This window comes from Anopheles marshallii, chromosome 3 (genome assembly GCF_943734725.1).
Source record: "Anopheles marshallii chromosome 3, idAnoMarsDA_429_01, whole genome shotgun sequence".
Classification (NCBI taxonomy): Eukaryota; Metazoa; Arthropoda; class Insecta; order Diptera; family Culicidae; genus Anopheles; species Anopheles marshallii.
Window position 1 is genome coordinate 51,530,915 of NC_071327.1, and position 119,687 is coordinate 51,650,601.

Below are 119,687 nucleotides of genomic sequence, written 5' to 3' on the forward strand. Positions count from 1 at the left end.
TGAAAAATAATATAAATTGTTGCTTGCGTTATTTCCCCGTTATTTGTTGTGTTTTCGAAAGTTCTGGCACATTCAATGTTATCGTGAAATCATAGTTGTCCTGTTAACAACGCTGGGAATATTTATAAGCATTCGCGGGTATTCGCAACTCTTTTTCCTTATCGGCACAACAACCTCTAGAGGTTTAAAAGAGGGCTGCCATTTCTGGCTCTCTGTGACTTAATTTACCCGAATAGCTGGATATAGTCATTAGTGCGTACGGGGACTAGTCCGGATGGAATTTTGGTCCGGTCCGTTCGTGTGAAGACCAGCGCCGCTACCATCATGACACCGGGCCGCCCCAATTTTCGGAATTAGCAGGGCTTTGTTTAAACATCTTCGTCTGGTAACGAAGTTAATAGCAACTTAATTGCTTTTTGTTACCAGCACTCCATAACTTCTGCCACACACTCTGGTTCCATCCCATTAACTCTCTATTTTTTAAATGTACCATCACAATTTTACATGATTCCTTTGGGCAAAACGAAATCTTCGTCCGTAATATTCCCTGCTTTAAAACTGTATGGCATACGTTAACAATGCCGTCTTTCCACCATGAGGAAAACATAAAACCTGTCTATTGCATGTCTTTAAGATTAGAATTAGAATGAACATACTGGACAAACTAGGCTAAATTGTACAGTGTACAATCTGCTATAGTATTGTGTACAGTTGTACAAATCTGCTGAACAAAGTATGCATAAATATCAAATTCCTTCTAATTTCATACACGATCTCCTAAAAAAAACTGCGTATTTTAACCTTCACCGGACGAAACTGGTAATGTGCAACAATGTAATATTTATATATATATTCAAATCATTTCGTTTGCAATGCACTTGCAAGTAATTTCAACAAACGTACATGCTTGCTGTACCACAGGCATAAATGTTTTGCTGCAGGGTACGTGCCGATTAATGGTTAATGGCTGCTAGTATTCTACGCACGTGGTGGCAACCGGTATAAAAGGGAGGATCAAATCTACATCAGCACCATTTGTTTGAAAACGGGTTTAATTAAAATATTTCGTTCACTTCAGTGGAAAGGATGAAATTGTTTGCGTATATCGCTGTCATGTTGGTAGTGTTTGCACAGATGATATTAGGTAAGACATATCTTGTTACCCTGGATTATTTTATGCTTCAATTCTTCTATGCTAACTTTATGCCAAAAACAATCTCTCTATCCTTCACAGCTTTTCAGAATTATGGACAGGGAAGTGAAACGGTGGAAGAGTTCTGCCTATCGGAACCATGTGAAACACTAACGAAGGAACCGGCGGAGAACAGCGGCTCAAGCATCCCGAAGTGCGAATGTGAAGAGGACCATTCATGAACGTTAGTAGTAAGCAAATAATAAAGAATTTGTGTCGCTCTAAAAACAATGTCTCGATTTCTTGAGGTTATTAAATGTTTTTTTTCTGTTTTGTAAATATGTACATTATTTGTTTGTGCATTTTGCACGTTTTATCGATTATCCTCTTCTCTGTGCAGGTGTAAGGGGGGAGTAGGGGTGTAATTATGCCGACAGAACTATTTTAATGTAAACCTACCCACTATATAAGAGAATGTTACAACATCAAGGGTTTGTCTCACTCGCAGGGTCATATTTGAAGTACGCAATGAAGTTTGTACTAGTGTTGATTGTTATGGTTGCTCTAGCTGCACGTGGTATATCAGGTAAATGTGAAAGCATAAGTAATATTTCGTACTTGGCCTAAATTTCATCTTTTACATTCAAGGGTTTCCTACCGATCTGTGCACCAATAAATGTGTCATATGTGAAACACGTTGCAAAACAGTCGATTGCAGTGAAGCGCTGGGCTGTTGCTGCCAGATGAAAACCCACGATGAACAGCAATGCCCTGAAGGATTTACCTGGAATGGCGCCAAATGTATGCAGGATTATTCGAGCCAAATCCGTGTGAAGCCACCTTGCTTTTGCGTTTGCTAACAGGCAAGATTTATTCGTTCAATATGGACTGTAAAAACAGAAAAACAGTAACAGTAAAACTTACACACTACAATATTTTATTTTTTTTATTTATTTCCATTATGACGGCCAAAGGCCGTATGATCGACAAAGTTTGCCGAAATTAAACAGCTATACACCACAATATACGATATAAAAAAGGAGTAAAATGAGTCTAACAAAACAATAAATGAACCTATACAAGAAATGCATTTGTTATGAAAAAAAGAATCATCTTCGGTCAATCATTGTAGATACACTGTCTTGTTCCACCCTAACACAACAAGGTCTGCGAAATTGTTGAACGATGTGCGAATACACGTGCCAGTACGGATAAGCTCGCTAAAACTCGTGCTTCATTTGAACGTTTACAAAAAAGTGTGTTTCGTAAAGCCATCCACGAGTCGTGAAGCAAATACCACAGGCAGTTTGTGCACCTGTGGATGTGAATTTATTAGCTACAAGATTTACAGACTTACATTTAAATGCAAGCTCAAATGATTCCGTCTGTGGCTTTCACACTTTCACCTGCATCCCTTTCTCATCTTTGATCGCTGCCTAAGTGTAGTTAATATTAAGAAAGCTTATCTGAATACAACAAAAACCATTCCATTTTTACTGTAATACTGTGAAATCATCACTCACTATGCAACAATATAAAGCTTAAGCCAACAATATATTTGAAGTAAAAATATTTTGAAGGGGCTAACACAAAACATTAATGGTATTTATGCTATAACGGTCATGGTACGGTTTATTCATGAAAGATGAAACATTATACATGCATTCTTCATTGCTAACCAATTAATACCGCGACACCAGCTGCCGAATACAGGCACAATCTGGAACGCAATGTCCTCCCTGCTCCTTGTAGCCCATCGGGCAACACCGCTTCTCACAGCTGTTACATCTCACTGGCGTTACGTATCCTACTTCATAGCGCACTGGTAACGGGCTCAGACAGCTCGAGCAGGATGTGGTCACGGGATAACAGCCTCCTGTAATAGAAAGAAGGACAAACGATCGTTAGACTGTCCACATCATCTTCCAGGCTTTTACTGCTCTTACCTTCGGCCAGCTGAGCTACGGCCACTACCAACAGAAAAGCGGCTAGGAAGAACTTCATGATTGGTGGTATTGCTTGGAGATGGCTGATTCCTAAGAGAACAGAGCTGAAGGTGTGTCTGGTCGAATAACGAATGCATGATGGTCTAAGCTTTTATACGGTGCGTTCTTTGTTCGGTCATTTGTCACATGCGCACGATTTGAAGACACGTTCCCATCGGCTGTATGTTTATCCAAAGAACGGCCCGTGACTTCCGATCGAAGGCAACAACCGTTGCATAACAGATCACTCGGCTGTTCAGACCAACACGTGGCTAAGCCGGTCTCATGTCTGGACATTGTAGTCGATCGCGTGTTGATACAGGAATGTACATTGTTTCCATTGCGCTCGGATTCCTTGGGACATCTATTCTGCAGGATCCCTGATGACTGAAGATACATCTTCAAACAGGAAGGAAAACCGCTATATAAAGCGGAAGCGATGGACATCGATTCAATCATTGGATCCAGCTCGAATCACGGCTACACAACTCACTCTACAAGATGAAGTACATCCTGAGCCTCCTGTTTGTCGTCGTGTTTGCCTCAGGTACGGAAGATCGCTCGCCAAATGCAGTTGCATAGGATAACCGAAGTCTTGTGGGTCTTCTTTCAGCTTGTCTTGGATCGTATTCTGTGAAGTGTGGTGTACCTTCGTGCAAGAAGTGTGCATCGGCGAACTACCCACCAAGCTACACGGCCCATTGCGTCGAAGAGGAGGTCCAGCATGAGTATTGTGGAGTTCCCACGTGCCCGAAGTGTGTCACAACGACAACCACCTCCAAGCCGTACTGTGTGAAGCACTATGTCGAAGAAGAGGTCTATCACGATAATTGTGATGTGACCACGACCAAGCCCAGCTGTGAACATACGTACGAGGAGGAGCACTGTCCGCACGGATACTTCTGGAATGGGTATTTCTGTGTTCCCGAGTGCAAGTGTACCACCCATAAGCCACCATGTTACTAATCAAGAATCATAATTTTATACCACATAAGGTGAAATGTTTTACGATATTCGCTTTAAAATCAGAATACTGGAAATTACAAGGAATTGAAGAAAGCAATCAATATTGTTTTTTTTTTCATAAGAAGTGCACAATCCGAAGCTAACAAGTACATAATTTGATCCAGTTCTAAAGCCACATAGGGCACATACATTGTATATGTTGCCTCTCAAGTAATTAAGTAGCTGATTATGAGGTAGCATTTAATGAAAATATTCAGAGATTGAAGAACTGCGTACGAAAGACTTTTCTGGAAGTAGCGGTTCCTATCGTGTAGAACCGGCACTGCTATCGGTTTCGAGTTTCTTATTCTCAAGATTCTTCTTCACATGTTTTTATGCTTTTTCTTTCTTATAACATCACAAAGATATTTACAACTCTGCACTGACAATTTATCGGCCTACGCTTATCGTTTAAACGTGACCCTTGCGAACACGAGCCTTTAATTCGTAGACACTAATTCTCGGCAAGTAATTCTGAGGGATTCTTTATGTTGCCTCGTATAAATACACTGAACGGACCTGTAGAGAATCAGTTCACAGCATCCATCGCTCAATAAACCATCACCAAACGGTACCAAACCAACCGATCCTCAGCTCTCAACATGAAGACGATCGTCGTACTTGCTCTGTTCCTGGCCTGTGTCGCGCAGATCCATTGTGGTGAGTGATTAGCTTCAAATGACTCGATCATCCATTGATAGTGTGCGTTCTTGTATTATTCAGTCTCGTATTCTTCGTGCGGAAAGAGCGTCTACTTTACCGAGAGGAACCCAGAAGGTTATTTGGAAGAGTTGCACCACAATGTGTATCCGTACCCGTACGCTGGACTACACCATGGGTACAGTAACTGCGAATGCTTGAAATGCAGACCTGCAGTCTACACACAGCTGTACCGGGCACGCCATACCTACCACTGAGAAATGTACTGACATGATTCAATAAACAGAAATACGCATCTCAACTTAACACACGCAGTTTTCCAATGCCTCAAATAGTTTCTTCCTTTTGTTCCATAAACACGTCTTAATGGGATGTCTTAAGTTAACAGAAACCGTGTAAGGGCAAGCTAAACAGAAACTAATAAGGGGATAAAAGTGACGGGTGAATCTTCAAATATTCAATCTACAAACAAATGTAGGCCACTTTAAGCAGACAAGCATCTTCCAATCGCTGAATCTTAGCATGATGTCTTATCTTGTCCATCAGCTGAAGAATTATACGTCACTGACCGTTGTAGATGGCCGAAACTTTAAGTAGCAAGTTAAGAATAACATATTCTTAATTCTTACTATTTCTTCACATCATTACAACATTAGGAAGTAAAGGCTATTTACTTGATTCTTTAATTGGTTTTGAGTGCTTATCGTGATAGACCTTCCTATTTGAACAGTCAGTTCTGCCTGCGAGAGAAAGGGTTCCGATGTTGCGTGGTACCGGGCCAGTCGTATGAATATCGCTAAAATAGAAACAAGCGGTCTCTGTCACTAAACTACCAGGCGCCCCCACCTTGTGTGCAATAAATTTCACCTTATGTGTGCTATGTGTACTGTGCACTTAAAATTTACATTTCCTAGTACGCTGTATTATTTTTATTATTTCATTACGCTGGCATTAGTGCAATTTCAGCTGAATTGAATTGAGTTAAATAGTTTCATTTTATTACATGTGCCCTAATTTTATTCTCATTTACGCAAAACATTAAAAATTATTTGAACGTATTTAAAGTATTATGCCAAAATCACTCCCTGCATATAAACAACTGATTCAAACCCAACCCAATCTTTCACAAGGGGGTTATAAACATGCCGCCAAAAAGCTGCCAAGAGTCAGGCTGATGAAATTAAATGCTCCCGTTCAAAAATCCGGTGCTTGCAATGAAAAATGTGAGCCGGCGACAAGAAATCGAGTGCGGCGCGTCAAAAAATGTGTGCTACCAGTCAAAACTAAAGTGTTAAACACTGTAAAGTGAAGTGAAGTGAAGAATAACTACAAAATTCAAATTTTAGGCATGTTATACATCAGGCTTATTTTAACACGATTAAGAAGTACATACGTAACTAAATAAAATATAATGACAAAATCAATTACACCAGTCAGTTCCAACAGCTTTAATAACAATTTCCTAACACAACTTGGGATGATTTCGTCTGATCTTTAGTCGTGGGTTTTAATGATTACATTCGCACGGTCCATGCTGTCTGTAGGGGCATGGGTACAGTTCGCTGCTCTTCTTGGCCTTGCAGCTCTGACAGCCGTGGCAAGTCTTGCACGGAACGTGAGGCTGATAACAGGGTTGGTGGTGGCACGGTACGACGCTCGGGCAGTCATAATAACGGCTCAGGTGGTTGTCCGGGTATCCCAGCAAATGATGAACGGGTACTGGATGGGGCAGAGAAACTGCAACGACATAACAAGAGACGCCATCATTTTTTTGGCCTGGAGCATGCCCAGAGGAATCAACTTACATGAGTAGGCCTGGGTGGCGCAGACGACGAGGAAAACCAATGTGGCTAGCGACTTCATGGTTGTTGGGTTTAGACTGTGCAAGGCTAACCAAAGCAGACGATGTTGAATGATGCCTGCCGCAGAATTGGGATTGGCTTTTATACAAGGGCAGTATTGCCAACAGCATCTCAGCAAAGTTGAGACACGTTTCAACGATAAAGGTTGATTGGTGTGCCCTGTGCATAGCGAAAAACACCCTACATCCCTCTTCCCTGTGCGCGTGTGGTTAGTGGAAAAGCTAGAATAGTAGAACCGCAAACAAAAGCGGACATACTCCTTGTAAATCGATAGAAAATGGAAGATAAACAAGTGTTAGTTACGATAGCTTGGCAAAGTATTTCCCATTGCTCGCACAAAAGGATTAGGAGCCTGTGTTATCCATCGCCGTATGTATTCGCAGAAATTGGTTGAATCTTCTACAAATGCCGTGTTGAATGTTCGTAATCCAGTAGTGCATCACAGGCGTAGTTAAAGTGTGTTGGACTGTATTTTACGATCTTTTTATATTTTCAATAAATCACAACAAGAATGACAAGAAACTCTCCCACTTAGTAACATGGTGGCTTATGGGTGGTACACTTGCACTCGGGAACACAGAAATACCCATTCCAGAAGTATCCGTGCGGACAGTGCTCCTCCTCGTACGTATGTTCACAGCTGGGCTTGGTCGTGGTCACATCACAATTATCGTGATAGACCTCTTCTTCGACATAGTGCTTCACACAGTACGGCTTGGAGGTGGTTGTCGTTGTGACACACTTCGTGCACGTGGGAACTCCACAATACTTATGCTGGACCTCCTCTTCGACGCAATGGGCCGTGTAGCTTGGTGCGTAGTTCGCCGATGCACACTTCTTGCACGAAGGTACACCACACTTCACAGAATACGATCCAAGACAAGCTGAAAGAAGACCCACAAGACTTCGGTTATCCTATGCAACTGCATTTGGCGAGCGATCTTCCGTACCTGAGGCAAACACGACGACAAACAGGAGGCTCAGGATGTACTTCATCTTGTAGAGTGAGTTGTGTAGCCGTGATTCGAGCTGGATCCAATGATTGAATCGATGTCCATCGCTTCCGCTTTATATAGCGGTTTTCCTTCCTGTTTGAAGATGTATCTTCAGTCATCAGGGATCCTGCAGAATAGATGTCCCAAGGAATCCGAGCGCAATGGAAACAATGTACATTCCTGTATCAACACGCGATCGACTACAATGTCCAGACATGAGACCGGCTTAGCCACGTGTTGGTCTGAACAGCCGAGTGATCTGTTATGCAACGGTTGTTGCCTTCGATCGGAAGTCACGGGCCGTTCTTTGGATAAACATGCAGCCGATGGGAACGTGTCTTCAAATCGTGCGCGTGGGACAAATGACCGAACAAAGAACGCACCGTATAAAAGCTTAGACCATCATGCATTCGTTATTCGACCAGACACACCTTCAGCTCTGTTCTCTTAGGAATCAGCCATCTCCAAGCAAAATCCACCAATCATGAAGTTCTTCCTAGCCGCTTTTCTGTTGGTAGTGGCCGTAGCTCAGCTGGCCGAAGGTAAGAGCAGCAAAAGCTGGAAGATGATGTGGACATACAGTCTAACGTTCGTTTGTCCTTCTTTCTATTACAGGAGGCTGTTATCCGGTGACCACATCCTGCTCGAGCTGTCTGAGCCCGTTGCCAGTGCGCTATGAAGTAGGATACGTAACGCCAGTGAGATGTAACAGCTGTGAGAAGCGGTGTTGCCCGATGGGCTACAAGGAGCAGGGAGGACATTGCGTTCCAGATTGTGCCTGTATTCGGCAGCTGGTGTCGCGGTATTGATTTGAGAGCTGCTGAGGAAAGCGGATAAAATGTTGTGAGGCTTGGAAAATGGGAAAGATCGAAACATAATAAATGATAATTGCAAAAACATAGCTCTGTTCGTTGTGTCTTTGATAATATTGCTATAGTATGTACAATTCCTAGGCCATTGTGTTACTATTGATCATGTGACTAATAGAATGTGGTGCTTTCAAATATCGACATCATTGGTTGATGTTATCAGTTAGAAGAATAGAAAACGGGCGTTTCAAAGTAAAAAGTATTCAATAAAGTAAAGTTCAAATTGACTTTGCAGTTCCATCAACAAAATCGCCAAACATTTTACTTTAAGTCTTTTTGTTATAAGAACTACAAACCCTAACTGTAGTAAGAAAAGTAATGAAATGCTTAAAATGTATTTGAATTTTTCAATTATTAAGCTGAAGAACCTGAAGAAGAATGTTTAATTTAAAATGGTCTTCTATAGCAGATTCTGTACATTTGTATTTCTTGATGTTCATTCAAACTATTCCTTCATTGCGAGTATTCCTTTCAACGAGTTTTTCACATAACTATCAAACTCAAATGCTATGGATCTTCCGAAGCCTTTCAACCCTTTTCATTAGTGAGTACGGATTTATTTAATTTATGAAAAATCATATTCATGAAGAGACTTTAACCAAACATGGAATGTTCAGAGGCTAGTTAGATCAATGCAACTGGCACGAAAAATATGTTAACCTTAAAGGAATGATATTAAGGTTAGGACAATTTAACTCGATCAACTACGAGATACTAGTAGTAGTTAATCTTCACACGGATTCGTTACGGACAGAAACAAATATCGCGGTACATTTCCAACTTGTTTGTTTGCTTTATTGATTTCACATATTATTCATCTTCTTCTATTGTTAGTAATGGCTTGCAACTGTTTTAAGGCAAACGCTCTTTCTGACGCATTGGCAGCCGTCGTAGTTATAGCCCATTGGACAACACTTTTCGCACGAACAACGTTCGATGGGAGTTGTGTAATGTTCTCGGTATTCCAGCACCGGCTTCAGGCAGGTCCTACAAATTGTGGTCGACGGACAGCAAGCTCCTGTGAACGAAAGGCGAGTGTGGATGTCTTGACAACTACAGCAACTTCACTGGACAGCTCCTGTCTACTTACCCGACGAAAGCTGAACTACTGCAACAACGAGCAGAATGGCTACCAGGAAACACTTCATGTTGAGTAGTTGTTGGTTGGACGATGAGGAACTTAGAGGTTGATGAGTGACTGATTGCAGATGGAAAAGATGTAGCCTTTTATACGGTTCGTTCTTTGTTCGGCCATCGAAGCATGTTTTGGCATCAGATTGGATAAGACATAAATGTTTTCATTCTACGTGGTGTTGGGTGAGGGAAATTAGATCAATGGATGTGTCTACCTCTTTGTGAAACTAGTAGGATGTGGCTTTTTTGTAAACAGTCAATTCTTGAAAGGTTTCGTTGCAGGGCTCGCGTGAGACGATGTTTGTGGTAGTATCTGGGAAGTAGAAAAGACAAATCTCAGGATTCAAAGATCGTTCACCCGATTTGTACTACGCAAGCTGATGGGCGATAGTTCATCTGGCCTACCCCCGTATATTGACAAATGTCGGCTGCTGGGGCTTGAGTCCCTTGAAGTCCATTGTTCTTCGTAGCAGTTTTCCTTCATTGCATCCCATTCATCCCTATACTCTTTCCGTTCTCTCCGAAGTGCCCTACAGTAGTACCTTTTTTGTAGTTTCTTTTATTCTCGTTTCTCATTACACACTGTCTATTAGTTTTCCATTTTTTGTTCATTTTTAAACTATTTTTTCTGTGGTAAGTGTTAGATTTTTAGTTTAATAAGTTAATTGTTATACAGCCTTACAGACAAGCCAATAAATACACAAATAAATGGAGAGGTTCCCCCTCAGCGTAGTTCCCTATCCGAAGAGCTGTGGTGGTTGCGATCGTCTTGGCTCGCTGCAGGTTTCTAAACAGCTAGTGAGCGAAGGCCTTACGACGGGATTGGAGGTTGGAGCAGAAGTCATGCAAGCCTGCTCAATAAAAGCAACGAACAAGCTAACATGGAAAGGTTCACAGACGAACTCTGTTGGGGAAAACCCTTGCTGTGCGATGAAAGCCCCTCATTCAACGAGTATGAAATGGAATTCGGCGTTGGAATTAGAGTGATTAGAATGGGAACAAAGACTTGTTGGTGAATTTTGTAACTCTACAATTTGTTGAATGAGTGTGGAAATGAAAAAAAGTAGTCGATTATGTTTCTCTTCTCGGTAATTTGTTATACTTTTCAACGGTTCTCTACGTTTTTACTCTTGAGAAAATTGTGTAAGGTAATTTTCATGACCTGTATCCCGTAGAAGAGAGCAGACTACTGCTAAGAATGCAATACTTACCATTCCTTATTTTATTTCTTCCGTTTCTATTTCCAGCGATGGATAACTACTCTAAAAATAAACTCACTCACACGTCCCCAAATTAATGCCACTTCAAGAACCTTACAAATGTCATCAGATAATGAGTCAAATATCTCTCAGACTGTCTCTACACAGTTAGCGATTGTCGCAATTGCGATTGCGACTTTGTCAAACTCTATACAAAAAAAAATGCGAAATGTCGCGATGTGTGTATTTTCTGCAACTTTGTGCGACTTGGACGCCATGACAGTTTATCTGTCGTCACGGGTGCAGTTGCCCGATATGCTGCCGATTCAAATGTTTAAATTCAAATTAATTCAGTTGAGAACCAATAAAACGGAATAAAGTATATAAATTAAGAGAATGTATTTAATTTTTATTCATTCATTATTACATTTTGGTACCATCCGGTGTTACCCGTCAAGGCGCTTTCTTGATGATGACTGTTTTCAAACACCATCACTTGGCTTTCGTCAATCAACTCGTGTCAAACTCGTTAATCAACTCTCGTTCGTCGAAATAATAACTACACCACACTCTGTATATTCTGTTAAAGCTTAATTTAATTAAATTCGATAATGATTTCTTGCAGACGGTCTCAGAAGGAAGGAGTAGAAGAGAAAGATAGGAAAAGAGAATGCACGCATGCAGAAATGCAGAAAGTCGAATTTCCTTCATTATATCGTTTACATTTACTATTCATGGATCGAATACTTCTTTTCATGCCAAGAACCATATTCATACCTGGCATTTCATTGATTACTACGACCACTAGAATAAAATTCTACAAAGGTAATTTTCATAACAGTAAAATATAATGCATTGGGAAAAATTAAAATTTGACAAATAAAAATTCTGCATACAAATATACACGAACTGTCAAATTGTTCAATTTCGCATGTTTCGAATCTGCGTAACCAAGCTCCTAATTATTTCGCGATTGTCGCAATTGCGACTGCGACAACAGTAGCTCACTTGGAAAAGGACTGTAATCGTGTAAACGATGCATACAATCCGCGTTCGCATTGCTTATATTCCTTCTATCCTTTGCAAGTTATAGACATACTTTCCATACAACAACACTCATTAATTGTTGCGTGGGCTGTTCCTACCACATTGTCGTGAATGATTGCGTCCCGCGATGAGTGGTATGTAACAATTTTCTTATTGCTATCGAAAAAAAACACAAAATTAGTTTATTTATCGACGGTCGCGGTTAAAAGACGCTGAAGCGCTTCCTTCGGCACAATTAATACATTTTACATCTTGTACGCTATCGCGACCTATAATAATGGTGGGCACTGTTCCACCATCGTCCTAATACTGGAACCCTACAACAGCTAGATTTGTAGGGCGTTACTGCCAACCTAATAAGTAAACAATCGCGTCGTGATCGCAATCACAACACACATGTTACCCTGTTTTGTTCTTCGTATTTGGTGTACTTATACAGAAAACATGATTCGCGTTATTCAACAAGTTATTTGCGATTGTATCAATAGTCACTCGCATTTCAATAAATTAAATGGCAATCATATCCAAAGAAAAAAATAATGTTTGGAATGTTTGTTTATATGCGAATCCATGCCTTTACGAAATACGTACAGTCATGGTTAACATTTTTTGTAACTACGCAAAAAAAACACAAATCATCAAGGCCATGGGCATTGGCTCGTGTATACCTTGTGTCTTGCATAGAATCGTATTTAACCATCCTTCTTCATCACTCCCTACTAGTACATAGAAGCAATTTTAGTATACTATCGTGCTTGCCCATATTCTTATCAGGTATTGGGTGTATAGAGTTGGAATTCTGAAGAAATAGGCCCGACGTAGACCTAAGATCTCATTTTTATTGCTTGATATTTGTTTTTGCTTCACATGCATTTAGATACAGCACAACGTTTCTCGATGTGGTAACGTTAACAATGTATCGTATTTTGTACTGCTTCCAATACAGCCAAGTTCTATCGCAGGAACGTGACCATTATAATATAGTCTTATTGATACGATTCTAACAATGGATACTTAGCTGGGAAGTGTCCTATAAATTCAAGCAATAGCCACAGCGAGGATCAATTCACAGCATCCATCGCTCAATAAACCATCACCAAACGGTACCAAACCAACCGATCCTCATCTCTCAACATGAAGACGATCGTCGTACTTGCTCTGTTCCTGGCCTGTGTCGCGCAGATCCATTGTGGTGAGTGATTAGCTTCAAATGACTCGATCATCAATTGATAGTGTGCGTTCTTGTATTATTCAGTCTCGTATTCTTCGTGCGGAAAGAGCGTCTACTTTACCGAGAGGAACCCAGAAGGTTATTTGGAAGAGTTGCACCACAATGTGTATCCGTACCCGTACGCTGGACTACACCATGGGTACAGTAACTGCGAATGCTTGAAATGCAGACCTGCAGTCTACACACAGCTGTACCGGGCACGCCATACCTACCACTGAGAAATGTAAAGACATGATTCAATAAACAGAAATACGCATCTCAACTTAACACACGCAGTTTTCCAATGCTTCAAATAGTTTCATCCTTTTGTTCCATAAACACGTCTTATTGAAGGGAATGAAAGTATACTTATTAAAATCTCTCTGTACCAATGAAATGAATGCCGAATGAAATTAAGAAAAAACAACTTCATACAAAGAAAATTTGCACAACCTCTAATGTTGTTGTTAACTGTTTACAAAAAAAGCCACATCCTACCAGTTTCATAAAGAGGTAGACACATCCATTGATCTAATTTCCCTCACCCAACAGCACGTAGAATGAAAACATTTATGTCTTATCCAATCTGATGCCTAAACATGCTTCGATGGCCGAACAAAGAACGAACCGTATAAAAGGCTACATCTTTTCCATCTGCAATCAATCACTCATCAACCTCTAAGTTCCTCGTCGTCCAACCAACAACTACTCAACATGAAGTACTTCCTGGTAGCCATTCTGCTCGTTGTGGCCGTAGTTCAGCTTTCGTCGGGTAAGTAGACAGGAGCTGTCTAGTGAAGTTGCTGTAGTTGTCAAGACATCCACACTCGCCTTTCGTTCACAGGAGCTTGCTGTCCGTCGACCACAATTTGTAGAACCTGCCTGAGGCCGGTGCTGGAATACCGAGAACATTACACAACTCCTATCGAACGTTGTTCATGCGAAAAGTGTTGTCCAATGGGCTATAACTACGACGGCTGCCAATGTGTCAGAAAGAGCGTTTGTCTTAAAACAGTTGCAAGCCATTACTAACAATAGAAGAAGATGAATAATATGTGAAATCAATAAAGCAAACAAACAAGTTGGAAATGTACCGCGATATTTGTTTCTGTCCGTAACGAATCCGTGTGAAGATTAACTACTACTAGTATCTCGTAGTTGATCGAGTTAAATTGTCCTAACCTTAATATCATTCCTTTAAGGTTAACATATTTTTCGTGCCAGTTGCATTGATCTAACTAGCCTCTGAACATTCCATGTTTGGTTAAAGTTTCTTCATGAATATGATTTTTCATAAATTAAATAAATCCGTACTCACTAATGAAAAGTGTTGAAAGGCTTCGGAAGATCCATAGCATTTGAGTTTGATAGTTATGAGAAAAACTCGTTGAAAGGAATACTCGCAATGAAGGAATAGTTTGAATGAACATCAAGAAATACAAATGTACAGAATCTGCTATAGAAGACCATTTTAAATTAAACATTCTTCTTCTAAAAGCAAAAACCACAGCTATGGAATAGCTTAATAATTGAAAAATTCAAATACATTTTAAGGATTTCAGTTATATCCTCTTACTACAGTTAGGGTTTGTAGTTCTTATTACAAAAAGACATAGAGTAAAATGTTTGGCGATTTTGTTGATGGAACTGCAAAGTCAATTTGAACTTTACTTTATTGAATACTTTTTACTTTGAAACGCCCGTTTTCTATTCTTCCAACTGATAACATCAACCGATGATGTCGATTTTTGAAAGCACCACATTCTATTAGTCACATGATCAATAGTAACACAATGGCCTAGGAATTGTACATACTATAGCAATATTATCAAAGACACAACGAACAGAGCTATGTTTTTGCAATTATCATTTATTATGTTTCGATCTTTCCCATTTTCCAAGCCTCACAACATTTTATCCGCTTTCCTCAGCAGCTCTCAAATCAATACCGCGACACCAGCTGCCGAATACAGGCACAATCTGGAACGCAATGTCCTCCCTGCTCCTTGTAGCCCATCGGGCAACACCGCTTCTCACAGCTGTTACATCTCACTGGCGTTACGTATCCTACTTCATAGCGCACTGGCAACGGGCTCAGACAGCTCGAGCAGGATGTGGTCACCGGATAACAGCCTCCTGTAATAGAAAGAAGGACAAACGAACGTTAGACTGTATGTCCACATCATCTTCCAGCTTTTGCTGCTCTTACCTTCGGCCAGCTGAGCTACGGCCACTACCAACAGAAAAGCGGCTAGGAAGAACTTCATGATTGGTGGATTTTGCTTGGAGATGGCTGATTCCTAAGAGAACAGAGCTGAAGGTGTGTCTGGTCGAATAACGAATGCATGATGGTCTAAGCTTTTATACGGTGCGTTCTTTGTTCGGTCATTTGTCACATGCGCACGATTTGAAGACACGTTCCCATCGGCTGCATGTTTATCCAAAGAACGGCCCGTGACTTCCGATCGAAGGCAACAACCGTTGCATAACAGATCACTCGGCTGTTCAGACCAACACGTGGCTAAGCCGGTCTCATGTCTGGACATTGTAGTCGATCGCGTGTTGATACAGGAATGTACATTGTTTCCATTGCGCTCGGATTCCTTGGGACATCTATTCTGCAGGATCCCTGATGACTGAAGATACATCTTCAAACAGGAAGGAAAACCGCTATATAAAGCGGAAGCGATGGACATCGATTCAATAATTGGATCTAGCTCGAATCACGGCTACACAACTCATTCTACAAGATGAAGTACATCCTGAGCCTCCTGTTTGTCGTCGTGTTAGCCTCAGGTACGGAAGATCGCTCGCCAAATGCAGTTGCATAGGATAACCGAAGTCTTGTGGGTCTTCTTTCAGCTTGTCTTGGATCGTATTCTGTGAAGTGTGGTGTACCTTCGTGCAAGAAGTGTGCATCGGCGAACTACGCACCAAGCTACACGGCCCATTGCGTCGAAGAGGAGGTCCAGCATAAGTATTGTGGAGTTCCCACGTGCACGAAGTGTGTCACAACGACAACCACCTCCAAGCCGTACTGTGTGAAGCACTATGTCGAAGAAGAGGTCTATCACGATAATTGTGATGTGACCACGACCAAGCCTAGCTGTGAACATACGTACGAGGAGGAGCACTGTCCGCACGGATACTTCTGGAATGGGTATTTCTGTGTTCCCGAGTGCAAGTGTACCACCCATAAGCCACCATGTTACTAAGTGGGAGAGTTTCTTGTCAATTGTTACAGGTTGTGATTTATTGAAAATATAAAAAGATCGTAAAATACAGTCCAACACAATTTAGCTACGCCTGTGATGCACTACTGGATTACGAACATTCAACACGTCATTTGTAGAAGATTCAACCAATTTCTGCGAATACATACGGCGATGGAACACACAGGCTCCTAATCCTTTTGTGCGAGCAATGGGAAATACTTTGCCAAGCTATCGTAACTAACACTTGTTTATCTTCCATTTTCTATCGATTTACAAGGAGTATGTCCGCTTTTGTTTGCGGTTCTACTATTCTAGCTTTTCCACTAACCACACGCGCACAGGGAAGAGGGATGTAGGGTGTTTTTCGCTATGCACAGGGCACACCAATCAACCTTTATCGTTGAAACGTGTCTCAACTTTGCTGAGATGCTGTTGGCAATACTGCCCTTGTATAAAAGCCAATCCCAATTCTGCGGCAGGCATCATTCAACATCGTCTGCTTTGGTTAGCCTTGCACAGTCTTAACCCAACAACCATGAAGTCGCTAGCCACATTGGTTTTCCTCGTCGTCTGCGCCACCCAGGCCTACTCATGTAAGTTGATTCCTCTGGGCATGCTCCAGGCCAAAAAATTGATGGCGTCTCTTGTTATGTCGTTGCAGTTTCTCTGCCCCATCCAGTACCCGTTCATCATTTGCTGGGATACCCGGACAACCACCTGAGCCGTTATTATGACTGCCCGAGCGTCGTACCGTGCCACCACCAACCCTGTTATCAGCCTCACGTTCCGTGCAAGACTTGCCACGGCTGTCAGAGCTGCAAGGCCAAGAAGAGCAGCGAACTGTACCCATGCCCCTACAGACAGCATGGACCGTGCGAATGTAATCATTAAATCCCACATTTAATGTTCACATATTCAATGTCAAATGAAACGAATGTTATGACATTCTCAATAATAAAAACACATTTTTGATCTACGAATTTGATAAAATGAGTTTTGGAATCATTTCCCTTTAATCGTTGATAGATTCATTTTCAGCTTTTAATTATTGATTATAAAGCTGTAATCATTCTTCTTAAAGGTATGCGTACTATTTTATTTTATTACGTTTTTTGAACGACAATTTCTCCTTGAAATTTTGCCTACCAAATAAAGTTCGAGAGGCCGTTGGATATAGTTGGAAATATGTTATCCAATATTGTAATCCATCTGCTTCGTATTAGCTTCGTGTTGGCTTAAGGCGGCCCGGTGGTGTATTAGTAGCGACGCCAGTCTTCACACGACAAGTCCGGTCAAAAATACCATCCAGACCAACCCCGTGACCTGTAACTATCCCGCTACGGGTTAATTAAGTCAAAGAAAGGCAGAAATGTTGGCAGGCTCTCTTAAAGCTCTTGAGCTTGTTGTGCCGATAGAGAATAAAAGAAGCTTCGTTTTGGGGTTCGAAATTTCATATTGAAGAGTTTACATCATACGATTACTGACATTCCTTGACTTCGTTTATACACAGCTGGACTATCATAGCTTAGGATGCTAGTATCCTGTGAAATACCATAATACCGCGAACCTTACAACTACCGGAAATTCCTAGAGGTTATAAAGAGCTCCGATTACTTTATCCGCAAAATCCTGGATATTCTAAGCTCGCTGTTCAACAAAATGTTTCGGATATCGCTTATCTTATTCCAACATATGTCACCAGGACGCTGAAGTTGGTCAACCTGAATACCTGGTCCATTCGTCACATAGAGTCCGCCAAAAGAGGGAGCAAACTTTGAGATCCCGAAACATGGCATCCCAAGAACAATGGCTACCGAGTCGAAGCGGACTGACCTGAGTACATCTAATGGTACATGACTACATTTAATGGTTGGAGAAGAAAATATCTCCTCACCACGTAGAGCTATAGCAACTTGTTGAATTAGTAGAGATTAAGTATAATCTATAAGATATACGGCCCATATGCATATGGTAAAATGCAACAGAAACTGGCCATAGTTGCAAAGGACTCCGGTGACCCGCGGGTTGCATACTTTGCACCACATATTGCTGACATTGGGGCAGATCATACTCTCAGTTAGAAAGCTTAAAAGCCTGTATCTGCCAAATAATCCAGGTACTGGGCTGTATCATTCTGTACAGATTCGTAAAGTACATAGCATTTTCACATAAAGAATGACACAAGGGATCATTTTGGTAAAATAAAAATTGAGAAAAATCGATTATAGTTTAGAAATTTAATTTTAATTTCAATTCATTTGAAATAATATATAAGTCTGATTATTAAAATAATCCGGTTATTAATTTTTCGGTTGTTTTCGTTAAAAAAATTGATTACATTCCTCGCACACGGAAAACATAGCCTAACCTGGCTCAGACCAGCTAGCAAAATTCTTTGTTGTGACATTTGTCGAGCTTGGGTTTTGGGTACTTGGGTACTTTCATTGAGAAACCAATCTAATCCTTCTTTCCTAGGCTTAACTCGGCTTGCCTTTTGTATGGCGAGCTGTAGGCGGATAAGCCTGGAAACGTCGAAACGCATACAAAAAACTGGCTTAGAGTATGATTCCGGCCATTGTATGTGTAATGTATGCAATCCGTATGACAAAAGTATACTTCGGCGAAACCTTACAACAGTGACAAAAGTGTTTATTTTTAAAATAGTTATTAATCACCAGAAGTGGAAGAGAAAATAATGCATATAAATATTAGTTAAATTTTCACTTAACCATAGTAGTCTGTGCTCTTCTACGGGATGGGGTTGATTGGAACACATATATAAATGCACATACACCCGTGTGCATTAGTGCCTCAGTTTCTAGCCAGTTTTCCATGAAACTGAGATTCAAGACACATCGCTTGTTGTGTGTCTTCGATGTCCGTTTCATGAATGGAAATTAGTCAAATAGTTAAAAATGCCTAGATGCTGTTTGGAGTTGCTTCCTTCAGCATCTAATCATTTGACGGGAAATAGCGATCTTTGTCTCTAACAAGATAAATTAGCGGGTTTCCCTAGCAAAACTTACCGAGAAGAGAGGTTTGTAATTGACTACTACTTTTTTTGTTGTCTTCCTATTCAACACCATATATGCTGCATTTGGAATCCCATTTCGGTTGCTTTAGCATCCCATTGCTGTAGCAAACTGGGGTTTCATTTTTTTTTCAAAAAATTACTTATCCATCCATCATCTTCATCTTATCCATCATCTTGTATTTAAATTTGAGTTTTAGTTCGTACGGAACACAATTTACAAAACACAACCTGCGACGAATTCATGTTTCATTTTTTAGACAATTGTAGCCCAGCTTTTGATAACTTTAAATACAGTTAAAAATAAGGTGGGACTGGTGATGGGGAATTGTATGTTTATTGTTACAAGTTTGAAACACATGCAGAGCACACGCACATGCAGGATCATCTGGTCTGTAATGCCCATACCCGTTTGTCAACAATGCACACCTAAATAGCACGTGTAATGGCACCTTTGTGTCGCCAACATATATTTATCTAGTATTTTTTGTGCACCAAAGGTATAGTAAACAACTTTGAATGATTGCTGTAACAGCTGCAAAACAAAATCAAACTTCTTTTTTCCGTCACTCTACGAAACGTGCTTCAGAGCAGAACCAAACACACACCCTAAGCAGCACATTGTATTGGAAAAAGGGTAATATTTTCATTTAAAAGCAGTCGCAACCGATTGAAAACATCATCTAAACAGCTCAACCGCTAGCATACACATCGAAAAACAACTGTTAAACCAACACCAACCTTGCGCGGAACCATGAAGTCGATCATTGCCCTCGTCCTGTTCGTCGCCTGTGCCACTCAAGTCTATTCAGGTAGGTATAAGGATCGATCGGCGTTGTAGATGCGGAACACTAATCGTATTGATATTCCGTTCTTAAAGCATGCCTCAGAACGTATCCGTACTACAGTCACCATGTATCGACTCTGAACGAGCTGCATGGCCACGGCTATCATCATCAGCCCGGTTATCATCACGGTATTCTCAACTGTAACCATCCGAGCGTATCTTCATACCATCGGCCCGGACCGTGCAGCTGTGGAAATTGCCATTCCTGCAAAACCCATCCGTCCTATCCGTATTATTCCGGTGCGGTCACTCCTTTCCATGAGTACTAGTGTTCTACTGAGCCGAGCTTCTACCTGAACGACACAATTTTCGCAACAAAACCGAATAATGCAATTTGTTCGATGTTGCTTTCTGAATAAACTGGTGTAAATTGCAGCACAAATCTTTCCTTTTTTATTTCTAAAACAATCAATCACCAGGAAATAGCAGAATATTTTAAAAATCTATGTGGCGTAAAGTTTATTAAAAGTCAGATGTATTTGGTGGGCTTTACTAGCGCGGTAGAGAGGTGTTTATGCGAATTATAACAAATTGCTTCATAGTTCACACAATGTCAACGGAGACCCATCATTCGATGGCATCCTTAGCACAAGGGTTTATCATACGAACACATGATTTCTTACTTACCCGTTAAGCGTTACAGTAGTTTAGCTTTCTGTACTATGACTTGAAGCTGTTTGACTGGTCCTTGGCTGATATCTCAAATACTTTTAAGAATCTTTTTGGACATGACAGTTCGTTAATAAAATATTTAATTAATAATTTTATGTTTTATACGTCGATTAGACGGTAAACATCCGCATTCATTTTAAAAAACTTCATGTCAATTTTATTGGGTAAACGGTAGACATCGGACATGATTATCTGTACGATTATCGGACCCTGCATTGAACTCCCCCTGAGACCCTGCATATCTTGCGAACTACGACTTTTCGCGATCTTTCGCCCAATAAGTTGGACATGTAAGACAAGCTGTCTTTGCCACAATTCACGAAGAGGAATTGAGGAAAATAAAATTGAGTAAGAAATCTTTGTCCCCCGTAGCAAGGATTGACTATCCAGTTACGTGGTTAAAATAAGTCTAGTAAGCCGAAAACGGCAGGCATGACCCAGTAGGTCTTTACGCCAAGTAGAGAGAGAGAGAGAGAGAGAGAGAGAGAGAGAGAGAGATGAAATCCTTCATAACCTTTAAGTAATAGTATAAGCTGTAAGTAGAATCTTAGTCCGTTTGACATAACTTTCGTATCCATCAAAATTAATATTCATCAACGAGATGCTTCACATTGAATGAAATATCCTCGTGGTTTGCTACTGCTATGGGCTATTGAATATGTGGATGGGCTCTCGATGCTTTACAATCAATCGGTTGATCTCAGTTGTAACTCAGCACACTAATAGAAAGCAAAAGCAAGAACTGGATGAGATGCCTATTAGAATAGTATCTGTAGGATTACGTTGAAAGGATAGGACTTAAAAAAATAACGATAATTTCTCAAGTCCTTAGATTTCTACACCGATTTCTCGATATTCCAGCACCGGCTTCAGGCACGTCATACAGATTGTGGTCGACGGACAGCTAGCTCCTGAACTAAGTGAACGAAAGGTGAGTGTGGATGTCTTGACAACTACAGCAAATTCACTGGACAGCTTCCATCTACCAACACGACGGAAGCTGAAAGTACTTCATGTTGAGTAGATGTTGGTTGCGAATGTGAGAATGAATTATGTCGAGTATTATTATCACAACGCTGTATTATTACGCATCAAAATAGCGTATGTTGCAAAAAGGAGTTTCTTCAATAGTTTATTCTCGGAATGTCTTGATTTGTTCTATGGAACTGTTGATCATTTCTCAAGATTTTGATTGTAACTCATGCGTGTATCCTTCATTACCTACAGTGCTGTGATGTAAAAGAACCGAGAACTACTGTGTAAGATATTAATTAATTTGCAGGAAATTAATTCATAACCAATTTAGTTCACCAGGTCACGGGGAACTTAATAGATCAAAACTTAAAAGGCTAAAAGTATAGCATAAGAAGGAATTGAATATCGAATTAAAAATAATCTACAGTCATCGAAATCGAAGCAGTTACCCACTCAAGCAAGCAAATCCACTACATAACGTTAAGCTTTAGTTCAGTAGAAAAATAAAAAAAAACAAAACTACGTGATGTTCTAGTATACCGGCATGGGTCTAGTGTCGTTCCGTTTATTTATATCCATCGATAGGTCAGTGAATTTATTCCTCACACCAGAGCGTACGGCGAATAGACAGCGCCCCTGCAGGAAGGACAGCTACCACAGTTACAGCTTCGAGCGGGGTAGTGCGCACCGTATGCGAAGACACCCTCAGGATACCAATCGAGGGAATCGTAGTAGCGGTTGTTGTACAAACCACAGCGAGAAGGATAGCCGTAGTCCTTGTACAAGTAATTCGTGTTGACACAGGCTGAAAAAGACATTACCCTTTAAATGTATACTATCTTCCATCTACTAATGGATTTGTTTCGCTTACCTGAGTGGACCTGTGCGGCACAGGCAATGAACAGGACCAGAGCAATGATGGACTTCATGATGCTGGAGCGTAGAGTTATGTTTCTTCTCGTTTGTGTTTAGGAGTTGAAGCTGTTGTGTGATGCTTAGACAGACTAACAGAAGTGTTTATATAGGACTGCGCACAGCATACAAATAATACACTGAATGGGAAAAATAATCAAGCTTGCTTTAGAAAAATAGCACGTGCGAATCATGTATGCAAATAGATATGGACATATTCTTTGTAGTTAGTTTATGGTTAACTAAACAACATGTCATTGTCAGTCTCGGACTACTTTCATTTACTTTTTTTTTACTTGGGGTGTTTAACAAAGCTAGGATTACGAACAAATGCATGAACCTAAGGAGAACTGATGCAATCTACTGACTTAACGAAGGAATATACTAAATCTCACCCAATGAAATTATTTGTAATTCTCTGACATACACGCTTATTAATGAATAACATCTTTAGAAATCTTTAAAAACTGCAAGACTTTCTTGACAGTGACAATGATGTGCTTTTGATCTATAAAAAATAGGTTGAAAGTGGTGAACAACATCAATTATAATTTACTCTGTTCAATGTTAAATTTGTCTACGCATATAAAGCTTTATACAATATACTTTCATATGTTTGCTTTCAGCTTATCTGATTTTCTGATCTGACACAGCACATTATTGGTGTATTTTTATTGAATATTTGTAGTTTAATAATAACATGAGAATGACGACATGTAAGCTCTCCACATAGCATACATTCAAAATTTGGGCACCCTTCGGAATTGTTTATTGAAAATATGTTGTTAGACATTTAGATCCCATTTTTGGGAGATCTAAACCACCAAGGATCTGTTATCTATGGCAGAGTTCTACTAACTGTTCGTCCTGTGAACCACATTGGGTAAAACTACAGTAGCTGGAAGCCACTTAAAAAAAGAGACAGTTTTGTTTATGTTAAACATCACCAACAACTTTTACTCTTAAAGGACTGCACGGATTTGCGGATTTCGGATTATTTTCTTTCCTAGTAATATTTACCGAACTCGCAGTTGATGTAGCGTCCAAAAAAGAGGATGTTTAATTTTATTGCACCCGTATTTATAATAATTATTTTTGAATGCCCCTGGCACTCACCTTCCGACAGTTGACGAAACTTAACGAAACCGATCGTTAACTGTCAACTTCCTGTCTTCGGTGTTATTTTGCGTGAACAAGGACTGATTTTAACGATTTTTCATACGAGTTCCATGCTGCGCTGAAAAAAACTCTTCTCATAGTTTTGTCTTATTTTATATATTACATTATTATTGCTGTACAGGTGTACATTCAAAATTTTACAACGTCATTAGGCGATTTATATCAGATACTTTGAAAACAGACGGACAACTTCTCTCAAAGCTTTGTTCTTATGACAGACGTCTTACCAAAGTGAAGCAGGTTTACATGATTAGGCATTTCGAATTAGTCAGATATAGATGTTCTATAATCTAGCGAAAGAACAGAATATCAAACAGTAGTCCTGCCCTGGTTACTAAACAACAAACGAGACCGTAAATTGCAACATAATCTCAAGATGAAGATCCAATGCTAAGTGATCTTAAAACCTAACGCCCTATACGTTGAAGCAATCGGCCAAACAACTGTAAAATATCTTTAAAAAAGGCATTAGAAATCCCTTCATTCGAGATCAACAGTATATTATCTGGAGGGATTCTAGCTGAAGAAGCTGAATGTTCTGATGCTAAAATTATATTGGTATGGCTAAAGATAATGTTTTACAGCAGATCATCAACATTTCTAGCAACATTTAGAAGCGATGGACAAAACTCAAACAGAGAAACAAATCCAAAAACTTAATCCAAGGCAAAAACAGACTGACAGTAATTAGCCACCAAAAAGGGCACTGGGCAGTTAGACGACTGTCCGATGTAGCTTCTATTCATTTACATTCTATTGCATTATAGTTCTTTGCTTTCCATTATCTTCAATAGTAGCCCCACTGCTACCACCTACCAGGGCAGCCAATTCCACTTAGGTTCTCTATAGAACTGAACCCGCCACTGCCTCCAATAATAAAACTCCCCAAGCTTAGTAGTCCGAGAGTGACAATAACATGTCGTTTAGTTAACCATAAACTAACTACAAAGAATATGTCCATATCTATTTGCATACATGATTCGCACGTGCTATTTTTTCTAAAGCAAGCTTGATTATTTTTCCCATTCAATGTATGATTTGTATGCTGTGCGCAGTCCTATATAAACACTTCTGTTAGTCTGTCTAAGCATCACACAACAGCTTCAACTCCTAAACACAAACGAGAAGAAACATAACTCTACGCTCCAGCATCATGAAGTCCATCATTGCTCTGGTCCTGTTCATTGCCTGTGCCGCACAGGTCCACTCAGGTAAGCGAAACAAGTCCATTAGTAGCTGGAAGATAGTATACATTTCAAGGGTAATGTCTTTTTCAGCCTGTGTCAACACGAATTACTTGTACAAGGACTACGGCTATCCTTCTCGCTGCGGTTTGTACAACAACCGCTACTACGATTCCCTCGATTGGTATCCTGAGGGTGTCTTCGCATACGGTGCGCACTATCCCGCTCGAAGCTGTAACTGTGGTAGCTGTCCTTCCTGCAGGGGCGCCGTCTATTCGCCGTACGCTCTGGTGTGAGGAATAAATTCACTGACCAATCGATGGATATAAATAAACGGAACGACACTAGACGCATGCCGGTATACTAGAACATCACGTAGTTTTGTTTTTTTATTTTTCTACTGAACTAAAGCTTAACGTTATGTAGTGGGTTTGCTTGCTTGAGTGGATAACTGCTTCGATTTCGATGACTGTAGATTATTTTTAATTCGATATTCTATTCCTTCTTATGCTATACTTCTAGCCTTTTAATTTTTGATCTATTAAGTTCCCCGTGAACTGGTGAACTAAACCATTGAAGAAACTCAAGAAAGCTCATTTTATTGAGAATGTACAGTCGATGTTTCGTCGTGATATAATGTACGATTTAGCTTGGTTGAAGCGAAAACATAAAATTAGTCCTTCATTCTGAACGATAGCAGTGCAAAGAATCCGAATGTGTGTGTGCTGATCTTCATTCTTCAATCTGACAGCAACAAAACTATAGTACGATACTGCAATATTCTGATACGTAATAATACACATTGCGATCATCACCATCCCAATTTCATTGTTACTAGCCAATACTCTAAACTCTGTATTATCAGTTTCCTTCTTCTAAAGTAGCACCACAACCAAAGCCGGCTAGACTTGCCTACGGTGTTTTGGTCCGGATGGGATGTTGTGTGGAACTGACCGTACTACTGATTACACCACCAGCCCGCCATATCTGCAATAAACTGTTACAGAATACAGTGATACAAAAGCCCGTTTGCCTCCTACTCCTTAAGAACTGGCGTAGCAACTGACTGTTCACAAAAACAGAACAGTTTTGCAAGTTTCTCAAACCCGTAGACCAACCAACAACATGTAGAATGAAAACGTTTATGCCTTATCCCGTCTTACGGCTTCGATGGCCGAACAAAGAATGAACCGTATAAAAGGCTACATCTTTTCCATCTGCAATCAGTCACTCATCAACCTCTAAGTTCCTCATCGTCCAACCAACAACTACTCAACATGAAGTGCTTCCTGGTAGCCATTCTGCTCGTTGTTGCAGTAGTTCAGCTTTCGTCGGGTAAGTAGACAGGAGCTGTCCAGTGAAGTTGCTGTAGTTGTCAAGACATCCACACTCGCCTTTCGTTCACAGGAGCTTGCTGTCCGTCGACCACAATTTGTAGGACCTGCCTGAGGCCGGTGCTGGAATACCGAGAACATTACACAACTCCCATCGAACGTTGTTCGTGCGAAAAGTGTTGTCCAATGGGCTATAACTACGACGGCTGCCAATGCGTCAGAAAGAGCGTTTGTCTTAAAACAGTTGCAAGCCATTACTGATAACAAGGAGTAGCAATGCACAGACATTACCCGTGAAGTGATGGATGTTTGGCTAAATTAATAAAAGAATCATGTGGCTTGTAAACGATTGAAGTTATTGTTGCTATTGGCACTACCATTTTTTTTCTTTTGAGCAGAGATTCTTCATAATTTTCTCGTTCTCCACATAGCCGATGACAAAACTTCACTTCACAGTCAACTAAAAAAGGTGACTGTCTGGAAAATCTAGTATTCTAACTAAAGCAATTGAACACTTAATTTTGTTGCCAACACTAATGCGTATGCCGAAACATAAGTCTTCAGCAGGTAATCCGAGTGGCAATCAATAAAAAAAATCTTTAGGCTTTATTCTTCAATCGGTTGGTGTTAAAAAAATAGCGTCGCATCCAGCTTATTTCTCTTCTTCTTTTCCTTCTCTTTTACTCCTTCCTTCTGAGGGATATTTGACACATTATCCGATGACATTTGTAAGGTTCTTGAAGTGGCATTAGTTTGGGGTCATGTGAGTGAGTTTATTTTTAGAATAATTATCCATCGCTAGAAATAGAAACGGAAGAAATAAACTAAGGAATGGTAAGCACTGTATCATTAGTGATAGTCTGCACTCTTCTACGGGATACAGGTCATGAAAATTACCTTACACAATTTTCTCAAGAGTAATAACGTAGCGTAAAACGTTGAAAGGTATAACAAATTACCGAGAAGAGAAACATAATCGACTACTTTTTTTCATTTCCACACTCATTCAACAAATTGTAGAGTTACAAAATTCACCAACAAGTCTTTGTTCCCATTCTAATCACTCTAATTCCAACGCCGAATTCCATTTCATACTCGTTGAATGAGGGGCTTTCATCGCACTGCAAGGATTTTCCAAAACAGAGGTTCGTCTTTGAACCTTTCCATGTTAGCTTGTTCGTTGCTTTTATTGAGCAGGTTTGCATAACTTCTGCTCCAACCTCCAATCCCGTCGTAGGGCCTTCGCTCACTAGCTGTTTAGAAACCTGCAGCGAGCCAAGACGATCGTAACCACCTCTCCATTTATTTGTGTATTTATTGGCTTGTCTGTAAGGCTGTATAACAATTAACTTATTAAACTAAAAATCTAACACTTACCACAGAAAAAATAGTTTAAAGATGAACAAAAAATGGAAAAGTAATGGACAGTGTGTAATGAGAAACGAGAATAAAAGAAACTACAAAAAAGGTACTACTGTAGGGCACTTCGGAGAGAACGGAAAGAGTATAGGGATGAATGGGATGCAATGAAGGAAAACTGCTACGAAGAAAAATGGACTTCAAGGGACTCAAGCCCCAGCAGCCGACATCTGTCAATATACGGGGATAGGCCAGATGAACTATCGCCCATCAGCTTGCGTAGTACAAATCGGGTGAACGATCTTTGAATCCAGAGATTTGTCTTTTCTACTTCCCAGATACTACCACAAACATCGTCTCACGCGAGCCCTGCAACGAAACCTTTCAAGAATTGACTGTTTACAAAAAAGCCACATCCTACTAGTTTCACAAAGAGGTAGACACATCCATTGATCTAATTTCCCTCACCCAACACCACGTAGAATGAAAACATTTGTGTCTTATCCAATCTGATGCCTAAACATGCTTCGATGGCCGAACAAAGAACGAACCGTATAAAAGGCTACATCTTTTCCATCTGCAATCAGTCACTCATCAACCTCTAAGTTCCTCGTCGTCCAACCAACAACTACTCAACATGAAGTACTTCCTGGTAGCCATTCTGCTCGTTGTGACCGTAGTTCAGCTTTCGTCGGGTAAGTAGACGGGAGCTGTCCAGTGAAGTTGCTGTAGTTGTCAAGACATCCACACTCGCCTTTCGTTCACAGGAGCTTGCTGTCCGTCGACCACAATTTGTAGGACCTGTCTGAAGCCGGTGCTGGAATACCGAGAACATTACACAACTCCCATCGAACGTTGTTCGTGCGAAAAGTGTTGTCCAATGGGCTATAACTACGACGGCTGCCAATGCGTCAGAAAGAGCGTTTGTCTTAAAACAGTTGCAAGCCATTACTGATAACAATATTTGGATGTATGTTTGGATGGATGTTTGGCTAAATTTATAAAAATGTTAGTTTACGAAGGATAAAAGGAGTATTCCACTAAATGAATCCCCGGCAATTCTCCTAATTTAATCGGTCCAAAATTGTGGCTAGTTTAGTAATGGATAGGGCTAAGTTTTAGTCGTTTAGTTATTTTTGTTAAACATTATAGCCGCACTGTAATCAAACAATAGAAAAAAAGCCATGGGTCAAGGAATGAAATCTTCGTTAATAAGAATCCTATTTATAGTTAATAAAGCTGCAACTATTTGTTATGATACTTTATTAGAAGCACTTAAGTGGTGTTTTTTCACCATTCTTGCAACAAAAACGAAATAGGTTAACATAATTCCAATCATAAAGAACGGTTAACAAATCGTCCATACCAAGTTGCTATTGAAATATTAAGCCTCTATATAAGTTTAGCCCTAAATTCATGTTAAACGATAATAATAACAACACAACAGTGTGCAGTTTTTCATAACAATCCATTTAAAACCGCCTCCTATGCGTATCACCTTTCGGCATGGAACGTGCATAACATGGATTAGTTATTATTTTTTTGTTGTTAACAAAAAACTGCATATCATACATACAGTGAACTACTATATAAACAGAAGAGATGACCACAAAACACATCAAACGACTGCTACGCCTATCCTAGTGCTAACCAGAAATACATCTTTCCGCATCGTTACCACCATGAAGTCGTTCATTGCGCTGGTCCTGTGTGTTGCAGCCTTTGCGACCCAAACGTTTGCACTTCCCACTGGTAATAGTTTGAGATTGTATTTCTGAGTATCAACGGGATTTTTAAATATAATTGTTTTTTTCATGTTATTTTATACTTTTTTCTAATTAGATTGCGTGAAGCATGCTTCCAACGTGGACCGCCACACCGTCCGGCTGTACGATACCCAAGGGCTTCACTACGAGCTAGGTGCAAACTGTCTTGCTAAGCAATTTCATCCAACGGAAGTTTTGAACTATCCCCGCCGAAGCTGCAGCTGTGGCAATTGTTTCTCCTGCAGAAACTCGTACTACCCGCACCACCCATACCATTACGGGTATGAGCCATACTGGTCACGCCAGGCATTCTAATAGGTACAGCGGTCGCTCACTGCCAGACAAACGCTTACAACACCGAGACATACGAGAAAACAATGAATAAACATTGAAGAATTAAAAAAAGCCGAGTTATTTGATATTAATTTAGTACATTTTTAAACAAAAAATAAATTAATGATTCGTGCTTTGCTGGTGTACTCAGCGGTTTAGCAACACGATAGAGCCAGCATCTCAAATCATCCCCAGACCGTACAGGCACGACTATTCAGCAAAGAGAAATTTAAAATTGGAAGAGGCCGCTCCCCAAGACTTTCGACAAGGTTCCTCCCCACAATGAAGCAGGTAACCCAAGATTTCAAGATATTTTACACTATTGCTAGTTTTGCTATAAATTTATTACAAAAATTACAATAAATCAAGCATTTTTGCAATATTATTTTAAGAAGAATTGGGACGTCCCATCTATATTGCATTGGTTGAAATCCTCAACATATCTTACAATCCTTGTTGCCTGACCTGTTTACGTAGGGTTTTCAATCAATTTAATACTGATATTATTTTTCAACACCTTGCCAAGGTGACTTTTCACACTACAACGGGTTTAGCGTTGTCTCCGACACAACATGAATAGCTCTCGACGCGGCAATGTGTATAACAAAGGCGCTTTGCAATTATCACTCTTTGAACATTATGTATTCTTGCGAACGCAAAACAAAGGACTAGAACGTGCTTATGTAGGTGCAGCACTGGCACTGAACGCAGCTCATATTTCTGTCTATTGTGGTGGCTTGGTATATAAAATCAGACCATTAACCTCAGCTACCAGTCAACGATTTACCTCTCTTTAAAGAATACTTACGCCGAGTGTTGTAACGCGATACTAACAAAACGATGAAGTCGATCGTTGCCTGTCTCCTGCTCGTAGTCTGCGCTGTCCAGATCCAATCAGGTAGGAGGAACGATTCATTACCCCCATCTTCAATTTATATGTTTAGTTTAATTGTTTGCGCTTTATACAGGTGTTGTGCCGCTATCCTACCATACCTATGATGTGAATCCTACCTGCGAACATCCCTTCTACAGTCCCGGTACCTATGCCTATTCTCCATACTATAGGCACTTCCCCACTGGATACTACCAAGGAGCGTGTGGATGTTCTAGCTGCAAGGGTGCTGTAGCTTCCTATGTGGCTCCCTACTACCTCAACGCTTACAATACATTTGTAGTGTAAATCAATACTTACACTCTGACCAAAGGAGCTGCATTCAAGCTTTGAAGCCAATAAATTGATTGCCGTCGTATGATGAACTACATGCATACCAAAATTTGATGTGTTTTATTTTTTTCATAGTACATAATAATATTACTAATATATGTGTTGCATAACAAAATGCGGTTAAATAAAACATAAAACATGAAGTGAACAAGTAACGCTAAACATATTGCTCAGGAGTCACCGTCAATCAAGTGCCGTTGACGGAGGGTTAAACCTTGTTGTCCACGTACAGGCACGCGTAGACCAAACAATATAAAGCTTCCGTGTGCACTACATGTTAGTGCTCCAAATGTTTGTTGATAAACAAACATGTTTAATTTTTCTTTAAACGCATGCTTTTTACAATGAGTTTGAGAACCTCCCTTTTGTGTTTTTTTTTTATTTCTTCATGGATAACAAGTGCAATGGCGCAAACACTTGTGTTGTCTTGGGGATTGCACAATAATGATTGATGGTTAATTTTAATGCCACACAAATTGTACAAATCAGTTACAAATAAATGTTGTGATCCCTTATTAATTATGCTATTGTTGATAGTTTATCCACACGGTGATATATTATCGAGTAACTTGCTCCTCGAATTGACTACTCTCTGAGCACAATCTTTCGCACAGTTCAAACACTCCGAAACAGGAAGCGAATAATTCAACGCTTCATTGTTGAATCTATGTACGCTTAGCGGCAAACGAACCACGTGTAGTGTGATATATCTTCGAAACGTGCGATCATGGGGAGAAGCGCTAGACGTGAAGCTGTTTCCAAAACATCCCCCAGGCCGTTTGAAATGTGCCCTAAACGATGTATAAAAGCACCTTCGCAAAAGCACACAATACACAGTCAACATCTCAGCCAGTTTGCAAACACAATTACAAACTAAGTCAAACCAAGCAAACCAAACGGCAATATGCGTTCCCTCATTGCGTTGATCGTTCTGATCGCCTGCGTTGCCCTGGTGCACGGTGGTAAGTGAAACGTTAGGCGTTGTAGCTGAAAATTTGCACATGCCAAATAGTACTGACAAATGTGTCGCCCTTTATCACAGGTTGTTTACCCAACAAGTATCCTTGCACGAGAGACCACTGCTACCGGGATACGTACGATGAATATCCTATGCAGCGGCAAAACCATGTAAACTACTACATGTACAATTACGTGAAACCGTGCCCGCACGAGGGCCGTCCATACTTTGGCTATCCGTACAGTGAGTGCAGCGGCTGCCGCTCATACCAAACGGAGGAAGTGGCAGTCGTCAAACCCGAATGTCCTTGCCATCATCTCTAAGCATTCCGGCTGTGAAAGCCGTCCTTCCGTTTAGGTGCAACCAAACTGCCGCTCTTTGCAAAATAAATGCATTATTACTGATGAAACCTTACAACAGTCGCCGCATTTGATTAAACCTCAACCATGTCATGTTTCCATTACTCACACAGAATGTTTTATTTATTGGCAAAATCAAACACTCACTATTCATTGGCATTTACAGTAGAACTTAACGATAGGTAACAATAAGCGGGCACATCGCTGGATGCACCGTACAACATACGTTCCACCACTAGTGGGCAGCAGTTTTCAAAAATTCCGCATACTGCTCTTCGCTCATCAGCTTCGACAGCTCGTCCGGTTTTGTGAGCTTCAGCTTAAAAAGCCATCCTACGGTAAAAGCAAAGTAAAACGCATACATTAATACGCGAAAGGGTGGACGTTCAAACCGCGCACGGTATACGTACCATTCTCGTAGCAGGACGAGTTCACCAGACCGGGCGTCTCCTCTACTGCTCCATTCTTCTCTGTCACCTCACCGGACACGGGTGAGTAAATTTCGCTGGCCGCCTTCACGCTCTCCAGCGCACCGCACTCATCTTTCTGCGATAATTTGGTTCCGGGATCGGGCAGCTGTGCGAATACCACATCACCGAGTGCCTCCTGCAAGGAATGCAAGTATGCCACCAAAAGAAAGAAAACTGTTAATAAAGATTACGCCGCGCAGCGTTGGGTGGGAATTAAACCAGCCGCGCCTGCGGTAATTACCTGTGCAAAGTTCGAAATACCAACCGTGCCTACTTCACCGTCCACCGATACCCATTCATGTTTGTCCGTGAAGAGTCGCTCTGAAGAATGAAACGGTACAGATATGCTTCAGTTAGCAAGTGCGTGATCTCCGGTCATGAGCATCATGTGTTAATCAATTTCGCCAAAACAACCGACCATGGCATTCGTGTAGTTTTGACTGTTCAGCTTATCGGTTGTATGACCTGCCCTGAACGATGGGCCCAGCACTTAATTTTACGAGTTTTTTTTTTGTTTTGCTGTTGTGGCCATTGCCCAACATCCACCACTGCCGATTACCAAACCCAATCACGCATTTCTTTGTCAACAGTTCGTGTACATTTGTGGCTGATGAAATCTTGCTGGTGCTTCGTGTAATCTGAAACACTACGACGCCACATCAAGTTCCGTACTGCTGGAAAAATACCATTGTTTTGTTCTACCGGCACCAGAATGGCATCTGTTTTTTTTTGTGGACATTTAGGCGTTCGTTTAATTAAATGGGTTATTATAAAAAAATCTCTTCTATAGGTTATTCTACTCTTCGATTATCCTACGTTTGTTTCAACCGTTAGCCACATGCGAATAATATTTGAATTTTATGGCATTATTATAGCGTTTGGTGTGGTCACCCTGTTGCATCTTTGACAACTTTTCGATATACACGATATGCCAAACGATAAGTTTGTGCGCTTTTGTTGTGATCCCACTCTTCGTAACATTCGCAACCGGCTTTTCGCAAGAGATCGAGTAGGCAACTCAGTTATTCACACTAGTCATTTCACGTTTTACACAGACAAAAACATATCCCATCTTTACCTTTAAGGGCCACACTGCTCACGCTAAACAAACGGGACCACCGTAGGGCCGAACTTTGCGTACCGGCTTTGGCCACCAGTTTGCCTAACCGCACCGTTGCACGAATATGACATAACACCATCTTGCAGGCAGACCGTGGCTGACACGAACAATACGCGATCGCAACAGAGACCGAACGGAACGAAACCGGCACGTTCACTGGTGGACTCTTCCGGCGGATGACTACGTTCCACCCCAGGGTTGGGTGCTGATGAACGAGCGCGATTAGTTTGACCCCGCGGGATGTCGGTTATCAGCGATACGTCGATGGCCCCGCGAAGAGTAACCGTGTACGTTACCGAAGAGGCAGCCGCTGCCGCTTCTGCTGCTGACGGTGGTGATGATTTTCACTCAGCAAATGGCTCGCACGGAGACCATGGGTATGGCACTATCGGCCAGCTTATTTACACACTCCGCAAACGAGCGAACGGCGATTGCGATAAGTGACGAAAGCTTTGGGGGAACGTCAACTTCACCGCATACTTGTGTTGTTGTCAAAGCAGCGCGCACAGGGTGACTCTGTGCAGCCGGCACAGCAGATCGAACGGCGCAAAATGGATGTTTGAAGATTTTGGGAGCGAAACTATATGTAAGTAATGTTTATTACAATGTAATTAATATTGTTGCGTACGTTCAGATTTATTATTAACGTCGTATTGATAATATTGTTCGTTTTGGTACAGAAATGCTATGTCGTATGGTCGTACTTCAGACACGTGTTCAATAATGCATCCCATGAAAGATTATTTTACGGCAGTTGTTTAAATTTACATAAGAAGCACAAATCAATGGTTTTATTGCCTATAAACATTGCGAATCCAAAACTGTTACTTTTACGCATTGCTCACGATCGCTGAAGGGGTTAAACTTCTGCCACGGTTGTTATCAGTGTTATGCGCGATCGGTGACATTGACCCGCGTGAACTACATACACGTTAGCGCCCCAGTCCTTGCACTCCATTCTACCATATGCTAAGGCTAAACCGCGCGAACTCGACTGGACAGTAGAAACTTTGTTGGGTTTTTATTGTGTTGGTTTCAACGTACAAGGGAAGAACATTATCGATCGAACATTATGTAAATATTTTCACTTTTTTAACTAGGCCAGCTTGGTGTTGGTATGTGGCACATAGGATGGAAGCGAGGGAGCTGCTTTATTCATTATTTCTACCTATCGACTAGTGGATTGTGCATGGAAGCTTACATTGAAGATGGCACGTGGCATCACCTGCCGGTTCTTAACATTACTACTGGAATCTAGAATTTCGCAACACCGACCGTAAGGGTGGCCGGTTTTCAAACGGATTCGTTCGGGGCATCGGTGGACTGTAGTTGGGCGTCGGTAGGTCCGGCTCACTGTTCAGCGGTCCCGGGTTGGTAAGGTTTAACCCGGTCGGCCGTAAATTCACCGCCGCAATACCATTGTTGTTCACGTTAAAGCTGTTACGATAGTTGAGCTCGCGCGCCACCTTAGCTGCGGCCACATCCCGCCGGACGACCGTGTTCATGAAGTTCTTTGGTGGTGGTGGTGGCGGGATTGGCCGATTGTCCATACGCTCATCCGGTTCGTTCGATTGTGGTCTTGCCAGCGGTTCCAGCGTACGATTGATCACCACGGTTGGTTTCGGCTCGAACGAACGTTGTTGGCTCCAGTCCGGTTGGGGTGGTACGGGCGATTCAACCGCAATTGGACTTTCGCTGATGCGTTCCAGCGGTCTACGGTACTCGGCGGTGGTGACAGGTTGTGCAAACGTTTGTGACCGTGGTTGACTATTTTTTGTGGAGTAATCGAACAAAACTTATGAACTTATCTGTGGCTGCCCGGGAGAAAGTACAATAGCGTGCTATGGCACTTACTTCATATCGTAAGCATCGATAGGTGGACGTCGCATCGTATCACCCTCCGGTACGTAACCTCCATTCGCCGTGCCGCTGCTTTGCTGAGAGTAAAATGAAGTAAAGAACGAATGGTAAATAAATCGCTGTACCGACGTCTGCCATAATGATTGATCGTCGATAACAAAAAAAGGTTGTCTTAAGTCGGACGGCTTTTGAAGCGTTATCGCTGGCAACGGTGATGCTATCACACACTGGACGTGTGGCAGTTGCGTTGCTTACCTTGTGGCGCATCTGGTTGTAGTCGTATATCTTAAACGTTTGCGTAAACATGAAGATCGCCAGCGAAACATTAACAATCCAGAAGACCCAACCACGGAACGCCATCACCATCATAATGCCGGAAACGTGGACTGCGGTAGCGAGCACCTGCACTGCGGGTAGCACCTGTCCCTCTCCGAAGGGATACTCGTACAGTGCGTGCTGTGCGTGTGAACGACAAAAAAAAACCACCATCAGCTAGTGAAACAATCGATGAGTTAATTTTGTACAGGATACTCACCAGTATCGTATCGTAATCGATGGCGAATAGTATGCCTAACGCCAGATCCAGAACACTGATGATCATGGTAATGATGATCCATATGTACAGGAACACGTTAATATATCGCACATACTTTTGACGCGCATCTAAAACATGGAATCGATTTAGTTTGCTGAGGGGGTGGAACTCATGGATTAAGAATTCTATTGCTTACTTGTGAGCAGCGTCAGTGAGCTGATGCCCCAGAACAGATGTATGATTAGATAGACCCACACGAACGCATGCACATCTCCCGGTGGCATCAGATTTAACGGGTCTACCAGTGTCATATCAATCGGTGGAATGTCGACCTGTTCGCAAGTACCTGCCAAGATTTGTCAACAACGGGAAGCAATGGGTGGATCAAACATAAGTGGATCTATTAAGAGGTTTACTATCTATCAACGGTCCTATACCTGATCATTGCTGGTCGTAAATTAGTTATACAGTAGTAGAAATGTCATAAAAAGGGCAATTAATTAGTGTTGTGCTTGATCAATCGTTTACGAAGAGTCTTTCATATGAATCTTTCGTGATTTAATGACTTAAAGACAGGAATCAAATCACAAAGAACTCATAAATCCTACAGATTTGAACTGTAAATCTTCAAAATTTCGGAATTTTCAAAGATTAATAAACCCTTCTTCTCCTTTTTCTTTATCGACACAAGACAACACAAGACAGCATAAGACCTCAAGAGGTCTAGAGGCCTGCCAATTCTGACTATTTTAGTTTTTATTTATCCGCAGCTGAATATAGTCAGTTCTACGTACGGGGGAGTGGTCCGGTCCGTTCGCGTGAAGACCGACACCGCTACCATAATGCCACTGGGCCGCCGCCCATAAATCCTCTTAGATTCATGAATCTTGAGGATTCATTAAACTTTAGAATGGAGATTCAGTTCAAAGATTCATTCAGATTAATGAGTCGTAATCAAATTCATTCGACGTTACAATTATTGCGAAAAATATCTTGTAGTTCTGCAAAAACACCCCCTTGAGGCATATTTACTGTGGGATTTATTCAAAGACTTTAGTAATTTTAGTTATTGTGAAGATACGGTATCTTTTATGTAGGACAACACTTATCGGGTTTTTTTTTTTGGAAGGGAGGATATTGCAACATGCCAACAGTCATAAACAGCATTCCTTCGTCCATCATCAGTTACCCTTTTGTGTGGGCTAATGAATAGCGATAAACTCCGGCTTCGTCACCGGGTTTCTTTTATCGTCCCCGGAGAAGGATTAATTGAAAGATTACATCTTATCGCAAGCAGCAAGTATTTATCGTGTTCGCATCGAAGCAAACCAGGGCTGCACAGACTAGGCCACGAAAAAAAAATTAACTTTCAGAGCATTCCGTTCACGATTACTCAGAATCGAATTTATGTCATCCGCAGCCAAAAGTACATTAACAATTATGTTGCAAACGGACGAGGTTTAAAAACGATGGTTCACCACTGTTTCAGGCACCCTCCCACACGGTATAAACCCTTGGCTTCTAATTTAGATAATGCGCGGCTATATTGAATGGACATCGCTGCTTGCGAAACGCGATTCATCATACAGCACCGCAAAAAAAAACTGACCGACGATATGGGTTTCTTCTTAAAGGTTGCAATTAAACTCGTGCCGTACACGCGTTACCACACTTACCGCGGAAATACACGTTAAAGAATGTCAACGTTAGCAGCGATCCCATCGTATCCGTTTGACTGGAAAAGTCGATATCGCAGTAATAGGCGATGATGCCGGTAATCGCAAATCCGATCCATATGAGCGATTGGATCTTAGAACAGGAAGAGAAACAAGAACATCACGATTGAACTTCTTTTCATTAACACAGTCACCGCAACCGTATCAGTCGCAACTTCACCTACAATGCTAAACACACCGGCAAAGATGGCAAAGGGCCGGAAGACGTTATACGTTGGGAGCGTCATGTTTTCGGGTCACGCTTGCGTTCTTTTACCCTCCACTTCCAAACTTGGTATTGGAATCAACTTTTGTGTGTGTGGTTTTTTTTTCGACAACTTGCTGCACCAAATTCTTTCAACTATGACTCAACGGCACATTTCACATTTTTACCGCGTCACAGTGGTAAAAGGGGTTTGGGAAACCGTTGTAACACCTCGTAAAGCGACACTGGTGGCGTGATGTTCGCACCTGCCCATCGACTGGTCATACTGACTGGTAAGTTAATATTTGTTGATCGAGACATCCACCAAACTTCTTATCTGGTGTGCCGTATCGATACTACGATAAGGGAACTCAACGTCGGACAAACGGCGAACACCGTGAGAATGGTTTCGAACCGATATATCGATGCTGGGACGAAAGAGCGAGGGAGAGAGAGAGAGTAACTGAATGGGCAGCTGAATCAGTTTACGCATTTTTATCAAAACTCTATCGTGATGATGCTCCACCGTACCATCCAACAATGGATGATGGTGAGTTACTTATCACACTTGAAAAAGGATGAAATCATCAAACAGATCTACAGATATATGTACAAAGATCCTCCTTACCGGTACAACAATCTCAAGAGGTCTAGACCTGCCATTTCTTTGACTTAATTTACCCGTAACTAGATAGTACGGGAGATTGGTTCGGGTGGGATTGGGAGAACCTAGACCAGTTCTGCCGTTCTGCCGAAGACTTTTTGTAATTTGTAATGCGTCAGATACAGTTTTTAATATAGTGATGTGATTCAAATAACTTATCGGAAAGTACACCTGCACAAAAAAAAACAAAATTTTGCCTACCCTACTAGCCAAGCCTACTTAGCCTTCAAGGCCGCATTGAAATTGTGAAATGCGATTTCTATAGAGCGTCACACGCTGGACGTGTTAAACGCCTAATGTATGCAATCTGTGTATCAAATCGTTCTCCATCATTTCACACTGGTCCAATATCGTATGATATACGGACACACATAATTTTTAATCGATATGTTTTTAATGTTTTTGTTTTATGTTTTTAACGTTTAAGTTTTAACGAAAATGCTTTACATTTTTGGTGGGGGCAGTTTTGCTATGATATTAAAATTATTAGCATATTACAGAACTAGATATACTTACTGTATATACTTACTCTTAATTGGGTTGTGTGTTGAGCGCTTGGAAGTATGCAATACTTTATTACGCATCTTCCAGCATCTAATAACTTTCAAGACCATAAATTAGTGAACCACCTCTAATATAATTTGCTTTCAATGAGCATTTCTGCTATTGGTCAATGTATTGTTCTTCTAAAGAAGAGAAGGTTGAAATTCACAGACTCCAAAACTCCAATCGGGTTTTCATATTTTAACCGATCAGGAGGCGCTACTCATGTTTTTTTTTGTTTACATCTACTTACTGATAGTAGGAAGAAGAGCTATGCTATGTTATGCTCATCGTGCGGTGAATTTGAGTGAGGGAGTATTGACTCCGTATTTCTTATCAATTTACTAGAGCCCAAAACTGCTAGTATTTCTCTGAATTCTACAAACCCTGCACGTGTAATTTCTGAAACCAAACTTGTAGTATGAAAAATTCTCTCAATTTTGACCGAGTTCAACCTTCAATGGGAACGAGAATACATTTAGTCACATAGCGTATTGGTCATCATGTAGCGGATATCTCCCAGTCCTGCATAACGCATGTGTATCCCAACAAAGGCCTTTAGTCGAAGTTAATAGTAACCCGTATATTTTACTTTAAAATGCTCGTTGTCTCAACGACAAGTGATTAACGTAGCAATAGTATTTCCATTCAAATAATCTCTCACTCTCTCGATATAATTTTATCACCATATGCAATACTATTGATAACGCTGTTTCTATAGGTGTGTTCGTATACTCGGTTTCAGTAAGATTCCACCCGTACCGGAAAGCTAAACCTCTCTGGCACGTGATTGTTTTGGTGTGCTGCAAATTATTGCTCCTATGACTAAATCGCGAGCAAGACAAACGCGTTCACATGATCCGTTAGCTCTCTTGCGCTGAAGTACAGTGTCGTCGGGGGTTTAAACAAGATAATAGAGATATTTACAAAACCTAACAGCCAGCAGGCCGCAACCGTCGGTCTGTGCGGCCCCATTCTAGCCTCTGTGGGCCCCATGGGCGTAGAATACTTAATCCATGTAGACAGTTGTTGCGTATTTTGACTAGTATTTGTACTCAGGTCCACTCCACTCTGTAGGAAGAAAGTGAAATACAGGGGTCATTAATTCATTTCCACCTGGGCACTAACGACATTCCAACGGCACTTACTTCCTTCATCCGTTGTCACGCTGGATCGATCGTCAGGGAATGCACCGGACTTAAGCGTTGGAAGTTGTTTCTCCTCGCCGGGGAATTCTTTCTCCTCCGTTAGCGTGGACGTAAATCGTTTGCTGACCGCTTTCTTCTCGTCCGTTGCGGGGAAGTATGACCAGGGTAGTTGATTGCGCACTTCCGGTGGAGCCGTTACCGAGCTTCGCGGACTGTTGCCCGATGGTGGGCCGGCAAGGTACGAGAATGGTGCCGGCTGTCCCGGTAGATACGAGAAGCGTTTGTCCGTGTATGGGTCAACTGTTTGCTTCACCTGGAGCGGCATCGGTTCTTGTGCCGGAGCTGGAAGATACGGTAGACTATCCTCCCGGAAGCTGCCATTATCGTAGGCATCATTCAACGGTTCCATCGTGCGTCGTACGTTCGGATCGGAATGTGGCAACTGTAGCTGATTGGGGGGTGGCATCGGTGGATATATCGGTGGCAAATGTTCGTGCGCTTGCTGATGTACCGGAGGCAACTGTTGCTGGGGAGCTTGATCGAAGTAACGCGCTGCGGCGTGGTAAGGCTCCTCTAGGTCCGGTGGGCTTGTAGGGTGCATCACTTGCCGTGGTTGCATCGATTCATTGTACGATGGGGCCGGTTTGTTTTCTTTCCACAGCGTCATCGAGAGACTGATGATGACGGCCAGGAAAACGAGAAACATGAACCAAAACAGTACGGCTTTGCTAAATGCAAGCCACATGAAGAGGGACGGTGCGATAAAGTAGATGTCGTCTACTTGGCCCAATACCTGGCGTGTGATATTGTTGTTATCCAGTTCCAGCAGGTCTATTACCCCATCAACATTCTACCGAAAAAAAAGGGGAAATCGTTAAAAAAGGAAGTTTACAAGTAAAACAATATGCTACCGTACCATGACATTGATGAAATCGATCAAATAGGTTACGAATCCGGTAACATCCAGCGCAAGGACAAGGAACATAGCGAGAATCCAGGGATAGAATCCAACTACTACGCAACCGCGACCCAAGCATGACACGCACATTGTGCCTGCGATAGATAACAAAAAAAAAGTGAGTAAAAATGCGCTTCCATAACAGAACCTGTACATAAATAAAAAAAAAAAACGAAAGTCCTACCGAACAATAGTACCGTCGTAACGGCCAAAGCGCCATGCAGTGCTGCAGATACGATGGCAAACACAAACGTTCGCTCAACCGCATCGGTCGTGTCCGGGAAGGGAATAGTAACGTTGACGTTAATGCCCAGATATCGAAGATTAACGGGACCACACTCAGCAGCTGTTTGTTGCGGTTAGGGGAGAAAGAAATGGAACAGATTGTAATGCTAATTGGGTGCAAATCGTTTGTCTCCTTGCGTGGAACAATGTTGTGATATCGCAGTATGATAAAAACACAAATGGAGATAATACTTACAGCGGAAGTAAAACAAATAGAGACCGTACGTTTCCCGCGACTCTGTCATGTCGATCTCACAGTTGTACGCCAGTATTGCTGTCGTAGCTAACCCAGCCATTAGCAAGGCGAATACCTGTAAAGGAAGGAATACGTTGCAATGTTAGAACTCGAGTTGAGAAAATCATTCGTGTTGATAGAACTCGAACGTTCGTTCATTGAGAAGAATTGAACGCACTTTCTTTCGTTTTTTGTCTCTCATTAGTTTTAGCATTGAATGTATAATTCAATCAACCTGGCTGTATAGATGGTTCGTTCGTTCACTATAAGAACTGATCTGAAGAATGGAACGGAACTAAAGAACTGTACAGGTTTAGTTCGTGCGACCCAACTCTTGTTAGAAATGAACCAGATCGTCTGATAATGCAAGAGTGCAGAGATAACGTCAAGGAAACATATCCCCCAGCCTTTTTGAAGATCGTGTGAAATAAGGTGGTCTAAGTTTATTTCTTATCTCTCGTTATTACACACAATAGTATGTTGAATGGCATATTACTGTACCAGAATACATGCTACACAATGTAACGCTTTATTTCGTACGGTCTATCAGAAATCACGCGTACGTGACTCATGCTGTATCGGTATCAGCCTCGCTGCTGCAATGCATTGTTTTCATGCTGTTTGTTTGGATAGTAGCGTCCACCGAAAAAGTAATAACAATAACCTCCCCAAAACCTCATCCCAAAAGTGGCACAACATAGCCGAACGGGTTAAGCGAAAGATTGTAGCTCCTAACAAACTAACTAACTTCCAACCATCACCGCTCAGGTGACAAATTTGGAGCCCCACGAAGGAATTTGTTTGGCGAATGAACACCGAAACAAAAAAAACGATGTAGCTATTTTATTAAAATTTATCCTACTGTCCACTCGCTGCGGCACTCGCCACAATCGTAAACGTGCAAAGATGCCAGCAAAGTGGCATTTGCGTGATCGCTAAGGTAAGGTGACTCCCCCCAAGGGGCGGAACGGTTGTAAACAAATCCGCTCTATCGCGGGTAGCCAACGAGGCGTTAATGTTTTGCCCACCGAAACGCTCCAAACTCCACGTGACGTTCCGCCAGGCTGCAAAACGCACGGGTGAAGCCGGAATGATGTTTATGGCATATCTTATGGCAATGCGGGTGATGCTTTGGCGGCTATTTTTTTTCTTTTTTCGCTCGTGTACTATCTTCACTTTTCAACCAAACTTTACTCATTTCTCCTCAATCAACCTACACGTTTGGGACTGTTAACGGCAGGATTGTGGGCGAGTGTGCAATAAAAGAAAGTGCGCTGATGATGTAACGTAATTTAGATAGTGCTGGCATGTCCCCGGATTATGACCTCCATATGTGAAGGTCATCATAAAGTAAGAAGGATTTTAACACACCCAAGACGCTTCTATAAGGGAAAACCCTTAGTATAGGATTTTATCACGCTTGGTGGAAGTGATATGATTAGGAACAGGATTAAAAGAGTTAGCCAAATTATTCGCATGGCTAAGAAAATAAAAATAAAGTTTTTGACAATACTATCAGCTCGAAACAATGAATGACTGATTAGTACGAGTAGGTTGATAACGATTAGCAGAATGTCTGGTCCTTTGTGGTATGCGAGGGGGAGGAGAAAAGAGACGAATGAATGAATGATGATTCATGTAAGCGATGAACTTGTACATATCTAGCCCTTGGTTATACGACAAGTTGTTCCCTTTAGAGCCAGTGCTTTTATCAGCGATTTATCGCAAGATAGTGTACAATGATTCAGAGCCGTTAAAATAGGTACGTGTGCATCGTGTGCTATAAAGATGAATTTTAATTATTCCGAATTGATATACTCGGCAAAATACCATAAATGCAGAACAACTCGCAAATTCAACAACGCAAGGGGAATTATACACTCAGAAACTCATAAAAAAGCACGGTTAAAAAAACTAGGGATGGGCTAGCTTGACAGTAGTCATTGTAGTCCAAAGATTTAAAAATATTGTGAAAGAAGATATTCATATCAAGTACTCGAACTCTGAATCTACTACTTCAATTTACGGGTATTGAAAGTGTCCAGTTATGATAACATGGCAAACAACGCTATTTTAAACGCGTGTTTTCACTGAAACATTGGCAGTACATTTTAGTGTTGGTTTAAATCTGGTTCAAATTCATGAATCTGAATGAATCTTTCAACAACATTAATGCCTCTGAGTCACTATTCCAGAGATTCATGGTTCCTCAAGATTCATAAACCCTCATGAATTTAAGCAGAGCATTAATCAGGACATTTTGGATCTTTGATCAGAAGATACGTATGAATGATTCTTTTGAAAAGATTCATTAAGCACACTACTAACTGATCGATCTACGCTGTCTAAAGGCTGATTAAAGCGATGACATAGATAGATTATATTACACGTTACTGCTTTATTCCTTGTTTTTTTGTTTTCGTGCGTACTTTTGTGTTCGAATCGTTAAATCCACCAACCCTTTAATTGCAAAAGCATATACAACACTAACCATTGCCACAATCGTTATCTTCCCAATGGCTAATCGTTGGCCATCCTTCATATTACAGCGTTTTTTTTTTGTTCCGATAGCTTTCAGCAATCCGTCATGCGCACCACAAAAAAAAACCAAGCAAGCAATTGGATTCTGACGATAAGAAACAATAACCTGTCCGTATCCACATCCGGGATGGTGGTTAATATCACCTTCAGAAATGACTTGTTAGGTGCATATTCTCTCACATCCGATCCAGATACAAACAGATGCGAATGGATGAACGAAGCTCCCACCCCGATCGATTCGGATGATCTTTCATGCGTGACAACTTACCAGCGTGATCGTGCCTATGACGAACACGGTCACCCGTGGACCAAGTCCACACAGTGTACAGTTGAATCCCATCTTGTGCCGGCCACACTGACTCTCCGGTAACGGATGATTCTGCAACTACACTTCAATCCAATGAAGAGGACCGCACCGGTGTGTTTATGTTTTCTCGTTTCGATCGGTAGCTTTTTGGTTTTCGTTGCACTCGTTACTACTATTAAAATTGATTTGTGTTATTGCTTGCTTCACCTTCGGCTTCACCGCGCTCGTAGTTTAAAGACACTTGCTTGACGACTTTATCGCACTTATTGAAAGCCCCAAAAATTGCCATACAAAAACACGACCAATTTCACTCAGAAAAGTTGACTAATCGTTTGACCGCACTCAGCAGAAAGAGAACTTTGACGTCCGCTGCTCACACCGCGACCATCGACTGGAATGCAACCAGAACACAAAGCACGAACCGTCCCGGGACGCGATGCCACATTTTCTGACCGTACCACCGCGCGTACAGGTCCGCAGAGGCCCCGAAAACACCGCACACCGCCAGACTGTGTTAAAACAATAAATGCGCGCCTCGTCCCCGCTCCAGCTGCCTGTGTGTGGGACTGTATCAGCTTCTGGTGGCTTTTTGGCTGATTAGATTCGAATAAGTTGGGCTGGTGCTGTTTTGGTTGTCGTGTGTGAGGGTGAATCGTGTTTGTTTTTATCCCGCCACACACCTATATCACACACGCACTCCCGTTGAGGGTGGCGTTGAGCTGTGCTTTTCGTTTTTTGTGCTTTTTCTTTGTAGCGGGTCCGTTGTTCGTGTGAGGGTGGGCAAAATGATCAGGTGTTTGTGTGCGATGGTGTCCAGCTGGACGGTGGCAGGTGCGTTCAGGTCACGAACACCGGCAGATATTGATGATGATGGAGCATCGTGCAATCGTGATCGCACCAAACGCCATTTGTTTTATTCCTGTGCCGGGCTAAGTTGATAAGAGTTGATCGTAACTGACGGTGAACGGGGAACGCGCGTTGTTTCCGGAGCTTGAACGCGAACTGCCGCTGGCTACAAAAATCTCTGCTCGATCGACACTTGCCGCCGTCTAGTGCGACCTGTACTTATCAACCGCTTCCGAGTTACTGTGTGTGCGCGCGAGTACGACGATTTGTCCTCAGCGTGTATGCGACTCTGTACCATCCCAAGCTGTGCTAAAGATAGCTTAGATACACGCGGCAAGTATGCGTGTGTACCTTGGGGGAATGGGTGAACTGTTTGCATAGTTGCCCTCGCGCCACTATCCAACTCCCCTTTCACTGGGTTACTCCCGCAAAAGGGGGTTGATCGGTACTCCACTACAGTTGATGTTGATGGAGAGGTGGACACACATGTGCTTTATAGTAGTTTTACCGGCAAAGGTAATGTGCCGATGCGCACACACTCAAGCAGAGATAAGCTTTTGACGGGGTGACTGTGTAAGTGCCACGTACTGTAACGCTAGTTGTAATGGGTTACAGGTCCGGAACTTCAGGCCCCCCCGATATGCATCAATTACGATCTAACTGACAAACACGCGCCGAGGTCAGTTTTGGCCCTGTTCAAACCGATGATTGATCGAAGACATTGGGTGCATTGCGTTTGTTTGCGATTGCGTACGTGCACCAGCCACAGCCCTAGGGGGATTGATGATTCTTTTGTTCCTTTTCAATGCTCCACACTTTTCCTCCCCTGTTGTAGTGGAATGTGTCCGGATAAGGGTAGGCTTAATGCTAAACCGATCTAGTGAGCCACGTCCGAACACCTACGCGAATCGATGAAAAGGAGGAGGTATAATAACTATCTCCAATAATAGCAACAACTACACAAAAACGGGTCATTAAACGGTTTATATGACACAGAGTGCAATCGTATGATTTGTTGTTGCAAGCTGATCATACTATCGGAAGCCGCGATCGTGTCGGACAGAGTGCCCGATAGCTTGCACAACAGCCAAGTTCCCACCTTGAAGCTTCCGTACACGGTAGACATGTTATACGTATCTTTTCTATGTCAATTTATTAGGTTGACGCGAAATAGGTTTTTTTTTGTTGTTGCATTTTTTGTAACAACGTCTGTTATCGGTGTGTGTTCGTGCCCTATTCGATTGTTACGATAAAAGTTGGTGGTATTGTCGTGCGAGGTATCTTTTGTGATAGATTGATTCTCATCAATGATGGGTGATGAATTTTGCACGCTTTGAGACTTAATTAAAGCAATTTAATATTTTTAATTTCCCCACTCGGCAATACCCGTTGTTAACGCTAAGTTTAGCTACTTTATCTATTTATATTGACAATCTTGAGCAAATGGTTTCTTGCGAAATGAGACCCGCACGTTGGGCGGCTTATCAGTTGCTCAACAACGGTACTATTACTGACGTACCACCATTCGGATGCGATAACAGCAGATATGATAACCAGGGGAAGACGTTGCTGCTACCGCAATCCGGACAAGTTTTATCGTTCCCCTTACGTTCGCATTCCACTTATTCGCACCACTCCAGAAACCGGCCAGCCAATTAACCGTGTTGACGGAACTATTGCAAACGGAAGAAAACGGACCCAGGAAGGAGCGCCACACTTTGTGCGAGATTCGTGCAAATGCATCGTGAAAGTAACAGCACTGGGACGGTTAAGACCAGATTTGGTTTCCTGTTCCGATAGAGCGTCATCATGCGTCCGGGTTGGTGCGATTATCTAGTATCTGCAATAGGCTGGGGGAAAGGACAGATGAACGATTTGCAGCTAGGGGGGTTCTTTATATGAGCTTGTTTTGTACGTGTAATGAATTTTTATATTTTTATTACTAAAATGATCTATTGATTGAAACACACACAGCTCAATTTTAATCTCGAAACAAGAACATGCTTGGAGTATCCCGACTGTGCTCAATATATACCAATACCGACGAATTCAAGGAATTCAAGGAAACAAGAACATGCTTGGAGTATCCCGACTGTGCTCAAGATATACCAATACCGACGAATGTAATTTTTTCGTCAAAATAATTTAATAATAATAATTCGTAATTTAGTTAATAATGTACCGCAATTCTGCTTTACATAAACATCGCTAAAAATCGTCCACTGATAAAATATTGCTTAGAAATTACGCAATAAATGCTTAGAAAATGGTCCACACGTTGTGTGAATAACCCACTGTGCGCACTGTTGACAGTTTCAACTCAACCCCGTATGAGTGTAAACCTGAACAGCGAAATGAAAAACGTAAACAATAAAGATTGGCCAGCAGTACTGCATATAAAATTCTATTTCTTTTACTAAATTTACACTAAAAACTACTACAAACTACGAATGTTAAGAAGTTTTCAAGCACCTAAAACTTTGTGAAGCGCCGTCAAAATGAAGTGCGTCGTACCAGGTTGCGATACAGACGATAACGTTGTGAGCTATACATCTGTGTTTTACGTAAAGTACGAATTCGGCTGTTTTTGGGATGCATACGATGATTTCCTGCTGCTGCTAAATTAAATTCTATACATTCTTTTGCTTTTAGCTTACCCGACGATCCGGTCGTACAGCAGCAATGGTTTACGCTGCTGGAAGTAACGAATGGCGATCTTATGCAGGCACTGTCGTACGGGGAGGTGAAAGTGTGCAGCTGCCACTTTGCCGAAGACAGCTTTGGACGCCACCCGGTGCACGGTTATCGATATTTATCACCCACGGCGATGCCAACCGTACTGCCTTCCCGAAGCGATAGCGAAGAGCTAACTCCCACAAAAGAACCCAACTCAGATAAAGACAGTGCGCTAGATTATTTTCTAGTTTATCTCGATGAACCACCCAGCATTGATCAGGTAGCACTAGATCAGACACCGGATACAGCAGAGCTAAGTTTGATAGACGATCTAAATGATGTGGAACCACCGGAGCTTACTTCTACTGCGAAAGAGCTAAAAGTAGATGAAGGTGCTGAAGAAGCATTAGAAGAAAATGATGACATTGGACCGGTGGAGGAAATTGGCATTGAGTACGCGAATGGCAAATATTATTTTCTCAAGCTTGACGATGATCCTGCTACATCGGACAACGAAGCACGTATATCAGAAGTCGATACGAATGAACATGATGATAATGGTCCAGCGGTGATTTGGGAGAAAGAGGAGGATGCTGAAACACCAACCAAAATTGGACAAATAGAGGAGGAAAAACCATGCAGCGAAATAAGCAACGAATCTGATGGCGGTGATGAAGTTTTCCAGGACAATAGAATGAGCAGTAGTGACAGTGAAAGCGTAAACGCTCCCACAAACGCAGTACGTTTGAAAAAATCTAGCAGTAAATTGATGGCCGAAGAAGATGAATTCAAGGTCAGCCATCCGGATAATACTGAGGTGTTTGAAATAGTACCAATGGATCTGGATAAGCATAATGCATACGATGAGTCGGACACTGACCAGGCTGATGCAGATGTGGAAAGGAAATACGATACTTTGAGCGAGGTCGAATATGGTTCCATCGAGGCACTGGACGATGAGTCGGTATGTAGCGATAGCAACTGGAAACAGAATCAGGATAGCCAAACAGATGTAAGTACTGCAATACCCTTCCCACAAACCCTTTACGGAATGCATATGTATACGTACTTCATTTATTATCTTGTATTGCAGCGGTTTTTCTGTGACGTTTGCGGCAGAGGATTTCGGTTTAAAAGTACAAAGGATCGGCATACATTATCCCACACAAAGGAGAAAAAATTCAGTTGCGAAGTGTGTGGAAAAGGGTATGAATTGGAGTAAAATCCGTTACCGATAGCTTAAACTATCCTTCTTGTTTTTCTTTCTGTTTACAGGTTTACGCAAAAAGTAAACCTTACCATTCACATGCGCATTCATACCGGTGAGAATCCTGTCAAGAAGTTCACCTGCCAGATTTGTCAGAAAAAGTGTACCCGTTTGAGTGAGTTGGAGATGCACCGGGCGTCTCATTTCAGGCGATTTCCACACGTGTGCCCCATCTGCACGGTACGCTACTCGGATGCGACCGGTTTCTACGATCACTTCCTAACGGATCATCGCGGTGAAATGACATTGAATGAGCTGTTTGAATTGCTATCGCAGAACGAAAACAATATAGTCATTTCGGGTCAGGAACCGGACAACATTAAGTCCGAAGATGGAACGTTTGGGTGTACGGTATGTGGCAAATCCTACCGAGTGGAAGCTAATCTGGAACGGCATAAACGTAGGATGCATATGAAAATATACTCCTGTCCCCACTGTGCACGCAAGTTCCCGTACAAGAGTTTGCTGGAAAAGCATCTGCCGACACACACGCTGGAGAAGCCGTTCAAGTGTCCGCATTGTACGCTTTCCTACACACAGCGTGTCAATCTAAGGATACACATAGAGCGTAAACATACCGAGCTAAACTATACCAACGAGAACTTATTCGATGGTGATGAAAGTGGTGACGACCAAGCTAAGCGAGACAGAGCAATCGCGCACCCACAGACGTTCGATTGTGAGGTGTGTGGGAAAAGCTTTCCACGCAAACCGTCCCTACAGCTACATCGTGCAGCACACGCCAACTATTCGAACCCGGTGACGTACGATTGCGACCTGTGTGGCATTTCGTTGTGTGCGCGCATATCACTATTGCGGCATCAAACAAGAGTGCACGGCGAGCGGAGAAGGAAACCGAACGTGCTCGGCAATTTGGAGCTCCGGAACGTTACGATTGTACCGACTGATGATAATCAGTACGTGGAAATCGAAGGTACGATCGAAGGATGTACGGTGTATAGGTTTGTTTTTAAGCGATTGACACACAATTTTCTCTTTCTCTTTACGATTAAACAGACGAAACGGATACTATAGTCGAAGATTACGAAAGTGAATGCTAGGCATCATGCTGTCGTCCCTAAGCGGAAGTGGGATGAAATCTCCACTGAACTGACTGAACCCCCAACAGGTAAGCATTGGTAGGCTTAATGAAACAATAAATGTTTCAAACATGATACAATAATTTCTAAGAAAGAGGTTATTTTCGGGCCCCTTTTATGGGGGGTTCTTACCTGAGAATATAAAAGAAATTTAGTTAGAGCAGTTATATTTAGTTTAGTTCCATTTAATCTTATAATTTGCTTCGAAACGGTCCACTCTACTACACTGTATAATTAGATTTTTACATCAAAGCGCAAAGAAACAAAAACTGTCCACTACTGCTCTGTGTAATACCCCCACCAGATGCAATTTTGTCAAATAAATCCGGTCATATCTTTCATCTAAAACTACAAGCAAACTGCAGCTCCATCATTCATCCGAATTCTTCTCGTTTACTTTCCCGGAAAAAAAATGTTGTAGATAGGGTACAATTACTGCGGAAGATGTGCGTCGAGTAGTTGTTAATATTCTGCGCCAGATATAACTCTACGTATACTATTAGTGTTGTACTTAATGAATCGTGTGAGTAAAGTAAATTGCAGAAATATTCAGTGAAGAGGCATTATAATGATGATACGCTAGTCATAATATTCGGTAAAAACGCCACAAATTACACTACAAACCAAGAATATTTAACATATTTTGTTTGCTTTATTAATATGTAAATCCATATAACGCTATCAATTTACAGCAGTAGTGGTAAAAATAGCACAGATGGTATAGAAAAAACAAAACAAAACGAATCAATTGGAAACAAACGCATTCGCTGTCAGTAGCAATGTTTTCTTTTGTAGTTTTTTTAGCTTTCCTCCAAAAAAAGGAAAATCCCGTACCGATCGTGATCGTCGGGTGACAGGCGAAAGTAACACAGCTATCGGGGGTTCATCATCATCTGCATTTAGGCAATGTTTCGCGTAACCTTCCGGAAGTAGTTTTGCATCTGCTTCATGCGCACGTCCTGCAGCTTACCGACTCGGCCCATCAAACGCTCGTGGCGGCAAATTTCGCAAAAGTTGCGCGTCACCACGTGCATCGGGCTGCGGTAGTAAACGTCCTGATTGGCGTTTGTGCTGTTCTTCCGGTGAGCCCACATGTGCAGTATCGCTTCGACGAACGTGATAACCAGTGCGAACAGTTTCGGCGTCATAAACAGCAGCGGCAGAAGGAAGAGCAGATGTGCGGCGGTACCATTATAGCCGACCGTGATCTCCTGCGAAAAGGCGTTGTAGTAAAGAGAATTTCAGATAAGAGGATCAGTATAGGATATTAAGGTGCATCCGATTCGAGTACGCATTAGACGCTGATCTAGCTAAACCCTGACCATCCTTTGGATGTTTCGGTTACCCGCAAACACCCTTACGGACCCTCTATTCCCTTCGCCTATCTCTGTAGCTCTACGCTTTAACACAAGAAACAAGAAACACACGTGTCGTTCGTCTTCTGTACCTCTTCCGCATCAGCGTGTAGCGTATGGGGGCCCCGTTTTCATCCATCGCCTGGGAGTAGCCTATTTAGCCTAGAGTACAGAGTGTATGGATGTCATTTGACAGGTACCTCCTTCATCATCGGTATCATCTTTTGCTTGCACGCCATCATGGCACAGCCAACGCTCGGCACGGCCGGTACCGGTGGCGGACGCCGGGCTATGATGCCGCACTGGTTGCGAAGGTACTGCTTCGGGATGTGAAACTTGGACCGCCGCCGCCGCGAACCGGCCGGCTCTGTTGGATCGCTGCTCACTTCGCCCGTCTCCTTGTCGAGGTAGATACGCTCCCGGTCGTACCCGCCGACCGTACCGTACTCCATTTCGCCTGTTTCAAGGTTCAGCATGGCGGCAGCAGCTGAAATGATACACAAAACATACGAACGAAGCGTAAACAATAATGATCTTGTGCGTTTGTGATCTGCTGATTGAAGCATTAGAGCCATCATCAGCGAGAACATTCAAATGATTGATTGCGCAAAATGCAATTTGTTTGTACTCTGGGCTCTGGTCTTCCTTCTGCAATTTCCCCTTGCAACCTTCACAAACCAACCCCATTCATTACCAATGTGCCGAAATTCTAAGCTAGGCGTAAATTATGCAAATGTCGTCAATTACCAACGCGACACGATCGCGATCGTACCAATATCGTATCGTGTGGAAGGGAGCTATCGTTTTGCTTCCAGTCGTCCAAAAACCCAGACACGAGACCTGGTGTGTGTATGCAAAAACAATCCAATAAATTTCCATCAATTCTAACAACCCCACAGCCGGGGTGGGGAGCAAACAGTTTGGACCCCGAGCTTGGAAGATATGTAGCTTCTTTGCCTGTGAGCTCCTTCGACACTGGTCGTGATTGACCCGGTAAAGCATAAATTTATGTGCAAACCACGGTGTGACGTATTGTTTTAAGGCAACACTTGATGTATCTGTTCTCCTGTGGGACAACGTTGTGGTGGAAGTGCCAGCTAGGGTTGCAGCTTGTCTTCATCAGCACAGACACTAATCGGCGGCAGGCAAGAGGAAGTAGGAAGAAGTCTACGCTTTTTGAACCCTTGAACCCAAACCGTACCGTCCTGGTACCGGGTGGTGGACGTCATGGCCTTGCCAATGGACAATTCGTTACGGTAATGATACGCAATGAAAATGGGCAATTATTCTTTATACGTTGGTATAAGATATTTTGGTGCCACGAGGTATCTCACCTATACCTGTTGGGTTCCACACACGTCCAAAAGGAGTGTTCGTAATTGTTTTCGATTATATTAGGTATTTTTAAACTCGAAAGAATTTGAGACCAATCAAATACACTATGAAAAAACAGTCTTCAATTCGCGCAACTTGTAGAAAACATCGTTATATTTATGAAGGACATAGTTGTCCATCGGTCACAGAAACCTTCCGTTGAACTGTGGATATGGAATAGCAACAATCCTCACAGCAGAACCTACAGATGTCACTACAACCAGAAAAATTTACCTTCTTTAATGGCTTACACACTGGGAGCATGATCAGGCCTTATCTTAGACAGCAACACGCGTTACGATTAATGAAGTTCGCTGCCGCATCTATGTTTAAGAATATGAATGATATAGAGCGATACGGCAAGGCCCCACCTTTGCAAAAAAATGGATGACACTAACCCGGACGACAACGTGATTTAAAAAAAAAGCATCCAAGGGCCGTTTGGCGGTTGATACATTATAAACAAATTTAAATTGGCGATAAGTTAGGTAATTTCGTGACATGGACAAGAGCATCCAATTTTCGGCTTCTAAGATCGTGTGATTAGCCATTTCTCCATTATTACGGGTGGAACTACGGAGAGTCCCTGGTCTGTGGTGATTAATCCAGGAACTATTGACGTTTTGCAGGGTAACATTGTTCGTCTTATTTGTAAAATAAGACAAGCAAAGCATGGAAAAGTGACAAAAATGAATATAAGACTTATTTAACAAAAAAATCCCTAGATCTTAAAACACCACTCATCTCCTTATTTCTTCAGTTTGCTTGTTAAAATTTCATTTTTTGAACTTAAGTGAAACTGATGAGAATCTGATGAAAAATAAACGTCGACAGCAGTTGCGAAGAATTCATAGTAACAAATTTACATCCAAAACTTTTTGGAAACCAAAAACTGTAAATGAATCATACTAAAATGTTTAATGATGGTGCTGGATATGTGAAACTCATATCATATAGGATTATTTTAATTTTCTCGAGAAGTTAGGTTCAGCGAATCTACTAGGTTCTTTCCGTTCCGAAAAAAATAGAACATTCCCTTCACTAGTAGCCACATGCCATTATCTTTGTAATAATATGAAATGTTAGATTCAAATTAAATTATTTCAGTTACTTCTACAATTTCAACTTCTACAGGACTTTTAACAAAACACCCTTGAAAAACGACTTCTCTGTTTGCATAAAATGCTGACGCTGTTGTACTTCTAACTAAATTATGCAATCTTCAAGATGAAAAATATCTTACTGCACTACATGGCACAAGATGAAGGCATGAAGTGAACTTACACTTCTAATGGCTATAGCAATTAACAAACGCCCTCTGGCTTGGGGTCCAAACAGAGAACATAACCACGGGAGAAGAGGTTCATTCTCGTCTAATGGAATTGCTGTTGGTAAACATCGATTAACGCTCAGTTAGTGTGTCACGTTGAAGCGTATTGTTCATAAATCGGATATTGTAGCAACAGATGGGACAGAGAATAATGATTCCGCCCGGAGATGAGAAGTGCGGTCTCGTGCTTCTGTAATATTTGCTTCTGTGTGTATCGCATGTATAACGTACACGCTCGTATTATAAGTTGCATTTTTTTAACCACACGGCCAAATCTCATCATCATTTGTCAAAGGGTACACATGGTGAGGTACATACATGGTTATCTATCTATTAAAAAAACTCCATGGGAAGTATTTGCAAAAAGTAGTAGGACAAATTCAATGCTAATCGTTTTGTTGCTTTTGCTGCTTTATGATCAACTTGTGTGAGATGAACAGATTTTTATGTGACACGTGCTCTTACCCCCAGTACAGGAAACATACTGATTTTTTTTAAAAAGAGTTGTAAAAAATATACGATTTAGAAAAGGCAATTGAGAACATGTACGTGTGTTACCTGCGATAAGCTTATCAAACAAAGGCAAATAATTTCATTTTCTTTTCAATAGTAGTTATGTGTTGTTCCTGACACGTTATGCGATGTTAAATTGTATTATTTATAGCACACCTCGTGGGATTTCCTCGAGGAATCGTAGGAACTCACCCTAATCTATCCACCGTGGCCAAGGATTTGATTGCTTTAAATTAATCGCACATATAAAATATTATCCGACCACAACATGTAGCAACAAACATGAGTGAAATGAAACTGACCGCGCGGCTTTATCTGTTTCGATCGAACAAAACCGATCACTGTACGCAGCTCGCTTGCGTGTACGCTATATGTCAAGCGAGACTTAACGAAATGAGGGACAAGCCGCCCGCAAAGACACGATAAGATTTGTCCAATCTTCGTATCCCCGTGTGCTACGGGTGCGATACACCTAACAATCACGCCGTTTTTGTTCTGGTTCCGAGCGACACGCTTATCTATGCGAGATACGAAATGAATACCCGAATCGCCCTAGAAACAAGAGCTTGTACCAGAGGAGGAGTGTGTAATCATATTATTTCTTCGCTCGCTTATGTTTTTTGTTTTCGTAATGATCAGAATTAAGGCATTTGATCCATAATTAACTATTCTGTACCACAATATGACCACGGTTAATCGTGTAACCTTAAAACCAAGTTCAAGGGACATCGTAATAGGGTTTCGCAATGGCAAACATGCAAACCTACAACAAAAAAGAGATCGCAAATGATAGATTGTAAACTGTTTCCGTTTTTGCTGTAAATGTTTTTACTTACTATGAAAAGGAAGACATGACGCTTTATCCCCCCAAATTACAGACCTAATAATACTTTTGGTTTGACAAAAGCCGCAAGATTCGCTTATTATACGGCCATTAGATCCCAGTGAAGACCTGCTAGTGTGTTGCGGTTTTGTCTGTTGCCCATCATTACCAACATGTCTTACCTGTTTGCCTGTTTGTTTTTTTCCTGCTTCTTCACTCTCCCCAAGAGGGCTATGCGTTGATCGAACCACTGGGGGTATTTTTTGTGTGCTGTTGCGCGCTGTCCTCTCCAAAGTCCAATTGTGCTGTACACCAACAGCTACACCGCACGCAACCAAGCCCAAAATCGTGCTCTTCAAACCGCAGCTCAAGAAGCAGAAGTACCTTCGTCGGTGTGTTGCCTCGTTTGTCCGTTTCGTTGACGTGACGTCAGTTAGTTATACACGCGTCCGGACACACGGGATTAACACCAAATGTTCGTTGTCCAAAATCTGTTCCCGTATCTAAAAGGGCGTTCGTTCCTATGGTTAATGATCGCGATTTTTTGCCGTCAATGTCGTGTATTGTCCGTAGCCGCGCGATCAAGTGTGCTAAAAACTGCGCAACAAAACACAGTGATCGTTCGGGTGTGTGTCGGATGCTACAGAGGGAGAGTAGTCGCCGGCTTGTTTTGCCCCTCTTCCGCACAGCAACCGGGTGGTAGACGGTTGATATTGTTAAAGCACACAAACACACACTCACATACGGACAGCGGTACGAACAAAATGGCACACTTTCAATCCAAGCAATCCAAGGGGTGTCGAAGCAATCCTTGCTTTACTCCTTCCTGATGCAATCCCACAGGTTCCTTGAACGAGGTAGATTTGTTAACGCTTCTGCTGCTGCTGCGGTCGGTCAACCACAAAAGTTCAGGTTCAGGTCGATGATCAAGTGGACACGTTTACCACCATCAGCTACCCCGAGTCGAGTTCTGCAATGCGGATGTGCGCTTCACATTTTCACCATAATACCCGGTATGAACACGACGACACCACACACGGCTTATTTTACTTTTCAACCGGCTAAAGAAGCAACAATTCAATCCAGTCGTTCACCGCGTTGTTCACCTTTCCGTCGAGCACTCGACGACGGCCGACCGACGACCATTTCCTAACGTGATTACGCTTTCCAACCACTACCACCTCACTGGACCACATGCACCTTTTCTTGCACCGTCGATCTGGTGTTGTGCTTCTTCCGATGTTGCTTTTTTCTTTTTCACTGTGGCTTGCTAACCTTTGACTTACCGTCACACGGATACCACTTATTTGCGTACGTGCTGCTGCACACCTTCACTATTGTGTCTTGTTTCTCGTCCCACACTTGGTTAGTCCTGGGATGGTTTTTTTTTGCTTGCTACTTTTTACGTTCACAACTGATAGTGAGCGGACGGCAGAGTGACAACCGTGTACGATCCGCTACGCCGCGAGTATTTCAAGCGAATGAATAAAACTCACATCGGCTGGTGTTGAATCACGCGAAAATCCAACGTTGGTAGTGCGCGCGAGTGTGTAGTGGTGTGTTACTGCGACGAAGAAAATAAGGTAAGAACAATGGTTGAACGGATGCGAATTTTAGGCATTATTTTTTATTGTTTTTTTTTTTTTGTTATTTGTTAAAAGCAGACATGTTTTCAGCATTATCAGTTACAATAGTAAATACGTTTTCATCTCAGTATCACATGAAACAGTGTTGATCAACGAACATCTCTGGCTGCTGTGGTGTTTGTTCCTATCCTCTTTCAATTGTAAAGGCGGTGCAGCAAACATATGGTAAAAATAAATTACAACTCAAAAATAGTACGCCATTAATGTGCGTGGGGAAAGCAAAATAAAATTCCCACAACACCGAACGAATTCCCGTTTTCGGCCGTTCTTTGTTCGAACTAACCCCATAGTGCCCCAAAAGGAAATGGAGGGGGTTGTTTTTGAACGTCCAAGGCAACGGTGTGTGCGTGAGCTGCCATCGAGATCGCTTTGTTTGCTAGCGAAACGCGAAATCTTCTCGCTCTTCCTCTTTACTTGTCCATATCCGTAAAGATGTGGCCACCGGAACAACGAAACGGCTGCGTAGGAAACCTTGTGTGTGAGTATTTGCCGGTAGTAACAAAGGTTCAACTGGAAAAGGGAATTCAGAAGGAGCTAGGACTTCACCGAAAAGCCACAGTTTCTAGCAATTTCCATCCTTATTCCCCCAGGAAGAACAGGTGACCTAACAGATGGGAGGTGGAATTCCATTGGGCGTATCGGGAAATTGAAGTATTATTTGCTTATCAACTGCTCTCTCACACACACACACACACACACTCGTGGGGTGGGCAAACTGTGGGCGAAAACGAAATCAGAAACGAACACACGCGATAAGATAAGTCACCCGGGCCACGATATCTTTTTCCCTTTTATGTCCTTACGGTTTATGATGGAAGATTGCGAAATTCTTCCAAAACCAATCGAATGGAATTTGCAGCAAAAAAAAATTACTGTTGAGTGGCTAATGGAAGGGAGCAGTAGGGGAGGGGGAGTTTGTGTGACCGAGTGGGGTGGTATGCAAACAAAACAGTCGCGTCGTTTTATGCGCTTCTGCGCTTGAAGATTGACTTGAGCGAGGCGTAATGCGCGTGTCTATTTAGACCAGGGGTCCGCAAAGTGCCCGCAGGCCAAATCCGGTCCCCAAAAGATTTGGTGTGAAGTCCAGAACGCATGCTGTAATGGAGACAATTTTGTTTACGAGTTGTTCCCCGCACAAATCGAAACCTATTGTCATAGAGAAACGAGTATCGTGTACTATGTAATAAGGCTTGATGATAGCAGTGTTTGGTCAACGATTCCAAAATTAAACTGAACAGCAAATTTGTTTTTATTTTCCGCAGGCATTCTAATGATTTTGAGCAAATTAACAATGTCAAGCAAAAAAAAATGTGTGAAAAAGTATAAAACATTAAAAAAGCATTGCGAACAATTATCATAATTTTAAAATAAAATAAATTTTTAACAAATGCCCTAAGTTCACCCTAGCAGAAACAAATGTTAACAAAGGATCATACGATATTACCTATTTCATACGCCTTAAACTTCGTTTAGAGTGTCTGAATCGCAGCTTCAGAATTATTTTTACTATCTGGCCCTATTCGTGAAAGGTGTGCTGACCCCTGATTTAGACAATCGACTTTGGCGTGAGTCAAAAGTAAATGATCTTTTGGCTGATCTGGTCATGCACACACACAGCAACCAGATCAGCTCTCTAACACATGCGTTCCCAAAAAAAAAAATAAACTGATTGGTTTCAATTTGATCGCCCGAAGTGCGACCACAATTAACCCGATGCGTCACTTTGTAAATAGATCTGCGGAATATATAAAAAGTCAAGAAGAACAGATATAACATTGACCACCCTCTCGGACACGCATCATCAACCCTCAACCCCCTAGACAAGGCTATTAACATCCTAACGAGCACAATGAAAATTGACACATTTTTGGCGTTCCATGGCTTTCAAATTGAATGGCAGCTATGAATGTCTTTCTTTTTGTTGCTTTTGCAATTAAAGGCTCGTAAAATGAACATCATTTGGGAGACTAGTGCAACGATCTTTATTAATCGAAACAAAATTGATGGTACACAAGCACATCACATTTATTTCATATTTATCAGTAGATAAACCTTTCCCCTGCACTTTACTAGCAGAAAAATAAGCCTTCTAGCCAGATCGCCATCGAATATGAAGAATCTCGACAAACTGTGCGATCCCCAACGCTCCTTCCAATACATATTACAGAAGGATCTCCGTGTAGTAAGTTACACAGTGTAATCATAAAGAAAACAAAAGCTGGAATATGTTGTGGTATAGATTCGCTATATGCAGCTACAATGTTTCACGAAAAAATACAGTGAAGGGGCCCATGGCCGACAAGTTTCCCTGGGCTGCTGAAGGCTCCGAAATCAAAGAGGGTGATGAAGGTGGACTATATCCATAGGAAGCGTTACCATGACGCCATCAGTACTAATACCATATTTGAATAACATTGAGTGGTTGAGTTGGGGAGGTCCGGTAGTAGCGCATGTCTTCATACGACAGAACTGGTCCAAAATCCTATCCGGACCAATTCCTCGTACGCAGGACTACCTATCCAGCTTAGTGGAAAATAAAGTCTATAAAAGTCAGAAATGGCAGACTTTAGACTTCTTCAGTTTTTTGTATCGGTTAAGCAAAATAGTAGATTTGGGGTAGCTAACAATAATTGTAACCTCAGAAGTGTGGACACCCTAGGTATTGGAATTTCATTTGGTTAAAGTAAGAAGACACATATGGATATGGGTTCAACCTAGGACTGGAGAGGACCATCTATGACTCGGAGGTGGAATCTTTGGGGACCATCTTCTATAAGTCAATTCAGATTCTGGCATACGCTGATGACATAGGGATCATTGGTTTACGGCTCTCTTACGTAGCGGATACTTACCAAAGTATTGAGCAGACGACGGAAACCCTCGGGTTGGAGATTAACGAGTTAAAGTTGATGGTAACACCAACAGCGGCCCTGCTAACAGATCCTAACTTACGCGGGTGTAACGTACAAATAGGTGAGCGCACTTTCGAAGTCGTCCAAATTAGAGTCGGCAAGCTCCGATGGGCTGGTTATAGCACGAGAATGGCACCGGACAACAACATCCTGTAAAGTCCTTATAGGTCGTCCACATGGAGAGAGGCGTGTAAAAGACGCCCACGTAGAGGAAAAGGCTTGGTAAAACCTAAATGAGATTAAGTGGTGGTGTTGATGCTTCCATCAGAATCAGCTCACTAGAAGGGATCCTGCAGCAGGCCAAGACTGCGAAGCGGTTGTAGCGCGTGATAGGTAAGTAAGTAAGAGATTCATCATACTAATCAAGCTTCACTTTGCTGATCTGAAAGCTGAACCCTGTACTTCGGTCACCATTCAGTTGTTATTTAGTTTTCTGGCGATCAAAATGATATCATCAATTGTCATCTTACCTGGTGGATAGTCCAAAATCGTCTTATTAATATGTGGCTGTGCAATTCTATTGGAGTTCATACTGTTGTCATGATGTTATCCAGCGTGACATCATTATGTGTGCCATAACGTGTATATAATTTACTAAAATTGTATATATTTACTAAGCTCATGTAAATATCTACCAAAGTCATATTCTATATTGCAAGACTAACTCTGGAGCACATTTCACTACACCGTAATCGAGTGACCAAAAACATTTGTTACGAAATTCGAGAGTTTCAAATGAGATTGAGATGAGATTCCCCCAACCTTCTTTGTATTAAAGCAAACAGCAAGGCACGGGACTAATAGACAATACCTCGTCAACAAGACAATACACATTTGAGTTACCAACGATCTTCAATGTAGGCCCCAACTCACATGTCACATGATTTATTGCAACCAATTTACTACGTACTTTTAATCCTGTCCCATTCATCTAAATTTATTAGTACGATACATTCGAAGAACAAGCGGCTCCGTAATCATTTCACGCCAAAACCAAATGTCCCTTTAGTTAAGGTTGTTTTCCGCACCGATCTAGTGGAAAATTTTCTTTTACAAACGAAAACAGTGCCGCATCTTCCGTAGCACCGCCCGTACATTATGAAGAGATAATTGCATTCGATGCATCGCAATCTGCATCGTGTGCGCGTATGTGGACAATGTGACACCCCCAAACAATGTTTACCGTTTATTTGCCAGCCACTTCGGGGCACTTGTCCGCACCTAACTCAATGCGTGCGCCTAACACGTGAGCTTGGCTGGGTGCGAGTGAGCAAACCACCACCCATCGAGAAGTTGCGGCTGCTGCCATTTCTCTATTGTATTCAATCAACAAATTCAAACAGACGGCGATAAAGTTTAACTGCGGTGCAATCTATACGATGGCGCTGCCTGACCGGTGCGTGGTAAAAGAGAAGATATGAGGTCCAATGTTTTTTTTTTTCCTTTTCAACTGTGGCTTTTATTTGCGCGCTTTAAGATTCTGTACGGGGTATCATAAAGATAAAGGTAAGAATTTTATATGAGGTGTGCGGAAGTTTGGCACAGCCTTACGGCGACGACACTATCGCTAGGTAATCCGCCGCTGCCTGGCAGAACGTTTTCACACTGCGGCGCAGATAATCGGGCTCGTGGAACGCAAATGTGAGGCGTATGAAGTGACGTGCCTCCCCAGTAATGGAAAACCTTATGCCGGGTATGGCGGATACGCTATACTTTTCCAAACAGTATCGGTTGAATTCGGCACAATCGACGTGGGTCGGGAAGCGTATCCAGACGAAGTAGCCACCCTTCGGCTTGCGGAAGCTGCACACCTTGGGAAGGTGTTCCACCAGCGTCTCGGCCATTGCATTCAATCGCATGGAGTAGTTGGTGCTGTAATGTTCCAGCTGTCGCTGAGCCAAGCCCATTTGAATGAGAGTGCACACGACACCGCCGGTATAGTTATTGGCGGCACCTCCACTTTTCAACACACCGCTGCGAATGGAAAGGAATTTACATTTTATTTGAACACTAGCAAGCCGGTGAGCCGTTCTAGCGTCCCTTACCTGTTGCGAAATGCTTCCACACACCGCGGCGGACATTCCATCCATCCTAGCCGAATACCGGGCGAAAGGATCTTTGAAAACGATCCGTTCGATATAACGTTGCCGCGCCATCCATCCATCCGTCCCATATCGGCAATATCGTAGGCAAACAGGCGCTTGGGCGGAGGTGCCGTGGGATCATCGTAGTGCAATAAATTGTACACGTCGTCACACGCAATCAAGATGTCGGTTTCGCGGGCAAGCCTTATCAGCTGTTGACATTTTTCTGCGCATCAAATCAACGAAACGAGCGCGGTTCCAAAATAGGCAAAAAAGAAAGAAACTCAATTTTGGTGGGTTTATCAGTAATCATCACGCTAAGGGACGCCTGGCGCTAGGATCCCCAGGTTCCCCTAACGCACCCCACGGGGCCGTACAACTTACCCGCAGAAAATACGATTCCGGTTGGGTTGTGAAACGTCGGTATCGTGTAATAAACCCCCCAGAATAGTTTCCCTTTCGTCGCCTCGAACCGGTGCTGATCGATCAGCGCTTGCAGCGAGTCCACGTTGGGACCATCCTCGTCAAGGGGCACTAATCGCCAGAAGGACAAACAGAAATCTCGAATTTGACAAATGTTTCACTGAACTTCCGTTTCTCCCCCCTTGCATGGCGGCCTTGCACAGAGTCAAACAGCCAGCGATAAGATTGTCCACTCACCTGGAACTATTTTCATTGTGTTAAATTGGGCTATGGTTTCCAGCGCTATCATGTACGTGTATTCGTCAACGAATATTACACCAGCCAGATCCACTAGGGTGGAGAGTATCAGGTGAAGCCCGTTCGTAGCTCCGCTAGTTTGAACCAGATCGGACCTGATTGAATGTAGAATCCATGAATCAACTAGGGGTGCCTGGACTGATAGCAGTAGCGCGTAGAAAAATGATTAAATCACTTACATGTGAACCTCGCTATGATATCCCTCGGTTAGAAACGAAGCAAGTGTTTTTCGAAACTCCGTCGTTCCAATAGTTGGCCCGTATTGGAAGAGGAAAGACGAGTTATTAAGTTCATATTTCTGTAAAGGAGAAAAACAAAAACATTTAATAAGTGTAAACTATTTGCAAGATCTATGCTAGAATGCTTTCGAGCTAAATTAAAAAATTTGACTGATTAACGATATTTTCAAATAATGTGTTCGCCAGCGCCATCTGTATGTCGGGTAGAGAAATGTGCAAAGTGACCAGCTTTTTGACAGTCATCGGTTTGACAGCGGGTGAACGATAAAATCTTTGTTTACAGTTTCACAACCCAACAACAGCAAGAAGTGTGTAGTGAAATCGTAGGTAAAAACCCTGAAAAAAGTGTTATCCCTGTTGTTTTATAAAATATTTGCTATCGCTTACGTTTCGCAGGACAATGTGGGGTGAACAAAGTGAAAAATCCGCACCGTTTGTGTGGAAGAAGAAGCTGGAGAAGCAAGGGCTGAAGGACATTTCACGGCGTGAGCTAGAGGCGTTGAATCGCAAAACACAGCTAGAAAATGTTATCGAATTGGAGAAGATCAAAAAGCGTCGACTGGAGCGGGAACATCAACAGCAACAGCGTGAAGATGATATGTATTTGATGCAGCGTTCCAAGGAAGCAGCCCAGTTTGATGAGTGGCAACGTCAGGAAGAAACATTCCATTTGGAGCAGGCGAAGCTACGCAGCAAGATCCGCATACAGGATGGACGGGCCAAACCAATCGATCTGCTCGCACAGTACATTTCCGAGCAGAACCTGGAGGAATCGATCGAGATGCAAATGCATGAACCGTACACCTACCTGAACGGGTTGAGCCTGGACGACCTGGAAGATTTGCTGGTTGACATTAAAGTGTACAACGAGCTCGAAAAAGGGAAGAACTTAGATTTCTGGACCGATCTAACCATTATCGTTGATGATGAAATTCATAAGCTGCGCAAAGTAGAAGCGGAAAAACAGCGCATTGCTACGGGGCGTCGTGAAGGTATCCATCAGAGTGTAGCGAAGGATGTGACGCAAATTTTCCGTGGCAAAACTGCCCAACAGCTCGAAGAGCTTAAGAAAAAAATTGAGGATAAAATCAGCAGCCAGCAAGATGGGTTGGATATTGGTTATTGGGAGAGTTTGCTCTCGCAGCTCAAAGCACACATGGCTCGAGCCAGACTTCGTGACCGGCATCAAGACAATCTTCGCAACAAGCTAGAACTACTGAAGAAGGAGCAGGAGCTGCAAATAAAGAAAGAGGAGCAGTCGGATGATGAAGCACCGGGTCCATCCGGGGCAGGTGCCAGAGGTGAACAAGCGGACGAATCGTCCATGGACAGTGGGGCAGCTCAATCAGAATCGGAACCAGGACCAAGTAAACCGGCGGACAACCATGAATCAGATCTACTAAACGAGTGTTTCGAAATGTACAAAAAGGGTGGCTATGAACCGAAGTATCTACAATCGAACGATCTCGAACCTGGCATTGAAATCATCACCGAAGATAAAGACGAAGAGATATTGGATCTTTTACGCCAGAAGGTACTGGGTATTAATCAAGACGAAGAACTGTACTCCCGGGAAGAGATGCTGCTGCGCAAGGAAGCTCGCCGTGGTATGGACAACGATGAGGCCGAATTTTCCGTGGAAACGCGTGTCGATTCGCAAGTGTACCTGTGGTCGGATAAATATCGACCGCGCAAGCCACGCTACTTCAACCGCGTTCACACAGGCTTCGAGTGGAACAAGTACAACCAGACGCACTACGATATGGACAATCCGCCGCCGAAGATTGTGCAGGGATACAAGTTCAACATCTTCTATCCGGACCTGATCAACAAGAACACTACGCCACAGTACTTTCTTACACCTTGCTCGGATAATGGGGACTTTGCGACGCTTCGGTTTCATGCTGGACCACCGTACGAAGATATAGCGTTTAAGATCGTGAATCGTGAATGGGAATTCAGCTACAAACGTGGTTTTCGCTGTCAGTTTCAGAACAACATTTTTCAGCTCTGGTTCCACTTCAAACGCTACCGGTATCGTCGTTAGATATTTAATTTTGTATTATTTAATGTGAAAACTATACAATTATCAAATAAAGTAACTTTGTACGATAAGCTGAATTGTATCATTTTTATAATTTATAATTTTTATAATTTTGTCGAATATCATCAAAAGCACACACCGAAACAAAATCTCTTATCAGCGATTCACGCACAATCTTCTCATGCCATGTGATACGCCAATCGCCAGCGCACTGTGCACATTCACCTACTTACAATCCGCTTTTCGGTTGCCTGTTGAAACTTTTCCGCACTCAGCCCCAATAGATCCGGCCCTGGCGCACCAGCCGAAAGATTGGCAATCTTCTGATCATACACGTTCAGTTCACCACCGTCGAACAGGTGCTTCATCGGAACTTCCCGTCGTTCCATTGCACGTAGTACTGTTTGGCAATGGTTCAAAGCACAACAACAAAACACACGCAAGCGCCTAGCTCAATCGGTGCACTACTTCCTGTGTTTGGATACACGTTTGCTGATAGCTACACTACTTCCTGATATCGAGAATAATCACTTCGATTGGATTAGCTGCTCGATGCAGTTCTACAACCCGCTACTAAACTCGCGTATAGCTGTTGCGCGATGCTTTGTTTACAATGTGATACGCAACTTTGACGGATGGTGTGCGCAATTTGGTGTGCGTGAAGCGATAAGGAAGCGAACTGAGGGGTCCATCGTTGTAGGGGCGTGAATGTTCAGTATTGTTTTTGTTGAGTTTGAAACTTTTAACGCATTTTTTCTGACTTTGACTTACCATTCGATTTGCAGTTGCGAGCTGGAATATTGAACAGCATTCCTTAAGCAACTCCTCCGGCGGTAGTCCCATGCCCATGATGGCTATGGCTTCCTTGTTGTAAACGTCCATGGTAGGAACATCCGATTGGTAACGCTGACTTATTTCCTGACGAACGGATTCCATTGTTCTGCTGTTTGAATGACCGTTTGAACAGGTGAAGTAAACTTTATTGAATGATTGTTCTACATGGCGTTCGATGAGTTTAAATAGTTATTCCAACTCGTTGCATGCATGGACGAGCAACACGAACCATCCACACAAAACTCACAATTCTATCGCACAAGTGTTTCTTTCTTTACCTCCATTGTATGCAATTGCCATGTTTCGCTTTCGTACAGTGGTGCGTTAAATAAATAATTTCTTTACTTTATTTCACGTTGCGTTTGAAACGAACATCATTAGACTTAAGGCCACCACAAATATGCCAGCAGGAGACAATAATTTAGTACACCGCACATGCGCCCGCACGCGCACACATTTGAAACCGTACGCATTTTTACAATGCTACGCAGTAAGAGCATAATTAGATAAAAAACATACTTAATACAAAATTTAGTTAAAACAAATGTTCTCCAAACTATCTGGACTGGACTTGGGAGGAGCTTGACTATAATTTTGCTACAACTTATGGTGAAGCATTTGCCGTCCTCGGGATAGTGTGGTAGAATAAATTAATACTGATCAACAACAAACAGTAAGGAGTACGATCCTGGTGATTGTGGCTAATGTACACCGCACGGGCGATTCCATTCCATACGCTAAGCTTCACTCTGCATGCAATGTATCGCCGAGTCCTCCGATAGTTCATCAAGCGAGGAATCTAAAACGAAATGAATCTGGAATTGAGTAATGGTCGAATTGTGCTACTGAAGCACCTGTCCCAGCAGCTACCTTACCATGCGTACTGTAGGCGGATGATTTCGATGAGTGATTATTGTTGATGCTACTGCTATTGTTATTGTTGTTGTGATGATGGCTTCCAAAGTTACCATTACTGCCGAAGGGGGACCCACTTAAAATGCCTCCACCAGCGCCAATGTGCAATGGATTGTGGACAACACCGGCCTGCTGGAAGGTGTACGAAAGCTGCAGGTTGATATGCCTCGCAAAGGGATTCATTTCACCTTCCCTAGGAACTGTGCAGGAATGAGACGAACAAAAAAAAAACAGGGTAAGCTTTTTGGCAACGGAGTTCACGTGATCTTGCTGAGCTGTTTTGATTGACGAAGCAGTACCTTGAACGTGCTTCTTCTGTCGTGCCCGCGAATTCTGGAACCAAACCTGCGTAACACGCTTGCTTAGACCTGTAACCGATGCTATCCGCTCCAGATCCTGACCGTCCGGGTTGCTGTCGATGTTAAAGTTCGCCTGCAGTATCTGCAGCTGCTCCTCCGTGAACGTCGTACGGACGCGTTTGGTTTTGTTGTTCTTCTGGTATCCATCCGCCTCACAACCGTCTGTGGGAGGGAGAACCGTGCAGAGATGTTTGGAGAGGTCTGGCAAATCAGGTCTTCCTAAGCTACCTACCATCGCTCGAGGTGCCGCAGTCAAACATCTCCGAGTAGTGCGTCTTGCACAGTACCTTATCGTCTACGAGGGCGAACTGTTCTCCGGTAGACAACTGGCGCCCACAGCTATCACAGGCAAAGCAGGCAAGATGAAAGATAAGATCGCGAGCCCGTCGCACCCAGTCGGTGGCACTGATCGTGCGGCTGCACCGGGCACACTTGGTACCGAACGTCCTGGAAGGATGAAAGAAAAGTGGAGTTGGAAAAGTTGATCGTTGAGATTCATCAACAAAAACAATCTCTGCCGGGAAAGATCTGTTGGGCGGTTGGGAGGCAAATCAAGTCTCATACTGTGAGGCTACAGTGATGTTCAATTTTTGTGGACAGTATGAAGAATTCCGGTTTAATGGATCGAATGTTTTAAAATTATTAGTAACACACTAATAAAATGTATATCAGTGTGTATCGTAGTAACCAGTTTTATTTAAAAGTTCAAGAAACATTAAAGTATAATTTCCAAAAAGGTGCAACTATACAGTGCAGCATCTCACTGTCCAACTGCGTCGAGAACGTAAGTGTCCGCGGTGCCTCACGCGGAGTCTCAATTTGCCCATTGTGTTGTTCCATATTATGACAGCCATTAATTATGCACCCGATACGATCGCGAGCCGTGATGCATCCGTGGTGGTGGTGGTGCACCATGCACGAGTTAGCTACCACCGGCCACCGGATACGGTCGCGTGCGGAATATCACTTTGTTGATGGTAAATTTTCACCTCATTTGCATGAACGTCCTCATCGTTCTTGTGGCTTGAGCGGCAAGCGCATTCCACTATGCAAACAGAGTCTTCACAAGAAGAACCACGTAAAAGCGAGTGCAAAAAAAAGAACTACTGTTTGCACACAAAAAGTAACATTCCTGCTAACAAGACGCCTGCCTGAGCACGGGACAAATTGTGAGCTTTGTGTTTTGTGCTTCATCTTGTGCCAACATCAGCCACCACCGCGTGTCTTCGCATCAGCAAAGTTAATCCATCCCCCAGCCCAGGTTAATGCTTCACATGGGGGCAGTTGGAAAACAAAAACCAAAAAACACTCTTCGCTGCCAATTCGCCTTCGTGAAAAGTTATATCAACCATTTATTTAACGTGAAGTTGGAAGGGAAAAATAGCAAACTGCAACTGCACGTCAGGGGAAAGGAAACGACGACGGAGCAATGGTGCAACAGCGACAGCAACAACCACCGCTCAGGTTGAGCGATGCACATCGGGACGATATATTCTGATGGTTTGTTCTGTGTGTGCCACGAGGTTGACGACAGGAGGTGGACATTAAAATTAATGATTATTTTTATGCACTTTCGATGTTTGCGAATTTAAGCTGGCTTCTGTTTGCTTTCTCAATTCGTTGTATTTGTGACTGTGCGTGTGTGTGTGTGTGCGTCTGCTTGTACAAGGAAAGATTGTACACCGTTTATCGTGGCAATCTCTTCCCTTTTACGGATCCTGATGGATAATCGAAATGCGAATATTGTCGCGCAAAGAGATAAATGAAAAATGGGAAAAGCTCAGCACAGTAAATAAAGAAAAACAAACGAAAAACCGGACTTAATGAACTGACTGTTTGATGTTTGATGAATTTTAAATAAAAGTGGTTGAAAACGAAAAATATTTATGATTAAGGACTAACTGACAATGAAAAATCGAAAGGTAAATGTTTGCAAAAGTGGAATGAAATTTGACGACCTATGGTCAAGGGAAATTTATAATTAAATGTAATTGACAAGGTTTAAGTAATTTTATTTGATTATTTCTGCAACAATCTTTTATTATGTAGCGCTATAAAAAATTTATAAATTATTTTCTAATTGCCTTACAGATTGTCTTGTAGTTATATTGATAATTTTGTACATTGATGTTTGTACAAAATGAAGGACGAAAAATTTCAGTAAAGTTATACTTTGTTTTCTACTCAAACTTATTCTTTTTATTGAATGTTTAAATGTTTGAACGACGTTTGAAATCAGTTGAACTTCGACACTTCGTTTTTGAATTGTCGTATGTTTTTCTTCCTTTTGTTTTTATTGGAAAATAGTTGAATTATAAAATTGCATTTGGTTTACTGATTCGATTTTAAAACTAAGACATGATCCAACAATTAATTTTATATTGTTGTTGTTTTCGTTACTTTCTTCATTTTTCTGTTCTTTTGGAGTTTGCTAAGGAATGTTTTTAAATTTTTATTTAAATTGCATAACTCGTTGTCACTGTTCCATATTGGATATGCCAAATTGTTTGGCTTGTGTTGTTTGCTTTGCATCATTAAATTTGATCATTTTTAACGACGCAAATATTATTTAGAGTGACATAATGCGCATTTTATAAGTTTCAAAGCTTCATTTATGAGAAGCTACTTTGAAGGAAATCGTGGCAATGGCCTGTCGTTTGCTTCAGGAACTTGTGGGACTGTGGGTATGATTATGATAAATACAAAAAAATAAGCCAATAATGTTGAGAAAGCTCTATTGACACTAAAGCAAAATATTTACTCGCAGCAAATTATGCGCTTAATATGGTGAGATCAGCAGGATGTTATATATTGTGAACTGCTTCCAAGTGGTTGAACCATCAGCGGCGAACGCTATCGAACCTAGCTAACTCCTTTGAAACTGATGGACAAACATTTGAATAAAAGCTATGTAAAAAGTTTCGATTAAGTCCACACATTTTAAGTGGAAATCTTTGGAATCTTTCATGTACACCCATAAATACATATATTTTTTTCATGAGCTTTAATTACTAAAATGTGTCTTTTAATTATTTTATTCACTGTCGGGATTTAAGTTTATTATAATTTTACGCTTTTAGTAATTTAATTTAAAATTTATACTTATTTTATGCCACATGTACATTTCATGTGACTAGTCATCTTGTCCCACAGCAGAAGCTTCCCAATTCCTGGCTATGGGAAACTAATTCCACACTCAAGAAATAATCTATCGTTACCGTGTTGTCCGTGAACGCTCTTTAAACGCTCATAAAACGGTATTAACATTGCTTGCATTGGCACAGGGAAATATGTTTCCTATCCAACTGCAAGATGCTCACGTTGGACCCACGTAAATCGTGCTTTTATGCGTGCGTGCGCAAGATTACTACTGCGCGCAATGCGATCGTACAAAAAAAAGACTGAACAAACTCACTCGTACGCATCCGGTCATTGCGTTCCGGGTGATTGCCGAGATTGCTTTATCGAAACGACTGGCACACCGAGATGTGGTTCACATCTTTATTGATTGTGCGCGATTACGCATTGCGTTGCAGTACGTACATTAAATCGCGAGGGATCTCTTCGTTGGGCTACCGTTTTGTGGTTTCTTACACCCGAAGGGGTAACACCATCACACGCTGCAATTCCTCACGGTTCCGATTGTCCATCGATTCGGGCATCGGTATTCGATGTGATCTTGCAGATATTTTCGCGATACGCGATCGTCTTTGGCAGCTTGATCAGCGTGCGCGGACACACAGCGGAAGGATGGAAACAGAAGCACCCGAAGGTGCATCCCCAACGAATGGGAATGATAAATTTCGAGATATTTTCCAGATTATGTGCATAATTTGCTCCCGGGATGTCGGAGATGGTAGGCTCCCGCTGTTTCGGGAACGGGGTTCCGTCCAGCCACAACATTCAGGTTTTGTACGCTCTGGCCGGCCTGTGCTCCGATGGTTGGGTCTGGTGGCGAAACCTTTGGTAGAAGGACAACTCCAACAAAGGGCCGCGGGAGACGTGCTGGCTTTAATTGCTTTACAAAACCGGGCATTTGCTGCACTCTTCTTCATTACAATTCACAGCCCAAGTGAGGCTGCGCTATGAAACTGCACGGTGGTAGTCTGGTTTTTGTATGCTCAGATCCTTAATACCCAGGGTTGAGCAATTTATGGATAATGCGGAACATTTGTTTCCATGCTATTGCAAAGTATTAATAAAAGAACACACAGTATAGACCTCGGTCGGGTAGAAATGTAATTCGTAGTAAATTTATGTCAAGCTTCGCAAATGTCGCAAATTTTAGAACGATTGCGCAAGTTGAATCACTGACTGGTCCAGGACAAAACCCTCGATCAGTAACGACTGCTAACAGCCCGTGAAGCAGCAGATAGCTGACATGCGTTCATATCAGACCAAACAACTTATCTTCCAGGGCTCTCGTGAGCGTCAGCCTCAGGGAACTCTTGAATGTCAACACCTCAATATAGACTTGACGCTTATTCTCAATTTGTCTACAAAGATCTCCAATATCCCATATAGATTTTATGGTTTGATCAACGTCAACACTCCACCTCAATGTGGACATAACGGTCCTCTTCTGTCAGTCTAGAAAACCTTAAATGGCTTTCGGACAACCAAAAAGGGATTTTCGGGCTAAGTTGCCCGGTGTCATTCTAATTATAGTATCACCGATAATGCACATAGAAATTCTTATTCGTTAGTTATCTGATCGAAGTAATTGCAGCAGAATTCACCTTTGTCCTTACATACATTTTATGACGGGGAGTTTTTTTCTTCTGGTTCTGAGGAGCTTTGGACAAAATAGACATAGTATGGCGTATAGGGACTGCAAGTCTCCTTCCAAAGATGTTATTCTGATTGTTTAGTCGTTTGGTAAACATTCGGCACTTAAGTAAACCGTAAATCAAGTGTTTTTGTCAAATAATGTCTCAGAAGTTTTCATAACTGAGTCTGGAGTGATCTCCTTTAGAGTGTGGTAGAAGAATAGAAGTGTCATTATTTGTTTTATTTAGGTCCTTTAGAATTTTAATCTAATTTGCTATTTAATTTTGTTAGAAACAATTTGCTGCTCGAATAGAGAACCTCTTCCTGGGTGTACTCGGGCGAAGAGAGGGATTCGCGGAAGGGCACCATTTCCTGGATGTATTCAGCAGATGAGTGCGATATGAAATAATTTATTCTAGATTTATCTTTTAGTGTGATATGTATGAAATATGCGCCAATATGACTCTTTAAAGTCGAGAGGTAAACATAGAGTTTAGGTAAGCTTCTGAGTATGGAAGGATGAGCATAGCGCAGCCACTTGTTCTCGCCACAGTTCCTACTTGAATAAAATAGAAGAAAATATGTATCAAGTAAACAACTGAATGTGAGAAGTAACTGAATTCCTGACAACACAACCACACGGTGAGTTGTTCACCCCTGCTTTACATGCGGGGCTACGATACATTTCGTGAAAATCACTGCGCATCCTCGCAAGTTCTGGGAACTTGCCTCGGTAAGCCACCGGCCATCCAAAAACGATACACCCATAGAAGGAGGTGCAATAATGAATTTTATTGCCTCGGAAATTAGCTTCCACCCCGGTGGTGTCTCATTGGGTGTTTTTTTTTTCGTTTTGGTTTGAGGATCACTATTGTTTAGAAAAGGGGTAACGGAAGCCATCGCAGCGGTATCACCCAACCAAGGAAGTCAAATCCCCCCTTCCGTGGAGTGGTGTGGACAGGGTGCTCAGAATGTTGTTGTACATCACGAAGTATAGCGATGTAGGGAAAGGGTCGCAGAAAGAAAAGCAAGGTATCCACCAGCATTCCAGGTTCGGAAACGATTGCAAACGGCAGCAGCAGGCAACAGCAATGGACCTCGCGTACTACATGCGTACTGCATGTTAAACGTTCTTGAAGCGCGTGAAAAAATATGTCGATATTTATTATTTTCTCTCCATTTGCTGTGCGCCTTGCTAGTGCCGGACCGGTCGGAGAGGGCAGAAGAGATCAACATCGCGAAAGGGTGTTTGGTTTGTTGCATTGATTGCACCGAGGCAACTCCTCGAGCGCAGCATGCTGCGAAGGATTCGAAACAAATGCAGCAATTAAAGTGCCACTACTATCCGGTGCGGGTTTGTAGGGATTGCCGGTGTGCGCAGGGAAGCATGTTCCTGCTCTACCGTACCAGATGTCACCAGCAACCGGGAGCCGGAATGCCAGGATTCGGAACGAGTTTTAACCCGTCCCGGTAAGGCACTGGACGCCGCGGTACATTTCCGTGGTGCGTTTTATTGCTGCAATGCATTCTTCGAAGTATCATTGATAAAAGCACTGCAAGAATACCATCCAATTCGTCAATGAAATGTGAACGTGCGCTACATTCGCAAGTGTGCGCCGATTCCACAATTCCGCGAGGTCATTGCAATTTCGTCAGCCTTTGAACGCATTAATAAGTAGTGCGGTTCTGTGCTTAATTGAAGCAAAACATGTTTCTATTCTTAAGACACCGAATTATAATAAACACACTGCTGCTGTTAGATTGTAACGCAAAATGCATTTTCTTGGGTGAAATTTAAATTACAAACAACAACGCTCAATTAGGGAAGAAAACCAACGCGTACAGCGCGTCGTCGTGTGCTGAGATTATGCACCCAATCCCATCCTGCTGTCAGATTGATCTAGCTAACTGCGAAAATTCTGGGAAATTCTTGGCATATTTTTTTTTTGGCGGAGCGAACCTTCCGCGTTTAAAGTACTGAAAGAAGAAATAAATATGCCCGACCGCCTTGTCGAGGAGATGTAGATTTGTCAAACAGGGTCGACAATTTATTCGTGCCTACATTAGAATAGCTGATGGGAGTTAATTGACCATGAAAAAGCATGAACCACGGTTGGGTCCTCGGGATGGGGGTTGGATGGTGTGACCGGTACCATGATGGGTGGTGACGCATACATTATTTTCGCACCCATGTTCCCCAGTGCCGGTGAGGCCCGTCGGGAAAATGTTTATTTATTACAATGTGCTTCTTTTGTGCTTTACGCACCAAACAAAAAAAAACCTGTCCGGTACATGCGATACATGGATGGAATAATTTCACCAAACCCAAAGGGCGGGCTGAAATTCATATTTAAACCCCCGTTTTTCCAACCACCAATCATCAGAAACACGGGATGTTAATCAGTATTTTTGTTTCTTGTTGTTGCCTGTACCAACAGCACTACTAATTGTCCTCAAATTAATGAGTGCACGAGCGAGCGGTTAGGTGTTGCTTCCAATCTCGAACATGGCCAACGGAGGGATTGCGGTTTGCGTTCTTGGGTTTGCATGATTGAAGGTCCTTCAACCCGATCTTACTTGGTGTAGTCCGTTTTGCAGTAGATTTGTCGCTCGCGCAGAAAACAGGACGGTTGATGGTCGAGCGGTGTGTGACAGATGCAGCAACGTAAACAGGCCGAATGCCACGAACAGCCACCAACATCTAGCAGGAACTTGTCCGATATGGGTTCACCGCAGGCCGTGCAGGATCGCAGCTCTTTCTGTGAATCGTACGAGAATCGGAAAAGAATGTGAGTCAGTTGAAAACTTCTAGCACCATTACGAATATTAAACTCCAATTCGATTTGTATACGAAGATATCATCACCAGCCGGATGAGGAACAAATGACTTCCAAGGACCTTAGGAAAAAAGGTGGCCAGTGTAGCAAAAGACCTCACTCGAACCGACACACTCAATTACATTATTTACGCCTATATGTTGTTTTCCGGCAACAAATGGCCGGATGGTGTACTGGTGTACGGACCGGCCGAAGGATAAAAACCCACGGGCACACCTTTCAAGAGAGGAGCGGTGTTGCACTGCGTACACAATGGGAGTCCCTGCTGCGCTGAAGTGGGTACTTTAATTTCTGCACACCCATGATGAATGATGAGTATGCTGTCCGCTCTGTTGGTCCCTTTAGCGTGAACCCGTGTCTGAAGCGAACGGGAAGTGTGACAATGGTCCATGGTACATGGTTGTTTCGGGTCATAGAACGCAGCTTTTGCAGCACGAACTGCTCACACAAATCCTATTAACACTCCGCTAGAAGGCAGCAAAAAAAGGATGTTCCCTTGTCCACCATTCCTTTTTTCCCCCTTCGGCTCTGTGGAATGTACAAGCCACAAAAGGTGGCAACGAGCACCTCTGTAACAATAGGTCAGCCGTCACAGGGCCGGAGGAAAACGGGCGTTACATAATCACGACATGACTTTCTGGCGAGTTCCGTTGCTCGGCCTTCCTATATCCTTCGACTTGCATTGTACGAACCGCAAAAACACACACCCGACAATAAATGGCACTTTTGTTAGCACCATCCCGGAACAGGCTGGGCAGATGATAGCGCTCAAATCGTAGCACGACAAGATTTATGATCCACACAGCTGGTCAAAGTGCGGGCGTGTGCCAAACGAGGGATCGTAAGGGAACGCACCGTGCCGCAGGATGTCCTTTGTGGTGGAAATAACTGCATCCGACCATATACCGGGTGATAGTCATTTGATTGCCGAAGCCATTTGATCGGCCCGCAGTTTTGTGGGTTTATTACTGTGCTGGGCGTTGACTCTATCAATTCGATGGGTCGATTTATGGGAGGTATGATTTAGGACTTTTGGGCTCGATCGTGTAAAGTAAACACAATTTTACATGGATCTTTCAATCGGATACAATGCTTGATGTTTTGAGTGTGTTAGCGAAGGTCAGCAAAGCAGACGCTAGTGAATTGGTGGCGGGCTTGTGTGATTTAAACGATCTCTGGAAAGTGGGAATGAAGCATTAAGCAATTGAGTTGTACAGACCAATGTATTGTAGTCATGTAGTAGACAACAAAGCGATCTATCTTTAATGCGGCCTTGGAAAGCGATCCTCGATTTTGTTTTAATTCTTAGGTATGGTAGATGACATCCACATCAGTACTGAACACTCCCGGTGGTGCGTGAATTAGTTAAGGGAGATATTCTCATTCTTGGCATACCAGAAAGAACTTGGTGGAATTGTATATCGCTTTGGAGATTTAATGCTAGTGGAGTGGTTCTTTCTTTGGAAGCAACTGTACGAGATCTTTGGAATATACACTTAGCATTGCTCAACATTAAGAATTGTTGATAAGAATACTATTCGCCGCCTAATATATTCTGAGTATTTATAGAATTACCATGGTAACCATTGCTGTTCATCCATGTTCTTGGAAGTTAAAGAACTGATTAAAATAGCAAAATGCACTAAAAATTAGAAATGAAATAAACCATTGCATTCTTAAAAGCATCTCGCCTATAATACAGATATGCTGAGTTTTATGCAAAAATAATCATCATCGATCATTATGTGCATGTTTTTCATTAAATATTGTCTTAACTTGTATTATTTTTATTGTACAAATATCCATTGTTAGTTACAGTGCAATATACCAGTGTGTTCTTGAATGAAATCGATGTGATGTGAAACTTTGGTCAACACTCCAGGGTACGGTGCAACGGCGCACGGTTTAATGCTCCACGAAACAATGCCAACCTGTGCGCCATGATGCAGTAGCGGACCACCCGAATCACCCTGAGGGAAACATGAATACAAAAATACTTCGTCAGTAATCGTCAGACAGACTACGCTTCTGACCTTCATCCAACTTACGCTGCACTGTCCCTTGCCACCTCCGGGAATGGCGGCACAGATGTGTGACGGATAGATCGTACTCGTGTGGATCGCATCACACTCCTCGTTCGGTACCACGTAGTAGTCTACACGCTGCAGAGTTGTTGGTGCCGCTCCGCCCGTTGCCGTTAGGCCCCACCCAATCAGAGTTACCCCCAGATCATCTTGATCGTCTTCTACCTCGGACATCGGTTGCGGCAAACGTACTGGATAGACACTCTTGCTGAACGTGAGTGGACGTTCCAGTTTCAGCAGTGCTATGTCGTTGATATGACTGGTGCGAGAGTCGTACCCTGGGTGGGAGATCACCTGCGCAATACCGTACACCGAGTCGTCTACTTCACGAGAGATGACGGTACGTCCGACCTGGATTGTCTGTAAGTAAGGCGTTGTCGCACTTACGCAGTGGGCAGCCGTCATGACCCAGAGATCTGACAGGATACTACCACCGCAAGAATGTCCTCCGGTACTGCCACGAAGCGACACCATGAATGGATAGTCAAAAATTGACGCATCCGTTCCATTGACGATTCGACGATCTGGAGCATCATCCAGAAGCGTCGACGGTGCTGGAATTGCTGCAGAGAAAGTACCATGTTTGAGTTTATTGGTAACAAGAATAGAGGAATCACAGTCAGTTGATCCTTACCTAGTGCAACCCCAATAATAATGGCGAAGATCGTGAAATATTGTGTTTTCATATTGCAATTGGTTCGTTGTCTCTTGGTTAGAACACTTGTTAAACGCTTGTACAGTAATATGCTCCGAATCTCTGAGAGTAGGTATTTATAGTCAGAAGCAGAACCTTTCAATCCATATCTTATCACCGTAAGGAATGCCAATACCAATGGATCATTCAAATTAAAGACGGCGCCAAACCGTCTCAATTTGACAACTCATTTCGCGTATTTCTAGCTCAGTAGGTCAGATATTTTTAAACGCCTAGTACAAAGCTAAAAAGGGCTCCAAACTGCATCATACGTTGATCTTCAATCTTTGCAATTAGTCAAACTGCCGGGGGTTTGCCAACAATCTGATAAGAATCGTATGGAACAAGGGAGATTGCCATTTGGTGGGCTACTGGTTATGAGCGGCTTTTTATCTTTTGCTGTGTTGCCGTTCTTTCTACTGAACGCGTAATCCACTGTCGCGTCGCAGCTTGTGCGTCAGGTTTGACTGAGAGATGATTGAGTAAAAAGATTTTATATCTGTATTGACTCAGATTTCCTCCTATTGATCAGTTTTTTTATGTGCGTCAAATTTCGTTCCATTTTAAGTGTGGTGATAGCGTCCAAATCGTAGTACGACAAGCTGGTCAAAGTGCAGACGTGTGCTAAACAATGGGACGAAAACGGAACGCATTCAACCGTATCGCAAGAATTCCTTTGTTGTAGAAATAGCTATATCCGACATATATCGGGTGTTGCTTCGTGGGGAAAGAAATTCTTGTATTTTTCCTAATAATCACTATTTAACACAATGATCTCAAAATAGTCTGTTGCCTTTTTATTGTCTCTAAAAGAGGCCAGTCACTTCTTCGCACGCACTTTAATAAGCTTTCCACACGCCCGTTAATGATCATCAAATCTGCGATAAAGTTCATCCTATCCGCCCGACGATTCTCTGGTATGGATGAATTTGCAGAGTCTAGCCGTGTTGGCATTTCGCTCGATTCTTTCGCTTTGGTCCAAATCCAAAACCATTCGATCGGCCCGGAGTAAAATAGGTTTAATACTATGCTAGGCGTTGTAGTCTTTCAAGTCAATGTAAATTTGTAGAGGGAATGATTTAAGAGATTTATGCAAGATCATGTTAAGGAAACAAAATTTTAGAAGAAACTGTGAAACGGATACAATGATTCATGTTCTGAGCGAGTTAGACAAGGTCAGCAAAGGCGACGCCAATGAATTTAAAGTGGTGAGCTTTTGTGTTTTAAAAAGATTTATAGAAAGTGGGAACGAAAGATTAAGCAATTGAGTAGTACAGACCAACGCATAATAGTCAAATTCTTGACAAGCGATGCTTCATACGCATTGCAATATTTTTTTTTTAATTCTTGAGTTTAATGAATGACTTTCATTTCAAAACTGAAAATTCCGAACGGAATAGAATCTTGAGATACAATTAATCAATTAATGGATACGTTCCTGACTTTACGAGAAGTACAAAATACATGGTGAAAAGAGAGGGATCCTGTTGAAATTTTAATAATTACGTGGATTAGTCATTGGTAGCAATGGATCGAGTTAATTACGAAATTGTTAGCAGTTCGAAAAGGTAAGCGCAAATCAAGCATGACTAAATTTCGCAATTTTATACATATTTATCAGCTGTTAACTAAATTAATTAATTAATTAATTAATTATTAAAATTAATTATGACAGGTGTATCGTATTTCGAAAAATGCAAGACGAAACAAACTTCCTGCCTAGTCAATTGTAATAATTTTAATCGGTTTTAGAACCTCCTTCAATCTGTTTAGCCACGAAACTGTTGTTTATAATCAATAGAGCAGTTTAACTAGAGCAGGTTAAATAAACCCAGCCCAGGTTCTTGATGAGGAAGTCATCTTCGGGAAGACACTTCGGGCACCATTACTGCACATTCCAAACGTAGGAACATTTCCCATTCGCTGATCGTCAATCCATAAACCAACATCAACCAAGTGGACATCATAAAATATCTAGACCGAGAATATTTCCCTTTGAATATCAACAAGTGGATAGATGAGAAGAAATTAGGATAAAAATGCTAGAATAAGTTAATTTTTCATAAATACAGTATGAAGCGGGAATCTATGCTTTGTTATTATATGCTACGGAACAAAAAGATAAACTCTCCTTCCCATTTAAGCATATGATTGAAAACAATAAGATAACGTTTTTTGTTTCTGGTTTTTGCTATTCGAAGCTATGTTTATATAGAACCTAAACAACATATCTTCAGAAAAAACCCAGTACTTCGTATTACTTCACCAGCTTCACACGTTAATCAGAAGCATAGGAAATCTGTCTGAGAGTTGAGAAATACCGTCGATTACACGAATCGATGTCCTTGTATTCGTTGAGAATCGAAACCATACATAACCAAACAAAATGTCAATAGGATTGAAGTCCGGAAAGCTTAAAGTCCACAAAGTTAGGTCCAAAATTTCGTTAAGTAAAATCGTTTAGAAACCAGATTTGTTCCAAATACCCGTATGTTTTGGTGCATAATCCTCATGGAACATAGAAATGACCTTTCTACCGATAACATAAAAAATCCTGCTGGAACACGTAGTGCTCCTCGCCGTAGAGTTTCGAACCTGAAGACAACAATCTGTATGAAAAACTAAGTGTTAAACTACGCCACGTTCAATTTGGCATTGTTTTACAAAGAATGCCAAGGGAAGTGTCCTCTTTTGGAGACTGCGCTCCAATTCATCGCAGAAGATGCATTTGGAATGAGTGGGAGGTTGGTATTGGATTTAGGAATTATGTTTCATGTTGGAGTTTACCCCTGGTAATGTTGTACATCATGTGGCTGCTGCACGAATAGTTCTTGTCCGACAATATGAATTCTTAACCCTTGTTTCAAAAGAGGAAATGCTCTACTTAACCTCTTTGTGCTGACTCCTCCGAAAGAACAACAACTGACAGAATGTGAACGCTGCTCACATTTCAAAGCGGAAATGTGTAGTTAAAACTGATAACAATATCCTAATTGCATATGAACATGGGGCAAAAATACTTTCAAATAATACAAAAATACGCGTTCTTGACGATGCACATGTGTATTCATATTTCTTGAATACCCTATAAGCGAAAAATAATCATCATCGATCATTATGTGCATGTTTTTCATTAAATATTGTCTTAACTTGTATTATTTTTATTGTACAAATATCCATTGTTAGTTACAGTGCAATATACCAGTGTGCTCTTGAATGAACTCGATGTGATGAGAAACTTTGGTCAACACTCCAGGGTACGGTGCAACGGCGCACGGTTTAATGCTCCACGAAACAATGCCAACCTGTGCGCCATGATGCAGTAGCGGACCACCCGAATCACCCTGAGGGAAACATGAATACAAAAATACTTCGTCAGTAATCGTCAGACAGACTACGCTTCTGACCTTCATCCAACTTACGCTGCACTGTCCCTTGCCACCTCCGGGAATGGCGGCACAGATGTGTGACGGATAGATCGTACTCGTGTGGATCGCATCACACTCCTCGTTCGGTACCACGTAGTAGTCTACACGCTGCAGAGTTGTTGGTGCCGCTCCGCCCGTTGCCGTTAGGCCCCACCCAATCAGAGTTACCCCCAGATCGTCTAGATCGTCTTCTACTTCGGACATCGGTTGCGGTAAACGTACAGGATAGACACTCTTGCTGAACGTGAGTGGACGTTCCAGTTTCAGCAGTGCTATGTCGTTGATATGACTGGTGCGAGAGTCGTACCCTGGGTGGGAGATCACCTGCGCAATACCGTACACCGAGTCGTCTACTTCACGAGAGATGACGGTACGTCCGACCTGGATCGTCTGTAAGTAAGGCGTTGTCGCACTTACGCAGTGGGCAGCCGTCATGACCCAGAGATCTGACAGGATACTACCACCGCAAGAATGTCCTCCGGTACTGCCACGAAGCGACACCATGAATGGATAGTCAAAAATTGATGCATCCGTTCCATTGACGATTCGACGATCTGGAGCATCATCCAGAAGCGTCGACGGTGCTGGAATTGCTGCAGAGAAAGTACCATGTTTGAGTTTGTTGGTAACAAGAATATAGGATTCATCGCAAATTGATCCTTACCTAGCGCAACCCCAATAATAATGGCGAAGATCGTGAAATATTGTGTTTTCATATTGCAATTGGATTGTTATCTCTTGGTTAGAACACTTGTTAAACGCTTGTACAGTAATATGCTCTGGATATCTGAGAGTAGGTATTTATAGTCAGAAACTGGACCGCTTTCAATCCATATCTTATCACCGTAAGGAATGCCGTTACTGGTAATCAATACCAACGGATCATTCAAATTCCAGACGGCGCCAAACCGTCTCAATTTGACAACTCATTTGGCGAATTTCTAGCTCAGTAGGTCAGATATTTTTAAAAGCCTAGTACAAAGGTAAAAAGGGCTCCAAAATGCATCATACGTTGATCTTTAAACTTAGCAATTAGTCAATCTGCCGGGGGTTTACCAACAAACTGATAAGAATTGTATGCATCAATTGTAGTATCTTTATGGAGCGATTGATAAGGGAGGTTGCAATTTGGTGGGCTACCGGTTATGAGCAGATTTTGATTTTTTGCTGTATTGCCGTTCTTTCTACTGAATACGTAATCCACTGTCGCATCTCAGCTTGAGTGACAGGTTGAAGATGTGATATATAGTGTCGTGAGTCTGCAACGTAGGAAGTGACGCGCACGTCGGTTGACCTGCATTTAAACATGGTTCAGTAGAAAGACTCCATATCTGTATGGAGTCAGGTTCATGTCAGGCACAACCGACCATTATTAAAGAATTTCAATTCTATTCGTTTTTTATGTGCGTCAAATTTCACTTCATTTTAATTGTGCAGTAAAATAAACTGTCAATACACCTTACAGGTTATATTATTCCAGCAAAGGTGTATATGTGCGACCGTCACTAAACCATTGCTAACTGCCAACATTTGGCGTGGAACATATTAAAATGGTATAAAAAGTTGGATCGTAAAAAAGACACGGTTCCAGCACGGGAACCAGCAAGTCACCAACCGTTCGCTCATTTGCGTAATCGAGAAGCTGTTCCCATTGGTCGCTTACTGCTACAACACTCTCCAGTGGGGTGGTTGCTTAATGATACAGGTCTTCCGTACCGATCGCACCGGTGTCTAATTATGTACCATTCCTACCCATCCACCATCCGTCCATGTTCCAAAGGATACGACAGTAGCACATCGTTTAAGAGTGCATAAAATATCCGCTACCCAAAAAATCGCACCAAACGTCACACCAATTCGGACCGTAAAATTGTGTCCCGAAGGATGTGTCAGGTTGTTGCCGGTTGTCAACTGGCTGCGAAGAGCCAAACCGCATGATTGGCACCGGTTGGTGTTGGAGGTGCTGGTAGTCCTCCAGTGCATCAACGCCCACACGGAACTGAAGCAGCAGCTGTCAGACCTTAACAACCGCTGCATCCGGCAGTTGAGGGAGCTGTGTGGCGCTCGCAATACCTCCCCCGTGAACGATGATCCAAACGGTCAACGATCGCATAAAGCTTCCCCGGTTGGAAAGCAAAACCCCCGAGGTGGTGCGCTTGGTCAAATCCCACCAAACAGTTCACTAATTAATCGAAAGAATTATCGACTTTTGACAACGACGAATAAAGAATTTTTGCATAATATGCATAAACACGGGGCGGCATCTCGTAAGACTTCGGGAACTTGTCAAACTGTTGCGACCGCCAACGCGACCGAAAGCGCGCGCGCGCCCACCCCCTCATACAAACACACCCGACATGCTGCAAGTGGAGCCAAAATGCCATTCCACGTTCGTCGCCCCGGTAGGGAACAGGTTTCCCATACCCCAGACGCCGAAGATCAACAGCGTGGACATTCCCGTTTAATTACTCTCCTCCGTTTGTTCTGTTTTGTTTCTGTTCGTTGCCCTTAGTGTCGAATGGGAAAGATTGTTCGGTTTTCGCTTCGTTTGAAATAAATTTAAAATTCACTTCGTAATATCCCTACATGGGGGAAAAGAGAAAGGAGTGAGGGATTTTCGTATCGAAACATGGTGCATGTGGTTTTCGAACAATGGCTACTGTGTCGCATCCGTAGTTTGAATAATAGTGGCTAGTAAATTTGATGTCGCATGTTACACATGGAGCTTTGTATCCTTTGTGAAGCCAAGTATTAAGGTACTGAAATCGCAGACGAAGAACAATGTATTACGCCGAGTAATAGCAAAAACATTTCAATATGCTCGTCTTTGAGCGTACATATAGTCGGGACCCAATGTTCTAATTTGGTAACTACTGCGTGTTGTATAATTGTATTCCTTTCTATTCCGAGAGCCGACATACGAAACAAGTGGAGGTTAAAAAATGAGGTCTAAACCGTTTTCGAAAGCATCAATGTACCCCTCGACTTTTGGAAGCACTTCATCTGTACACTTCTCATCAATCGATCCGACCCCGAGCAGCTAACTTCCATTCACCTAAGACCCCATGTTAGGACAAACGCGTCAAGCCGTTTGAAGCTCCCAGAAAGAAAGAAAGACGTTACAAAAACGCACAAGATGTCCCAGAAAAAAAATCAGAACAGCCCAAAACAACGACGAGAAAAGAAGCTGGCGCGATATCATCGGTGAAAAAAAAGGAAAGAGATCTGAAACGTGTCAGGCATTACAAATGATTGATTGATGATTATTAAATTACTTTTGTGCGTTACTACAATTCCAAACCTCCGGTAGTGCTGCGGCAAAGTTAGCCACAGCGCCACCGACCGATACAAAACCGTATCTTATCTTGCGCCAAATTTACGCCAGCGAAGATGCATTGGAAGCAACAGAACTTAGAAACACATAACAAAAACGGGCTAGGGATGTAGTAGAGCTTACTTCGCTACGCACCAACCATGACCGGGAGAAGGTTAACTCGCGGTGGCTGTTGGTGATCGTTTTCCTTGAGGGAGGAGATTGACGAAGAAAAAAAAAGAACCGGAGCACCCGAAAATCTTAGACACTGGCTGAAGAATACAAAAAAAGCGCCGGAGTACAAACCAAAGGCCCATCCATAACCGATTAGCGGCGAGCAAAGGGAGACGTCTGGAGATGTGGGCCTGAATTTGGAGGTTTTTTTTTGGGAAAGAAATTGAACTGGAACTGATCGTTTTGACCGGAGATCGATTATCGTGTCCCGATCGGGTGGTAGACAGTGGATTACTTTTGAATGGATTTTTTTTTCGTTTGGAAAACCTGCTCTTTATCGCCTTTTGCCCAAATTCCAGGCTTATGTGCTTGCTTTCAAATTTGGTATGATCAAGATCAAGCTGGAAGCGCGTGTAGGGGAATTTCCAAAATGGTAAAATCCCTTTGTTGTTGCGAATGTTTGCAAATCCGTACGTATCGGTCGATCTTAAACATGGAAGCATTCGGTACGGTTTTGAAGAATTGACATAATCTTCCGCTACCGTGCATGTCAGACAGGTCACACAAGCATTGGTAGGTAGTTTTGATTATCTAGTGCAACCGTCTGTTGTGCGTCAATGACATTCGAAGTCGATCGATCTGATTTTCCGTTCGTACCAATAAAGGACACTCCTCGACCGCGACGTCTGACGGGCGATCAATCACTCCGTACAGTAGTTCATCCTGCAAAGATAACTTCGCGATCGTCCAGCTCCTTCGCTCAGTACTTCCGGGCGATTGTCGGGAAGTATCGAGAGAGTACTCTTCTCGAGTGCTTACCATTGCATTGATGAAATTATTTCCCACAAGCATTAACCGTCAACAATTTGTAATTGTACCACGGGCAAAAATGAACCCGATCACTACAAGCTTGCTGTGACGTACAAGAGGCCACTCGTGCTGATGTCTCTATCCTGAATGGTCTGGAATCCGTTCCGGACAACGGAGCTGTGGAACGTTTCATGCGCCCGTGACTTCGTTGTTTAATAAAATAATAATAATAATCAAACAAATTGCGCCACGCTCGGTTTTGGTTCCCTCCATCAGCAGCTCGAAAGGTTTTGCGGAGGGCAAATGAGCAAATGACCACATCACAATACCCCAGCCGGGGTGGTGTCGTTTATCTTTCTACGTACCGCCACTCTTGGGCCGATCCGTGGTACACGTGAAATCGGAGAAAACCCGCCACTAACATGAGCATGGGGTGGAACGGCAGAAGAAAGTGAACGAAAACCCGATCAGCCAGGAACGTCTTGATCGGTGATGAAAAGCTTCCGGAACTAATCGCGTCAGAAAAAAAATAAAAAGCCAAACCGCGCGGGGGAAGTGTTGGTCTAGGAAAGCAAACCGTCCGGGGAAAAAGGGTGTTGCCGGTACAATGTAAGGTTTTTGAGATCGATTGAAAAACGATCATCATTAGCGTGGCAACCGGGGTGAACAGTTTTCACACAGCCAACACGGGTGCCAAATCACTAATGTTCAATCGCGCTGCGGTTTTGAGTCGTGCAGGAAGGTGAGTAGAAATCTTTAGGACACTCGGGGAAAGGCGGGTGTTGTCAAGGGGTCATACGGATGGAGCCGTGAAATCGCGATCATCACCACTTGAAGCCCCATCGTTCGATCTTCCCCGATGGTCGACAGTAGTACAAAAGGCGATTGAAACAAATCACTTAATTAATGTGTCGTCTTTTTCGAACAGACTATGTTGGGGCTTGCTGGTCCCCGATAGGAGATGAGCGATAGCGAAAGGTGAACCGCACAGGAACTGAGGGCTCTTGACGCCTGACGTCTCGCATGTATAACGGACGATGTGCGCAAAGTTTGCGAAGATGCCACGCTCTCTGTGATAGGGAAACCCATTAACAGCAAATGGTCGCAAACAGAAGCGCTTTCGGGGCTTTGCTATAAAGTCTGGTAGACGACAACGTTACTGCTGAGGAACGCGGTAGCAAACATTTATCCATTCGGGGAAATCAGTCCCAAAAATGTATGCGATACTACAGGTATCCTGCATGGGAGATCTATTCGGTAACGGATTCGGAGAATCGGTCCAGATCGTTGTGGGCGATACGAAAAGCTCTAGGTGGCGGGTTCGCTATTCGTTTGGCCGTCGAACTCATTAGGGTTGGCCAGACACCCAGATTCCATGGCATAGATCAATAACATCAGTAACTTTATTTTTTCGACCTAAAGCTAGACATTCCAGATCTACGTTAGCATTAAAACGATGTTTTGATTTACTAAGTAACCCCGAATTATGTATTTCTGGGTAAATCAACAACGGCAATTAGTGGAAATTTATATCCAGTTAAAATAATGATATTAAAAAAAGGATGTCTGACGGATAGGATTGAAAAAAAGAAACAAGGAGAGGTTTGGGGGAATTAGCATCCCTTAACATCGTGATATACGACGGAAAAGAGAGGCTTCGCGGTTCCACAACCTACCACACCCCGAATCCATTTACAATTCACAAAGGGGGCACCCGGGTTTGAACCGGGGACCTCTCGATCTGCAGTCGAATGCTCTACCACTGAGCTATACCCCCTTGCACGAACAACGTAACCTGGACACGCTATAAAAACACCCACCAACGTGCGACCAACCCAATTCTACGACGACACAATCTCAGCATACTCGGCATGTTGTGTGTACGGAAGAAGCCTTCTGCTAGACGCCACTTGCCCGGAGCGACCCACACGCAATGCGGCGCGCGTAGCTAAAAATAAACAGTACCCCGTTCAAGTCCCACTCACGATCGGGGACCCGCCGAACATTGCGACAGTTGAGTCAGCATTCTCAGAAACTGTGTATGGACCGTGCAAGATTGCGTGTGCTTATCAGTGCAAGCAGCCGTTTTACAACAGTCAATCGAACTGCTATAACTGCTATAATTTTTGTGGGTATAGTGGTTGAAAGGTATTTAGTGCTACAGCATGCAAAGTTAAGTGGCGAGTTATATACAACTACCGTACCAACGTACATTAAAAGATCTGTTTTGGTGATCCTACCTCAAAATCGAACATCATTAATGAGTTATGAAAGACTATAGGCTGTGCGTACATCAATTACATCACATCTAAACGGTTATGTATCGAAATGCATACCTCCCTCCACGAAAATCGAAACACAATTCCCAGGTTCTGTCAACACCCTCGCGTCAAAACAGTAAAAGTGATGCGATCTTATCGGTTTGGACACAAACAAAAACGACATGACAGCGCGATACATGCATACAACACGATACCAAGCGGAGGCAACAATTCAACCTCAGTCTCATGCTCGTGAGCAACCAATTTAGATATCACTTTCTGAGATAAAACAAAACCGGGTGAAGCGATCCTCTTCTTGCCCAACAAACGGATAAACCATACAAATGATCTTTGGGGATTTGAATACCCCAACACGAGAAAAAAAAGTCAAAGTGCGTCCTCAAAAGGTTCGTCCCCTTGCCATTCCGTTAGATCAAAAGTTTTGGTGTGTCTTCAACCGGTCTACACACCGCGCACATTGTCCCATCAGGTTTCAGGTTGCCTTCTTTAATATTTTTCTGTGCACCTCACTCCGCTTTGCTGAAGCCCGCACACCCCACCATACACACATGGGGTAACCGATAATCTTGTCTGCATAAATATGTTTTATTTTATGAGTTAAGATTGACTTTTCGGTCGATTATTACAGCTGGTCGGCTTTCATCTTTGCCCGCCCCGAACCTGTCTTACGTGCCACGGGTGCGTGGTTCCTTTTTGTTCCGTTTTTTTTTTATTCCTTCACTACCGGTTGGTTCTCTTCCCCCAGTGCTGCTATCGGCGCACTCTGTCATCGAAGTCATTGAGCCTCGGGTCTAAAACCCTGAGAAAAAAAGAAGCTTGTGACAATCCTTACCACAGTAAACACCAGAAGTACGACACGGCTAAAGTATGATCATTTTTCACTCTCAAGACAGCGGGCTTTTTGTTGTTATTCTCTCCGCCGGCACTGAATAGTTGCTGGAAGTTGACCGGCATTGGTAGGCTTTATTGTAACCGTGGAACTACTGCCGTTAGTGTTGGCGACTGGCAGAATGCTACACGAGATGCTAAACTGTCAACCGGCTGAGAGCGAAGGTGTCTTTCACCGTATTTTTTTTCTTTTCGGGTGAAGAAAAGAAATAGTAGCCTCTAAACGTAGCCTTTTCTTAGGCCGGTCGGTTCGATGACAATAAACATAATATCGAACGATTTTTTATGCTAATTTAATTTGTTTTTCTTGCCGTTCTCTGCTGACGGTGGTTTCTCTCCGTTTCATTTTGGGAGGAGATTTTTACGGTCCACCAAAATATACGGGCCTGCGTAGTGATCGCGGAAGGGAGCAGAAACATTTCCAACTGACCCATAGAGCTCGTAAATGGGAGAATTCTCGTCCCCTTTTCCGGATACGATGATGGTGTGATTATTCTTCTCAAGAAAAAGAACCTCGCCGATAGCTCAGCAGGTCGAAAATGATAATCGAAGTTAATTCTAAGGATCAAGCGCTCTAATCGTGCGCGATCACTATTTTTTTTAAGTGTTTGTGGGGTGCAAAGATTTTTTAAGCTATAAATTTTTCTTCTCGACAACTTTATCGCTAGACCGGCAAGATATTACATACTGTATAACATCAAATCCGCCCGTGCGTCGAACAAATTATATTTTCACGGGTAGTAAATTTCCTAACCTCTAGTAGCGACGCCAATGACTCACAGTAACGATCGTCACATCGGGTCCGAGTCTTCATCGGTCTGTTTTTAGGTCGTGTTTTAATTTTCCCGACGTTCATTAATAACAAATTTTTAATGTGCGCTCGCGTCACAAAACTTACGAAACGTTAGTTTCATTTCCCATCATCTCGGTATTGCGGCCGATGGGTATCCTGTGACCGGAGAGCGTGTGAAACAATGTACCCAACCACGTGGACCACATTTTTCCGATGGGAAAACGTGTTGGCATCCGATGCGGGATGCCACACTCGGCTCACAAGCATTCAGATCACGACTTACGGGAGTGGGACAAGGAGCGAGTGCCCTTGATAATGTTGTCTAACAAAACTGAAGGGATTCGACCAGTGTGTTTGGTTGTTTGAAGCGAAAAATATGCGCCATTCTGCCTCTTCCACATAAAAGCTGGACTTCTTTCTGTGGCACTGAAAAGCAAAACATAACTTCTAGAATAGCGCCATTACAATACAAGACTGTCGTAAAATCTTCAAATAGACGGGTCCACAGTAACAAAGCTCAAACAGTAAACGTACCAAGCGGAATAAGTTTGGCAGTCTCGCGGGTGACCATACTAATGATGAACGATCCATTTCCGGCCATTCCTGACCACCCTAAGCCTTCGGTCAGCTTGCTGACATAAAGCCGACTACTTTATGACGATTTCCGGCATGTTGTACAACACCTTCCATTGACGATGGTGACGATTATGGCTGCTTGGAAGGGGGGGATGTGGGGCAAGAACTTTTACGATCGTCCGGCACGCATCGCCGGGTTCGCTTCCGTGCACTATCGGGTAGGGTCACCTTCGGCCATCTTGAAGGTGCATGGGTTTGGGTAAGAATAACGGAAGCCTTCAAAAGCAAAAAGAAAACTTTCCATATTTTAGGAGCGTTTGTTGTCTGCAGATCACTTCACCATGTTTAAATAATGCCTCGTTTTAATGACATCTTAGGGTTTTATGTAATGGACACACATAACAAACACATCGCAGATAATGGGGACTGGATCATCTCTGCGCTCGGGAAGGTCAAACACGTCGCTGACCATGACAGGGTGAAAATTTCGCGTGAATTTTAGCAACTACTACTGAAACTATGAGCACCCTCCATGAGTCATCACATTTCGGGAGCGAGTGTATACCGTTGCGTCCCGGGGAGTGCTTTTGGCGGGTTTGACATTCCACATTCCCCCTCTTCAGGTAGTGGGTGGTGGGGATGTGGCGCTCCAAAGAACGTGTTATACTGCGTGGGTTATGTTTAACAAAATATCCCACCCGAAGACTTTCCTACCATCAACGGTCTACAATAATGGGGGGGGATCTTTATCCGGATCCGTATCGCACGTATCGAAACACGCAAGAAATGGAAAACATCATTCCCATGGGGAGGTTAAGAGGGAAAGGCGATGGTCCGGGCGGTGGAAAACGAACCCGCATAACAGCATCTGCCGTTCACCGTTCACCTCCAATCCGGCACCATCATCAATCAGCAATATGTTGAACGAACCCTGGGTTGGGAATGCATTCGGGCGGTTTTCGGAGATTCCGGATGGAGCAGAGGAGGCAAAACCTCGGGAAAGATCGTGAACGACGGAAACATGCTCCGATGATAAGAGGCAAATCATATATGCAGCTGAAACATGCTAAAACACGGGAATCAGATGAAGAATGAAAGATACGCTCGTCTCGGTGCCCGATAGCGGACATACGCAACAGATAGTCGGGGGGTTTCTTGTTCCCGATTGGTGTGTACATTCCTCGACTTCGCTTCGTCTCGGTCGTCCACCAGATGTGTGGGGTGAAAATTCATGACTTCTGATTGGAAATCCGATTGCGAATGGAGCGATTGCGAGACTGGTAGTGGCGAGGAATATGTTTTCCATCTGCATAACCCGATCGAACGTGTGATTTCGTGCGAGTAGCAGATTGTTGATAGGGCTCTCCAATGCCGATTACTGTAATAAAAATGGCTGTAGATCCTTGAACACTTTTGGACAAATGATCGGGTTATACTAAGCTGACAGAGAACTTATCATTTCCTCTGCTTTGCCTAGATTACATTGTTGATGAAGTCATTTTGTCTACCTCCTAAAACGTGTAATATACCCCCTTCAAATATGGTAAAATATTCACCTTTCCAATCATACAACAATCCACAAAACCGATAACATCTTCATTCTTATTGTATTGGCATAGTTTTCGAAGTTAAAATAGAATAGCGTAAAAGCGTCATCTCCGTCAATGGGTTGTTGGATGGAATAAATCGTCCGAATGAAAGTGCCGCCTTTCAGCCGAAAGTCAACGCGCAGCAGTTTGAGCGTGTTAAACGATTTTATTGATCCGTTTCTGCTGTGTGTGCTTCAATGACTGAGAGACACAACGAAAAAAAAAAGCCACGGAAAGGAAAATCAAAACCAGTCCCTAGACGCCGGCTCGTCGACACTTGTACGGATCCCAGCATTAAAACCTTTCGCCGTAGCAGCTTTGTAGCGCTCGCTCGTAACGTGCTCTAAAACAACGGGAGATCCTTTCGGAGTCTTTGTCGCCGTGGGAGCTTGGAAGATTGAAAAATCGACCCCTATCGTTGCCTATCCTTTCCACATTGCGATCTTCGACCCCCTTCCTTCGCATCTCTTTAAGAAATGAAAACAACAAACGCAGATCCAACAAAGCTCCCCTAAAGCTTTAAGCATTAATTACCTTTCAATGTGTAATATTTTAATATTTTTATGTCCGCTTGATGGTGTCCTCAACCCCCAGCCACGCATGCCTGCGCGTAGGGATTGCATTTCGATGGATTTTGATTACACATCGAACAGTTTTCGGCATCGGTTCGGCAACCGAAGTCAATCTGGAGCTCGTCTCGTGCAGTCAGAATATCTTCCAGCAACATTCTGCACAGGCCAAACTTTTGCTGCAAACGACAACTCACAGCTAAATCCCTTCGCTGCGTTGCTGGTTCCCTACGCCTTGCGGGCACCTTGCGCTGTCCATAATCTGTCCGAATGGACTTAATTACTGGCGTTTATTTGTCGTTTATGTAAATTTATGATTTGATCTCCCTGAAGGGGATGACGCGCCCGGTAAGCAAATAGGGCTTTGGCTCGTGGGTTTTTATGGCAAAACATGCACACCCAAAACATATCGTTTGACATAAACGTTGCAGTTGGATGTACCGCTTTTTTGTTGCCATTTCAACTGGAATTCTTACACTGTTATACGTCCGTATAACAGTTGAAGCAAGTTAAAACCCTTCCTGAAGCGATCCAGTGACCGACGAGGTCATAAATTTGGTTTAAACGAATTCGTGCCTGATTTACGGTCGGATTTTTCCCGAAGTTCCAGTCCAGTTTCGGCACCCGGGTGCCCTATATACGTGTATGTCGCCATCCTCTTTTCTTCGGTGATTAATACTTTTCGGCGACTTACAACGGTCGCACCTCTTGTGGGTACCAGGTGGAAAAGGTCGTTCCTTACTTCTTGTTCGATGTTTCGATTATCCGTGCTGTTAAGTATTATTTTCGCCAACATGCTCGTAAATCATACAACCATCCGTTGGTTTGGAGGATTGTGTGCCCCAAACGCCCCTTTACGGTCGACAATATTTATCATACGCAATGACACAAATCACACATTTATCTTCCCGCTAAGCCACCGCGAGACTTTGAGCCGCGGTGGTGATAAACGTATTGTTGTCCACGTGCGTGCACACCCAAAGAGAAAACTTTGAACTGAGGATTTTCTTCACGGAAGTTACCTCACGCACACAAAAAAGGGGTGAAAAGTACGGGTGGTATAAGAGTGAAAGGAGTGGGATGGTAAAGAATTCACACCTCCACGCTGTTGTTGAAATAAAAAAAAAAAACAAGAAATTGTTGCTCCTTCTTTATTGAATTAAATGTACCCCCGACGATTGAGTGCAAATAAGGGTAGTTGCATTTATTTATTTTTTTCTTCACGGTCAAGATCAAGCTTGTTGGTGTGGTATGGGGTCCGTTCACAAGCGAACTATGCTGGTTACGGGTCATAATTCATGCGGTGTGCCCACCCACTTGCACTAGACGAGAGTTCCCCCTAGAAGGAAAGAAAGCTCTTTCGTTCGCTTTGTCGGCCATTCGGTTCGACTTATCGGTGATTTCAATGAAAGGATATTTTCGTAATGGGAGGTAAAAGGATTATTTTCGAAAGAAATATTACGCCACAGTTCACTTTGCGTTGGTAATGGCGTATAAGTATTGCAATTAATTGTAATCCTTGCAATTTAATTCCAAAATACATTAAAGTTATTTGCACTGAAATTTCGCTTTTTATGAAGCTATAGACTTCGCTTGATTAACTTTACATAATTAAATATTTAATTGGCTTTTGAATATAGTAATTTGATTCCATTATCTTAGTTTGAAGACATACATCTTCACATAGATATATTTAAATTAAAAGCATCATAATTTGTATATGATGATCGTGCTTGTGTATTGTCGCATAAACACCTACCATGAAGGATATTAATCAGATGAACTTTTCTTTTTCTGTCTCATTGCTCAGTTCTTCGCATGGAATGGGTAAAAACCTTGGGTTTAAAAATTTAACATTTCGAAATTTTACCCGATTTCTTTTATTCGATTTCGATCCTCACCCGCTCGATAGACCGATCATATGACTAATGGGGTTTGTTAGTGTACCTTTTATATACCTTTACATAAAACGTTCTGCTTTCGAGGGTGTTTTGCTGCTCACCTAGCGCGTGAACAAACGATTTGCGAACTTAAAATTCCATCGAATTTCGTTAAAGCGGCCCTTCCAACGGAATGGGATAAATCGATCGATCGAAACTGACAATGTATCTAACTCAACCGCATCGTTGGTTCAATAAATTAACATTATGACACTTTTTCTGCTGGGATCTAATCCATGCTTTGCACGTTCCGTTTGCCATGAGGATTCAAATTCTTTCGCACTCCGGTAGGTTAACTTCGTATCCGCGCGTGTATGTGTGTGTGTGTGTTACTAAAACAAAATCTGGGGGTTTGCAACCCGATGACAACAGATGCGACCCAGGTGGGAATTTGATGTTCACCACAGGAGTTCATCGGTTGGGAAAGGTGCGCTCGCTTGCGCGACCACATCCTTAACTGCACGTCCTGTTTATGCTTTGTGAGTATCTGTATTTATCTCCAAGTACGTTTTATCTTTTGCTTCTTCAAATCCATTTATCTTTTTCGGAACGGTTCGCCGATCACTTGCTTTGATGATAGTAAAGCCTCCGATCGATCCAATGTTCGGTTTTTGGCAAGCACATTAAAAAACAAGGTGAAAAATAACGATTAATTTCTTTGCATTCGTATCATATGGATTTCACAACGATCAACCAGTTTTTTTTTCAAATAAAAATGCATCAACTCGATGATATTATTTTTGTTTACCAACACACAAACCGGTTCTCCAGATTCGAAAACAAGTGTAATTCACGTGCCTGTGTGAAGGAAGGCATTATGTCAAAAACTGATTCACGCTATCATAAGCGATTGGAAAGATACAAAATGTTTTTTATTTTATTTAATCAGGTTTTTTATAGATTTTTTTCTGTAATTAAAGTATTTTTTAATGTTAAATTGTAATGCGCAATGTTGCTAAAATTATAATTTTTGATATGAATGTTTTTGTTTGCAACCCAAATAATAAACATTCAGTAACCCAATGAGCAAAATTTAGGTACAAGACCTCATCAAATGATGAAATCAAATAAAAACGGCATCCCAATTTGCCGACGGTGATTTGATCTATGGCTAAATGACGTTCAATGTTTCCATCTTTTGTGCAATCCATACTACTGTAATACAGGGAACTTACCTTCATTATATACAGTTGACTGTTTTTCTGCTTATCAATATACTCCAGTACGCAGCTTTAGTTACATTTTTGATGAATGGTGTTTCACGAAAGTACTATCATTTCTTGTTTGATCGCACTCACAACAATTTAAACACAGCACAGTTACCTATTCTTACTAAGAGTTGTGTAGACTTTTGAATTATTTTCGGTATGTTTCCTTGTCTCATGTCATGTTTGGTTTTAAAAATGTAGTAGTAATACGGCACAACGATTCGTTTTATATATTTCTTATCAATATTACATTAACGAAAAATCACTCTTCACTACACAAGATTTCTTCACACCATACTTCATGGTGTATTTTTATTATTTCCTTGTATGATTGTGTTTGTTTATCTAGCTTGTATAATTATTTCCCTTTTGGTGCACTTTATTCATCTCATCTTCTTCAATCGATAATCTAAAATCGGCCGTTGGGTCCTTTCCGGAACCATAAATTCCAAAACCTTTGCACAAAAATTCCTGCAGTAGTGTGGTCGTGCTGCCGTTTCGCGCCCAACAACGATCCCGATCGTTCCGATTATCGATGGACACGCGAACCGAAAACAAAACGCCTCTCGCACGCCTCGGTTGCGCTTGAGAAATGTGTATACGCACGTCTAATCGTAACCGTTATTTGCCTGGGACTGGAATCTCGCGATTCTCGCGCTCTTTGACAGTTTTGTTTTCACATAGTGGCTACGCTGGTAAATAAGCAGCAATACAGCATGAAGGTGGGTAAAAGAGACCCAAACAAACAACCCCGCTGGAAGCTGGCCGATGGATGAAGTGGGATAAACGCAAATGCACGCTGCTCGAACCGTCTCCCAAGCAGTCTTTTTGCAGCCATTTCGGAATAAAACAGGACCGTTTTAGGACGTCCTAAATAGGTCCCGTTTATACTCCAAAGGAAGCAAATTGGACCTGTCGCGAAATTTGTCAGGGGGAGTGGCACAAAATTTTGGAAGCTTTTCGGTGCGATTGTGGTAGTGCAATAAAAAGCTGCAACTATTTTCCAGTTGGAAAATTTAAAAATTAATTTCTCTCCGGTTTATGCTCTCTATCTTCGCTCTATTCTATCTAGTGCCTTTCGCCTATCTGTGCTAGCGCTCGTTAGTACTGTTTTTTCTTGCACGTTTCGGCGCAGGTGGAAGTGCGTGTGGAGTGTAGAGGAGTGTGGCAGATGTTTTATTCCGTCGTGATCAGCTGTTGGGAGAACGAGTAGAGAACTTATGTTTACAATTTACCTCAAGTCGCCGTCGAATCGATGTTGCCACGGAATCCTAGTCAGAGGGTACACAACCGCGTCGAGTTTTGTTTTATGTAGTCAGTGCGTCGAGTGTTGTGTGTGTATGCAACTTTGGTGAAAATAAATTCCGGTCATTTGATCAAATGTGTCATGATGCGCAATAGGCTTTAACGCGCTAAGCAAAAAATAAGTATGATGCGCATTGAAGATGTAAATATTTCAATGATGCAATGATTTTAGAAGAATGTGTACAGTATGGATTGGATCAGTGTTTGAGAACAATCCCTTTGATTTGTTATTGTCCTACGGTTAAAGCAATGACAATCGAACATTCGTATTCCCTCTCATAAAATGTTGATACAATAGATAGTACTAGTAAACAGTAAAAACACAGTACAGTAAAAAAGTAAAAAAACAGGTTTTGAATGTCATCTTGCAGATAGGTACGCCAGTTGCATCATGGTATAAGGAAGTAAACTAATGATAATATTTGATGATGGATGTCGAATCATCATTCAGGAAGAAAGGCTACCGCGGGTTTAACATGGTTTCTTTCCATTTTACTCCGAATGATATTCGATGACCGATCTGGCTGGTACCAATTTGCGTACCGTGTTAGTCGTTATTGGTTGAGCCTGAAACAAGCGTGTGAAGATGTGAATACGTGCGCACGAAGATAACGGTACTCATGCGCAAAAGGTACAGTACCGCACAAAGAAGGTCAAGACGGATTATGGAGTTAGTTTTCGCAGATGTTAACAAATCGTATATCGAGAGTAAACTATTACTGCTAGTTTGTTCGGAGTCCTATTAGATAGCATAGCTGAGGAAAAAGCGTGTATGTTCGGTCTTACTAGAGCCAATGTTTTTTGTTGTTGTCATGAAGCCTTCAGGTGTATGGTGACATAGCATGTTCGTTTTCTTTCCTTTCATGAAATCATAACCGGAGGTGGTTGTGGGTGAGGGGCATAGACAGGAGCATGTTGGTGTACCTTTCATTGACACAGAAGGATGTAGTAGTTTTAAACATGTTGTTATATTTTGTGTACATAACTCGATGGATCTGTTCTGCATGGAATAAGATTCAGCTAAATAGTGATCCTATCAATCCATCGATAACGTCCAACCGATGAAAAATTGACTGATTTAAAAAGGACGACCTCACCGTACTGCTGGAAAGCGTAATGTTTACAAAAGCCTGTAGCTTTTCATGTAGCGCTACAAGTCTATGAACCATTTTTACGCCGTCTTGCTAGCAATGCAAAGTCCGATTAAAAAGTCAGTATCAGCCTATGGATAGTCTTTTGTCTTGGCGATCAACTGTCTCTACGTGTTGGATAGGTCGTGTTGGATAAATCATCCGTCAGAGGTTAGGGAGTAAAAAGTTATGCTCATTGCTTTTGAGCGCTGTTTGGAGGAATCTTTTTTCTCTGTAAAATGTTATCCTTTAACAGACCCAAACCTGCAGCTCAGTCATTGCTTGAGAGAGCTAACTATTTGCGCACATCCGATTGGCCTGAGCAGAACCTGACGCATAATAAAGTTTACAAACAAGATGAGTCCTTTAACTAGTGATGAGAAGTTAGAGGGCCGATCCAAGCTTGAAAAATCTGATCCAATCCTATAATATGGGATCAAATGATCAAATGATAATATGGGATCACTGTTGCTTGCGCGCGAATAGCGCTTTTGATCCCTAACGATCCGGGATCATCGTTGCATGGAAAAGGTGATGCCTTGTATGGGGATTGTGATCCCTAGCGATCCGGGATCATCGTTGCATGGAAATAGCGTGTAAATTTACACGATCCGATTCCAACTTTGGGATCATTTCCCATCACTACCTTCAACCTCCAGAAAGAACGGAGGGATCACTTTGATTTCGATTGTCATCTTTAGCTGTTGCTAACTGTTCTAACATAACTTCGATAGCATTTGCCTAACAAATTAGCTGATAACGTGAACAAAATCTTAATCTGAACACAATCTTAATCTGTGCTACAACAGAAGAAACAAGACTGAAATCAAACACATTTGGCTAGGACCTCGTGCGTTGCTCATCCTGTTGTTCGATCCTGTTGTAGCATTTACCGTTAAATTTGCACGGATTGCATATTTACAATCATCATGACAAACAAAACTAGTTCGTCACAACATACGACCAGACAAACAACAAACCAAAAAACAACAAATACGTGAATCTACAATAGATTTCAGTAACTATAATTGTACCAGTGGAATGACCGGTAAAGTACCAAACATCCTCTGGGATAGTGTTACGGATATTAGAATATGTAGAGAATCTCACTATGAGCGAAATACATGCGTGCATTGAGTGAACAAAACAGCTCTACAATGTTTCAAATGAGTTTTTTGCCATGAATCCCTCTGCGCAAAGTGAATTCACATTCAAAAAGTGAGGTTAAAAACGAAGCATTTTTGCAACAGTGGACTGTGTGTGTACGTTTGTTGACGTTTGTGTATGCCTGCAACGGACGCGACCGAGAACGAACGACTTCGAAGAAACGAACAGCAAGAGAAATTTCGCTCCGATTGAGAGAGCTTTCGAGGGGGGGCTCGATTCGACGAGAGTGCAAGCAGGAGCGAAGTAGCTGTTAGAGCGAGCACTTTCTGATTTTATATGGAGAAGGTCCAATTGCTCTCCTTGGGTCTGTTCCATGACGGTTGGCTCCGCCTTGTTTTCCTTCTGGTTGCATCATCCCCTGCAACGCTTTTCGTTCGTCCATGCGAGGGATTTTTCACCCCTGTACGGATTGCTGAATTTTTGTCGTCCTTTTACAACTTTTTTCCATTCACATACACATTTACGATTCTTACATCGATTTTTATTAGGTCAATTTTTTTTTCAAACATTCAACGGCTGGAATGCGCAGGAAGGAAAATAGTACAGCCTCGTTACATCAAAGACAAAGTCTATCGTTTGCTCATTCCGATTCCTGTCTTCCTGTTTTTTTTTTTATCGGTGATTCGGTCTGTTTCGCAGGATCAGTATATGCTCGGTACAAGCAATTAGCAAACACACAACGCAACGAACGACACGAGAAAATTAAAGGGGACCGCGAATGTGATTGCCGCTTTAACCGAGTTTAATGCTACAAACTGACTAAAAGCCTGTCGGTCTTAAAGAGATGAACGATTTATGTTTAACAAATGTTTGTATTTACTGCCGCCAATTGTATCCCTTTTACGGTAGGGTATTGTTGATTTCCGAATAATGTTGTTCAAATATTTGTTTATTACAACGAGGTTTAATCTTCGGACGATTGATGAAGGATACGAATTGATCATGAATATAAATATTAAATTAAAATGTTTGAGCTTCGTGGCTTCGTTTTATTAAAAAATACCGAAAAGAGAATTTCGTTGAGCGCGGTTTATGTTTCTTTTTTAAACGATATTTTTTTATAAGAGATTAACAGTGCTGCTCAAATTAGCGCCTTGTTGTCTTAGTTGTTAAATAAGAACCATTCATATGAACCTTCAGTGAAGGGTTATTCGTTATTCGAACCTATCAAACGATCTAAAGAGTTATAAATCGTCAAAGATTCAAGATTGCCGTCCAGATAATTGGCTTTTATATCCCTTTTCATAATTCTATCCGTTCGAATGCAATACTTATCAAAAAAAAGTTGCAGAAACCAATTTAAAGTTGGTAAATTTGAGTTTTTTTTAATGCTGAAACTATAAAAATCAAATGGGAAAACCAAGAAAGTTTAAAGAATCAAGATGCTTTCGAGATTATTGAGTTCTTGAACAAATTCATGATCTTTTAAAGATATTTTTGTTATTCGAAAAGCTAGAAGAGGTTTAAGAATCGAAACATGTTTCCAATTTAAATGAATCTTTCATTCACAGAGAAATCTTAAGAGTCTTTGAATAGGTTCAATGACTCATTCTGATTCATAAATTTGAATTAATTATATTTCAGATGTAATTTTGAGAGGAAACATACATAATCCTTAATTTTTTGTTGGCAAAAATAACTTCATTAAGGTATTATTAATAGAATGCTGATATATTGCCAACTACAAAACAATCGGTTTGTTTATGAACTTCTCTGCAATTGGTATTTCAAAGTTTTCTGAATCTGTTTTCACTTTTCTGTGCCATTCTTTCCAAATGACTATGCTCAACATATAAATTAGATCGTTATGCAGTTTCTTATTTATTATGTATCAATCTCAAAATTCCAATATACAATCGATTTCCAATCGATGTCGATTTCGGAATTTCGGAGTCCAATATTTACAAGATGCGTGATAACACTAATTTTTATCTAATAAATTTAATTTTTAAGGTTTACATGTTATTATGGTCACACATTACATATCTTTTAATACATGTTTCACTTTCACATGACATGACTGAGTTTGATGGTATTAATTGAATGTTATAGATTGAAAAAATGAAGTATAAAAAAAATAATTTGAAGCTTTCTTGCAAAGTTATATTTCTTATTTTTTTTAATTCATTCCATAAAACAATAAATGACGAACCCTCCAAAGCCATTAAGGTGTTGACGATTTCAGTTTGCACAATCGCCTGCTCCTACCATGCATGGCTTACTACAACTTCCACGTGTTTATCGATAAAGTGTCGCGTAAATCAACCGTACCTTCTTCCGATCCTGCCGCCACGCTCGTTTTCCGCAAACGGTGACAACCGACAGATGGCAATCGAGGTTCGGTTCGCTGTGAAAAACGCCATACAAACGAGCTTTCCCAAACATTTCAATTTTTCGTCCGTCCGTCGATCCGCGGTGGAGTGGTTGCTAGTGATGTTGTTGCTTCTATCCACTCATAAACTATCTCTCCCTCTCGAAGCTCTTGTGCCGGTGGTTGATGAAATTTTATTGTTCTAATAAACCGACCAAAGTGAAACCAAACGTAGGTTTCATTTCTTCAACCAATCCACTTATCCACGGCGCTTTATGCCAAGAATCTACGTAAGACAAAAGGGCTCGAAAGGAGACGAAAGCGAATCGTCAAGTTGGGGAAAAAAACTATTTCTCAATTAAGAAATTATTATCGAACGGGCAGACTATGCTGGACGCTTTTTTTTTCTTTTATCGTTACAGCAACGTTTCTTTCCACGTGTGGCATAGTTGTTTAGTTGAGTTTTTTCTCTCCCAGGCCTTGCATATTTAGTCATCACATTTTCCCATCGGTTGGTCGGTTTAATTTTTCATGCGAACGTGTGTTGGGCAGCGCACGCGGTCTCGTTGCTGATTACATTTTACGAGTCCTGTCAGTCATTCGGTCGTCCAGGGTCGCGCCAAACCGTGAGGAATGTAAGTTGTAAAAATCGAAAGAGGCCTTTTGCTTGGTCGCCGTTGGAATGGTGCCACGCGCGGTTTCGATCGCGTTCGTTGAATGCTACAGGGAAATCCGGAAAAGCTTTCGGTTTGGAAGTTTTTTGGTGACATTCATGGCGGATTGTTTTATGGCGAGTAACACAAAGACAAGATTGAACGGAAGATAAATAATGGATAGGAAAAACGATTGATTAGTTTGATAATGTTACAAATGAAAGGCGATTTTGCAACAAATATATACAATGAAACACAAGGTAAGCTGCTGAAGGATTGCTTTTAACAAAAAGTTCCCATTACATTTAACTTGACTCATTGGTGGCTGCCGATTTGTTAAAGTGCTCAAAAAACACTAAAATTAACTAAAATCATGCTTTAGCTTTTTTATTCATAAGGGTAAAAACTTTAAAGAACTAATAAAAAGTGGTGACTCTTAGAGTTGACTCTACGTCAACTAAAAATTGCAGTTAGTATTTTATTTTAGTAAAACCTAATGCATAATTTATTTATTCACAATATGTTTATACCATGAACGTAATAATCGCTCTTCAATTAGCAACATGGTTTGCCTCACTCAAATAAAATTAACATAAAGAATGCTTCATAAATTGAGGATAAACATAAATTGCCGATTTTCATGCACACTGTCATGGATTTTTCAAATCAACTCAGCTTATTAAAGGTTGTTAAGTAATATTTTAATTATAATATCATTATGGCGGTCGTTTCTGGTATATTCTTGTAAAGTAATAGTTTAAAGTCAAATAAATACTGTAAAGTCCTGTAAAGTTTGGGTTGGATATTGTTATGGCATAAAAGCATATTAAAGCATAGTGTTTTTTGTTATGTATAACAAAGGATGGAGGTTAGTTCACTATTAACTAATTCAATTGCGAGAGGTTTTACAAAATAATTTCGAAACATTTTGAAAAAATATCAATAGTTCTTATGCATTTCAGTCCAATATACAAACACTATCACCCAGTTTTTTAAGGATTACTATGAAACTTATCTACTAAAGCAAATTTACGAGTGTTCGACTTTTATCTGTTCAATTTATTGATATTCTCTTCTGTTTAGGATTGATTAGGGAAAATTATTGCGCTAGATGCATGTCAAAAAGCAGCAAAAACTTCTTAAACCAAGCTTCGCTAATACTGATGCTTGGTGATGAGTATCATTGCCTTCGACGAAAGTTATTTCCAGTACGATTGGATTCACCCAACCAATCATATTCACCCCCTATGGAGGGGGTTTTCTTTCTTTTTATCATCCCTTCGCTAGTTTATCATTCTTTACACGGGTACTTAAAGGCAACAAACGGTCGGCTACTCAGCTGCACAACGGGAGGTGGCGCTAGAGCACATTCTAAAATCCGTTCGAGCGAAAGAAGAAAAGTTCCCTAAGCTCCTAGAGTTAAAGATACTTTGGTGGATGGATCCTCAACTATCAACAAATAGATGAGCCCCTCTACTTCAAACTCTTCAAAATAAGGTTTTCTCCAGTGGCTCGCTTTGCTGGTAGAAAACGGCAAAAGATCCAGTGCGATCTCCAACAAACCATCCTGTCGATACACCGTCAGCGCAATTATCCTCCCCATTGAGCGTGAAAGAGTCAGCTAAAAACAGAGGTGAAAAGCTCTGCTGAACCCATATCACCGGGGGAGGTCAAACATCGATCCGATCCTTCACCGATACTCGCCAGCCTATAATCACCTCCAAAGGCATGCAGCGGAGGTTTTATTTATACTTTTTTTTGCGATGGATTCCATCCAGCGGGAGCCTGTGGTGCGTGTAAATAAATTTGTAATCGATTTGAGTCAGCAATTGTGCGGAAATTAATAGTCTTTCGGCTTCGATCGGAGCCCGGATCGGATTTGGTGGAGCTCAAACGTCAAACGGCGACGATTCAAACACGGCTTGGGTTTGTTTTCCTTTTTTTTTTTTGCTCTTCTCTTTCTAATCTCTGCCAGTGGTTTGTTCGATTTGCAGCAAAACCCTTCCATGCATCCAGGTGTGCCCGGTGAGGTCAGAATTGAATGCCATAAATCGCACACCATTGCCAATAGCAGGATGGATGGATGGAGCATTTCACCCAGATCGGTACCCAGTGCCGGGACCGAAACCTGTCAAATGATAATTTGCAATGTGCTAAAATTTATTTTATTATTAACACAAACCCGGCATGGGTGCGCGCGGCAAAGCGTGAACGCGCACATTCTGCAACCGAAAATAGCGCGTGAAGATTGCACCCAGCGGTGCAGTCCGCACATCGCAAGTTGCAGTTGCAGTTGCGGTGGCTTCCGTCCGACCGATGAGCGATCGGTAACGATGATTCGAAATCGGCGGGAGACTTTTGCACAACCACGGTCGATAGCGAAACCGAACTCCATCCCTGCTGATCCTGCGTTTCTTCTTGGTTACGGTTGTGCCACGAGCTGGTTTCCTTCTCCTCTGCGTCCATCCCACGTTAGTGGACACGATCGGTAATCGAATCGATTGGCTTCTGGATTGGATTCGGAAATCGTTTAAAAATGCACGTAGTCCGAGAGAAGTATCCGCGGGGGTAGTAGTATTTTTTTTATTCTAACTATCGCATCTGAAAAATGAATGCATATTTCACCACGTAACCCGCCTGAGCTGTCCGTAGACCTGTAACCTGAAACGAAATGGTTGCGGACGTTGAAAAAGGATCTCGGCGAATCGGTCACAGTTACGGCTGTTTTGCCTTGGGCCACTGCTTTGGACTGAGATGATTGCTTTACTCGTTGTGGAACAGTGCGAGCGCAGATTAATGTGTGAGGATGTATTATGAATGCTATGCTGCCCCCGTTCATGGTGGTTAATGGGAACTCATAGACAATAATTCTTGCACAGGTTAATGGTACCCACAGTCCATTAGGTGTTTAGGATTACCTTTTCGAGCATAGTTATAAAGTTAAACAAGTTATTATAAGTTGCGTAGAAAATGTTTGCTACAATTTTTTTTAATGAAATGTTTATAGCTTTATAAAGACAGCAATTGAATGAAACAAACTTAACTTGAATTTTATTGTTAGTAAAAGTTCTGCAAAATTGTACCACCACTCTTTTAAACTGTCATACACCAACTGACCAGAACCTTAGCAAAGATTACTCAAAATATAGATGTTATCATTGGTTTCATTTTATCCGGATTTTGATGATCAACTTCAAATTTACAAACTTCAAAAGCAAGGAAAAGATTATCGTCTTTTAAGGTTTATCTATATATTGATCAATATACTTCTGTTCTGTAAGTTCTACAGGCCACTTCAGAGGGCTTCTGGTTACTTTAAAAGTTGTCGGTTTCAACCCATCTTCTCTTTACATTGGTGATTTTTGTACTTGACGGACGAGATCAGGTCAGTACAAAAGATCACATACTGTTTCACGTGATACTTCCTGATGAAACTTACAACCTTCCGGAACACATACCGCAAGTCCTGAACACACACAGACTGACTGACATCCAGAGATGCTATTCATTTTATCCGTCCAATAACTTAAAATATTCCTTTTCGAAGATCATTGCCATCCGCTGTAAAATAGGTCAATAACGTCCTTCTGAGTGATCATTCCGAGCGATTACATGCAGCTCAGATGTGATTGGCTTTAATTGTTACTTTTGCATAGCAATATCGATGTTATCCAGATTTCTCTTCACTGCTTAGCCATTCACAGCTACAACTTCCCATTGGAACGGTGAGGTCACTTTGCCCTCGATCTTCACCTTTAGTCTCTGCTGCACTTTACGGTCATATATGTTGTTGTGTGGCTGGAATTAGATTTCTGTTCGACACTCTGTCGTTTCTCAATAAGAAAGAGGATATAATTAAAGTTATATTGACTATTTCCGGTGAATATATGGTGCCTCGCCATATGAAACTTCTCGGCTCCGTTGTGGAGCCTGCAGTACATTTGGTTTAGTTGTTTGATCCTTTTGGGATCTTCTGTTACAAATTACTTTCTAATGTTGTAAACTATTGTCTCCACTATAGAATAAATACCAAAGATGAAGCATAACTAGATTGCGAACCAAAATATCATGATGATCGATGATGTACATATTTTACCTTCTTATCGATCTACTCAAACTCCACATGCTGACATTATTGATTTGGGAAAATGTCTACTATTTATCACGCCACTTTATGAAAGCTCTATTCGTCTCAGGCTGCTCGATTTCATCGCTCGCTTTTATTTAGTACCATACCCCGAAAAAACACCTCCTATCAAGATGAAGGCGATTGTCTTAATCAAGCCCAGCGGTTTCAAGGAGGGCAAGCTTTACGCACCACATCCTGCCATCATTCACCTGTTGCTTTACGCGTAGTGGGTATGTGTGTATGCGTTTATGGTGCGCTGGCATGCGGAAAATTAAACAAACTGCCTACTCCAACCTATCAATAAAGGGAAGGCCCTCGCCAAACACACACGCCCATTAAACACTGCCGACCATTATCAACCGTTTCACAGCCGACCGCAAAAGGCAGGAGAGGAGCAAAATTTTCCCCGTCCCGAACAGCAACATCATAAATGTTGGTTGAACGCACATTTCGTTTCAATAAATTTTTTCCCTATCGATGTCGGGGTCAATCAATCGCACATGCCTTTGTTGGTCCGAGTGGCACCTGTTGAAAAGCAGGCACCTAGAGTGATCTCGAACGAGACGAGGAAGATAGCAAACGGCTAGCATAAAACCTGACTAATTTTTAACTTCGATCAAACTTTATATCTCTATGAGAGTGTAGGCTTTTTATTTTATATCCCAGTGTCTAAGCTTCGAGACAAAGTCCAATGTGTTGGAAAATTGTTCCCATGGCTGGGAATACTCTCCGACAGCGTCTTATTGGACTGTCGTACATCTTTTGGAACAGTGTAGTTCTAGTCCAGTAGTAAAAATGGCAATAAACAGCAATTAGACAGCACGCACACGGCGATCATAATCCGCACTCGGTTGATGATCACAGCAATGCTCGATTAGAAATGTGCCTCAAACGATAACATTCCAGACACTTGCTACCAAACTCTCGGGCTAGAAACTTCTACGGATGTGCCCAATAATCACATCCCCGCCCCAAGCGCCAACCATAAAATGCAACTCTTTACGGTGGGAAAACACAACGTGACATCGCCCCGGTGGACAATTGTTCTAATCCCGTACGCTAATTGACACTACTGAGCTTCTCACTGGGCAGTGTTTTCCATTATGATCTAGATCTAGAGCGATCGTTCCCCTTGTTTTTCCTCTTGTTTTTATTGTATCCCCTCAGAGAAGATGATTTTTCTTCTCGAATCAATAAATCTTAAAAAATCGTTACCTTCACGGCGGGAGACCACAATGATCGCGGTTCGTCGGTATGCCACTCGTTTGAATCTTTCGTTCTGTATGGCCTTCTGGCGAATCATGAGCTACCATCATGCCCAACCGACGATCCACGCCAGCACACTGATAGCGGAAAGGGACAACAGGTCGTGATCGTGATTTTCGTGCGACGATCGTGAAAACTGATGCGGCATCTCGTAACACGTTCGGCAGGTCGCTTTTACCCAGAGCCATTATGGGCCCTGCGTCTAGGCAATGGGAAAGTCGATGAGAAATGAGCTCGGCAATCGGTCGGACCTATTTGTACTGCTCAGACACCATTAACATATTAATTTATCAAATTAATTACCATCGTAAACTGGCGCGAGAAATCTGTAGAACCACCGCCGGGTCTTTGCGCCCGTTCCTACCGGTTCCTTCCTCGCGGGTCGGTGTTGTGGGGTTAAAAAAGAAATAGTTGGAAAAAGCAAAGAAAAAACATGGCAACACACCTACGGGATACGGGTAAGGATCGATGATACCCCGATGTTGTGGCTTGTTGGTGAGTAATTTGTTCACAACCGGAGCGCCCTCTTGTGGTACGGTGTATTTTTTGGTTTTCTTTTTCCAATCCGATCTCCTGCCGGGCTTCTGGCCCATGTAGTCTTGGTACACATGGACGTGTGTGTTGCTGAATTTTGGGAAACTATTTGTCAATTCTTCAGCCTAGAAATCGCCATTGTAATGGACGTCTGGGTAGAGCAGTGCCCGCTGGAGGATGAAATTAAAAATAGGGAATTTTCATGGATTAACGAAACAACCGTGAGGCGTAGCGGAGACACCGGGTCCGATGGAAACAGTTTCATATTTCTTCCCCCCGGTGTGTTTGTTTGGTTTGGTATGGGGAGGTTAGGAAATCGCACCTAGTTTAGCGCACCACAAGTGGTCCACGCGAGTATGTGCGCACGGGGATGGCACAAGCATATAACGCAGACACGCACTGCGCCACGTCTAGGCATCACTTATCATCCATTCGATATGGCGCTCACGGACTGGCGTTCGAGCGGAGTTGGCATCCGTCGGGTCGTGGCATAACGAGAAGTTCAACCAGCTCGATTTAACCTTTAAGTATTGATGGCTTTATCCGTGCTTGGTTGATTTGTCCCCACTCGAACAGGGAACTTCGTTTGATTAAAGTTCGTTGTACTTTCTATTTTTGTGGTCGCTGGTTTTGTTATTTTTCCAAGTCCTTTTATCATCTTTATGGATTTGGTTTATTTTTTTGCTCAGTTCTTTGTCTTTAGCTACTTTTACACACTTATCTTCACTTATTATTGTTATTATAACGATGTTATATTAATTTATTTTCGTTCCCTTTCATTATAACTTTACTTAAATCGCTCCACTTATCAGTGAGCCTTATCTTTTAAAAATAAGTTTAAAGTTTTTTACAAAAACAAACAATTAAAATAAATTTATTTTTATTATTTTTATTTATTACATGATGACGGCGTTTGCCGTATTATCAAAATTTATTTTTGGTTTATGTAAAAACAATTTAAACATGCTGCATATTCAAAAAAAACTGCACAACATTTATTGAACCAAAAAAAATGTTAAAAAACAGCTCGTACGAACGCACTTGCTTATCGCCTCCAACCAACCGGCAAAACGAGTGTAAATAATAACAAATCCCCCTGCTAAACCTCCGAAAATAACTGCGCTAAGTAAATGTTGCCGTCCTGGCGGTTCCGGGCGGTCAGCCCGAAGATGATGACGACCATTGCGCGGCACATTCCGCACCGTCATGACTCACAGTCGGGCAACGGGCGGGCAAATGTTGTTACAATTGGACAATGGCAGTTCCCTGCTTTTGGAATTTATGTTGCCGCGCGAGTAGGCCGCCCCACTAGACGGTTGAGAGTTGGTGGATACGGGATCTTCGGGATAAGAGGGTGTTGCGTTTGGGTTTTTTTGTGTGTGTGGTGCTGTGGATTTTTGGGCTTTTTTTGTGAGAAGCTCACGATCAAAAGACTTCAACGCACGACCGCACGGGGCAAGGAAGTGATGATACCAATTTTTTTCCGCCCTTGGTCAACTATTTATCGATACAATTATTCGTATTCGGAGCTTAGCTGCGCGACTGAAAGGTGTCAAAAGAAAACTTTCCGCAGCAAGGGTCCATAGCTGTCACCTTTGTACGTCGGGGCTGGTTCAGCAGGTCAGCCGCAGCAAAAACATACACAATGACATTTTCGTTCGAGTGGAGTGGCTTCTTTTTCGGTGTCTTTCTACTTCTCGTTTTTTCGTAGTCGAACAATTCCCTTGCAGGCTTTTCAGCGGGCACTTCAATAAACGGGTAAACCCCCACTCGAGGCTGGCCGGTGCGCTTGAGTACCGGCATATCTAACAGCACCGGTAGTGGAGGATGTTTTCGTTCAATTTTTCTAATGAAAATATTGACACAAACTTTGTGCTCAAGCATCCGGGCGAAGGAATCGGAAGAATTTTTGTTTTACATTCAGTTTTCTTTATCGTTTTTCCTTTGTGGCTCTTTCATCTTGGTGGGGTTTTTGTTAATTCCGTGGGAAGAAAGCGTATTCATGTTCATGGTATTCATGTTCGGTTGCAACTGCAACCGAATTTGCGCGATGAACGATTGCTAAGCGGGTGATGACAGTTTGGTGTCGATCATCTACGATTAGCAGAAGGATAACAAAATGAAACGTTAACTCTTCTACTGTGTTTCTTCTTGTTATTTTACACAACCACCCGTGACATCCTGGCTTAAAACCTGACCGTTCACAGTCCAGCGTTTGCTCGCGGATGGAAATATATTTTTTAATTATATTCACAACATCGTGCGACACTAGCGGACCTGTGCCGGAGATTAATCATTTGTCAAATTAAAAATAACAATCCAATCCAAACGGCACAATGATGAGGGTTTTGGTGAAGGAAGGATGAAAAAATCGCCCAGCACCAGCTTGTTACGGACTTGGTCGACACGGCGCACGCACATAACGTCGTGCGATTTGCGTGAGCCAAGAATGAGGTTATGAAAAATTGCCAGAATTTGCATAAACTTGTTCAACTACTGTTGACACCTGAGATGGTTGGTTGAGCTTCGCTTCAACCAGCAGGCAGAGAGACATCGCATGTTCGGAGTGTTTTGTTTCACCCTCGCGCGCCCTTCTTTCAACCGTTCATCTTTCCATCCTCGAACAAGCGCCTCCGAACAACACAAGAGGACACATTTTGATTTAAGCGCATAAAAAGCCAACATCATTTTTCTGCAGCGTTTCGAAACGATCACTTTAAATCACCGGTACACGCGACAACTACAGCGACCGGCGAACGCAGCTTAAGTTACGCTACGGAAAGCGCAACATCACACCCGAACTGGGGTGAAATTATGTTATATTGCGCTCCGCTGCGGTCAATGCGCGCAAGCCCAATAAATCACTCGTGGTGGGTTTTGGTTTGGTGAATTCTTATTTGCATGCTGTTAGGTATTTTTGGGGACAGTTGCGATTGGCTGTGAAAAAATGTTTAACATCTTCGCACATCCATCTTGCTACCGGTTGTGGGTAGCTTTTGCTTTGCTGGAGGAATGTGAGCGATTGACAGAATTTAGCGCAAAGCAAAATGTTTTTTTTTATAATTTAGATTTAAAATTTGCACATTAAAGTACAAAAATCACTAAAGAGACATAGAGTTTTTTTTTCACTTTAAAATTACACCGATGAATTTACGACCACTTGCTGCCTTGTATGATTAATCGTCGTAAGATCAATCATCACCTCATCGGCTCTTGTTACACCCATAGCATGAGTAAACAATTTAATTCAAAACCTCCCCATCCTGGAAGCTGAAAACCAACCCCACGAGGGTCATAAACATTCTTAGAGACATACATTATCATTTGAAGCTAGCGTGCACCCGCTCTCCGCCTGCACACCACGGCAGGGTTGACCCGATCAAATAGATTCGTCATAGCTGGTAAAAAAATATATTGTCGGACTGGTTCTTCATCGAAAGGATTCCCTTATGTGACTTCAAACCGAACCGAACTTCCCTGGGTAGAACGGCACTAGAAACACGGCACAACAATTTAATGCAAAGCAAACCGATCAAAACCGATCGCTCGCACCGCGGACAGGATGCGTACGGTACCAAAATAAAAATCATATTTTTTCCATTTTTATTGCTCATGACACAAGCAAGCAGCACGTCTTCACCGAGACCCATAAAAGGCATACGGCATGCTGATATTTGTCATTGATTTTGTACCATCAGTGCCGGCCGGCCGGCAGGAGTTGCCCAGTTTGGAGCAAAAATAGACGCTGGACCTCCATCGATGGTGCGGCACGTGCAATTTGGCTTCATGCGGTGTTAGCGTTCTGCTTGTGGTACCTTGTATGGTGGTGCGACTGACCAGGTAAAGGTGCACGGGCGTGGATCGATTACACCTGGCGGAGGATGCTGATGATGTGCATCTATTTCCTGCAGATTGCAACTTGTTCCACCTTTCGTGGAGGTCTATTAGATCTCAGATAACAAAGTGTGATGTTTATGACGACTCTGTCTTACGGTCTCCGGTCTTAAACGATGTATCAGAATACACATCACAAAACTAGGACTAATAGGGTACAATCTAATATTTTATTTATTATTTAAACCTCAATTGAAGTGGTTGTAGTTATTAAGAGAAGTAATGTCGTTTTATGAGTTCAATAGCCGAATTTATTAATTTTGCTATTAAGTTAAACTATAGTATGAATTAATCATATGACAAAATCTGTACAATAAAATAATAATCTCCCAATATTCCAATCCAAGGTAGGTTGAGTTGCTCCCTGAGCTTAGGGGGGGGTTTCAAAATGAGCGTTTAGCGTACCTGTTCAGTTACCCTTTTAATTTTCTTATTTCTTATTATTTTCTATTAACATTCTTATTTTTACAAACATGCATGTTTTATTGTGAAGGAAACAGCTCTTAATATAAGATACATAGCTGATCCCATCAAATTCATAATCTAAGAGACTCGTAATTAAGCTGAAGTTTACTTAAATTGAGTGACTTTGAAAATTCTCAAATATTTAGCAAAAAAACTCGCCTATTCCTTCCTAGATTTGAGATCTCGACGGTAGAACACGTTATTCTCGTTAGAAATCTCGTTCGCGCGGAAATTCTCGTTAACATTTGAGCGTTATTGTGAGTGTTTGTATTCTGTTTTCCCTGGATGTGTGAATAGATTGAACAATTGAAATTAATTAATGGTTTTCGTACTTATTTTTTATTTGTTTATTTATTGTAAGTGACTTTGTAAGTGACGTGTTTATTATATTATTTTTAAAATATTCCTAGTTTCAACGAATTTTATCTCCATTTTGCTGTTTTAATTACAGTTTTAATATCATCAGAACCCCTTCGGGCATGCATGACACTCAATTTTACAATCAAACTTCCGTGCTCTGTGAAAGTGACGTTCCATCTAGCTTTCCTCACGACGTTTGATAACCCCATGGAAGGCGCATCCCCTAGCGGCGCTCGGAAGAGTATAATCACAGGAAATTATTAGTTTTTCCTTTTTCGGTAAGTATAACTACCATACCAAGTTTCGCTAGTTTCAGTAGCCCTGCACTCGAAACCAACACTACTCGGCTACGTGCCATCTGCTTTGTTGACCGTGAGTGGTTTTTTGAGCCGTTAATTTTCTTCATCGATGGTCGAAGAAAAAGTTCACCTGACCGTTTGTTCTAGTTTTGAATGCCTGACAGTCGGAAAAACGAGAAACACTTCCGCTGACCGATATATGATTTGCATACCATTTTAAAGCTGCCAATGTCAGCCGCCAAGTCTGTCGATGACAAACGCCGTACGTGACCGAACTTTTGCCACCCGTTTTCCAACGATCATGAGGTGGGGCCCCAAGTGTTCGCAAACTTTTTTTTGTACAAATTCGGCCGACACCGTTCACGTGCACGGGTACGTACTGGTGGAAAAGCGTTCGAGTGCCGTACGCAGTTACGCGCGAAAAAGTGTGCCCACTTGGGGCGTCGTCGTCGTCTTCAGGTGCCCTTTGCTTACTGCATTTAAATAATAAACGTTTCTGGTAAACGTAAACGATCCACCCGAAGCCTGAAGGCGAGAAGAATTGCACAAGGGGCTGGTGGGAAAGGCAAGCAGACACGTCTCTGGTAGAAATAATAGTAGCTAGTGTTCCCGTACGATGGCGGATCGCTTACGAAAGAAGTTATATGTTTGGTTTTGTTTTGGTCATGTTTTCAACATATTTGCACTTGAACTATGGTTATGCAACGTGCATATGGGTTGTTCGGTGAAGATAGTGTAAGTGTAGCTTATTTTAACGCCCATAACACTCACAACGCAAATTCTTTAAACTATATCAAGTTTAGATAAATCGTGGACTTGAGTTTGGGAAACCTGAAACATTGAGACTGGTCCAGTACAATTTATTATAGAATGTGATACATTGTTAAGTTGCAGCGCCTAATTCTTCAAAAACAAAAGTTATGTAACAATGTAAAAGACTTTTTTCTTTGTGTAACATTCTTTCCTATCTTTGCTTATGTGAGTTATGTCATAACAATACAATCTGAGAGTACACTAGAACCGTTACAAATCCACTGACATTCTCTTCTTCTTCTTCTACGTCTTCTTTATCTGCACAACATCAAAATCAAGAGGTCTGGCCTGCCTGAGCATGTCATTTCTGGCTTTTTTTTTACTTTATTCGAGGATTTGGTCCGGATGGGATTTTGGACCGGTCCTGTCGTGTGAAAGCTGACGCCGTTATCAATACATCACCGTGCCGCCCCAACTCACTGACATTGCCTGTTCGTTTTTGCTAACGCATTTTAACTGGAGTTTTATGGTTTGTGTTATATTTTCATTCATTTCTTTTGGGTCATATTTTATTTTACTGTTCACCATACTAACATACTGAACTAGATTGTTTTTAAGCAATTTTGTACTTTCTATCAAAGCTTCTTTAATATAAAAACCTTACCAGAAATGCTTCCAGAAAAGCGTTGGAATGATTACCTTTATATCTGCGATGTCCAATTTTACTACGGTCACGTTCCTACACGTTGTACCGTGAGGTAAGAAATTTGTGGTTTTTTTGTAGGTTTTGTGATTATTTTTTATGACACATGTCTATCATACATCGACCGAGTAAACCCGGGATAAGGTGCTCTTTCACTGTTCGGAGAAGGAAATGTCTCCAAACCTATGCGAATTGTACCATTTGATACGGTCTGACCGTTCTTCACGAATAAAAAAAAAATGTCTATTTTACATTACTTTCGTATTTCAGTGTTGTTATTCAACTTAATAATTATTAATTTTCTCCATATTCGAATACTTTTGTTTTTGATACTTTTTTGTTGGTTTTTGATACTTAGATACGTTTGTCCGTGCAATTAGACACTATTATTTATTACATTTTCTATTATCGCGTTACACCATGTGACAACTCGTTCGTGTCAAATTTTCATTAAGTATTGCATATCTTATGCACGTTCTTTCGTGCACTTCGAAGGTGTTTGAGTCATTCACTGTCATATCTAATGTAACCTAACACTCATTGTTCAAATGCGCCTATATTAAATGCTAAACATCCCTGCAAGGTAACTTTTATTTTATAACCCATCTTCAATTTGTTTTGGATGCAACACTGCTTAACGTTTTCTTTGCCAAAAACAATACATAGCCATAACAGAATTACGTTATGTTCTACGTTCTTATACTGGAAAATGGCCCAAATGTACCGCAAAACATCACATTTTTTTCCTTTCGTTATCAGTGAAAGTAGTCGCCGGTGTAACATCAACCAGGTGAACCTTCTATTATTCTTTTTTTGAAGGTACGTGCGCGTCACTTCGGTAGCGTAATGCGTCGCAACCACCCGATCGCTGCGGTTGCAGGGCAACACGTTACAATTTACGTGTGCACTATATAAACCATGATCGGTCAGTGCAATAGTCATACTCAACATTCAACTTTCATCCGCTCAACAACGAGCTTGAAAGAGCAGTTACTGAGGAGGTGACTACTAGCGTACATTCCATTATCTGCAAATCAATTAAAATTGTCTGTTTTTCATTTATACGTTTGGTAGTTTTCTTTCGACAACTCTGTATCGGTTCCACATAGCTGAAGATGAAGTTAGCAGCAGTGTTTACCACGACGTTATTCGTCATTTTGCTTCGGTTTGCCAACTGCGCCTACGAACCGATGTATGGTGCAAATGCAAGTACACCACCACCAACGAACAGCTATGCAAGCAAACGTGTAGGAATTCATCCGACAACTACCTATTGCCCGCATCACTACGGAAGTGACGAAAGCAGCGAAGAACATATGACCGCCGTCGATCATTATGTACCGAAGCAGCCGTGCAAGAATGATCACTGTCCGGACAAATTGCTACCACTGTCGATCTGCGTGCAACTACCATCGGATGCACCGAAGAAACTGTCCAAGAATTTGCTGCATCAAATTGTGCGCTCACTTATGGTGGACCCATCGAAGCATCATCCGCTGCCCAGGACACCGTACGAACCGCACAGAAAACCCTGCGAATATCCGAAGAAGCCGTGCGCGTGTACCGCGAAACCGTACGTTCCGCCGAAGGAACCTTGCGACAAGCCGAAAGAGTCTTACGAACCACCATTCAAGGTGTACGAGCCTACCCCGAAGCCTTACGTCGTAGAGAAAGAGTCTTACGAGCACCCGAAAAAGCCCTACACGCCTCATGTCCCATGCAAACCTACCTATGCTCCAGAGCCGCCGAAAAAGCCCTATACGCCGCATGTCCCTTGCAAACCAACCTATGCTCCAGAGAAGGAATCCTACGAGCCACCGAAAAAGCCCTACACTCCGCACAAACCTGCTTGCAGAGTATCGGCTGAAGTGTACGATCCTCCAAAGAAGACATACACGCCACATAAACCCACCTACGGTGCATCGGCTGAAGTTTACGACCCGAAGAAGAAGCCCTGTACGTCACATAAACCAACTTACAGAGCATCTGCTGAGGTGTACGATCCACCAAAGAAGACCTACACGCAACAGGCACCACCCAAACCAAAATACGGAGCCTCGGCTGAAAAGTACGAAGCACCCAAGAATTCCTACGCCTCTCCAAAGGAAGTATACTCCCCGCCGAAGGAGTCCTACGCGCGTGTACACTACGGTCCGCCTAAGGAGACGTATGCGACGACGGAAAAACCCTGCTACAAACCCACCACTCCAGTACCGTACACCACTGCCCGCCCGAAGCCCTGTGCCACGCATCCCACTTCGTACACCTATCCTACCCAACATCCAACGGTGACCTATGCTCCGTACACCGTACCACCGCGCTATCCTTCGTTGACGTACAACACCCAGGCCTACCCGAAGCCAGCGTACGCTCCGGCAAGCTACGAATCTAAAGCACCTGCGCCTACCTATCCGAAACCACAGAAAAAGCCTTGTCCCTGCACTGATCGGCCTCGCCATGGATACAACTATTAGGTTCAGACGGTAACGAACGAGTCACTGCCATCCTTAGCATGGGGAACTAAGTTTTGTAGTAATGTGATCAAGCTTATTTATTTTAGGTGTTTTAATAAATTTACAGAATGGTTCTTTTAAAAAATGAAAACTCTCTTGTTTATGTTTCTTATGTTCAAACTGATAATGTGGGTAAAAGATGTATAAATTTCAACATTGTTAAATTGGTTTCGTTAATTTTCGTCCATTTCTCCATTTCTTTAACTAGACAAAAAAAAATCCCTAGTTGCACTGTTTACAATTGCGATTATTTCACAAGGCACGTTACATGCGATTGCGTAAAAACGAGTCTAAACCTGGAAAAAATGAAAGTTTTTAAATGGGCAAGGTTAAATGTTATCAGCGACAAATGAATTTTTCCACTGACCGGCGTCGACATATGACGCCGTACACGTGTGGAATGTGTACATAAACTTATTTAGTAACTGTTTGTAGTGCTTGTGGTTTTCCATTTTATTTATGCAGCAATCTCTCTTCATTATGAACTCCATATTGAATTTCACTGCAGATATCTTACCTTTATCGCAATGGTTAAGTCTTGTACAATATACTTGTTATGTTGTACTCTGAAAATGAAGATCTTTAATACTAATTTATTAAAAAATAACGAACCGCTTTAACAGCTACAGACATATGCAGGAAGGTAATAATTTTCATAATCCTATAAGACTCCGAATGCAGATTTGCTATAGCTATTCTATTTTGGATTTTTTTTGCAATAATCGCGCTTAAACACAGAACTGATTAAAAACACACTAATATGCTAGTGTGCACTAAATAATGCTAGTTAATCTTTTAGCATTCCTTTTATATTAATCCCATTGATTGTCTCCTGGTTTACTGAGTTAGTTTTTTTGAAAGAGTGTTCTCCCGGTAATTGCTACTACTAATTGCTTGACTCATTTATCAATCGATCAACACACGAACGCCAAATCGATGAAATTTATCCAGTTAACGCATTTTAATCGACAGTTGAATAATATGATGTAATATATAATAGAATATAACAACAATTGCTCTGAAGTATTTACACTCCAAACTTTAAACTGATTGATTAAAGCTAGTGACTTCGTGGACTCCTGAACCGTGTCAATATTACAAACTAACGAGCTAGACTAAATCAAACATAACCACAAATTCAAGCGAAACTCTAATATACGGATTTTTTTTTCAAATAGTTCTTTGAAGTTGCTCTACTATATATACGCCGCATCTTAATGCCCAATACCCACCAAGTAATACCCAAAATTAGTTAATCCCCTTCAGTATCCATACAAAGCGTCCCATGGATATTTCTTGAACAGAATGCTCCATATCTCGATCAGCAAAATTGTCTACCAGAGAAGCATTAAAACTGACCAACTCTTGTTGGTGGACTAAATATTGCCTAATGTTACACAAGCTATAAGACAATCCAAATCAAAGGAAATTTGAAATACGTTAAGCTCATCATCATTAGAAAATACTCCTCGAAATTTGAATATTGTCACCTCATAACTCACCAATCAATCATGTAAACACTCATTTTCCCCGTAAAGCTGCGCAGCTTCAGAAATAATTTATTTCGTAACAAAATGCCTAACCTACTCCCTCTTATCGCTTACTTTACGACCAATGTAACAAAAAAACGTGTTTCGTGCTTCCACAGCTCAGCAGTCCCAGGTCACTGTATTTACACTTTCTTCTCGGTCTGCAGTTCGACTCCTCTCCGTGTTTTAGTTGAAGGATCTCGGAGCATTGCTAGAGTCCAACGTCCGGTACTGAGGAGTAGCCGTCTTGTCAGCAGCATCTCCAAAGTTGCTGCCCCGGTGGGAATCGTTTATGAGTGTTCGCAGCATTCGCGACACTTGCTCCGATCCCGCACCACTAACTGCTACCGGAGACGGTCCTTGAGCTGACGTTGCTGGGGACTCATAGTTCGGGACGACCTTGCTCTCCGACGCATAGTATCCCGATCCCAGATGACCGTGCAGGTTCGGTGTCTTGCAGTTGCAGGTTGGCTTACGGCGCAGTACCTTGATGACGCTCTTGCCGGGGATACAGTAGTGATGACGTTTCTCAACGATCACGAACCCACAATCGCCACACTCGCCCTGTGGTGGACGGACACCGTGGACGGCATACGGGCATGGCAACCGATTGTCTTCACCAACCACCGTCGGGCCGTACTCTTGCGATTC

At 42.1% G+C, this 119,687-nt stretch overlaps 12 protein-coding genes and 1 non-coding gene across 13 annotated transcripts; 4 read left to right on the plus strand and 9 right to left on the minus strand.

The window, feature by feature from the left end:
• Window positions 1–29,488: 29,488 nt before the first annotated feature.
• Window positions 29,489–29,887, plus strand: LOC128715259 (uncharacterized). The gene is made up of 2 exons (XM_053810140.1): window positions 29,489–29,558; window positions 29,649–29,887. Exons 1-2 carry the CDS (start codon window positions 29,489–29,491, stop codon window positions 29,885–29,887), a joined length of 309 nt encoding a protein of 102 aa, XP_053666115.1.
• Window positions 29,888–32,682: 2,795 nt separating this feature from the next.
• Window positions 32,683–34,116, minus strand: LOC128711512 (glycine cleavage system H protein, mitochondrial). Its single transcript, XM_053806392.1, has 4 exons — window positions 33,996–34,116; window positions 33,159–33,238; window positions 32,858–33,053; window positions 32,683–32,780 (listed from the first exon to the last, which is right to left on the minus strand). Exons 1-4 carry the CDS (start codon window positions 34,114–34,116, stop codon window positions 32,683–32,685), a joined length of 495 nt encoding a protein of 164 aa, XP_053662367.1.
• Window positions 34,117–35,281: 1,165 nt separating this feature from the next.
• On the minus strand, window positions 35,282–38,395 carry LOC128714726 (uncharacterized). Its single transcript, XM_053809607.1, has 7 exons — window positions 38,333–38,395; window positions 38,109–38,241; window positions 36,629–36,778; window positions 36,433–36,560; window positions 36,153–36,353; window positions 35,892–35,974; window positions 35,282–35,804 (listed from the first exon to the last, which is right to left on the minus strand). The coding sequence occupies exons 1-7, from the start codon at window positions 38,393–38,395 to the stop codon at window positions 35,282–35,284; spliced, it is 1,281 nt and encodes a 426-aa protein (XP_053665582.1).
• A 2,206-nt stretch (window positions 38,396–40,601) lies between these two features.
• On the minus strand, window positions 40,602–45,066 carry LOC128714766 (uncharacterized). Its single transcript, XM_053809647.1, has 6 exons — window positions 44,995–45,066; window positions 42,147–42,261; window positions 41,850–42,011; window positions 41,624–41,760; window positions 40,708–41,557; window positions 40,602–40,630 (listed from the first exon to the last, which is right to left on the minus strand). The coding sequence occupies exons 1-6, from the start codon at window positions 45,064–45,066 to the stop codon at window positions 40,602–40,604; spliced, it is 1,365 nt and encodes a 454-aa protein (XP_053665622.1).
• A 3,311-nt stretch (window positions 45,067–48,377) lies between these two features.
• On the plus strand, window positions 48,378–50,883 carry LOC128712778 (zinc finger protein 337-like). Its single transcript, XM_053807650.1, has 5 exons — window positions 48,378–48,448; window positions 48,532–49,567; window positions 49,649–49,761; window positions 49,831–50,756; window positions 50,840–50,883. The coding sequence occupies exons 1-5, from the start codon at window positions 48,378–48,380 to the stop codon at window positions 50,881–50,883; spliced, it is 2,190 nt and encodes a 729-aa protein (XP_053663625.1).
• A 938-nt stretch (window positions 50,884–51,821) lies between these two features.
• Window positions 51,822–52,753, minus strand: LOC128713428 (uncharacterized). Its single transcript, XM_053808287.1, has 2 exons — window positions 52,478–52,753; window positions 51,822–52,133 (listed from the first exon to the last, which is right to left on the minus strand). Exons 1-2 carry the CDS (start codon window positions 52,751–52,753, stop codon window positions 51,822–51,824), a joined length of 588 nt encoding a protein of 195 aa, XP_053664262.1.
• A 9,669-nt stretch (window positions 52,754–62,422) lies between these two features.
• On the minus strand, window positions 62,423–66,773 carry LOC128712779 (2-aminoadipate transaminase). Its single transcript, XM_053807652.1, has 7 exons — window positions 66,734–66,773; window positions 66,196–66,362; window positions 63,859–63,977; window positions 63,620–63,774; window positions 63,344–63,493; window positions 62,921–63,185; window positions 62,423–62,849 (listed from the first exon to the last, which is right to left on the minus strand). Exons 1-7 carry the CDS (start codon window positions 66,771–66,773, stop codon window positions 62,423–62,425), a joined length of 1,323 nt encoding a protein of 440 aa, XP_053663627.1.
• LOC128711291 (splicing factor Cactin) lies at window positions 64,319–65,965 on the plus strand. The gene has a single exon (XM_053806158.1). It carries the CDS (start codon window positions 64,319–64,321, stop codon window positions 65,963–65,965), a length of 1,647 nt encoding a protein of 548 aa, XP_053662133.1.
• Window positions 66,774–67,533: 760 nt separating the features above from the next.
• Window positions 67,534–77,264, minus strand: LOC128712780 (LIM/homeobox protein Awh-like). The gene is made up of 6 exons (XM_053807653.1): window positions 77,253–77,264; window positions 75,418–75,599; window positions 68,303–68,517; window positions 68,011–68,232; window positions 67,672–67,911; window positions 67,534–67,595 (listed from the first exon to the last, which is right to left on the minus strand). The coding sequence occupies exons 1-6, from the start codon at window positions 77,262–77,264 to the stop codon at window positions 67,534–67,536; spliced, it is 933 nt and encodes a 310-aa protein (XP_053663628.1).
• Window positions 77,265–77,485: 221 nt separating this feature from the next.
• Window positions 77,486–78,447, minus strand: LOC128712781 (chymotrypsin-1-like). The gene is made up of 3 exons (XM_053807654.1): window positions 78,396–78,447; window positions 77,726–78,324; window positions 77,486–77,647 (listed from the first exon to the last, which is right to left on the minus strand). Exons 1-3 carry the CDS (start codon window positions 78,445–78,447, stop codon window positions 77,486–77,488), a joined length of 813 nt encoding a protein of 270 aa, XP_053663629.1.
• A 3,190-nt stretch (window positions 78,448–81,637) lies between these two features.
• LOC128712782 (chymotrypsin-1-like) lies at window positions 81,638–82,599 on the minus strand. The gene is made up of 3 exons (XM_053807655.1): window positions 82,548–82,599; window positions 81,878–82,476; window positions 81,638–81,799 (listed from the first exon to the last, which is right to left on the minus strand). The coding sequence occupies exons 1-3, from the start codon at window positions 82,597–82,599 to the stop codon at window positions 81,638–81,640; spliced, it is 813 nt and encodes a 270-aa protein (XP_053663630.1).
• A 5,286-nt stretch (window positions 82,600–87,885) lies between these two features.
• Window positions 87,886–87,957, minus strand: Trnac-gca (transfer RNA cysteine (anticodon GCA)). The gene has a single exon. It is a non-coding gene; the product is annotated as a tRNA-Cys (tRNA).
• Window positions 87,958–116,109: 28,152 nt separating this feature from the next.
• Window positions 116,110–117,468, plus strand: LOC128715363 (adhesive plaque matrix protein-like). Its single transcript, XM_053810246.1, has 2 exons — window positions 116,110–116,925; window positions 116,989–117,468. The coding sequence occupies exons 1-2, from the start codon at window positions 116,110–116,112 to the stop codon at window positions 117,466–117,468; spliced, it is 1,296 nt and encodes a 431-aa protein (XP_053666221.1).
• The last annotated feature ends 2,219 nt before the right edge of the window (window positions 117,469–119,687 follow it).

What these genes read in the sequence shown, in the direction of transcription:
- LOC128715259 (XM_053810140.1), top strand. Translation starts at nt 29,489, where the DNA reads ATGAAGTCGTTCATTGCGCTGGTCCTGTGTGTTGCAGCCTTTGCGACC. An exon ending in AACGTTTGCACTTCCCACTG is followed by an intron (nt 29,559 to 29,648) that starts GTAATAGTTTGA and finishes TTTTCTAATTAG; the next exon opens with ATTGCGTGAAGCATGCTTCC.
- LOC128711512 (XM_053806392.1), bottom strand. Translation starts at nt 34,116, where the DNA reads ATGGTGTTATGTCATATTCGTGCAACGGTGCGGTTAGGCAAACTGGTG. An exon ending in GAGCAGTGTGGCCCTTAAAG is followed by an intron (nt 33,239 to 33,995) that starts GTAAAGATGGGA and finishes TTCATTCTTCAG; the next exon opens with AGCGACTCTTCACGGACAAA. An exon ending in CTCGTCCTGCTACGAGAATG is followed by an intron (nt 32,781 to 32,857) that starts GTACGTATACCG and finishes CTTTTACCGTAG; the next exon opens with GATGGCTTTTTAAGCTGAAG.
- LOC128714726 (XM_053809607.1), bottom strand. Translation starts at nt 38,395, where the DNA reads ATGACGCTCCCAACGTATAACGTCTTCCGGCCCTTTGCCATCTTTGCC. An exon ending in CTCACTGACGCTGCTCACAA is followed by an intron (nt 36,561 to 36,628) that starts GTAAGCAATAGA and finishes TCCATGTTTTAG; the next exon opens with ATGCGCGTCAAAAGTATGTG. An exon ending in ATCGATGCTTACGATATGAA is followed by an intron (nt 35,805 to 35,891) that starts GTAAGTGCCATA and finishes CACAAAAAATAG; the next exon opens with TCAACCACGGTCACAAACGT.
- LOC128714766 (XM_053809647.1), bottom strand. Translation starts at nt 45,066, where the DNA reads ATGGGATTCAACTGTACACTGTGTGGACTTGGTCCACGGGTGACCGTG. An exon ending in TCGATTTCATCAATGTCATG is followed by an intron (nt 41,558 to 41,623) that starts GTACGGTAGCAT and finishes TTTTTTCGGTAG; the next exon opens with AATGTTGATGGGGTAATAGA. An exon ending in CGTGACAACGGATGAAGGAA is followed by an intron (nt 40,631 to 40,707) that starts GTAAGTGCCGTT and finishes TTCTTCCTACAG; the next exon opens with AGTGGAGTGGACCTGAGTAC.
- LOC128712778 (XM_053807650.1), top strand. Translation starts at nt 48,378, where the DNA reads ATGAAGTGCGTCGTACCAGGTTGCGATACAGACGATAACGTTGTGAGC. An exon ending in ACATCTGTGTTTTACGTAAA is followed by an intron (nt 48,449 to 48,531) that starts GTACGAATTCGG and finishes TTTTGCTTTTAG; the next exon opens with CTTACCCGACGATCCGGTCG. An exon ending in ATCAGGATAGCCAAACAGAT is followed by an intron (nt 49,568 to 49,648) that starts GTAAGTACTGCA and finishes CTTGTATTGCAG; the next exon opens with CGGTTTTTCTGTGACGTTTG.
- LOC128713428 (XM_053808287.1), bottom strand. Translation starts at nt 52,753, where the DNA reads ATGCTGAACCTTGAAACAGGCGAAATGGAGTACGGTACGGTCGGCGGG. An exon ending in TGATACCGATGATGAAGGAG is followed by an intron (nt 52,134 to 52,477) that starts GTACCTGTCAAA and finishes GCCTTTTCGCAG; the next exon opens with GAGATCACGGTCGGCTATAA.
- LOC128711291 (XM_053806158.1), top strand. Translation starts at nt 64,319, where the DNA reads ATGTGGGGTGAACAAAGTGAAAAATCCGCACCGTTTGTGTGGAAGAAG.
- LOC128712779 (XM_053807652.1), bottom strand. Translation starts at nt 66,773, where the DNA reads ATGCTGTTCAATATTCCAGCTCGCAACTGCAAATCGAATG. An exon ending in AGGCAACCGAAAAGCGGATT is followed by an intron (nt 63,978 to 66,195) that starts GTAAGTAGGTGA and finishes TCTCCTTTACAG; the next exon opens with AAATATGAACTTAATAACTC. An exon ending in GTGGAAGCATTTCGCAACAG is followed by an intron (nt 62,850 to 62,920) that starts GTAAGGGACGCT and finishes TTCCATTCGCAG; the next exon opens with CGGTGTGTTGAAAAGTGGAG.
- LOC128712780 (XM_053807653.1), bottom strand. An exon ending in CTGCGGCACCTCGAGCGATG is followed by an intron (nt 68,233 to 68,302) that starts GTAGGTAGCTTA and finishes TCCCTCCCACAG; the next exon opens with ACGGTTGTGAGGCGGATGGA. An exon ending in ATCCGCCTACAGTACGCATG is followed by an intron (nt 67,596 to 67,671) that starts GTAAGGTAGCTG and finishes ATTTCGTTTTAG; the next exon opens with ATTCCTCGCTTGATGAACTA.
- LOC128712781 (XM_053807654.1), bottom strand. Translation starts at nt 78,447, where the DNA reads ATGAAAACACAATATTTCACGATCTTCGCCATTATTATTGGGGTTGCA. An exon ending in TATTATTGGGGTTGCACTAG is followed by an intron (nt 78,325 to 78,395) that starts GTAAGGATCAAC and finishes CTTTCTCTGCAG; the next exon opens with CAATTCCAGCACCGTCGACG. An exon ending in GTGGCAAGGGACAGTGCAGC is followed by an intron (nt 77,648 to 77,725) that starts GTAAGTTGGATG and finishes TGTTTCCCTCAG; the next exon opens with GGTGATTCGGGTGGTCCGCT.
- LOC128712782 (XM_053807655.1), bottom strand. Translation starts at nt 82,599, where the DNA reads ATGAAAACACAATATTTCACGATCTTCGCCATTATTATTGGGGTTGCG. An exon ending in TATTATTGGGGTTGCGCTAG is followed by an intron (nt 82,477 to 82,547) that starts GTAAGGATCAAT and finishes CTTTCTCTGCAG; the next exon opens with CAATTCCAGCACCGTCGACG. An exon ending in GTGGCAAGGGACAGTGCAGC is followed by an intron (nt 81,800 to 81,877) that starts GTAAGTTGGATG and finishes TGTTTCCCTCAG; the next exon opens with GGTGATTCGGGTGGTCCGCT.
- LOC128715363 (XM_053810246.1), top strand. Translation starts at nt 116,110, where the DNA reads ATGAAGTTAGCAGCAGTGTTTACCACGACGTTATTCGTCATTTTGCTT. An exon ending in CCTACGGTGCATCGGCTGAA is followed by an intron (nt 116,926 to 116,988) that starts GTTTACGACCCG and finishes GCATCTGCTGAG; the next exon opens with GTGTACGATCCACCAAAGAA.